Below are 144,179 nucleotides of genomic sequence, written 5' to 3' on the forward strand. Positions count from 1 at the left end.
AAACTAATTGACTTTTTTTTTTTAGTATTTTTTGTTGGAGGAAGTGAGGCTATTTTTATTGATCATGAAAGGATACTCTTTGTTTGAGTTAGTGCTAGTGGATGATTCCAGTTATTTCAAAGCACAATCACTTTCAGAACTGATAATAAATGAGTTTCCCAGGCAATAATTTGCAAGCAAGGATGTTTTGTTCTATAAATATATATCTCAGTAAATTCCTATTGGAAACTTTTACAAATCACAACCGCATATGTTGCCGCACAAAAATATGCATACTCGCATTTATTTTTGGGAGAACAAAGAAATGCAGAACTTATTATTTGGATTTTGATCAGAGAAGGGCTACAGTGTGGAATGCCAGGTTATAAAACATATATTGTAACAATTTGAAGCAGAATGACTGTCAAGAACTCTTGAAATGTTTCAGCAGAGTGTAACACTGCACATCTGGGTTGTGAATGAAAGAGATTTGTATTCATTTCAAAGGGATTGTCTACGTATGGGAGAGGTCTAGTTGTTTTGTAAACTATTCACACCGACCTTACTCAGATAGCTTTTTTGAGTTGAAATATGTGGCACGTTCTCTATAGCCAGTAAATTAGAAGCTCAGCCAAGAAAGCTGTTTTGTTTTATCCAAAGTTGTTTTTTCCCGCTGTGCTTTTTTTCAAACGTGTTGCAGGTAGAAATTGGGCATATGCTTCACAGCAAAGAGGGTAATAGGTGTTGGCAAAGGGGGATAATGATTGGTAGACCGAATCCGTAATATATGAGAAGTAGAATGGTGAGTCTAATCCTTTTGGAGTGAAAGGTGCCCTACTGATGTATGACCCCCCTCCCACAACCAGCTTTACTATGTGGCCTGATAACTGAAAGGTCTTTGGAAGTACCCTCCCCAGAGTCCTCAGGGCCCTCCCCTGAATCTATCTGGGGACCACAGTCCTCTACCGCCTGATCCTGGGTTTGACCAGTCTAAATTTGGTCACTTTCAAGGAGAAAGCTGAGAAGGAGATCCTTAGTAGGGTTCTTGCCAATCCTTAAACTTCTTTCTATGCAGAGACCCCTCAAACTTTTAAAGTTTAGACTATCAGAAGTTGTTTTCACAACTTTGGGAGTGAACTCTACCACAGACATGGTGAAAGAAAGAGGTTAGGGGTAAAAGAAAAAGTTTAGAAAACTGTTTAAAGAAAAGAGAAAACTTTTTCAAACCTTTTAGAAACTTTTCAGAAAGTTTTTAGAAAGAAAGTAAAACTGTTAAGGTTACTTGTGTATATTTCTACGTATTTAGAATATGGTTTTCCTATGAAAAGCACCAATGACAAAGTGATAAATCAGTTACAAGTACTTATCCCACCACTGCCACCAATGTAGGAGGCTGGCCTGGCTTATAGTGGGTACCAATGGTACTTACACCTTGTGCCAGGTCCAGTTATTCCTTATTAGTAGAGTAGTAGTGTTCTAGCAGCTTAGGCTGATAGAGGTAGCTATAGCAGAGCAGCCAAGGCTGAACTAGGAGACATGCAAAGCTCATGCAATACCACTTATATCATATAGGTATTATATCATAAGAAAGACAATACTCATAGTTACTAAACATAAAGGTACTTTATTTTAGTGACTATGTGCCAAAAATATCTCAGAGGATATACTCCCTTAGGAGGTAAGTAAAATACACAAAATATACACAACAAACCAAATCAGGTAAGTAAAACAGCCAGAAAGTAGTGCAAACACTGTAGAATACAATAGGATGCAATAGGCCTAGGGGCAACACAAACCATATACTAAGAAAGTGGAATGCGAACCACGAATGGACCCCTGGGCTAGTATAGTGTGTAGAGGGTTGCTGGGAGTGTATGAAAACACTAAGGGTGTCAAAGATACCCCACCCCAAGATCCTGGAAAGTAGGAGTAAAGTACTACTATTTCCCCAGAAACACACTAAAGTTGTGACAAAGGATTTTGCAAAGCCCACAACAGACTGCAAAGCACTGAAGTCGGATTCCTGGACCTGAGGACCTGCAAAGGAAGGGGACCAAGTCCAAGAGTCACTAAAGTGTCTGGGGGGGGGGCAGGGGCCCACTAAACCCCAGATGAAGGTGAAAAATGGCTGACTCTTGTTGGAAGAAGCTAAAGATTCTGGAACAACAAAAGGAGGTGGAAGCTCTTCTTCATGCAGAAGATGTCCCACAGCGTGCTGGAGGATGCAGAGTTGTTTCCTTGGCAATATACTGCAAACAAGCCTTGCTAGCTGCAAGAGTCACGGTTAAAGAAAAAGGCAGCTGCCCAGGCCCAGGAAGGACCAGGATGTTGCCACTTGGGAGAAGAGACAAAGGGGGCCCTCAGCAATGTAGAGAGCCCATGTACAGGCAGGAAGCACCCATAGAAGTCCTTGAACATGGGTTCAAGAAGACTGAACATGGCGGTCATCTGAACACTGTAAAAGGAAGTCCCACGACACCGGAGACCAGCTCAGGGAGCTGAGCATCGCAAGACAGAGGGCTGGAGACCTAGGCTCAGCTGTGCATGCAGGATTGCTTGGAAATGTGCACAGAAGCCCTTGTAGCTGCAGATCATGCAGTGCACAGGATTACTGTCTGGAGAGGGGAGGCGAGGCCTTACCTCCTCCAAATTTGGACAGTTGGACCACTGAACAGTCTGGGTCACTTGGGTCCACCACCTGTGTTCCAGGGGCCAGGCTCGTCAGGATGAGAGGGGTCCCAGAGTACTGGTGAAGCTGAAGTTTGGTGCCTGCTGAAGCATTTTCAGATGCTGGGAGAGGCTACCCCTCCCCAGCCTTTCACATATTTCCAAAGAGAGAGGGTGTAACACACTGCTCTCAGAGGAAATACTTTGTTCTGCCTTCCTGGGACTAGGCTGCCCAGACCCCAGGAGGGCAGAACCCTGTCTGTGGGGTGGCAGCAGCGGTAGCTGCAGAGAAAACCCCAGAGAGCTTGTTTGGCAGTACCCGGGGTCCATAGTGGAGCTTCTGAGATGCATGGAATTGACTCCCCAATACCAGATTTGGAATGGGGGGAAAATGCCATGATCTTAGACATGTTACATGGCCATATTCGGAGTTACCATTGTTAAGCTACATGTAGGTATTGACCTATATGTAGTGCACGTGTGTAATGGTGTCCCGCACTCACAAAGTCCGGGGAAATGGCCCTGAACTATGTGGGGGCACCTTTGCTAGTGCAAGGGTGCCCTCACACTTAGTAACTTTGCACCTAATCTTCAGCAAGTGAAGGTTGGACATATAGGTGACTTATAAGTTACTTAAGTGCAGTGAAAATGGCTGTGAAATAAAGTGTGCGTTATTTCACTCAAACTGCAGTGGCAGTCCTGTGTAAAGGTTTGTCTGAGCTTCCTATGGGTGGCAAAAGAAATGTTGCAGCCCATAGGGATCTCCTGGAACCCCAATTCCCTGGGTACCTACAGTAGGTACCATATACTAGGGAATTATAAGGATGTTCTAGTATGCCAATTGAAATTGGTAAAAGTGGTCACTAGCCTATAGTGACAATTTTAAAGGCAGAGGGAGCATAAGCACTGAGGTTCTGATTAGCAGATCCTCAGTGACACAGTTAGTCACTACACAGGTATACACATTCAGGCCACAAACTATGAGCACTGGTGTCCTGGCTAGTAGGATCCCAGTGAGACAGGCAAAAACAACTGACATATAAGTAAACATCGGGGGTAACATGCCAGGCAACGTGGTACTTTCCTACAAATTGCCAACACTAGAACTTGACAGCTGCCACATGGTGGTGCTGTTTTTTGTAATTTGAGTAGGACAATAGTTGTTTACTAAATCAATATACATTGTAAACAACTAATACCTGCCACAGAAGCCATTCTTATAGCTTTGGGGGCCTAAAACATTATGAATTGCCACACTTGTAGCAGTATGATGGTTAGGGTTTGTGTAGGTACTGCTATTTGCAACTATGAGAGTGACAATGGGCCATATGTACGAACACATTTTCCCATAGACACAGAATGGGCAAAACTGCTTGATACATTTGGCCCAATATGTGTTGCAAGCTGTGGTGGTCTTCTGACAAGGGCCCCGGCACGTATTATTGTTACAAACTAAGCACTTCACATGCACCTCGTGCGGTTTAAAGGGTCTGTTCCCATAATGATGGCCACTGAAATAAGGGTCAGTTGTCCCATCGATTTAGAGCCAGGATACCCAGGGATTCCATCCCTGTATCCAATACAGAGTGAGGTGGGATTGTTGGGGACTGTGGGACTCCAGGCCTGTGCACGGCATCTGGGTACACGCAGCCAGAAGCCACTTAAATGCACATTACCAAAACTGACTCACTGCAATGTGGATATGACGCTCCCCAGACCCGCTCCTGTTTCCATGGATTAGTCTGTGGGTCTTGTCCGGAGATAACGGAGGGGTGGGTTTTGGGCAGCTCCGATGGCCTTCGTTCCTGCCAAGCACCTGCGGATGCCAGCAGAGCACATCCAGGTGGGTTAATGTACCCATGCGTAAAAGGGTTGCCCTCACTTGAGCTGTGCCTAATGCCAGCTCTCAAAAACAGTTAAAAGTGCTCTAGTTTCATTTAAACCTGAAACCTAACCAGAATCAGTGAGGAGGCCCAGGACTGCTGCGGAGCAGGCAAACAAAGGACTGAATTATTAAAAGCGGTGGGGGGTGATTGGGAGGACGATCGGTCTTGGATCTGAAGCCTGAAATCTGCTGGAGCTGACTATTCTGGGACGGGGCGTAACGTGATAAACTTTACTAAGGGCTGCTTGACCTGCACTCAAGCCGTGAACAAAACTTGTGACTGACTATCTTGCAAGGAATATACTCAAAAACTGTTCCAGCCTCACAGCAAGCAATGATTGATGGGGCTGGAATCCGGCTATCCCACAGTGGTGGCTTTCCTTACAGGGATTGGACCAGACAGAAAAGCAGAGTGTAATTTAATTCAGAGTTAATGTGCGCACATACGCCTCGCAGGCTTCTTGGCACTAAGAATTCAGCACCCTGACCAATGAAGGTAAAGGCCACAAAAATTATTTTGTACAACAGGCACGTTTCCAATTGCCTCCTAAATAACAGCAAGTGAGAGATGGATCACGAAGAGATGGGAGAATGATTCTAAAGTTGAATGTTTAATTTGAGTGGGTGGTTGCCAGTGGGGGACACCGGCACTTATTTTTGAGGATCGGCACTTTTTTCTCCACTTCAGACATTTCCCGGAACCAACAGAAACAGAACGAAAAAAAGAGGAAGAGAAATTCAGAAAATCTGCCACTCAAAGAGAAAGCCGAGGCCTGTAAGAATGAGACCACGGTAAGAGATTGCCTGGCAGTGAACTAAAGAGGCCTGAGGGGATTGGGGACTGCACACCCTTGCTATTCCTGCTCGGACACATTAAAGCACCAGCCGAGTGTGTCTGAGCAGGGCTTTAGGCACCCGCAGTTATTTTACAACTAAAGCACTGAGTCATACATTATTTCCCAGGTAACAGAATATTACATACGGACTGCCCTGAGATAGAAACCCATTCCTTCCATTTTTTAAACTCTCTTGGCCATATAAGGGCGTACAGCACATTTATAATTAAATTAAATGTGGCAGTAGGCAAATAATTTTCACAACATTTTAAGGTGTTCTGATTATAAAGCTAATTTGGATTTGTAGGCGATGATGGGTATGTGGTAAAACTGAACGAGTTTACAAGCTTTTTAGTTTATTAATAAAAAATAAATTAAGCCTTAGTTAAGTAACATGATCATAAATATATGTTTGGGTGTTTCTTTGAGTTTCTGCTGAATTAAATGTGGTACAATGTTTAAATGATCAAGAACCTTGTGTTGAGCACAGTGAAAGAGAACAATGTATGTTTTTCTAGTCGAGCATTACGTTTTCAATGACTGCTAACAAAAACTACATTTACTGACCAGATGAATGTGTCTCTTCATACAGTTTTGTTACAGAATACTTGTTTCTGGAAAAAGACAACTTCAAATCTATGAAACACTGAGTTAAGAAAGCACTTCTTAAATGTATTTAATGTCTACAAAAGCAGTGTTTTTTGTTAAATCTTTTATATTGTCTTTTTTAGCTCAACTATATAGGCCATCCTATCAAATATCAATGTTTCTTTAGTTTGGATCCTACAAACCAATAATATAGTCAGGTCAACATTAACATGTTGCAGAGTCTGTATAAGTCTCTATTTAGCCCGAAATTGTGTTACTGGTCAAATTGAGAATTACAAGAGTAGAAAACCAGGATACCTTTCCTCATCAAACTGGAAAGTGAAAGCTGTCCCGCCCCCGGAAATGACATCACTTCTGTTACCGGGACTTCTGGTGCCCCTGAGAGCTTGCCCCAGAACTGACGTAGGTGTAGGTGGGTCATGAGGGTTGTGACATCATGTTGATCACGTGTTAGTCACGTGCCAGGGTCCTAGTTCAAATGTTGCAAAAGGTCATGACACATGGTTAGTGTTACCTGTAGCAACTCAACATATCAGAGCCATCAAGGAGAGCATGTGATCGCTATGTGTTGTAGAGGAGTATGCCCTTTTTGAAATGTAGAATACATTAACAGAGCCAGCTAGAGCTACATGCCAAACCGTGAGCCACAGCTGAAATAGATTTTCAGTCCATTATGAAGAGATACAACCCTCTCACCAGCAAAGCCATCTCCTCAGGTGCCCTGAACATCATCAATAGTTACTATTGTACCATAACATCTTCTGTGATGGATGAGAATGCACAGATGGCTGCCCCTAAAGATGGGGGTTCCGACGTTATCGGCTTTCAAGAGGAACTCTGCCATCGGCTTGAAAAGCTCAGCCTCAAGGATTTGCCGAAACTGATATCCCCTATTAAGACTGACACCAGTGGCAGAGAAGCCTTGAAAGGCTAATTAAATGTTGGAATCAACTTCATCAACACATAAGATGATGAAGAAGGTATAGCACCACTGAATTTGCCTGTCTATGAAGATGTTGGGTTTCAGGAGGACCCTGATCCTGAGACAGTTGTCGTGCAGCCGGCAAGTGTAAACTCCGACACCGCTTATGCACCAATGGACCTATGCGACTCACAAGAGTTCAGAGCAGCTGCTGAGTGTAGCAAAAATGATGAGGTTAATAAAAAAACACTCTGTAGACACATATCATGTATACACTGATATCATACTTTTAACTAATAGTTTGTCTTTTCTTTCTGTTTGAACCATAGAAAATAACCGCAAAAAGAGAACACTAGAGGGGTCGGCACCAAAAGTTAACAACGTAAATTTTTACTGCTTATACTGTTCCAAACAGTCTGAAAGTATTATAAGCCAGAACAAAGCTCTGCATAAGAAATGTGTTTGCACCTACAAAAGCACAGATTTTGAAAAGGAAACACCGGGCGTACCCTATGATGCCACATGGCCTGTTAAAGCTTTTCCGGCGACCGTTGTGAACACGTGTTAAATGTGACTTTTATAACCTATGTTACGGGCATAAAATTAACAAACCACAGCAGGAGGCTCACAAGTGTCTATATGAGTAGTACACAGCAAGAACAATTCACACACATGTAGCAGGTTAGACCCGCACAAGGTATATAAGTTGCTAAGGGTGGTGTACGGGTTGTCTGCGGTGAAGAAATATGTTCACGCTGATATGTCTAAGGTCTTGACAGCAGTGGTCAATGAGATCCGATTTGCGGGCGAGATGGAAGGGATGTGTACCTATTTTGACAGAAAGTTGATAGAAAGGGTCAAAGAAAGACGAATAAGTGATATTTATTTTAAAAATAGAAGAATGGGGTCATTAGCCCCGCAAAGGTTGTTTAAAAAAAAAATGCAGAGGTCGAGGATAGCGGCCATAACTGTGTTATTCACCATTACATACTTACTCACTTTTAGGATGAGAATCAGAACGTCGCGGTGCAAGATGTCTATGATTTACACCCTCGATACATATGCATTGCCAGAATGGCATATGTGCTACTTAAAGAAAGAATAGCTGAAATACACCCTGTAACTCTACAGTATCTGAACATTTCTGAGCAATCAGCTATGGGGCTGTGCTACAATCCTGAATGTATAACCAGATGGTGTGTCAACGTGTGGATACCTACAACGAATAAATACTGGAGCGTGTACAAAGGGTGTATGCAGGATTTAAGACTTTTACCAATGACCGCTTTACGCACAGCTTTGGAGCTTCTGACTGATGATTATTTCACAAATAAGAGTTTTGTATTGTCAGGCATAGAAGTGCACGAACTTATGAATGCTGTCAGTATCCTGAGTGTACAAAGTTATATGAGTGGTGAGAGGGAAGTCGTGTCTAGAACTATCGAATGTATAAAAATAGGAAAACTGGTGACACTGAAACCGAGCAGCGGTGTGGGTCCTAGTAATGTATGTAGCATGCGTCATACTATGTACGTGCAGTGAAAAGTCAACATATTGTACAGCAATGCCACCCATCAGACCAATAGTTAGAAACTGTAAAGTATGTTGTGCTTATGCTGTGCTAATATTCTTTATTTTTAATAAAATGGCCTCACACAAAACATTTGTATTTCATTTCATGGATTGTAACAGTTGATAACATGTGGTGGTGGGTTAAGGAAGCTTTATTATGATACAAGTGCTGTTGGTAGCTTCGGGGGTGCCAAAGCACTGTTTAGAAGGGCTCTAGGTGAAAATGAGTCAGTAAACAGAGCCCAGGTGAAGATGTGGTTATCTAGGGAAGAGGCGTATTCATTCCACAAGCCCGCCCGGAAGGGGTTTAAGAGAAGACCTACAATTGTTAACGCTCAAGTAGATTATCAATGGCTGGCGGACATAATCAGTCTTCAAGATTTAGCAAAACATAACGGTGCTCGATATATATTAGCTGTCATAGATGTCTTATTTAAGTACGCATACGCAGAACCCTTATTTGATAAAAGTGGCAAAGGTGTGACCGATTCCTTTAAAGCCATCTTCAGGAAAGGACGAGCACCTCAAAAACTAAAAATAAATGCTGGAAAAGAGTTTTTAAATAGAACGTTTCAGAAATTACTAAAACAGCACAATGTTAAACATTTTGTAACACACACGGAGGTAAAAGTGTCCGTTATAAAGCATTTTAACAGAACCTTAAAGTCTAAGATGTTGAGATATTTCACGGCCTACAACACTTACTGATTCGTGGCTGTTCTACAGGCTTTTATAGACGTTTATAATGCCACTTACCACAGAACCATCAAAACAGCACCCATAAATGTAACAACAGCTAATTCGTTAAAGGGGTGGAGAACTGTGTAGGGGAACCGTATAGCGGCAGGTGTAAAGAAGCCTCTTTTTAAAAGAAGGCGACCATGTTAGGCTTTCAAAATTAAAAGGTACCTTTACAAAGGGTTACCAACAGACTTCTACTGACAAGATATTTATAGTGGAAAGTGTGGAGCTTAAGGACGATGTATATATTTACAGGCTAACGGACTATGATGGGGTAAAGGTGTTGGGCGTCTTTTACAAGGAGGAGCTACGGAGGGTACCCAACGTTCGACACAGGGTGTATAGGGTTGAAAAGATTCTGAAAAAGAAAGGTAGCATTGCTAACCAACAGGTTTTTGTCAAATGGCTAGGGAGGCCCAATAAATGTAACAGTTGGGTGCTGGCCAGTTCTGTGCAGGTTGTGTGAGTATGACGGGGTGTTGTTGTAGACGCCGAGATGTAGACAACAGCGTTTTATATTACACTGGCGTCCAATGCCTCAAAGGACATGTTCCTTGACAATCACATTTCTAATTATACAGTGATATTGGCTGAACCAGTATACCTGAAAGGTGTTTGGGAGGTAGCCCTAACAGAAATCCAATACCCTAGAACATGGAATACTTTTTCAATGCTTTAGGCCAAATTTAATATAAAGCTTGAGCAGGACCCTTTGAGCATCCACGCAGGATTTCCTCAAGGATATTACTCAACCATCACTTCGGTGGTCGATGCCATCAACAAATCTGTAGGCAACATTGAAACGTATACGAATGATCATCGATCAACGATAACGTTAGACGGAAGATGTTTTTTAAAGCTCCAAATCGTGATTCCGTGTTGAACTGTTCAGGTAAATTAAGAAATGTTTTAGGGACAGTACAACATATCAGAAGTCAAATAGAACCAGACCACTTGTGCCCCAATATTAACGGTGGTTTCTATACACTCTACGTTTATAGCAACATTGTAGAGTCGCAGAGGATAGGGGATAGTTGTTTGCCATTGCTAAGATGGGTACAGTTGAAGGGTGAAAATAACACAATGGTTAATATACAATAGAACAAACACAACTATGTGTCAAGTTCTAAAAACCATTTGGACACCATTACAATCATGATCTACGATGATCAGGCTGAGCCGGTGTCCTTTAAATACGGGAAAGTTATTGTTAAGCTTCATTTCAGACCGTGACACGACAGCGACTATTAACGAGTCATCATGGTGATTATGAAAACATAAGGCAACCCCTTTATGTATAGGGATTATAACATAAACCAGGCTGGATATGGAGGCCCGTTGCCATACTTTCAAGGGGCCCATGTCATGCACGGGCCGGTTTGAGGTGTTTCTTCCATAGTTTGTTTAGAAGAGCTATGCCATTCTTGAGACGAGGCTATGAAATTGCAAAACCGCACGTCAAAGTGGCTGCTGCGAACATTGCGCAGGAGGTGGTGGGTTCCGTGACATCTGCAGTTGTCGAATGTATGAATAAACAGCCTCAAGAAGGAGCAGGCTGGTGTACAAGTCTTGCACACACGTTAAAAGGAAGCGCAGTGTTTCAAAGTGCAGGCGGCCGCCCGCCCTTATAAAAAAAGATGCCAATCTTCAAAAAGCGCTCACAAATGAAGATCCATAAGTTGGAAGAGAGCTACGAAGGAGAGGAACAGAAGGGGCTCTAACGTAAATATTTTTTTGAAAAAGCTGAACACTCTGCAAACATGGCCTCCGTACATTGCGCATCGGGTGAATGCGCTAAATTGGAATTAGACTTGTTTTCTCTAAAATCCATGCGGACTAGCATCGGAAACAGTTTTTTCAGGGGGGGATCGCCACTAGCCCCTTTAACGCCTTTGACGCTGATAGAGTTTTAGGTGTCAGGGTCCATGGATATGTATCTGGATCTCAATAATACACTGCTGCACCTCATCTGTAAATTTGTAAAAGTGAATGCTTCCAACATAGCGAACAAGGCTAAAGTGGCGACAATAGTTTACCCCTGAGCAACCATGTTTAATCAGGTGGACATCACCCTCTGGGATAGGCTTATCACTCAGAGTGATAACATGTACATGAATAGGGCATATATTGAGGGTATTCTGAATTACAGCCGTGATGCCTTGGACACCCAGCTTCCAGGGGGACTCTTCTACAAAGATACTTATGGCCATTTTGAAGATACAGCGCTTCATGGTCACAATTAGGGTTTTGTAAAAAGTGCAAACTTCCCCATTGGCAGTAGAGAGTTTGACCTCCTAAGACGCATACATTCAGACCTTTTCTACCAAGATAAACTACTCGTCAATGGCATCAATCTTAAAATCAAACTAACCCAGAACAAGGATTCTCATCAGTGGGGATGCTGAACAGTATAAACTTGTTATAATGTCCACCAGTTTATTTGTAAAGAGAGTGAAAGTGTCACCAAGCATCAGGCTGGCTCACACAGAGGCCCTACAGCTATCAAACTCCAAGTACACTATGGAAAGAGTGGCTCTGAAGATATTCAGCATACCAACCGGTACCAGATTAACCCAACAGCAAAATGTATTTCTGGGCCAACTACAAAAACTTATTATCATATGGTTTATGGACAATCCAGGTTTAAACAGTCTGTATACATCAAACCCTTTTAATTTCAAACACAACAACATCAACTACGCTGTGCTGGTACACAAGGGTGCTGTGATTCCTGCAAAGCCGTACATGCCGAGTTTTGGAACATCTCATTTTATCAGGGAATATCTCGGACTGGTGTCGATAACAGGAAAACATCTGAGGGAGTCTGGAGTCATCTTATTTAGAGAAGGATATGGGGCTGGCTACACCCTTTTTGCTTTCGATTTGACACCGGACATAGAAGACGGGGATCACTATAATCTGATAAAAAAACAGAAAACTAAAAGCTGAAATATGTTTTAATCAACCCCTACCTATGTGAACATGGTTGTATTTGCGGTGTTCGACAGCGTCATTCAGGTCAACCACGCCCAACCGATTATGTTACACTATCTTTAAAACCTTGTACAATGGACACTGTATAGATACCAAAGATCTTAAGCCAACATAAATATGCGAAGAAATACTTTTTAGATGTTTTCCCAAGCGATGGGCTACCCACGTAAGTGGGCGTAGAAAGATCACAATCACTAGTTTTTAACATATACCTTCATTACAAGGGTGGAACACACTGGGTGGGGATGTTTTTGGATAATGACAAGGTTACAGTGTTTGACAGTTCAGCAGCTTTCCCAGAGCATAGCATCTATACAAAACCTGTATTCAGGTATCAAAAGAAAGTGGCTGTTAGGGTCGAGTATAACAAGATGCAGGTACAGGATCCTCTAGCCATCACATGTGGGGAGCACTGTATATATTTTATTAGTAAAATGTCTGAGGGTATGATATTTAGAAAGTTTTTTAATCTGTATTCGTACGATCTAGTAAACAATGATAGTAGTGCTCTGAAATATGTAAAAGAAAACGCAAGGTCTATGTCAAGCTCAGTTCAAAGAGAATACGTCATTTTTCAATAGTGTAAGGCCTTGTAATGCATATGTACGCGCATTGTTAAATGTCTACAGTTAAAGAATTTATGGTCAAAATCAGACTATCCATTTTCATTCTGCCACTAAGACACACATTATATATTTTTTTATAAATGCTGAAATATGACATAAGAGGGAGGAAATGGTTAAAAAGTGTTTATTACACATAATTTAAGTACAAGCAATAAGCATCCAAACTTGCTAAAGAAAATAAATGATGAAAGAAAGCAATCACTACATTAACATTGTAAAACAAAATACATAGGATCACAAGTATCACACATTTAACCACATTTTCCTTTTTGACGTCTTTTTAGCCTCCAAAGGTAGAGGTGGTGTGTCCCAAGAGAGGGATAGATGGGGCATAGATGGGGTCATTGACACCCTAAGGGTGGGTTTCAAAACAACCACTGATGTGTACTTGGCAGACTGCAAGTAGGATCTTTCATACTTTTAAGCATCCTTCAGTGTTTGGCATTATCAGCAATCGTAGAAGGAAGTTCTGCAGTGGCCTGTAGAAACTGGTCCCAACCTCTAGGCACTTTCTGGAGTGGTAGGGCTTTGAGGTGTGTGAAACCCTTGATGAGGTCATACATATGAGACCCAACAACTGGTTGCCCTTCATAGAGGAATTCACCCCGTTCATTCCAAGAGGTTAGATCTGTAGAAGCAGTCATTGTACTTGGTAACATTTGTGCTGCACCTCTGTACCTCTGACTTATATTTTTTAAATGTTTTTCAACAAAGATGTCTGAGGGCGGTGATCTTGGGACCGATGGCTGTGGAGGCTGTTGATCCTGAGGCGCTGCATGGGCAAGTGTTGGCAGAGCCTGAGAGTATGCTTTCAACTCGGTTTCAAAATGAAAGTTATTTTCATGGTTTTCACCATACCATTGCAGAAAGCTCTTTTTCTCATCAGGCATCATATACTCGACACCGTAGCTGGAGGGTGGAGGCATGGGACACTCATAATTCTGGTTGGCCCATGTGCTAAAAAAGTGGGGGAAATAACTTTTTCAGCCTGGGAAACCAAAGGTTTTGGGTAATTTACTCAATTTCATAGGTAGAAAATGCAGGGTATCGATGAACCTTATTTTAAAAGGTACTGCCTTTAGCAGCACAAATTTGGAACCCTGGGTTATTAGTTATACACCCATTTTGTCACCAATCATGGTCTGCAACATAAAGGAGAAGTCGTACGCTTTAGAGTTATGAGCTATCATAGTATACCCTTTGAATTTAGGCTGCTCGACAGTGGTGAGGAAGTCGTTCACGCATGTGCGCCCTTCCAACTCCTAGTTATCCTTGGAAGTTAGATGATGAGCATAAATATAATTAGGATGGTGTACACCTGTCTTCTGTGTACACTCTATATCAAACACTATGTAGTCTTCAGTTTTGGTCTGAGCTCACCCTTTAACCATGTAAGACTTGTGATCTGTCCCAGCCTATAAATACACCTTAGACCTCGTACATTTCATGCCTTTATATTTATGCTGATAGAGGATGTAACGCTGGCAAGCCCTACAGTCTTTTTTAGGGAAGCAGCAAACAAGTCTGTTGTGTGTGCTCAAGCAGTTTTGTGAGTGACAAAACAGATTACATGTGCAACACTGGACCTTCTGCTCAGCGTCCTCAATATAACCATTACTCTGACACATTTTACTGTGCATTTCACACTGATGAGTTGTCTGTGTGTTGAAGATAAGGTCACAGTGGGAGCATACCTACTTGGCTCCCAGAAAACCCTTCAGGTTCAAAATACCATAAAAGTGTTTTTCATGATAGAGAACATAAATGGTCTTCTTTTTCACACGCTCCTCGGTCATGAAGTACTTCCAGGGACCATTGTGGTAAAGAACTTTCATCATAACGGCAAAATAGTCCTAAAAAATCCCTAAGTCCCCGAAACTGACCATTCTGTCATGTGGTATTTCAAGAGCCCTGTAGGGCCCTGTTTGACATGGTATGATCATTGGTTGTGGTGCGATCCAACAGTAACCTCACTATGCTTGCAGCCAGACAGGTGTTGGTTGCTCCTGTGTTAAAATTTAGCGACTATCTTTGTTTCTTACCAATGATCTTACTATACAAGATACTCTTTAAAGGTCTGGAAACACCACCCTCGTGGCCCCGGACAATAGGCGCTATTACTTTCAAGGTACTGTATGCTAATATTTATGCCTTACTCTGCAACATGTTACAGAGATTCTCTAGAAATTCCACAGCGTCAAAGACATCCCTGGGTGTTCTACGTGCGAACAACGGACTGTCAATACCCTGCCCCTGAAAATGCAGTTAGAAGTAATCATTAGGACCCATATCATGTAAAAAACATTGTATTAGTGTTTGTATAGCTTGGTGGATGGCTAAAACACTGTGATCAGAGGAATTTATACGGTCTAGGTTACGCTACCTGAATTTCTTGTAGTGTTCTGTAGCGCTAAATCATTCTACAGTACGACTGTACCTTCTTACATTTTCTAAAAACACAGGTTCCTGAATCCTCAGCTTGAGGAACGCTGCTGTCTGGTGGGCTCCCCTGGGTGTCATTCTGGGGTAGCAGACTAAGGCTCTGTGTTGGTGCGTTTTTAAGCCTCCTTGTAACACATAGTTTGGCTTACTTTAATTTCCTTACTAGGCACCTATGCCATCTAGCGCTACTAGCCCACTTTTGTTTATTACAAGACCACCTATTTTTAGGTAAACTGCCACAGCCTATTTGAACAGCTGGTGTTGTATTTACAGGCTTTGTGCATGCAACTTTATCTCCTGCAGCCCCGGCTAAGGACCCTTCAGGGTGTTGAGGGGCAACCAAGCTCTGAACACCTCCCATTGAGGTCCTATAACACCCTATGTTTGTGATGGTCCCACACACTTTGTGGCATATTTATACTCTGTCTGCGCCGATTGTGCGTCAAAATTTTTGACACGCAATCAGCTAAAACGTTTCCCCGTATTTAAACTTTGACGCCCGAGCCCGCAAACGACAAAATTCCGCCGTGTGCGTAATTTTTTGGATGTGGCAACCCGCATTGCATTAATTATATGCAAGGTAGGCGTTCCCGTCCAAACAATGGCTTAAAGGGCCGTGCATCATATTTATGCTTTCGGGCAAAAATGATGCACGGCCGGAAGGCGGAGCCAGAAAATGACGCACAGCCCAATTTGCATCAAAAATTAACGCCTGGGTCAGGGCAGTCGTTAAAATGGGGCAAACACACCCGTATTTAATCAGAACACACAGAACAAACAGCAGAGCAGCAGAGCAGCAACAGGGAGCCATGGAGGTGATTCTAATCCAGCATGCATGCAGACGCAGAGCCCAGCAGCAACAACAGCAGCTACAACAACACCAGCAGGGACCCCAAAGGCAGCGCAGAAGGCAGGAGAGGATATTCCGCCCAAGAACCACCCTTCAGGGCCTCAGGGAGCACAACATCATACAGAGGTACCGGTTGAACTGGCAGGCCATTCAGCAGCTGCTGCGAAACATTGAACAGCAATTGGCCCCCATTTTGGTGACACCCCGCACCATCCCAACAGAAACAAAGCTGCTTGCCGTACTTCACATGCTGGCAAGTGGCTCTTTTCAAACAACTGGTGCCCTGGTTGGCAGAATATCACAACCATCATTCTCTGCCTTTTTGCCCAAAGTACTGGACGCAATCATTCGCCTGACACCCCACCACATCTGCTTCCCTATCACACTGCATAAGCAGCAGGAAACTAAACAGGGGTTTTACGCAATCAGTGGCTTCCCACACGTCCTTGGTGCAATCGACTGCACACATGTATGCCTTGTGCCACCTGCTGCAACTGAACACCTCTACCGCAACAGGAAGCACACACATTCCATTAACGTGCAGGCCATAGTCGATCACCAAGCATTGATCACCAACATCGTGGCTAAATATCCTGGGAGTGTACATGACTCATACATCTTCCGTCACTGCACCATCAATCAACACTTCCAGGATGGACGGTATGGCAATGGACTACTTGTTGGTAAGTACAAAAACCTACTTATTTACACACTGCACAGCAACCCTCTAGGACATACAACACATACACCACAACAGCAACATGTCGACAGGAACACACTGAGGTCGTGACATCGCTAGCCATGTTTCTTAGGTCACCATTGAACATGTCACACATCGGAATTTACTGTACAGCCTGATGTGAAGACGTCAATGAGTGTGGTTGCCTAAATGTCACCTTGCAAATTGTAAGTGTCCCAATGACCTTTACATGAATACATTGCCTAATTCTAAAGGTATGGGATTTCCAGGGTACTTTGATTTGAACGTGTTAACAACTCTTTCAATTTTAAATGTGCATGGAACTATCATCTCACCCCCAGTGAAGACACACGGACACCTTTATCACAAGTCACAATGCTAGGGAGGGCACACTGTACTGAAAATCCCAAAACAGACTGCTGCCAACGGTAAGCAGACAAACACTTGTTCAGCCAATGAAACAACACAATGCAGATGGTATATCCTACAAGCATAGGATGTCACATTAGTGCACAAAAGAGTCACAGACAACACAAGGCAACTACTGCCATTAAAGGTCTTTTCAATAGTGCCATCTACATCAACATGATCCCATTCATTTTCTCTTGCAGCTGATCAGGGGTATGGCATCCAGCCATGGATTATGACACCATTTGGCAACCCGAGTACTGCTGCAGAACGTGCCTACAACGAGGCCCATAGGAGGACACGCAGCATTGTCGAGCGGACCTTCGGCATCCTCAAGTCAAGGTTCCGCTGCCTCGACATCACTGGTGGTAGCCTACTATATTCCCCCGAGATGGTCTGTAGGATCATCCTCACATGTGCAATATTGCACAACATTTGTATCAGAAGAAACATTCCCCTCCTGGAACCAGAGTCACACATGCCTGAAGAGGAGGAAGAGGAGGATGCTGGCCTGCAACAGGAGGGGGAACTACAGAACACAGCTGCTGGTATACGTAGGCGGCAACAGATTGTAAATAATTTCTTCTGAATATGATCACCTTCACCACTTTAGTTAACTAATGTAAATAAACACCCATTATAATCACCATATCATGGTCTGGCTATTCCTTTTTACACATCTTCCTCTTTACTTATCAGAATAAGAGTGTTGCCTCGTGGAGCATTGCTGAGATACTGAGTAGGACACGGAACATCCCAGAGCTTATGTGATGCCTAACATACAATGGTCACATACACACACACTCTTAATGACATATATCATGTACATATCTCCTTTGAAGGCCTATAGCAGAGGACCACAACTATTTCACACATACATGTTGAAAGCAAGGTCCAACGCAGCATATGGCACACAACTATGACACCATCACTCAATAAGGGGAAAACAAGCCTCATACATGAAGCAGTCAATGTGCTTTGGCATCACTAACAGGAATGTCTGACAAGACCCTTGACAGCAGTTAGTCCAACTGCATCCAATATTTGCAAGGAATATCTGTGACCAGAGTTCCATAGAAGCAGAACATAGACAGCACAAGTGCCACACATATGACATGCATTGCACACATGACATTCCATGTACATGTCAGCCCATTTCCTAACTCCTGACACACCCATGCACCTGGTCACAACCCACCTATCGGAAGAGGTCCCTGGAATACTAAGATGTGTACCCTGATAATACCTCCTCTACAAACACAGACCAACATTAGCAAACCAGTGTGCTACACCCTTTCCTAAGGTATGCCATTGTCAAAGAACATCTGACTGCATGGACCTCAGGTCAATTTATACACTGTCTTCTAGTTTCAAAGCCCTGTTAGCACATGTAGATTGCTTCCCCTTGTGAAAATGTCTGTTGGCCCTTAGAATGCAAGTCTCACCTACAGGACTGGTGAGAAACAGATGCAGCCCACACCTGTGATCACCTCCATGCACACCACCCATTACAAAAAGCACTGCCCCTGATGATGCCCGGACCAGCATAGGAGTTGCCATTATGTCAAATACATCGTCAACCATTGATAGTAATTAAGCCATGTAACACAGCCCTTGGGTTCATTTGTCACCTTCAAAAACACAGGACATACACAGATTGACATGTCAACTGTCTAGTTTGTCCTCCAAACAGTCTCAGTCAGACCACTGATTATGTAACTTGTCCAGTAGCTGGCTCCTGAATCATCTTGCATTCTGTCAGCCTGACTGGCAACTGTCTGTGCATCACACTAAAGTATCCCTGTGTCTACATATGTACCACTCGTGCGTTAGCAAACCTGCCATTCATCAGGGGGCATTGGGCATGGGCTTCTACCATGCATACACAAATACATTGTATAGCATCATCTGCCTTTTAACTGTACCATTTGAGTTAAATCCTCTTGGAAATGCAAAAATCATGGCCCATCCCTTTTCTGGGTTGCATTTATGCATGAATGACAAAGTGTGACAGTGTCCCAGGGTCATAGGCAGGGCTTGGGTACGGGGCTTTCAGCACAACCAGCAACCTCTGATAATGTACATGACTAATACACAAATGTCAGAACCATGACAGTTCACACACAGCATCACAGTGCGCACAACATATTGATGGGCTGTGTGTGGTGAATAGCTGCGAGAATAAACAGCACAGAGGCTATGATGTTCCCAGATGCAGTGGGAAGTGCAGAGGCCAACCTGTGTACAAATGTTGTAATGACACCTGCCGGAACATGACAATTGAGACATTATCTCACTCAGCACACCAAGGTTGCCCTGTTGACTGTCTCATTACATGTCTTTAGTGACAGGGTCGGACCATCCACATGTTGGTTCACATGTCCACGTCTACTTTACTCACATTGATCAACAAAGGATACTCAGTAGTTACAGGAATAGCTTCCAATGACTCATGATGAGTCCTGGTCCGAACTGTGACAAATTACACCCCAAAAAATCTACAGGATCATCATTGGACCACACACATGAACAAGACACCTGTGTGCAAATGATCACTGGAAATATGTGGACATGTGCTGTCTTGTATGCTGGTCCACCACAGCCACTTGATAGTTGGGGCTTACTTCTATGGCCTCAACTGTGGTGTCATCATACATATGAGATTGACCCTTGTCTGTCTGTGCAAACAACATGGTACCCACTTCCTCAATGCATGTGTATGACTCACTGTGGGATTCATCAACTAGTGCCTAGGAAGCTGTCACGAATACTCTAGGACATAGGATGTAGAAATTGTGGACCTTTGACATGAACATGCGTCTGCCGTCCATCTGGTGCATGCTATGTCACATGTGGTGTCTACGTGACCCTAAAACTTGGAAATATACTTTGCGGGTGTTGTTACATGTATGACTAACACATGCCCTTACTCATTCCAATTTTTACTTGCATCTTAGGGTTGGACACATGGACGTCACATTCATACAACCAAATGTACAATAATGCTTCATGTGATGTACACACACACTTGGTCAACCAACAAACTAGTTGTCAAAGCACACACTTTGAGCCAAAGGCAATTAGGTGTTGTACATATGTGCGTCACATTGCTTTCCTCTCCTTATGGCAAACATGCACAATTTGTGCCACACATATATGTAGGGCACACTTATGACCATCTATGACGTCAGCCAACTGTAAACATACTGTGAAGGGTGTAGTGGATGATGTTCCGCTGCAGTATGATGTCACACATGTGAACATACACCATCAACACCATACTGTCTTCAATTCGCCAATCTCTGATGTGTTCCAAATGTAAAATAACCAAAAAACAAGTAAAAATGCCCCAAACCAGTTAATGCACTGTAATTTTGACGTCCCTAGCGGTGTGCGTCTTTTTTTGTTTACCAAAACTGTATTTGCGTCATTTTTTTTGACGCACAGGAGTGAAATATAGCCCGCATCCAGATATTTGTACAGTCCATGTATCATTATGTGGATGTGGGTTAATATTCACGTCTGTGCGTCAAAACAAATGACGCAAATACAGTTTTGTGCAACAAAAAATGATGCATAACGCGAAATCATACAGGAAGAGATGTAATAGGATATCCTGTTCACAGATCATGTACAGTGGGTGTACTTTCACTTTCACTTTGCAGTCTATGATCCTTCTAGACTGTGTGGCTGTGTAGAGAGTGTTGTCCAGAGATTTTGTGCTGTATTTGTCCTGTGTGCTATCTGTAAAGTCCTTTTGTGAAATAAATGTTGTTTGTGTATACTGTAGTACTGTGTTTAGTCTACATTTGTCCATTTATCTTGTGTATTTCTTGTTTGTGGGAGTCTGTTGTGGGTAGTGTTAATTTGGGGATAGTTGGGCTCTTTTAGTGTTTAGGTTTACTTTTTTTCTGTCTTTTTACCCCAACTTTCACCCATTTCCCCTTTCTATTTCTTTTACCCCTATTCCTTCTCTTCAATTATAAGTATGTCTGGTAGGCCACGTCTTGGCAGGATGGGGGAAGAGGAGTTGGGGGGCTTCATCTGGCTGGTGACACATTTCTTGCCGCTCACGATCCAGGCAGGGGGCAGGGTGATACAGGGGTACCCGACAGAGGTGCGCAGAATCCAGTGGGGAAAGGTGCTGCATCACTTGCAGCGTGTGTATACCAGCCAGAGGAGTGACCACCAGCTGAAGCACCGGTGGGCTGACCTCATCACCAGGGAGCAGGATCTCTTGGACCACCTGGGAATCATGATTGGTGGCACTGTTGGTGAGTACGACTATTGTTATTGTGCACAAATGAAAGCTCTGTAGTGACATCAGTAGATTAGTGCAATGTCTGCCAGCTAACTTGATGACTGTGTGTAATTTTGGGGACATATAAAGGGATCATTGATAAACTATGGCAAGGCTCACAATTGCTAGCTGTCAGGTAGCACGTGCTCAGCAAACTTACAGGTAACTTTACCATGAAGGAAATTGGTGCGGCCTTTCTGTCAGCACAGCTAACAAAATAGGCGCCAATCATGTCTATATAGGGTATTATTGACCAAGAAGTACAGATGTACCAACATTTAGGCCAACTATGTTGACGCAATTGCTAGACTGACTTTAGAATCACAACATGATGCTGAAAATGAGTGCTGCCTTCACGACAATTTATAATAGCAAAGTGGCTCAAACATTGGTCTCATGTGAGTCTGGTGAGTGTGGAAGGAAAGCGTTCACAGAAGTACTATGAATGTGTGGGATTATTGTGTTTCTTAATCTTTTAGGATAAATGTCAGTTCATGATTTGAATGCATCGTGTAAAGGTGTAAGGTACCCTCAGCTAACATCGTAAGATGTTTGTTGGAATCGGTTGAGCTACAATCCAAATATGGATGGCAGTCCAAGTGTATGCACATGGCTTTACATCTCCATGGTTGGTGCAAATCACCATAGCTGGGCCACATCAATTGACTATACTGTAACAACAGGATGGCTTACAGGAGTCCCTGCCCCTCCCTCTGTACATTGGGCCTATGTGCAATAAATGTGTCATGGCCACAAGGCATGTTTGACTGGTAATGCAGACCTCAAGTAACCAGGCGTTGGATGTTTCTCTTGGATGCACATGATGAGACGATTACACTCCATATTTTTTAGTGCTCACCAATTATGGGGCAAGTTTGCAACCACATGATAATTAGGGCCAATGTATGTGTGCAGATATGTGTGTAACTGTCACAGGAGACCCATGCTATGTACAAGTTGGCCTTGAAATATCAGATGCAATACCATCATGTCTGAATGGCTGCCATTTACTTATTCAGCCTACACATTGTAAATGATACTGAAAATGTTGCACTGTGCACAGATTTTGAGCACATTTCTTCCTTCCATACCTTACAGGTGGACTGGCGGCCTACACTGTGGGAGAGGTGGTGACATTTGAGGACCCCGACCACTACAGTAAGTGTTGATATGTCTGTTTTGTGTTGTGTTTGCTGGTTATGGACTCGTGTGAGTTGGACGCATAGCAAGGTGTGATGCAGTGGGCAAGTTTTTCACTTGTTCCATGAGTGGGAATGCAGTTTTCACATGTTTTGAGTTAGCCAATGCGTATCTAATGGTATCATGTAGGGATTGTAGGACATTCCTGTAGGCCCCACTGTGAGTACAGGGGATAGTCATGTCTCTGACACTTGTATCACCAAGAGTCGCAATGGAAGTCAGCCCCTATTTAGTCAGCCTGTCAGACCCACATTCTCTAAGATTGGTGGAGCTAATAGCTTCCCAATAGACTTCTGCTTAACTATTTACCTATGTAATTTTGAAACAGTAGGTAGAACCTCCTAACATCATGTACTTCCACATGTAGTGCATCAAGTCTGTGGAACCTGAGTGCAATGGCCTAGGTGTGCATGCAATTCATGATCATGGGTGTTCTAGCAACTCTGTGTCTGATGTAAGTCAGGCCTCACTGGAAGTATATGTTGTGTACTAAGTTAATATTTTCCTGACATGTCTGACCCTATGAGTGCTCTAGGGTTTGCTGACTCCAAATTGTAGATAGACCTTACCTGTGGTGTGTCTGTAGAGACAAACATGTGTGGATTAGCCTATACACTCCTCGGTGTACATGTTGTTGGCAAATTATAGTTGTGTATCCACCGCCCCCCTCAAACACGGCCATGGGTTTGTGAATGGGGTACCTAGTATTGATGCTACCAGTATGTTACGCATACCTGTGAAGAAGTGACGGTTTGGTTGCATACTAGTATACACACTCAGGTTTGGCACTTGGTACCATACTGGAAAGTCCAGTTACAACTTGCACACCATGTGGCTTTAGTTTTGCTTTCCGTACACTGACATTTGTAGCCCAGCTCTTGGTGGAGGATATGCAGCATGATTCTTAGATGTTAACTGTCAGAACTCAGATTGCAAGTCAAGGCCAGTTGTTACCCATCTTGTGGGTTATGAATGTGCTTTGTGTGATGTGACCTTTGTTGTCTGGCCTGCCATGTACTTCCTCAGGGACATTCGATGCTCTGTATCGTGATATGAGCTGTTAGAAGTACAGTAGTATTGTCTGATTAACTTGCTGTGCTGTTTCACACAATGCAGTTACTAATGTGGCATATCTGCATTTGTCTTCACAGCAGCTAACATGACTCCAGACTAGGTCAGTGAATTTCAGCGTCGGGCCATGCGATACCAGCACATCCTGCTGGTGGAGTCGGGGTTCCGGAGGATGGCCCGGCGATATCGCCATTGAACGGGCCTCTGGGGGATGGCGAGCCTTCCCACAGGGTGGGCCTACTGTGCCCCCACAGCCACCACAGAAACAACCACCAATCTGAGCCAGGTGGCCCCACCCACAGCTGCCTCTGTTGAATCTACATCTGCTGGACTTCCTGGCCCCAGCATTGCCACCGGTGCAGGACAGCCCACACAGACCTCCTCCACCGGTACCCAGACTGCCACTGCTTCAGCTGTTGACCCTGCAGCCTTCAATAGACTTGAAAACAAGATGGACAAAGTGCTGCGCAAGGTGAGCCACCTGAGCCGGGACGTGCAGCACATTAAACGGCGGGTCAAGGATATCAAGAGGACCCTCCGGATGGCCAACCTCTAGACAGTTGAATAGATGGACATGATACCCTCCCCTCCCTCCTCTTTCCTTGTTCTTATACTTAGTGGGCTTAGGGGGCTTAGTGTTAGGTTAGTATAGGCTGTTAGTTTAGTCTGTGTTAGTGGGTGGGGGGTAGGGGGTCCTGCTTGTTTCTTTTTTTAATTATTACATATGTGGGGCTCTGTTGGGATTCTTGTGTGTAAAAAAATAAATAAAATAAAAAAAAAGCAAAAAACACATTTACCCAAAAAATATATATTTGTATAGGATAGTATAGTATGTGTTTAGGTTAGTTTGTGTTGTCCTCCATGTGTCCCGTCTCATAAGGGGGATGGGGGTAGATGTTTAGAATGTTTCGTTACATGTGATAAGTAAGTGATCACATAGTTAGGGACAGTTAGGGACAGTTGTGGGTAATGAGTAGTCAGGGTAGATTAGGGTAGGTAAGATTTTTCCCTCAGTTTCCTCATCTATGGTTAGCTTTTAATAAATATTTGGTTACTCCTTAATAGTATGTGTTGAATGGTACTTGATCGTGGGTTTGGTTTCAGTGTACATCAATTTTAAACTATGACATCTGTGTCCAATGCTACAAACAAATCCCAACTGAGCTGTACGATTGGCAGCTAACCCAGAGCTACCTTGCAAAGTGTCTACCCTTTGTTGCAACCACCAATCACAGTTAATATGGATGACAATCTGTTTCTGTTGATAAGTGTGTTTTCAAAGTCACTAACAGTGCTTCCAGACTTGATATTGGGGAAACAGTTTTAGGTCTGACTGCAGTGTGATGATCATGCACACCCTTATAAGATGAGTTCTAATTGGCAATCTTGTATTCTTGTCTTCATGACCTTCATACATCATTTGTGACACAATTCGGCATGATTACCTATTTGTATGTTAACTCAGACACCTTCATTTGTGCAGTTTTTTTAGTGTTTACTTAGATTAGTGTGGCATGTTTATTGTGTTATTTTTGCACGTTGACAACATTTAGCGGGCACTATTTGATGACTTAGTTATCCCCTGAGGAAGCATTCTTCTGTCCAACACAGCATGGTGGTGTATGGTTTCTCACTTCATCAGGTTATTCCCTCAGGACGGGCAGAGTATGATGCAATCATGGGCACTGTGCAGATGTCCCTAACTACATAATATCTGGACAGTTGTATTGACACGCTACGTTATTTGACAGTAGGGACATTTCAATTATCTACTGCTCAGTTGATATGTCACATTACCCAGAGACAGATTTGTTGTGTAAGTGCTATTTATTGAAAAGTGCTGTAGTGCTATATGTACATTGTCCATGATTGTGAGTCCATTATAGTGCGCCGTGCCAAAAATGATGCACGGCCGGAAGGCGGAGCCAGAAAATGACGCACAGCCCAATTTGCATCAAAAATTAACGCCTGGGTCAGGGCAGTCGTTAAAATGGGGCAAACACACCCGTATTTAATCAGAACACACAGAACAAACAGCAGAGCAGCAGAGCAGCAACAGGGAGCCATGGAGGTGATTCTAATCCAGCATGCATGCAGACGCAGAGCCCAGCAGCAACAACAGCAGCTACAACAACACCAGCAGGGACCCCAAAGGCAGCGCAGAAGGCAGGAGAGGATATTCCGCCCAAGAACCACCCTTCAGGGCCTCAGGGAGCACAACATCATACAGAGGTACCGGTTGAACTGGCAGGCCATTCAGCAGCTGCTGCGAAACATTGAACAGCAATTGGCCCCCATTTTGGTGACACCCCGCACCATCCCAACAGAAACAAAGCTGCTTGCCGTACTTCACATGCTGGCAAGTGGCTCTTTTCAAACAACTGGTGCCCTGGTTGGCAGAATATCACAACCATCATTCTCTGCCTTTTTGCCCAAAGTACTGGACGCAATCATTCGCCTGACACCCCACCACATCTGCTTCCCTATCACACTGCATAAGCAGCAGGAAACTAAACAGGGGTTTTACGCAATCAGTGGCTTCCCACACGTCCTTGGTGCAATCGACTGCACACATGTATGCCTTGTGCCACCTGCTGCAACTGAACACCTCTACCGCAACAGGAAGCACACACATTCCATTAACGTGCAGGCCATAGTCGATCACCAAGCATTGATCACCAACATCGTGGCTAAATATCCTGGGAGTGTACATGACTCATACATCTTCCGTCACTGCACCATCAATCAACACTTCCAGGATGGACGGTATGGCAATGGACTACTTGTTGGTAAGTACAAAAACCTACTTATTTACACACTGCACAGCAACCCTCTAGGACATACAACACATACACCACAACAGCAACATGTCGACAGGAACACACTGAGGTCGTGACATCGCTAGCCATGTTTCTTAGGTCACCATTGAACATGTCACACATCGGAATTTACTGTACAGCCTGATGTGAAGACGTCAATGAGTGTGGTTGCCTAAATGTCACCTTGCAAATTGTAAGTGTCCCAATGACCTTTACATGAATACATTGCCTAATTCTAAAGGTATGGGATTTCCAGGGTACTTTGATTTGAACGTGTTAACAACTCTTTCAATTTTAAATGTGCATGGAACTATCATCTCACCCCCAGTGAAGACACACGGACACCTTTATCACAAGTCACAATGCTAGGGAGGGCACACTGTACTGAAAATCCCAAAACAGACTGCTGCCAACGGTAAGCAGACAAACACTTGTTCAGCCAATGAAACAACACAATGCAGATGGTATATCCTACAAGCATAGGATGTCACATTAGTGCACAAAAGAGTCACAGACAACACAAGGCAACTACTGCCATTAAAGGTCTTTTCAATAGTGCCATCTACATCAACATGATCCCATTCATTTTCTCTTGCAGCTGATCAGGGGTATGGCATCCAGCCATGGATTATGACACCATTTGGCAACCCGAGTACTGCTGCAGAACGTGCCTACAACGAGGCCCATAGGAGGACACGCAGCATTGTCGAGCGGACCTTCGGCATCCTCAAGTCAAGGTTCCGCTGCCTCGACATCACTGGTGGTAGCCTACTATATTCCCCCGAGATGGTCTGTAGGATCATCCTCACATGTGCAATATTGCACAACATTTGTATCAGAAGAAACATTCCCCTCCTGGAACCAGAGTCACACATGCCTGAAGAGGAGGAAGAGGAGGATGCTGGCCTGCAACAGGAGGGGGAACTACAGAACACAGCTGCTGGTATACGTAGGCGGCAACAGATTGTAAATAATTTCTTCTGAATATGATCACCTTCACCACTTTAGTTAACTAATGTAAATAAACACCCATTATAATCACCATATCATGGTCTGGCTATTCCTTTTTACACATCTTCCTCTTTACTTATCAGAATAAGAGTGTTGCCTCGTGGAGCATTGCTGAGATACTGAGTAGGACACGGAACATCCCAGAGCTTATGTGATGCCTAACATACAATGGTCACATACACACACACTCTTAATGACATATATCATGTACATATCTCCTTTGAAGGCCTATAGCAGAGGACCACAACTATTTCACACATACATGTTGAAAGCAAGGTCCAACGCAGCATATGGCACACAACTATGACACCATCACTCAATAAGGGGAAAACAAGCCTCATACATGAAGCAGTCAATGTGCTTTGGCATCACTAACAGGAATGTCTGACAAGACCCTTGACAGCAGTTAGTCCAACTGCATCCAATATTTGCAAGGAATATCTGTGACCAGAGTTCCATAGAAGCAGAACATAGACAGCACAAGTGCCACACATATGACATGCATTGCACACATGACATTCCATGTACATGTCAGCCCATTTCCTAACTCCTGACACACCCATGCACCTGGTCACAACCCACCTATCGGAAGAGGTCCCTGGAATACTAAGATGTGTACCCTGATAATACCTCCTCTACAAACACAGACCAACATTAGCAAACCAGTGTGCTACACCCTTTCCTAAGGTATGCCATTGTCAAAGAACATCTGACTGCATGGACCTCAGGTCAATTTATACACTGTCTTCTAGTTTCAAAGCCCTGTTAGCACATGTAGATTGCTTCCCCTTGTGAAAATGTCTGTTGGCCCTTAGAATGCAAGTCTCACCTACAGGACTGGTGAGAAACAGATGCAGCCCACACCTGTGATCACCTCCATGCACACCACCCATTACAAAAAGCACTGCCCCTGATGATGCCCGGACCAGCATAGGAGTTGCCATTATGTCAAATACATCGTCAACCATTGATAGTAATTAAGCCATGTAACACAGCCCTTGGGTTCATTTGTCACCTTCAAAAACACAGGACATACACAGATTGACATGTCAACTGTCTAGTTTGTCCTCCAAACAGTCTCAGTCAGACCACTGATTATGTAACTTGTCCAGTAGCTGGCTCCTGAATCATCTTGCATTCTGTCAGCCTGACTGGCAACTGTCTGTGCATCACACTAAAGTATCCCTGTGTCTACATATGTACCACTCGTGCGTTAGCAAACCTGCCATTCATCAGGGGGCATTGGGCATGGGCTTCTACCATGCATACACAAATACATTGTATAGCATCATCTGCCTTTTAACTGTACCATTTGAGTTAAATCCTCTTGGAAATGCAAAAATCATGGCCCATCCCTTTTCTGGGTTGCATTTATGCATGAATGACAAAGTGTGACAGTGTCCCAGGGTCATAGGCAGGGCTTGGGTACGGGGCTTTCAGCACAACCAGCAACCTCTGATAATGTACATGACTAATACACAAATGTCAGAACCATGACAGTTCACACACAGCATCACAGTGCGCACAACATATTGATGGGCTGTGTGTGGTGAATAGCTGCGAGAATAAACAGCACAGAGGCTATGATGTTCCCAGATGCAGTGGGAAGTGCAGAGGCCAACCTGTGTACAAATGTTGTAATGACACCTGCCGGAACATGACAATTGAGACATTATCTCACTCAGCACACCAAGGTTGCCCTGTTGACTGTCTCATTACATGTCTTTAGTGACAGGGTCGGACCATCCACATGTTGGTTCACATGTCCACGTCTACTTTACTCACATTGATCAACAAAGGATACTCAGTAGTTACAGGAATAGCTTCCAATGACTCATGATGAGTCCTGGTCCGAACTGTGACAAATTACACCCCAAAAAATCTACAGGATCATCATTGGACCACACACATGAACAAGACACCTGTGTGCAAATGATCACTGGAAATATGTGGACATGTGCTGTCTTGTATGCTGGTCCACCACAGCCACTTGATAGTTGGGGCTTACTTCTATGGCCTCAACTGTGGTGTCATCATACATATGAGATTGACCCTTGTCTGTCTGTGCAAACAACATGGTACCCACTTCCTCAATGCATGTGTATGACTCACTGTGGGATTCATCAACTAGTGCCTAGGAAGCTGTCACGAATACTCTAGGACATAGGATGTAGAAATTGTGGACCTTTGACATGAACATGCGTCTGCCGTCCATCTGGTGCATGCTATGTCACATGTGGTGTCTACGTGACCCTAAAACTTGGAAATATACTTTGCGGGTGTTGTTACATGTATGACTAACACATGCCCTTACTCATTCCAATTTTTACTTGCATCTTAGGGTTGGACACATGGACGTCACATTCATACAACCAAATGTACAATAATGCTTCATGTGATGTACACACACACTTGGTCAACCAACAAACTAGTTGTCAAAGCACACACTTTGAGCCAAAGGCAATTAGGTGTTGTACATATGTGCGTCACATTGCTTTCCTCTCCTTATGGCAAACATGCACAATTTGTGCCACACATATATGTAGGGCACACTTATGACCATCTATGACGTCAGCCAACTGTAAACATACTGTGAAGGGTGTAGTGGATGATGTTCCGCTGCAGTATGATGTCACACATGTGAACATACACCATCAACACCATACTGTCTTCAATTCGCCAATCTCTGATGTGTTCCAAATGTAAAATAACCAAAAAACAAGTAAAAATGCCCCAAACCAGTTAATGCACTGTAATTTTGACGTCCCTAGCGGTGTGCGTCTTTTTTTGTTTACCAAAACTGTATTTGCGTCATTTTTTTTGACGCACAGGAGTGAAATATAGCCCGCATCCAGATATTTGTACAGTCCATGTATCATTATGTGGATGTGGGTTAATATTCACGTCTGTGCGTCAAAACAAATGACGCAAATACAGTTTTGTGCAACAAAAAATGATGCATAACGCGAAATCATACAGGAAGAGATGTAATAGGATATCCTGTTCACAGATCATGTACAGTGGGTGTACTTTCACTTTCACTTTGCAGTCTATGATCCTTCTAGACTGTGTGGCTGTGTAGAGAGTGTTGTCCAGAGATTTTGTGCTGTATTTGTCCTGTGTGCTATCTGTAAAGTCCTTTTGTGAAATAAATGTTGTTTGTGTATACTGTAGTACTGTGTTTAGTCTACATTTGTCCATTTATCTTGTGTATTTCTTGTTTGTGGGAGTCTGTTGTGGGTAGTGTTAATTTGGGGATAGTTGGGCTCTTTTAGTGTTTAGGTTTACTTTTTTTCTGTCTTTTTACCCCAACTTTCACCCATTTCCCCTTTCTATTTCTTTTACCCCTATTCCTTCTCTTCAATTATAAGTATGTCTGGTAGGCCACGTCTTGGCAGGATGGGGGAAGAGGAGTTGGGGGGCTTCATCTGGCTGGTGACACATTTCTTGCCGCTCACGATCCAGGCAGGGGGCAGGGTGATACAGGGGTACCCGACAGAGGTGCGCAGAATCCAGTGGGGAAAGGTGCTGCATCACTTGCAGCGTGTGTATACCAGCCAGAGGAGTGACCACCAGCTGAAGCACCGGTGGGCTGACCTCATCACCAGGGAGCAGGATCTCTTGGACCACCTGGGAATCATGATTGGTGGCACTGTTGGTGAGTACGACTATTGTTATTGTGCACAAATGAAAGCTCTGTAGTGACATCAGTAGATTAGTGCAATGTCTGCCAGCTAACTTGATGACTGTGTGTAATTTTGGGGACATATAAAGGGATCATTGATAAACTATGGCAAGGCTCACAATTGCTAGCTGTCAGGTAGCACGTGCTCAGCAAACTTACAGGTAACTTTACCATGAAGGAAATTGGTGCGGCCTTTCTGTCAGCACAGCTAACAAAATAGGCGCCAATCATGTCTATATAGGGTATTATTGACCAAGAAGTACAGATGTACCAACATTTAGGCCAACTATGTTGACGCAATTGCTAGACTGACTTTAGAATCACAACATGATGCTGAAAATGAGTGCTGCCTTCACGACAATTTATAATAGCAAAGTGGCTCAAACATTGGTCTCATGTGAGTCTGGTGAGTGTGGAAGGAAAGCGTTCACAGAAGTACTATGAATGTGTGGGATTATTGTGTTTCTTAATCTTTTAGGATAAATGTCAGTTCATGATTTGAATGCATCGTGTAAAGGTGTAAGGTACCCTCAGCTAACATCGTAAGATGTTTGTTGGAATCGGTTGAGCTACAATCCAAATATGGATGGCAGTCCAAGTGTATGCACATGGCTTTACATCTCCATGGTTGGTGCAAATCACCATAGCTGGGCCACATCAATTGACTATACTGTAACAACAGGATGGCTTACAGGAGTCCCTGCCCCTCCCTCTGTACATTGGGCCTATGTGCAATAAATGTGTCATGGCCACAAGGCATGTTTGACTGGTAATGCAGACCTCAAGTAACCAGGCGTTGGATGTTTCTCTTGGATGCACATGATGAGACGATTACACTCCATATTTTTTAGTGCTCACCAATTATGGGGCAAGTTTGCAACCACATGATAATTAGGGCCAATGTATGTGTGCAGATATGTGTGTAACTGTCACAGGAGACCCATGCTATGTACAAGTTGGCCTTGAAATATCAGATGCAATACCATCATGTCTGAATGGCTGCCATTTACTTATTCAGCCTACACATTGTAAATGATACTGAAAATGTTGCACTGTGCACAGATTTTGAGCACATTTCTTCCTTCCATACCTTACAGGTGGACTGGCGGCCTACACTGTGGGAGAGGTGGTGACATTTGAGGACCCCGACCACTACAGTAAGTGTTGATATGTCTGTTTTGTGTTGTGTTTGCTGGTTATGGACTCGTGTGAGTTGGACGCATAGCAAGGTGTGATGCAGTGGGCAAGTTTTTCACTTGTTCCATGAGTGGGAATGCAGTTTTCACATGTTTTGAGTTAGCCAATGCGTATCTAATGGTATCATGTAGGGATTGTAGGACATTCCTGTAGGCCCCACTGTGAGTACAGGGGATAGTCATGTCTCTGACACTTGTATCACCAAGAGTCGCAATGGAAGTCAGCCCCTATTTAGTCAGCCTGTCAGACCCACATTCTCTAAGATTGGTGGAGCTAATAGCTTCCCAATAGACTTCTGCTTAACTATTTACCTATGTAATTTTGAAACAGTAGGTAGAACCTCCTAACATCATGTACTTCCACATGTAGTGCATCAAGTCTGTGGAACCTGAGTGCAATGGCCTAGGTGTGCATGCAATTCATGATCATGGGTGTTCTAGCAACTCTGTGTCTGATGTAAGTCAGGCCTCACTGGAAGTATATGTTGTGTACTAAGTTAATATTTTCCTGACATGTCTGACCCTATGAGTGCTCTAGGGTTTGCTGACTCCAAATTGTAGATAGACCTTACCTGTGGTGTGTCTGTAGAGACAAACATGTGTGGATTAGCCTATACACTCCTCGGTGTACATGTTGTTGGCAAATTATAGTTGTGTATCCACCGCCCCCCTCAAACACGGCCATGGGTTTGTGAATGGGGTACCTAGTATTGATGCTACCAGTATGTTACGCATACCTGTGAAGAAGTGACGGTTTGGTTGCATACTAGTATACACACTCAGGTTTGGCACTTGGTACCATACTGGAAAGTCCAGTTACAACTTGCACACCATGTGGCTTTAGTTTTGCTTTCCGTACACTGACATTTGTAGCCCAGCTCTTGGTGGAGGATATGCAGCATGATTCTTAGATGTTAACTGTCAGAACTCAGATTGCAAGTCAAGGCCAGTTGTTACCCATCTTGTGGGTTATGAATGTGCTTTGTGTGATGTGACCTTTGTTGTCTGGCCTGCCATGTACTTCCTCAGGGACATTCGATGCTCTGTATCGTGATATGAGCTGTTAGAAGTACAGTAGTATTGTCTGATTAACTTGCTGTGCTGTTTCACACAATGCAGTTACTAATGTGGCATATCTGCATTTGTCTTCACAGCAGCTAACATGACTCCAGACTAGGTCAGTGAATTTCAGCGTCGGGCCATGCGATACCAGCACATCCTGCTGGTGGAGTCGGGGTTCCGGAGGATGGCCCGGCGATATCGCCATTGAACGGGCCTCTGGGGGATGGCGAGCCTTCCCACAGGGTGGGCCTACTGTGCCCCCACAGCCACCACAGAAACAACCACCAATCTGAGCCAGGTGGCCCCACCCACAGCTGCCTCTGTTGAATCTACATCTGCTGGACTTCCTGGCCCCAGCATTGCCACCGGTGCAGGACAGCCCACACAGACCTCCTCCACCGGTACCCAGACTGCCACTGCTTCAGCTGTTGACCCTGCAGCCTTCAATAGACTTGAAAACAAGATGGACAAAGTGCTGCGCAAGGTGAGCCACCTGAGCCGGGACGTGCAGCACATTAAACGGCGGGTCAAGGATATCAAGAGGACCCTCCGGATGGCCAACCTCTAGACAGTTGAATAGATGGACATGATACCCTCCCCTCCCTCCTCTTTCCTTGTTCTTATACTTAGTGGGCTTAGGGGGCTTAGTGTTAGGTTAGTATAGGCTGTTAGTTTAGTCTGTGTTAGTGGGTGGGGGGTAGGGGGTCCTGCTTGTTTCTTTTTTTAATTATTACATATGTGGGGCTCTGTTGGGATTCTTGTGTGTAAAAAAATAAATAAAATAAAAAAAAAGCAAAAAACACATTTACCCAAAAAATATATATTTGTATAGGATAGTATAGTATGTGTTTAGGTTAGTTTGTGTTGTCCTCCATGTGTCCCGTCTCATAAGGGGGATGGGGGTAGATGTTTAGAATGTTTCGTTACATGTGATAAGTAAGTGATCACATAGTTAGGGACAGTTAGGGACAGTTGTGGGTAATGAGTAGTCAGGGTAGATTAGGGTAGGTAAGATTTTTCCCTCAGTTTCCTCATCTATGGTTAGCTTTTAATAAATATTTGGTTACTCCTTAATAGTATGTGTTGAATGGTACTTGATCGTGGGTTTGGTTTCAGTGTACATCAATTTTAAACTATGACATCTGTGTCCAATGCTACAAACAAATCCCAACTGAGCTGTACGATTGGCAGCTAACCCAGAGCTACCTTGCAAAGTGTCTACCCTTTGTTGCAACCACCAATCACAGTTAATATGGATGACAATCTGTTTCTGTTGATAAGTGTGTTTTCAAAGTCACTAACAGTGCTTCCAGACTTGATATTGGGGAAACAGTTTTAGGTCTGACTGCAGTGTGATGATCATGCACACCCTTATAAGATGAGTTCTAATTGGCAATCTTGTATTCTTGTCTTCATGACCTTCATACATCATTTGTGACACAATTCGGCATGATTACCTATTTGTATGTTAACTCAGACACCTTCATTTGTGCAGTTTTTTTAGTGTTTACTTAGATTAGTGTGGCATGTTTATTGTGTTATTTTTGCACGTTGACAACATTTAGCGGGCACTATTTGATGACTTAGTTATCCCCTGAGGAAGCATTCTTCTGTCCAACACAGCATGGTGGTGTATGGTTTCTCACTTCATCAGGTTATTCCCTCAGGACGGGCAGAGTATGATGCAATCATGGGCACTGTGCAGATGTCCCTAACTACATAATATCTGGACAGTTGTATTGACACGCTACGTTATTTGACAGTAGGGACATTTCAATTATCTACTGCTCAGTTGATATGTCACATTACCCAGAGACAGATTTGTTGTGTAAGTGCTATTTATTGAAAAGTGCTGTAGTGCTATATGTACATTGTCCATGATTGTGAGTCCATTATAGTGATATCTTCCATTGTGATCCAACGCAAGGGTTTACCAAAATGCTTTTGTCATGCTGGGGTTGCTGTTTCAGACAGTGCAGAGGGACAGAATTTGGCAATGAGTAGGAGAGAGACTATTCACTGGGCTGGGTGACAAGATATACAATGGTTTGCAGAACAGTCATTGAGTACAGTTGTTGCAAGACTGGTAAGTTACAAAGCGCAGGGCCTTGGTAATAGTTGGCCGTGTGGCAGGGACTAGTGCTTCCGGGTCATTTTCCTTGTGAATGTGATCTGTTCCATGTCTTCTTCTTCTGATGTGTGTGTTGCCTGCTTTGTCCTTGTTGTTGTTGGTTGTGAAGGGGCAACACACACCTCAGTGTTAGAAGACGTGGAGTCAGACATCCCGGTCGCTGCTCCCTGTGAAGGTCTTAAGGGCAGTACTGCTGCAAGGAGGGCCTGCTGGTTCTTGAGAATAGCAGCCACAGCACGATGGTAGGCAGCCAGGTCGGCCGTGAGGGGTTCAATGTTGCATTCGTGCACGCATTGACAGGATTGCTGTTGTAGGTGTTGGGTCAACTGTATTACAGCTGTGCTGATTTCCTTCTGGGTTTTCTGCAGTTCCTGCAAGATAGATTTTAGGGCTTGCATATCTGCTGCCTGATCTGCAGATGACATCATGCACAAACGCACCCCCTCAAGGCTGGCTGCCATATTTTGCATCCCCACCCGCACCTCCTTGGCCAGCTCCCGCTGTACTCCAACTACAGTTCTCTCAAAGCTGGTGCCAGTGTTGTCTGAGTCCTCAGCTGTATTGGAGCTGGCAGGTCTTACAATTGTGGTGGTGGGTGGTTCCTCTGCAACGGCTGCTTGTTCTGTGCTCCACCTTGTAACTGAAGGTGGGGTCTGGAGGGTTTCAAGGACCTTTAGGATAGTCTCCTGGGGAATGTTTATCGGCTCGTCATCCCTGTCATCAGGGAAATCTGGGACAGGCATATCGGCAGGAGATCCATCTTCCTCTGCATTGAAACAGGGTACAATTAGTGTGTCTGTGTTGTGACAATTTTGATGTGACGTGCCTGCCTTTTGATGAATTCACTTTGTGATCTTGTTTTGTATTAATATCTGCAGTCCTGCAGATGGGCATTGTTTCAGGCCTATGGCCCACCTGTGTGTCACATGTATGTTATTGAGTTATCAGACTTGTCAGCCTCATCGCCTCAAGTTGTTGGTTTATGCCAAATAGAGAATTGCCACCTTCTTGTCCGACTCGACCCTCCGTGTATATCCATTCTCATGGTGAGACCTTTCACTGGCTGTGGGTGTTCTGATGGCCCTGGCAGCACACTTAACTATCAGGACCTGCCCCAATCCCTGATCGTTCACATCGACTTAAATGTAATTGACATGTTGCATATCCTATGCATGGCAATGTTATGATCTGATATGGATGTTGTCATTGTTAATGGGTCCTGCTGATGTTGGGTAATGTGTGTTACATTGGATTGCCCTGATAGTCGCATCAGTGTCCTATTTTGTCCTCTAACTGTGCAGGTGTATTTCAGTGACCAGTTACATGTGTCCCCTCCTCAATGCTCTTGTCTGAGCAGTATGACATTTGTGATGTTGGCTTGTTACCCAGGCACAGGATGGACCCTGACATATGCAGCATGGGTGTGTCCTTAGTGCTGTGTCGCTCCTATTGTTGTTTACTTTGGCTGATGTTTGTGACAACTATGGGCATTGACATTTGAGTGTACTGGGGCCTTTGTCTTGTTTCAGGAGATTGTTGCAGATGTCATCCTCACCCCCTAATTTAGGTATGTATATTCCATGGGGAGGTTACTGCCATTGGCTACTTGAGCTGCACACAGATCAGAGGTGGTAGTGGCAACTGTTGTCGCAGTTACATTGCAGTTGTCGGTTTGGCTAGAGGATTGATAATAGGGCCCTAGTTAATGTAGGAGGTATGTTGGCTGATGAGTGCCAGGATGTCAGTTTGACGTAGTGGCCTTCCCTCCTGTCGTGGCTTTCCCTTTGCTCCATCGTTGGCATGACAGCATGCCCCCATGGGACTGTTGTTGGTGTTGTGTAATGGTGTGCCCCAGGTCTTCTCAGAATGGGCCATGCCCCCCTGCCGTGCCCTTTTACCCATGCCACTCCATGTATATGATGACTTACATGCAATGTGTAGTAGGTATTTCCACCCCCCCCTGGTTGCAGTTGACATTAGTACATTTCAATTCCCCATGCGACTTACCCTGCATGTGCGTTGTCTCCTGGTAGTCTGCGCTGTCCTGTCCTTGAATCCCTGTGACAATCTCCTCAGGGATGACGGCTGCGACCATCTCCTCCATGTGGTCCAGGGCCTCCTGGTGTGCTGGACTCCCCCCTCCAGTCTGCAGTGCTGCCTTCCTGTTCCTGGGCATCTTTTCCTTGGTCCTGCGTTTGCAGTCATGCCAGCGTTTCTTGCACTCGATGACTGTTCTGCGTACTTCTGCCACACTGTTAATCTTGTCGACAATTTGTTGCCATATAGCCTCTCTCCTACTGATTGGCAGCTTTGATGTGACAAACAGTTGGTGCTGGTATTCCGTCACCTCTTTAACCAGGATTTCCTGCTCCTCTGCACTGAAGCAACACTTTCTTTTCTTCTTAAAAGTGTCCTGGTTCTTGTGTGGGTCCTCCTCGCTGGTTCCTGGTCTGCTGTCATCTTCCTGGGGTCTGTAGTGGCATCTGGGATCCATTTTGGCTCTCCTCTGGTGAACTGGTTGTGTTTGCTGTGTTTTTTTACGCTATTGCGTAAAAAAAAAGGCGCATATCCGGTTTGCGGTGTCGTAAATCGACCCACAGTCATTTCCGCCGCGTTAACGTCGTTTTCCTTTACAACTTGACGCCGCGGTGTGCGTCAAAAATAATGACTCCCACCTGTTGTTTGCGCCGCTGTGCGGCAAAGTATAAATATGACGCCCGCACGGCGCACCAAAATGGCGTTAGCCAGCGGTAATATTTTTGACGCAAAACTGCGCTGGCGCAGTTTTGCATCAAAAAGTATAAATATGGGCCTTTATGTTTTGAGGCTGAGCAGGGGTCGTTTTATATGTCAAGGATTTTGGTGCTTTTAAGGATTAGTTGGGGGTTCCACCAGCCTTTTGCTTTTGAGTGCGCGTAAGAACCATAGAGCCTTAGTGAGTATGACTAGGGTTTTATTTTTATATTTATAGCTCTGGACACCCTTATAACAAAAAGCGGATCTTACACTCCTTAGGGGGACACAGCGACCTAGTCATGCTGGTATATTGTCTATGTCTACCGTGGCTGATTCAAAAGCTTGGACCACCTCCCTTCTACACCTTGCCAGCCTCAGGATTAACGCTTTCTGAGAGAGTCTGGAGGACCCGGTATCGCACCCCAACTTCCCCAGTTTTGAGGTCTTGAGGTTCAGGCGTGATTTTAGCTTCCTAATGGCCTGCTGTATTTCTTTCAGATATGTTTCCAAAACCTTGTTGTGGGCCATGGCACCATATTTTGATCTGTTACGTGAGTCATTAGATGTGTGGTGTAAATTACCCCTGGCCACTCCTATGTCTTGATCGCTGTTAACCTCAATAATCCCTATCTGAATGGGAGGGTGGGACGGGTCAAAAAAACAGGGCTCCAATGTGAACACCCTGATGCTTCAGAGGCCTGATCCTCACTAGACGTGGTTCCGAAACTCTGATTTTGTGAACAGCTACCACCTGTACGGCTGTCAGGGTATGCTGAGGAGGATGGGGAAGACCAATGCGCGCACGCACTTGATGTAGGGCTGGTGGGGTTGTACTCCCCCGGTAATGTAATTGGTGACATCAGATATGTGGAAGTTAAATGACAGTCATAATAACTCAAGGCTTCTGAGACGTATGAAGCGCTGTGGCTGGGAGCTGGTGTTTGAGGTCAAGACGATTGCAGTCCTTCAGGGGTTGCGTTAGAAGGGTCACTGGGTGTTGCTGCGGCTGTTGCTTCAGAACTCTCTACCAAACCTGCTAGTGCTCTGAGAAGTCCAATACACCCAGATTAGGGATCCTCTAATAATTGTCCAATTGTGTCCCCCGAAGACTAGGGCCCTAAGGTTGTACTGCCAATGCAGCCGCTCTCCCGTCGGCTCCATTTTGACATCCCCGCAGCCGGCCCAGCGGGGATGTCGGCCGTAACATGGGAGCCGGCTCCTAATGGAGCCAGCGGTGTTGCGGCTGTGCAACAGGTGCAGCTGCACCTGTTGCGCTTTTCACTGTCTGCTGTGCAGACAGAGAAAAGCAGTGTGGGGCCGTGCCTGGGGGCCCCTGCACTGCCCATGCCAACCACGGGGACAACCATGGCGGTAAACCGCCGGTCCCGGTAATCCGCAAGATTGTATCGCCAGCCTGTTGGCGATACAATCTCCAAAACAGCCCTGACGGTCTTTGACTGCCAGGGTTGTAATGAGGCCCTAGGAGTGCTAGTTAAACAGGGTGTTAGTGCTAGGTCGTCGACAGGCTTCTCTATATTAAGCTCCTCAAACCTTAAACCTTTAGAATGCTGTGGCTTATGTGGAACAGTCTGAGCCCTAACTGTATTTTTAAAAGACAGGTCTTGAGGCAATGATTGTAGTTCCTGGGGCGCCAGCTTCTACTTGCAGTTCTTTAAGGACAACCAATTTATGGCTTGTTGCACTGGTTAGTGTCCCAACCATTGGTTCTACATGGTACATGGTGCTGTGTGTTTGAGGCTGTAAGTGCTCCACTGTCAGAGTGTCCAAACCCTTGCACATAGGGAGTTCTTGTAGAAGTGTTCACATTACTGGGCATAGCCTTTATTACTGCTGGTGTGGTGTAGTTAAGGGCTGTACCTGGTCTATGACATCTGTCTGCAGAACCGCTGCATAGTTTGTCCCGGTGCCCTGAGTTGATTGTGGATGCTGCTGGAGCCTTGGTATTTTGAAGAGTCACTGTGTTGTACTTTAAAGGTGCTGCCGTCCGCTTAGCCTTACGGCTAACTCCTCCAGAGCTCTTTTGTGATGACTTTGTGATGTAAAGATAACAAAATACATATTAGGTATTGCTATAGCCATGATATCCTAGAAGTGAAAGAGGTTTGAGAGACAATAAAGATTGAATTTATATGGCTCTACAGTTTCTAAAATGCACCTGTTGGGTTTCGCTGTGAGGGGCCTTTCTTTATCGGTGGTACGTCTTTACAAGATGGGGACTTTCTTTTGTAGACCATCTTTTTAACACCTCCTACCACATTCTGCATCACGGGCATGTGAGCTGCTTGTACCGCCGGGGGGTCTGGAGAAAAAAACAATATAATGTCAGATTTACAACATAATACATTGTCTATACATGCTCTCTGAGGGTGCCTTCTATGGGGTTTTTATGGAGCTTTTTTAAGGTTTTCCCAGCGTTTACACAAGGACTCATTTTATTTACCTGCAAAAGCTGTATCCTGAGACAGTATGCTAGGGATGCCTTGAGTCTGGAGGATTTGTTGTAGAGCACCCACCGCCATCTGCAGTTCTGATTCATAACCTGGAAAAGCACCCAAACACAGGAAAACATTAATGGCAAAAATAAAAAAGTGAAAATAAAATAAAATAAAGCCATATTTGTTTAGGATGGATGTTTTAATGCTGACATGTTTCTCTGAACTATAAATCTCTAGATACATATACCTTGTGCAAGGCATCCATTTCCTCTGGGGACATTGTTAGCTCTGTGGGACCCCACGTACAGAACAGCCAAAAAGAAAAGGACTTTTAAAACCTAATGCTTTTTACGCTATAATAATTGCATGTTGGTCACGCAGATAAATAATAATTGAAGAGTTACCCCCTCCGCATGACTGTAAGACGTATTAAATAACTCAGTACACATACTTTTAGAGACATATACTAATACACATGTTGCATTCCAAGATACACTTTTACATACACAAGTAAAAATAAAATTCAGGTTAAGTAAACTCAGTCATGATGCTAATGTGTTCAGTATCCTATCAATCCACACAAATCTTCACCACTACAAATGTTCTAAAGGCACAATACACAAAACCTCTTGTTCACAATTCTCAAACACCAAGAGCTGATTATCAAAAAGTCCACAGAGTGGCGCTGATGCACAACTTAAGATCTGGGAATCTATCAATATGGCATTATTTATAGGGCTCCAGAGCCTTCACTACACTATTTACACATATTACGGTTAAATTTACAGTCCCTGTACTGCTCCACATAATTATAAAAGTATAACACAAAGCATACATCAATTTGAAAAAATACATCTAATTGAAAATATCCATATATATATATATATATATATATATATATATATATATATATATAATGGAACGGCTACAAGATCCTACGATCCGGTCCAGGTTTTTACACTCACTCTCAAGCCGTGTGGGCAGTGCTATTGGGACTGCCTTAATAGGAAGGAAGGTGGGGGAGGGGTCAGCTGAGGCACAGCCTCATGCTCCTCCAGACACATGGTCTTAATATCGGCCTCCTCCAACCTCATGGAGAATAATAGGGCCCCCACGTCTGAGGGACTGCATTTACCATCAAATTCACAGCCTCAATCCCAGGTATGTAAAGAGACCCCATTGTGGGGCCCCCAGGTTGTATCATATTTAAGCCCTCACACCGAGGGTACATTTTAAAAAAAACAGTGTGACCGGCGCTGCGCCGGTCGCAATATCTAAACATCAACCCCCCCCTGTATATTTACCCCTGTAGGTAGGATGGGGGTTCTGGGGGTTTCTTAAGGGGCAAGGAACCTGGCTATGAGCAGGCCCCCTGCCTCTCCACTCCATGTAACATGCGCTCTGTTAGCGGCCAGGCAGAGACCGCAGCCCAGCCTTAACAACACTTTTGTAATGGAGGACAGGGCCCGTGGCCGCATCCTCCATTACAACGGTACTGTTGGGTCAGGCTAACAACACTTTTGTAATGGAGGTCACAGACCTGGGGTTGTGAGTGGCCCCCATGGCTGTGTCCCCCATTACAACGGTACTGCTGGGCCAGGCCGCTGTCTCTGCCCGGCCCCCTAACAACACTTCTGTAATGGAGGATGTGGCCTTGGGGTCGTGAGTGGCCCCTGGGACTGTGTCTTCCATTACAATGGTACTGTTAGGGCCAGGACTGCAGTCTCTGCCCGGCCCCCTCACAACACTTCTGTAATGGAAGTTGGGGACCAGGGACCGCATGTGGAGCCGGGTCCTGACCTCCATTACAGCTGTTCTGTTAGAGGTCTGGGCAGAGATCGCGGTCTGGCCCTAACAACACTTTTGTAATGGAAGACGCGGTCCGGGGGCAGCTCCCGGTGCCGCGTCTTCCATTACAACCCTACTGTTAGGACTGGGCAGAGACCGTTGCCCCAGCCCCTAACATCACTTATGTAATGGTGGCTGGGGCTCCGGGACTGAACTCAGCCCTGGGTCCCCAGCAACCTTTACCACTGTACTGTTAGGGGGGCCAGACCGTGGTCTCTACCTGGCCCCCCAACACATCATCTACATTGGAGGCCACATAGAGAACATGGCCCAGCCCCCTAACAACACTTATATAACGGCAGCCGGGGACCCAGGATGATGCACGGCCCCGGTTCCCTGGCTGCCATTGCCACTGTAGTGTTAGGGGGGCCGGACCGTGGTCTCTACCAGGCCCCCCAACACATCATCTACATTGGATGCCAGGTAAGGACCACGGCCCAGCCCCCTAACAACACTTATGTAATGGCAGCCGGGGACCCAGGACAGCATGCAGCCCCCGGTCCCTGGCCGCCATTACCACTGTACTGTGAGGGGGGCCGGACTGTGCTCTCTACCCAGCCCCCGAACACACCTTCTACATTGGAGGCCAGGTAGAGACCCGGGCCCGACCACCTAACAACACTTATGTAATGACGGCCAGTGACGGCACATGGCTCCGGGTCCCTAGCCTCCTTTGCCACTGTACTGTTAGGGGGCTGAGGCCTCGGCCCCCATTACAGATGGCCTGTTTGGACCTCTGCCAGGCATACACTGATGACTTTACTAATCCGCACAATTGTCCACATAAAAATATAGTTTTGCTCTTTGCAGCATGCATATTAACCCTCTGCGCTACATTATGGGGAGTCAAAGGAACCTCTAGGCACCACTCCTGCATGAACGTTAATTACAGACAGTATCTTGGCATAATAAATATATCCTGAAGGCAGGCTTCTCTAGGAACTTTCCAGTAGGTGTTTTAAAATGGATAGTTCCATTTGTTATTGCTACACATAGCATCCCCATGAGGCTTGCGTCACCTAATCCTTATCATAAGCAGGTGTGGTTGCACCACTCACACAATCCTAAAGCACGCCCTGCCAATAACCTTTAAAACATCTAGGGTTAGATAATCCTATTTTAAAAAATGGTTGAGTAATAAAATTGTGCGGGTCTAAACTACATAGCTAGGGCTTACAATATTAAAAACATTTAGGCCCTCATTATGACATTGGCGGTAACTGCCACTTACCACCATGCTGACTGCCGCCAACATACCGCGACCACGGCGGTATACCGCCACTCGTATTATGACCCATACATAGAAATCCACCACTCTACAGACACACATGCAAGTCCACCAGACCAAAGTTAAGTGATAAAATGGCAGTAGAAAAACCCACACCGTTACGCCAACAGAAATACGCCCACAGTATTATAACCCACGAATCACCACGGCGGACATTCAACTGCGGTACACCATTGGTGGTACATACCGCCACGCTCAAAATACACACACACTAAGAAAGCAACACCACATTGGTCATTTTAAATAACACACACCTGACACCCATTCACACACCAAACCTACACACCTACACCACTATAAAACACACTCCCACATTACCCACAACCCTTTACCACTACAAACAATTTACAACAGAGAGAGAGACACGCCAGGAGCACCCACAGAACCAGAGTCACAGAACACCATCACCCATACACCATCCACGCACCTCACAGCACACACCCCAACACATTACCCCACACACACTCACACACACCACACACACTACACCAATGGCACCACAAAGACACCGCAGGTTCTCTGAGGAGGAGCTAAGGGTCATGGTGGAGGAAATCATCAGGGTCGACCCACAGCTATTCGGATCACAGGTGCATCAGACATCTATTGCAAGGAAGCTGGAGCTATGGTGGAGAGGGTCAACGCCATGGGACAGCACCCCAGAACAAGGGATGACACCAGGAAGAGGTGGAACGACCTACGGGGCAATGTGTGTTCTGTGGTTGCAAGACACCAGATAGTAGTACAGAGGACTGGCGGTGGATCCCCACCTCCTCCCCCACAACTAACAACATGGGAGGAGCAAGTCTTGGCGATCATGCATCCTGAGGGCCTGGTAGGAGTAGCAGGAGGACTGGACTCTGGTAAGCCAACTCTCTATTACTATCACCCCCCTACCTGCATGCCATCACATACCCCTACCCTGATCCTCACTCCCATCACTCCACCACCTCACACACACCCCACCATCACAACCCACCCCTCCCACAACCAAGCCCTGCATGCAACACCAATGCATGGACACCCATCACAGACCTGCATGGACACCCATCACCAAAGCATGCACACTTGAGACAATCACCTAGCCCACCAAATCACCACTCACACAAGCCTAAGATGCCAGGGCAATAACAACCATAGAAGGCAACACACACCCATGCACAAGATGGCACACGCAGAAACAATAGCACTGCATTTACATCCCTATAGGACCCCCACACAACATCACCAGAGAGGAGGTGCCAGCAACATCCAGTCCCCCCCAGAAGAGGCCCACAGTGATTACAGCAGCTCTGCATCAGGGACCTCTGGACAGTCGGTTACCCAAGCACAGTCCCATACCACCACAGAGCCTCCCCCCTCAAGAAACACCAGCACAGCACTCACCTAGCGGGCCCATTCCACTGTCCCCAGGACACATCAATCAGCAGTGTGTCCACCACTACAGGGACCCCAGGCAACCCCACAAACACAGGATGATCAGGGACCTGGGGTCAGTGGCAGTGGGCACACGGTTCTTTGGACAGAGGCACAGGACAACAGGAATGCTGGGAGGACTGCTGTGCGACAGGGGGATGACAGGCCCAGGGAACCGATTCTCCACGAGGCACTCACCAACATCCTGGGAGCATACCACCATTCCCAGGAGACCCTGGGCCAGATACTGGCCAAGTTGCAGGAGACCCAGCGGCTACAGGAGGGACAGTACCTAGGGATCAGGGAGGATCTCAGGGACATCCAAACCACCCTGGTCACCATTGCAGGGGTGCTGGCAGACATGGCCAAAACCATGAGAGAAGCAGTGGCACACCAACTGGTACCTGACACTAGCCACACCGATGAACAGCCTTCCACCTCCGCTGACGCTAGTGGACAGGAGGCCCCGCCACAGGAACAACAGGCCACCAGCACCGCCCCACCTGCAGAAGAAGAACCACCCCACAAACGGTCCCTGCGATCCATGCAGAAGCCAGAGAACATTTCCAAGACCCCCTTCCAGGAAATAAGACTCTCCTGAATGTCACCCTTGTGTCCCACTCAGTCACCCTGTCCACCTTGAGCTGCCATTGCTCCACTTCCTATGCCCCCTTGGACAGTGCACCTGTGATCCACATAGAATGGACTCTATCCTGGACATTTCTCCGCCATCACCCAAGCCCATTGCACATCCCCATTTATGTCTCAGCACTGAAATAAACAAGTATGGAATATGTTATATGATTTAAGAATGCAGTTTTTTAACACTCATTAAAAATTGCAAATAGACTGTACAGTGATGTACACATACTTATGACATGTAATGGGCTTCAGTCAATACACCAGGAGCCACAGGAGGGCACAAATAACTGACAATAGACATGTGAAAGGGTACAATAAGTGGCCCTTGTAGTGCGAACAGCAGCCAGCCAGAGAAAATTCACTTCACAAAGCAGCAATGGAAGGGAAGGTTACAGTGTCTTACCTGTGTGTCACTGGAAGTACTGTTGTGTTATTGTTGTTCTGTTGTCCACATCCTCTTCATCTGCCACCTCTTTGTCACTGTCCACAGGCGCCACCGCTGCCACACGATCATTTCCAGCCTCATCCTCCTGCAGAAAAGGCTGTGCAATATGTAATGCAACAATGATCTGGCAGACCTTCTTGGGTGAGTAGCACTGGGATCCACCAGTTAGATGGAGGCACCTGAACCTGGCCTTCAGGAGGCTAAAGGTGCACTCAATGATCCTCCTTGTTCACCCATGTGCCTCATTGTAACGTTCCTCTGCCCTTGTCCTGGGATTCCTCACTGGGGTCAGTAGCCATGAAAGGTTGGGGTAACCAGAGTCACCTGTAAATATCAAGGGATACCCATCAGCCACACACTCACCCTTAGGGCCAACGCCACACCCATATACCAACATACCCTGAGTGGGGACCATGGGCTCACCTATTAGCCACACCCTGTGCCTCTGGAGTTGAGCCATCACATATGGTTGCTGCTATTCTTCAGGATAAAGGCATCATGCACAGACCCAGGATACTTAGCATTCACATGGGAGATGTACTGGTCCGCCAGGCACACAATCTGCACATTCATAGAGTAATAGCTCTTTCGATTTCTGAACACCTGTTCATTTCTCTGGGGGGACAAAGACAATATGTGTACCATCAATAGCACCAATGATGTTGGGGATTTGTCCCAGTGCATAGAAGTCAGCCTTCACTGTGGCCAAATCTTCCACCTGGGGGAAAACGATGTAGCTGCGCATGTGTTTCATCAGGGCAGACAACACTCTGCTCAGCACATTTGAGAACATGGACTGTGTGATTCCTGCTGCCAGGGCCACTGTCGCTTGGAAGGAGCCACTTCCCAAGAAATGGAGCACTGATAAGACTTGCACAAGAGGGGGGATCCCAATGGGGTGACGTATAGCAGAATTCAGGCCTGGCTCCAATTGGGCACACAGCTCTTGGATTGTGGCCCTATCAAGTCTGTAGGTGAGGATAATGTGTCTGTCCTCCGTTGTTGCCAGGTCCACCAGGGGTCTGTGCACGGAGGGGGTGTCTCCATCTCGTATTCATCCGCAGCAGTTGAACTCTAGGGTGAAAAACAGTGAGCAGATGGTCATATCCAAACATATCCTCAAAGTAAAATGCCTTGCATGTTCTGACAGAAACAGTATGTTAACATGTAATTCTGTAAATGTGCCTTTGTCTGCTGTGATGCAGTTAGGTGCAATGGCCTGCCCCGTCTGAAATGCCAGCTGTCTGACCTGTGTGGAGGGACAAGTGGAAATTAGGTTATTCTGCTGACGTTGTGCGCTATTGCGCGAGGTGGTCGGGGACCGCCGTGCAACACCTCATTGGTTATCATTGGGACCTATGGGTTCCAGTGCCCAATAATGATGTACACCGGCGGTGATGGTATGCACCGCCGCGGACGTGACTGCCATTTTCTATCTGTTCACTCACTTGCTACCTGACCTTCAACAGGAGAGGACCTACACTGCAAGTGCTGCTGTGACCTGTGTCTGGAACCGACCATACCTTGAGTGTCTGGGGAAAGGGCCCCTGCCTTCACTTTGGAGGAGTTGGAGAGACTGGTGAATGGGGTCCTACCCCAGTGCCATTTACGTTATGGTCCTCCAGACCAACAGGTGAGTACACTGTGAGCACGATTCATGAGGCATGAATGCATGGAGTGCTGTGTGTGTAAGCCTCGTGTAAGGGGATGGCTGAGGTGTCCTGGACAGAGTTCTGTATGTATGGTGGTCAATGTATGTGCGTAAGGGGATGGGAGGGATATGGTGGGCCATGAGTGTAACAGTCCGGACAGTATGACTAATACCTTTTACTTATGTACCTTTTTCTGAAGGTCAGCGCCCATCAGAAAAAGGGTATTTGGCATGCCATCGCCAAGGAGTGCGGACCCTGGTGTCTTTAACAGGCCCAGCACCCACTGTCGCAAACGGTGGGAGGAACTGCGCTGCTGGACAAGTGAGACGGTGGAGGCCCAGCTGGGAATGGCCTCCCAACGAGGAAGGGGTGGCCGTCATACCCTGACCCTCCTGATGTTCCGCATCCTGGCGGTGGCCTGTCCGGAGTTGGATGGGTGCTTGAAGGCATCACAGCAGCCACAAAGGGGTGAGTACAGTTTCAAAATCAGAAGATGGCGTGTGTTGAGGTGTTATCGGGGTGGGTGATGTGGGTCTGTCGGTGCCCCTAGGCCAGGACGAACATGGCAGGGTAGGTTATATGATGGGCAGGGTGTGATGCACTCCAACCCCAAATATGCTATTGGACATCTACTACTGGGCAGGGTCCTGTGGGTTTCTGGGTGTGCAGCTATTGGCATTAGGCATTGTATTCCATGGCCTAGTGACTAGCATTGTAACTGGTAGGGCATGTCTAGTGCAAAGGGCTGTTCCCTGTGTGTAGTGTCCGCCAACGGTGGTGTTGTTGCTGACATTCACCTAGTGTATCCTCTGTCTCTTCCCCCCTTTTTGTTTTGTCACCCTGTCCTTCTGTGCATTAACATCATCTGGCCGAGAAGCAGAGGCACCGGCCATGGAGGGAGCTGCATCCCACAAGGCCCATGAGGCTGAATCCACCGACGGTGAGGGCACCAGTGGGACGGAGGGTGAGGGGAGCACCATGGCAGAGACAGGAGGGGACAGTTCGGAGAGCGACACCTCCTCCGATGGAAGCTCCCTGGTGGTGGCGGACACCTCTATGCCCACCCAAACTACAGGTACAGCCTCCCCCGTACCAGCACCACCCTCCCAGCAGCCCCTCAGCATGTTTCTCATGCACGCTCACCCAGGAGGGTGGGCATCTCCTTCACCCCATGCACCTCATGCCCTGCCCCAGTCAGCCCTGCTGCCATCAGTGAGTAGGCTATTGACCTCCTGCGATCCATCTCTGTTGAGCAGTCAACCATTGTGAATGCCATCCAGGGTCTGGTTGGGCATTTACAACAAGCAAATGCATTCCTGGAGGGCATTCACTCTGGCGTGGTGGCCCAACAGTGATCATTTTAGGCTCTGGCCAACTCACTGATGGAAGCCATTGTCCCTGTCTCTAGCCTTCCCCCTCCAACTTCCTCTACCCATTCCCCTCAACCCCAGCCTATCCCAAGCACACCTTCAGACCATCATGCACCCAAATCAACAAACACAAGCACCACACTTTATCACACCGGCACTCACACAAGAACCATCCAGATGCAGACACACCGACATCCACTGCCTTCACTGTGTCCCCCTCCTTGTCCACCTTCCTCCCAGTAGCATCTCTTCTCACACTTGCTTGCACTACATCCTCATCTACTACCTCCATCACCATCACCCATATCACTACACGCCCCTCACTGGCAGTCACCACCCCCACATCCATGCACATGTCCCCTGTGTCCTCTCCCACTGTATCTGTGCCCCTTCCTCCCAAAGTACACAAACGCAAGCACTCAGACACCCAACAGCCATCCACCTCACGACAGCATCCAGCCCATGCACCTGCACCCAAGCACAGCAGACAGACACCTCCTACCACTACTCCCTCTTCCTCCACTCCCAAACCTTCACCCTCTTCCAGGCCCAATGTCCCAAAGAATCTTTTCCTCTCCACCCTTGACCTCTTCCCTGCCCCTCCCTCCCCCTGTCCTTCACTTTGGGCCAGGGTGGTCAGGACCCAGGCTAGCACCTCAGCCACCCAGGCCACGACCACTGTTGTTTCTTTTGCCACTGGAGTTGTGAGAGGCTCCGTGAAGATACCTGTCCACACAGTTAGTGTGCCTGCAACAGCTGCCAAGGGAAAAAAGGGAGCACCTGCTGTCAAATCCACAAAGGCACCACCAGCTGGCAGAAGCAAGGAGGGACCACCAGCTGCCAAGGGCAGGAAGGTAACACCAGCCGCCAGGTCATTGACAAAGGCACAGACGTTGCAAGCAGGATGGATGTGGAGCCTGGTGCTGGAGCAGCATCTGAACATACACCAGCCATGGCACTTCAGCCGTCCGAGGCTGCAGGAGAAGGGCTGGAGACTCCCTCCACCACAGGCAGCACTGCCACCTGCCCCGCCACCAGCACTGCCGCCAGCACTGCCACCTGCACCGCCAGCAGCACCACTGCCAGGAACATCAGCCCCAGTGGACAGCCATCCGAGGCTGCGGGAGAAGGGCTGACGCCTCCCCCCACCACAGGCAGCACCGCCGCCAACACCACCTCTGCCACCACTGAGCAGCCGTCACTGCCGGCGGGCAGTGTGTAGTCATGCCCCCATGGGCTGTAGTGCGTCCTGGCCCCTGCAAAGAATGTAGGTGTGACACCCAGGTGATAGATTGTGACCTTGCACTCCCCAAGACCTGCATCACAGGGCCCAAGGCCCCCTCCAGAACCAGTGGAAGAAGGCATCCACTCACCCCCTCCTTACCAGGATGAAGCACACTGGGCCCAAGGCTCCCTCCAGAACCAGTGGGAAAATGACCCACTTGAGAGACTGTGGCCTTGCACTCCTCAGACCCAAGCAGTAGGCAAACCACCCACTTGAGAGACTGTGGCCTTGCACTTCCTAGGACCAAGCAGTGGCCAACCCAACCATTATAGAGACTGTGGCTTTGCACTCCCCAGGACCAAGCAGTGGGCAACCCACCCACTAGAGAGACTGTAGCCTTGCACTCCCCAGGACCAAGCAGTGGGCATCCCACTCACTAGAGAGACTGTGGTTTTGCACTCCCCAGGATCAATTAGTGGTCCCCTCCAGGAGCAGTGACGTTGTTCCATCTTCCGGCTGAGGTGCCCCCCCCTTCCCCTTCCCACTGAGGTGTCTGTGTATTTTTGACTTGATGCCCCAGCATCCATATTGAGGCAGGGGTAAGATGTGACCATGGCCTATGTGATATGGCCCTGTGGGCCATGGACAATTTGGACTGGGCAGTGTCCCTCCATTTGTATGTATTGTAGATACTAGTTTGTGCTTTAAAGATGTATGTCTCGAAATGTATATTATTACACTGACTTTACTCACTTCCTTTTGTCATTGCGTTATTCCTGAGAAGTACAGGGTGGATATGTACTGTTGTTGCATCTCTTTGTGTTTATGTTGTTGGGGGTCAGGGTTGGGGTGGGGCTGTTGCGTGTGTGTTTCACTCTCTTTTTCCCCCCTCCCTTGTGTGCTAGGTGCAGTACTCACAGTGGTCGTCTTTGCCCCCGTTCGTTTTCCTGGTGTATGAGGAGGTAAACCAGCATGGGCAAGATCTGTAGTTCGGGCTCCACGGCGACGTGGTTCTTCCTTGAGTGCTGAGAGGTGAGTCATTTCGGTTCTGTGTACTGTTTCCACTGTGCTTTTGATGGCATTGGTACCGCCCCGGAATTGCTGGTGGATTGGCTTGTTGTAATAGGATGGGCGGTACAGTGTCTTCTGCCTGGCTGTTGCCGGTTAGCGCCGCAGTGCTTGTTGCTACCGCCATGGCGGTCAGAGTGTTAAAGTGGCTGTCTGTGTTGGCGGTTTCCGCTGTGGTCATAATTCCATTTTTTGGACCGCCGGCCTGTTGGCGGGGTTACCGCCGCTTCATCACCGACCGCCAGGGTTGTAATGAGGGCCTTAATTCTCATGTAGATTGTACTATACATTTAGCCTTCTATTTTTACCACAACCCATGCTTTTTACCTTCAAAATACAGTCCACACCACTCTATAAGCTAAACAGAGGCCTAGACAACATATAAACACCCTTTTCAGATAGGCCAGTGCAAAAGTTAAAACACACACATTACGCTCTGGCTCTGAAGACTCTAGTAGGCAACACAACATTGTAAATATAAAAAAACAGTCATTGTTACTTACCTTAAGTAGAAAAGGGTTAGCATCACCAGTCTTCGTTCTGCCCTCCTTGGTGGTTCGGTTGGACCCCGCTGTCTGCAAACTTGAAATACGTAGTTCAGAAAAAAAGAGACCTGTGAATGTGGGGGTGCCTTTATCCCGGCCTCATTGTACTAATTGTGCATAGGTTTTTTGGGGAGCTGGGCCTTGAAATAGACATCTGTGTTAGATCTGCATTACATGGTTCCTGTTTTGTTTCAAACTTTTAATTGCATGGTCAGTTTACACTTTAATATCTGTTGACCCCCATTTGAAGCCTGTCCTGGGAACTCTTGAGGGTTGACCCCTGTTTTAGGGTTGCATTGCATGTCATCTGTTTGTCTCAACTTTTAATTGCACGACCTGCTTATACTTTGACAGCTGCTGACCATCTTTGAAGTCTGTCCTGGGAACTCTTGGGGTTAACACCTGTTTGTTTCAAACCTAGATTGTTTGGGCAGTTTGCACTTTGACATCTGTTGAAAACCTTTGAAGCATGTCCTGGTAACTCTTGGGGGCTGACAGCTGCTTTGCTCCACACCTTACATGTGTGGTCATTGTACACTTTGATAGCTGTGAAACACCTTTGATTCCTGTCCTGGGAACTCTTTGGGGCTGACAGCTGTTTGTTTCACTCTGTGCATGTGTGGTCATTTTACCCTTTGACAGCTGTTGAGCACCTTTGATTTCTGCCCTGGGAACTCTTGGGCTGACAGCTGTTTATTTCACACCTTGCATGAGTGGTCGGTTTACACTTTGACAGCTGTTGAGCACCTTTGATTCCTGTGCTAGGAACTCTTGGGGGCTGCCAGCTATTTGTTTCACACCTTGCATGTGCTAGCGCGCCTGGTCCTTAGTAAGTAAACTTACAAGGGGACGCGTATAGGCCAATGAACCTTTTGGATCGCATGAAGTTTCCTAATCACATAGTGATCGGTGGCATCATTAATCAATGTAATCAATCAGTAACCACTAAGAGAATCATTAGTCAATAAACAATTATAACCATCATTTCATAAATAACCACAACTCGATAACACGTTTAACAATTTTTATTTCCCTATTGATTACAATTCTAATACATCTGGTTAACTCAAACTTTATTTAATCAGCTCAGAATCAGTTTATTGTTGACCACCAATAAAACTATTTAAATAGAACTCGAGAAAACATACATTCAAAAGCCTGAGCATGAGCTAACAACAATGGATATAACAACATTAATAGCAGAGTTCAGCAATCTACCCGTCAATCACTTGTCACTGTCAACGTCATGCAGGAAAACCTGCCTAACCCAGATTAGCATCAGCATGTGGGACTTCATGCAAAACAATTTAGAAAAATATGAATTTGGAAAACATCTAGCTAAGGGAAAAAATTATACACAGTGCAATTGGTACCTAGAAGAAAAGGCACAAAGTTAATCAGTCACATTGTCATAGCTACCTATCCACATAATGGATCAGCAACAAAGTCAGTATTTGTCTTCAGGTCATCAATAGATCAGCAGCGCATCAGGCTCCCAAGAGTATGAGCCCAATGACAGAATCTAAATCCGCGTCTTATGATGTCATCAAAACTCCCTTCGCATCTCGAATGTGCCCATCGCATCTGATGTTTTAGCCCCTTGTCATGACTTTTTATCAGAGTTTTCCAGTCCATCCCCCTAATTCCTAATTGGTCAGTCAATCAGCAGATATGACTCTAACCTATAATGTTAATTTTTCAAATCTAAGAGTTCTAATATTTCTTCTTTCTCATTTCATGGATTGGTTTAGTGTACAATGGCCCTCATTCTGACCCTGGCGGTTTGAAACCGCCAGGGCAGAGGGCCGCGGAAGCACTGCCAACAGGCTGGCGGTGCTTCATGGGCAATTCTGACCGCAGCGGTAAAGCCGCGGTCAGAAAAGGGCAACCGGCGGTTTCCCGCCGGTTTACCCCTGGCCCAGGGAATCCTCCGCCATGGGGATTCCGACCCCCTTCCCGCCAGGCTGGCGGGAACGGGTGTCGTGGGGCCCCTGGCATGGGCAGTGCAGGGGCCCCCTAACAGGGCCCCATAATGATTTTCAGTGTCTGCTTTGCAGACACTGAAAATCACGACGGGTGCAACTGCACCCGTCGCACCCCTGCAAATCCGCCGGCTCCATTCGGAGCCGGCTTCCTCTTTGCAGGGGCTTTCCCGCTGGGCCGGCGGGCGATCTTCTTGAGATCGCCCGCCGGCCCAGCGGGAAAGTTGGAATCACCGCCGCAGTGCAGTGTTTTGGCGGTTTCCGCCCGGCGGGCGGTGCCCGCCGCCCGCCGGGGTCGGAATGACCCCCAATGTCTTCATCATCCAGCTCTTCAGGTATCAAAAATGTTGCATGTTCCTCTTCAGTCAGTGCTCTCATTGTTCAAGTCCTGGGAAAGTACATTTAACCTACTCTACACATAATTGTGTCAAATTGACTTCATCATCTCCTGTCCGTCAGTACATTGCAGAAAATTCTAGCTAAGCAACTTTAACATCGGTGGTTCAGGGTCGGGTCATGCACTGGCTTCTCTGTAGTGCGCTAGAAATTCAGCTTCTTGTGTGATGCCTGGAAAGACTAGGCCACAACCTCAGCTAAGTTAATTCTACAATTTAATGCAAAACTTAGGTTATACATCTCAATATGACATATTACTACATTATTCTTATATATTTTCATTATTTCACACAATTTTAGTTCTTTTAATAAACGTTTGTATAAGTGGCTGACACACCCCATGGGCACATTTTCAAACGTACACAATATTTTCTCTACGATTATTTTCTCTACAAACTTTTCCGTAATCAAAACACATAAACATTTATTAATAATTTCTAATTAGCATATCTGCATCAACCCATGTTTGGTTGGTTTACACTTTGACAGCTGTTGAGCACCTTTGATTCCTGTCCTGGGAACTCTTGGGGGCTGACAGCTGTTTGTTTCACAACTTGCATGTGTGGTCAGTTTAATCTTGGACAGCTGTTGAACACCTTTGATTCCTGCCCTGGGAACTCTTGGGCTGGCAGCTGTTTATTTCACTTTGTGTATGTGTGGTCAATTTACACTTTGACAGCAATTGAGCACCTTTGATTCCTGTCCTGGGAACTCTTGGGGGCTGTCAGTTATTTGATTCACACCTTGCATGTTTGGTCAGTTTACACTTTGACAGCTGTTGAGCACCTTTGATTCCTGTACTGGGAAATCTTGGGGGCTGGCAGCTGTTTGTTTCACAACGTGCATGTGTGGTCAGTTTACACTTTGACAGCTGTTGAACACCTTTGATTCCTGTCCCCTTGGGGGCTGCAAGATGTTTTAGGGTTGCATTTCTTAAATTGATTGGTTGGCTCTAACAAAGATACACTTGACCAGCACCCTTTTTTGGATTAGCCAGCAGTGTGGAGGTTTGACCTTACATTTCCACTGCTCCAACCTGTGAGGAGACACCCAGCAGCCACATGATCCTGACTATCTGACATGTCCAGACTTCTCCTCTTAGGTGCAGAAACAGGGTGTACACCAGTAAGGCCCCTAATTTACCCAGCCCATAGCCCTAGACACAGGGGCTAGGACCCTGGCATGTGACTAACACATGATCACATGATTTCACAACCGTGACCCACCTACATCTATGACAGTTCCAGGGTGGGCTCTCAGGGGCACCAGAAGTACTGGTAACGGAAGTGACGTCATTTCCAAGAGCGGGACAACTGTCACTTTCGAGTTTGATGAGGAACGGTATCCCAGTATTCTACCTTTCAAGGAATGCATGAACACTGCCTTGTCAGTATTCTACTCCACATTTAACTAGCTGGTAGCAGATACAACCTCTGTTTGGGAATGACCAGAAAAATGAGGAATTATTGTGGGAAACAGATGCAGTCTTCTTCATTCCAACAGTGATTTTGCATGGCTAAGTAATTCTGTATCTCATAATGAGGATGACCTCAATGCAACTGAGTATGTTAAATTAGTGATTTAGTAGCTGACAACTAGGAGTCTTGTCCACAAAGCAAATATCTGTTGCTAGAGAAGGAGTGATATGTTACTACTGTAATATTTTGGGCCATAAACTCACTAATATTGAAACAATTTTACATCTGGCAAAGAAGTGACATCACTTGATTTTCCATGATCAATCTGCACAGCAAGTGACATCACTCGATTTTCCATTCTATATTTACACAGGAAGTGACAACACTGAATTTGCCATCATCCATCTGCACAGGATGTGACATCACTGGTTTCCCATCAACACTGTCTTTCAAATAATAACCCTAGCAAGAGAACTCATTTCTACCATCCATCGGCACAGAAAGTGACATCACTGGATTTCTCATCATCTATCTGTGGTGGAAGTGCATCATTGTATATCCCATTATCCATCTGCACAGGTCCAATGGTTTTCCATCATCTATCTGCACAGGAAGTGACATCAGAGGTTTCCCTCCTAAACTGTCTTTAAAAGAAGAAGCCAAGCAAGAGGACACATTTTCATCTTCTATCTGCACAAGGAAATCACTGGATTTCCCATCATCCTTCTGCACAGGAAGTAATGTCACTAATTTCCTGTGAAAACTGTCTTCAAAAGAAGAGGCCAAGCAAGAAAACACATTCCATCTTCTATCTGCATAGGAAGTAACATCACTGGACATCAGGAAGTGATATCACTTATTCCCCCCTCATGCCTGCCTAATAGCAGTCCCAGGGTATACACATGCAGCCAAAGTGTGCCAAAAGCAAGGCCATCTCCATGCCTGGTCTAGCCCCAGCACCAGGAACCCTTGAACTCCCCCCTCTTCCTGTTACCCTGCTGTGATCTCAGCTTCAAGTGTTTAGCTGTGCTTCCTACAAGTTTTCATGTACCTACCCACACCAAACATGTACTCCACCTGCACCAACAGTACCCAACAACCCACTCGCTCACACTGTCCTGCAACCACCCACACATCACTCTCACTCACATGAATGCTCCTTAACACCAGCTCACTCACCAAACATACCACTGAGATCTGGAAACTGCTGCACAACAAACCTCCTGGACCTACTTTTCTTCACTGAAACCTGGCTGAACCCCACCTTGGCACCTGGCATCACAATAGAATCCCCTTGGGAAACAATATCGCCAAGTATAACAGACTTCACAAGCCCAGAGGCATTATGAATAAGAAAGCTATCATCTGTACCATCTTCATGGACAGGTCATCCTCCAACATAGAAAACCTTTCATTCAAACTCCACGTCACAGTCAACTTCACCCTAAGCAGCAATCTCATCTATAGGCTACCAGGACCACACCCCAAAATCACCAAAATCATTACAGATTGTGTTGCACCTCTCTCCCTCAACACTAGTAATTACAGCTCTGAGACCTGAATTTTCACCTGAAATACCACGCTGTCTCTAACTCAAAAGCGCTCATTGAAAAGTGCTCATTGAAAAGCACTCATTGAGAACCTTGTAAGCCTGGGCCTCATCCAGTGAGTAAAGGGACATACTTATGTCACTGGTAACCTCCTGGACCCTATTTTCACCACATTTGACATCATCTGAGTCAACAAGCCCACACCCCTTACCTGGACAGATCACACCCTCATTAAGTTTTGCATACCTGTCCTGGTCTAATGCACACATAGGGGGTCATTCTAACCCTGGCGGTCGGCGACCGCCAGAGCTAAAATGACGGAAGTTCCGCCAACAGGCTGGCGGTGCTTCCTTGGCCATTCTGACCGCGGCGGTAAAGCCGCGGTCAGAAAAGGGCAACCGGCGGTTTCCCGCCGGTTTACCCCTGGCCCAGGGAATCCTCCAAGGCGGTGCTGCTTGCAGCGCCGCCATGGGGATTCCGACCCCCTTACCGCCATCCTGTTCCTGGCGGTTTTCACCGCCAGGAACAGGATGGCGGTAACGGGTGTCGTGGGGCCCCCTAACAGGGCCCCACTAAGATTTTCAGTGTCTGCAAAGCAGACACTGAAAATCGCGACGGGTGCCACTGCACCCGTCGCACCCCTTCGACTCCGCCGGCTCCATTCGGAGCCGGCATCCTCGTAGAAGGGGGTTTCCCGCTGGGCCGGCGGGCGGCCTTCTGGCGGTCGCCCGCCGGGCCAGCGGGAAAGCCAGAATGGCCGCCGCGGTCTTTTGACCGCAGTGCGGTCATTCGGCGGTTCCCGCTTGGCGGGCGGCGACCGCCGCCCGCCAATGTAGGAATGATCCCCATAGTACTGCCAGACCAACCAGCTGATACTGGAACAACATCACTGACAAGGACTGCAAAACAGCTGTCAATGCCTACTAAAACAAACACAATAACAACCTCCCCAAAGCCAACAACAATTTCAACAATTGGCTTCTCATGTGCCTACTCCCTGGTTCTCCTCAAACAAAGCAAAACAATAAGAACTAGATCCCGGGCTAGTTGGTACAGGAAGGAACTCAGACTGATGTAAAGTCACCGCAAACAATTGGAGCACAAATATAAAATGAGGAAGGACAATGCAGACAGGAACACATTCAAATCACCCTGAAATATTACCACCAAATGATTAGACCACCAATCATGCCTCTCTGACAGACTGAATTAATGCCAGGACCACTTGTAGCACAGACATCTTTACCATTGTGAAGGATACCACCATACCAGTGGCCACCTCCACCTCGATGTGCCCATTAGAGGGCCTCTGCAACAATTTGTCTCAAGCGTTCAGCATCAGAATCGCTGCAATTTATAGCAACTTCAACCTGCAATCAGACCCGATAGACCTCATAAAAAACACCTGCTCTTATCAAAAGAATCAATGCTAACCACTTGGCATGTCATCACCTCAGAAGAATCCACCACCACCAAAAAGTCCATACACTCAGGTTCCCCCTCAGACCACTGTTTCTAACACGCCTACAACAGAGGACTCCATTCAATCTGTGCCATGCTCACGCCCATGCGGTATGCCTCCACCTTTTTGGTGACCTTCCCTGATGCTTAGAAACATGTGACTGTCTTCTGATTGCTATGGAAACTAATAGCTGACTTTAGTACATTTGCATAACTCAGTATTTGATGTATTCTTCTCTAACTGCCAAGCCCAAAATAGGGAGGGTAAGCTGTAACATCTTTATAACCATCGTAAGATTTCTGTTTTTTTCTAAGGTCAACTTTATTTTTTGAATAGTGTGCTAAATTGTATGCATTTTCCAGTAATGTTTAGTACGGTTTGTAATAAGTTCAAAATATCTATACACTGTCAAAAGGTACTAACTACAAAGTGAGGAGCCTGGCACCTGTGCCTATGCTTGCTGGTCTTCTTTCACACACAGATTGTGAGAGGTCAAGAAAGCGTGAATGGTACAGTTGGGGTCCTATCATCTGTTGATCACCCTTCACTCAGCTTTATGTGCTTGGAGGTCTGAGCAGGGTCCTAGTCAATCGTGTGACAGTCCACAGTGAAAGCATGAGCATGAATGGTACTTTGACAGCATTACTTTTGAGCATGAATGGTATTCTGGCAGCAATCTGGCATTTTACCAAGGCAGATTGCTGCTTTGTAGGCTGGATGGATGGCCATGGCACAACAATGAATGCCTGCATGACTCTCATTAGGTGTGACATGAAAGTGAGGCTTGTTTGAACAATTTTGTAAGGGCTGATTTTAGTATCCAGTCCAGCCATGGCTGTATGTCACAGTATCAGCTACAATAACATTGAGCTGCACAGATATTGACTCCATAACATATTCTACTGCTATATCATCATAGAGAGTGTTTATAGTTACTTCATTACTTTACTACTCTACCTCCACATCTACTCTTGAAGATATAGTGCAAGTTGATATTGTGAGTCAACACTGTTGCATGTCAATATTAGAATATCAGTATTGTGAGCACCACAACACTTTACTATACTTCTCATGGTACCCCTATCTACATGTGAGGGGGAGAGCATTATGCTCTTCCGAGCCCTGTACAACAGGTCTCAGGATTGTCACACCTGAGGGTGAATGCCATAGCCCTTGAGTGGCCAAAAATTGTACAATTTGCAATTCTCACTGTAGCATCAATTCAGAGAATTCTTCTCAAATTCATAAGGGTACGAGCCTTGGTCTCATAGGTTCTTTTGGTGGCTATTTTTATTTTTGATAAAAAAAAAGTCATGGTTCTACTTCTGCTCCAACTGTCTTCCTGCCAGTTCTCTGTTTTGCCCTGTTTCCATTCAGATTCTCTATATGATTCAGGGAAGAGTTTACCTCTGAAAATTCAGTGTTACATGCTCCACTTTTGTGCCCAACACTAGAGTTCTTTGACTGTAGTTCAACATATTTGCAGCCTAATTTGTCTACCACCCTCGGCAAAAACCAAGTATCTCCTCTTCCGACATCACAAATTGCAAATAATGCACACATTTAGAGTTGGTATTCAACAAATTGAATTATGCATTTTATATATTTTTTCTAGGCCATTCTCCTCATATATTTTGTCAGTTTTGACCTAGCAGCTGAAAACTGTGATCATGCTATAATTGTAGTACAGCATAAAATGTGACACCATTGTAACTCTGATTTGCACACGGATTGGAATTTATCCCTGAACTTGTAATCAATGCCTAAGCATTCAAATGACAGCCACTCAGAGCTGCCAGAAAAACTGAATTGGAAAATTGCAGTGGGGTAGCCATGTATGTCTCAGCTAGATCACAGCTGTTAAAAACCTTCAGGATACCCATTTCAAATTCCAGACATCTAAACTTATTTTGTTGCAGTCATCACATGAACCAGATGTGTCAGGTAGATGAGAGATTTGCATTGTAAGAAACATTCCATAGATTCCTTCTTGAGAGTTTTCAGTTAAGTCTATCCAATCTTTTAATAGTACCTGATGCTCCCTTCCTTTGCAATTCTTTAGTCGTCACTGAACCTGACATCAACCTATGCCTGGGTGTATGTTGTCAATAATTATTTGGATGATGCAAACCACATTTGTTTGCAGAATATTTGGTTATTGGTTGTGGCAATCATGACTTTCACAATCTGAAAAAAATAGGTACTGAGTAGAAGTATACATAGAGTGCATTGCAATTCATGGAAGACTTTGGGAGATGAGTTTGAAATTGAATACATTTAACCATTGATGTTAACATAAAATACGGAGGGGCTAAACATTAAAATCAACTGAGAACAGTACAATATCATGACAGCAAAAATGAAATTGGAGAGACAGGTTCACTGGTGAATAAGCAACTCATGCACACTTTGTTAGGCTCACAGCACACAGTCGCAGAGGTAGCACAAAAGCTTGGGTGTGATCAAGTAGCCCATGGAGGCAGGGTGGGAGATTTGCCCCCACGGTTTGGCAGATTGCTTACAGGCAAGTTGGAAACGTAACTGACAGGCTCAGAGGTGGTCATGTGACCTTGAGAAGAGCAGGTAAACAGATTGAGATGTATATATGCACATGCGGTGGCAGGAAAGTAGATGTGCTTGTACTTAGAGTCCTAGATGATGCTAAACGGGACGCACACTCAAGAAAGTCCATACAGGGCACATGCATAGGGATTGGTGAATTGCTCACAGACCCAGAGACAAAAGAAAAGGCCAATGTGAGAAGATGGTGGAAAGAGTTTGGAAGCACCATCTCAGACTATTTAATGTCTCAATGATATCTAGGAAAAATATCTCTGCAATCAAGACAATATTTTTATAGACACGTATTTAGCATTGTCGGTTGATACTGGAATGTTAAAGATCGTATGACTCTTCATCTTTGCTGTTACATTTTTATTATGAAGTACATTTTGCATGGACTTATGCATGTGGACTTTTTCTGAAGTTTTTACCAGCCATTATCTGTTCTTCTGCAAGAGCACACAGTGGCCCTCCACAAGAAGGAAAGTCATTGGCCGGAGAGGGACTGTGCTAGGAGTGAGGGAAGCTGCTGGGAATCTTCCAGGTTGAGACAATCTTCCCTCAGCACCTGTCACGTCTGCCATCTCAAGTTCCAGATAAGAGCTGTCAATGTAGTGGCAAGCCTTTGATCCATGCTGCGCCTGTCACATGCAGTATCAGGGTTGACATGCAGTGGCTTTACCACAGATATGACCTCTGAGCTATGGGAGTGCGGAGTGACCTAAAATGTATTTACTAATAATCTCAGCAACTCTTGGGCCATATGGCGATGAACCTTGGTGAGAAGTAGAAGCTGCAAATTTAAAAGCATAAATAATTTCAACCTTCAATTGCTTTTAGTTTCTGGAGTCAATAATGAGAGTGTGAGTTATAATTTAAAGGTTTTTATTAATCATTAGTTAATTTATCTCTTTATTATGAGGTAAAGTACTCAATATAGAACATAGCATAAAGCATGCCCCGTAAAGCTGATCTCCAGTCTAATTTCCAAAGAAAATAATTATTTAGTTGAATAACTTATGAAGAGTTATTTCAATAGCAGTCCTAGAAACCTCAGTAACATAGAGTAATCTGAGTCAGAAGATTATCAAGAATGACATATAAAACAGCAATAAGGAACAAATGTCTGAGAATCTGTCTAGCCCCTAAAGCTGTCTCTGGCTCAGAGTGTGAATGCAGATGACAGAGGCAAAAGCAAGAGCACCATCTCATCTTAGTCCTCTACCTTCTCTTTCCCTGGATCACTTTTCATACAATATCCAATATTACAAAAGGTTTAACAGTTACTCAGTTAAAATTCTTCTTCCGACCAACTAGAAAGCAAAGATTCTGTGGACAGTTTCCATTCAGATGGTGAGTTCTAACAAAAGTGTTCTAAATAGAAGATATAAATAACTAAACTTTTCACTTCAATGACATTTCCATCTATATGATTTTTGAAAGCCAGAACATTCATGTGCGTTTTATGCACATACACATCTAATCTTTTTTATTCTCACACATGTTCACACTAGGAGCGTTTTCATAAAGAAAGATGTTTTTAAGATTATCCTAGCAAAGTATATATTCTAATGCAGGTCAAGTGGTTAAGCAGGACAAAAGAGTATTATTTCCTTTATTATCATAGCAAGTTTTTGTCATGCAGGTTATGTGAATTGGCTATTTTATGGTCAAAAGAAGTAACTTCAGCTTAGCTAACAGTAAATCATTTGCTAATGTTAGCATATTCTGCCAAGTGCATGTCTCTCAATCTACTGTATAGAAAAGAAATTCCATGTTTAACATGCAATGTTTGTTTAGGCTTATAATTCTCTCATACAGGTTAGTTTTTAAATGTATTTATTTCTATTAAAATCTCTAGCAACGTCCCCTATCTGATAGTTTGGAACCATTAAAAAAATACCATTTACAAATGTATATCAGTGTTCACTTTCATCTTCTTCTTGTCATACCTTTTACTTTTCAAATTTTATTTATCAATCTCTTATGGTCTTCACTTGCTTGTTCATTTAATTTGAAATATTTATTCATTCTCTTATTAAAGTCTCTATTTCTTTTCTTCATCAATAGCATGTTTATTGCTTTATATGTTGCTAATGTAGAATAAAACAAGCTACCACTATTGCTACAGGAACTAAGATAGTCTTAGGAATTCCTCTTCCTGCTGCCTTAAAACAACTAACTATTGTAGAGATCCCTTTTGCAAAGCTTTGTAAAGGCTCAAGATCAAGCTTCAGGTCAAAAATATTCTTTACATAATCTATTATCTTCTTATAACCACCAGGAATATAGGCACAGCTGTTTTCTATTTTTAGCATATTGCAGACTGCATCATTATTAGCAATAATATGTATAAAGCATAACGATTTTGTGATAACATAGATCTAATAGCTGTAAGCTGTGTGTTTTCTGCTAATAAAGGTTTAGAAGTACTAGTGGCTAATCTACCTACTACTGTTGAAAGCTTTCTAATTTTCTCATCATCAAATACAACTCCTACAGCAGGTACAATATCTCCAAATATATCTCCCACTAATTATGTTCCTTCATTTACACTACAGTTGTATCTGTGTGCAGGTATCATTGTTCATGTATCTAAACTCTGTGTATAGTACATTTGCAGGAAAATCAGCCTAGGCAGCAAATAGGCTCCCAATCAGAAGGCATCTAAACTAAGCATTCTCTCCACAGATAAAATACATTCCAGGTGTTGTTGAATAATCTTCTTGTAATATCTGCCATGATGCTCCAGACAATTTGAAAACATACTACAATTACTGTTTCCCACTGGTGTCTTTCTTCCACTAATTCTTCTTTGAAATACACACCTCTTTCCCATGTGCCTGTTAGCTAATTTTAATCTAGAGACAGACATATCTCTTCTAAACTCATCTTCTTCCTTTCTCTGTACATTATTTTGAACATCCCCCAATTTAGATGCATTCTTTGCTCATAAGCTTTATCTAGTGGATTCATCAAGCATGTTAGGGTTTTGACATGAGCCTTAACAATGTTAAGAGGAAGGGTTATATGTCGGAACCACGAGTGCTTCAAGCACTCGTGGCTCAACAACGAGGTCGGAACAACAACCTCGTTCTTATCACTAATGCCCTTACCACAAATGCGTTTACAATGATTTTCCGTTGTAAACGCATTCCTGGTAAAGGCATTAGTGATCAGCATGCACGGTTCCAGCATGCTTCTTCCCTAGCACCCCACCCCCAAAAATTACTGTGACCCCCATCCCCACAACTACCCCAACCTCCCCCAAAATTACCACAACCCCAACCCTCCTCCCCTAAAACCTACACACCCCAACCCACCCCTTAAACCTAAACCCTGACCCCCCCTAAACCCTAATCACCCCAGCCCCCACCCCACCCCAAAAACTAAAAATACTCTGAGTCCCCACCCCTGTCCCTAAAACCGAAACACCCCAACCCACCCTTAAACCTAAACCCTGACCCCCCTCCCCTAAACCCTAAGCACCCCGAGCCCCCACCCCACCCCCCAAAAAAACAGCCCCAGTCCCAGCCCAACATACCTCCTCCTTCACCACGTTGACTCCGACTCCCTTCTTCTGTACCTTAAACACGCACGTATGTGGTTCAGACATGCGTGGTTAAGGTACCAAAACCATGAAGTTGTGGAAAACGAAAACATAGTTTCGCATTCGTTTTCCACAACTTCCTGGTTTCGGAGTCGTTGTTCCGGGTGTTACCCAAGAGGAAGCAATGGTCTACAATAGTGCAATGCATTCTCCATTTCTCTAGCTTGAAGATGTAAATTCCTATTTTTAATTAATGGAACGTTTGAAAGAACCATGTCGAAGTTGAGAAATAGTATTCAAAATGTCTACATACTAAACCGAGAAATATACTACATGACATAGCATAGGAAAATAGAATTTTGTGATAGAAAACCTGATACTCAAATGAAGATGGCATGTGTGCACAAACATAGCAGCCCTTTACATCATTAGTTTTAGTGTATTATTGTGTAAATCTACAATAAACTGTTGAGTAATCTTCATTCATATAGTTTACAAATAATGTGTTTAATTCATCTTCATTTATATTTGGTTTAGATGTTGCAATAATACATTCTATTACAGATTTCACACTTTCTGGTGTAAAATGTGTTACTAATGCTATTGCTACTCCTAGCAGAACAGTACAACTAATATCCCTCAAAAGATTTTGCATCTGTTTCTATTTATGGCACACATGTTTCCCTTCAATGAGATCAACTACCAATAAATGTTAGTTACAGGAAGTTATTATCTTCTTCTTCTTAAAAGTTGAACTGGGTTACTTTCTTTTTGATTAAATTAGTTTTTCTTCAATATTTATTTGTAATATTCTTCAAATAGTCCTATATTTAATTACAATCAGACTCATCAGTTACCCTCCCTCCTAATCACATTATAATTCCCCTATTACTCCAAAATTTTGGAAGTATAAGTCCATTTCCTTTCAAAATTCACAGAACAGTCCATCAGTGTTCCTCAATAATCTTCAAAAGCCCGTTGTGATATTTTCTGAGTGTTCCTCCAAAACTTTTTTGTAACCAAACATTTGACAAACCATCCAAAATCCTTATAACGACGTCACAGCCAACACGTGTTTCGTCATTTGATTTCTTCAGGGCTGGAATATATTCACTTCTTGCAACAATTTTGTCTAAAATTTCCAAATTCATCAAAAAAAGCACACTGGAGTTATATTATTATCCACAAAACAATCTCCACCGAGACTAAGACATGCAACATTAATTAACTCAAGCTTATCAGTCCACAAGCCCATTAATTTGATTAGTATCCTACAATCCTATTATAGCGCGAAATAGCACCTTATTAATCTGTGAAGACAGCCAAGGTGACAACAGTCCCTATATCCGCAAGTATCCCATAAAGTGCCAGTGGAAAGGAAATTAACTAGTGAGTTTAAACAGTTGAAAAAAGTGAAAATGAAATATCATTACAAAAAATATATAAGAATAGAAACTGTGGCTTCTTTACTGTCACGTTAAAAGCAAACTGCAAAGTCTGTAGCACATCCCCAAAAATATCCATTTAAAACTGTACCTTCAAAGGAATAGTATTCCCAACTTTATGGCCTTAGTCAGACCAAAACCCACCAAACAATGTGATTCAGAGGAAAAGCTCCCCAATCAAAAACTACTGCAGGGGTGGTCCACTGTTCTATAAGCAAACAAGACAAAAATCGTTACGTGACCCACCTTATACAAGTAAATACTGCAGAGTCAATATCCTTATTAGTACATATTGAATATCTATGCAAGACCCAGATAAAATACCTGGTAAATAAGCGTTATTCCATCCAGTAAACATCCACCGCATTAATCAAAGCCTCCAAAATTCCCCGTCTCACGGACGAGTGGACGCTATATGCGTCGCATCCGAATATTCAGCCTTTAAATTGCTAAAATCCTCAACATAAAGGAGGGACCAAATGTCCCGACGTACTTCACTAAAAATAGAGAAAAGACTACACCTTTAATCTTCGCAACTATCGAGTCCTCGAAAATAGAGGACGGACTAGTTACCGATCATCCTTTACTAAAAATAGAGGAAGGACTACAACTCTCACCACTAATGACTATTTAAATCGTCTGCTCAAACCGGCAACGACGGTCTATATATTTATAACGTGACAGTAAAGACTTGTATTTTATTATATCAAAGAAATGAAAAAATTGCCAAAAGAACAGAAAAAATAAAAAAGAGTATACGGAAGAGTAAGTACATTATATTACTATTGAAAATATAAATGTACAATGTGCCAAATATTTTGACCGTTCCAAAATTCCAAGTGTACACATATTCCAAAAAGTAAACCCTTAAGATTAGATGCCAATCACCTAACATACATAGTACATAAAGGTACAAAGCAATACAGTAACAAAATATTATAACCCATAATATTCTCATTAGTAGCCCAATTACCTCCAAAATCATGAAAATTAGAAAAGGATAAAGTAATAATAGAGATCATAATAACAAAACCAAACATCTTCCAATGTTGTTAATTTCATATTCATGTTAACAACATTAATGATTAAAATTGAGGTCTAAGGTCCCAGAAAATATTCCAATTCCCTATATAGGGGAATTATAATGCAGTTAGGAGGGAGTGTAACTGATGAGTCTGATTGTAATTAAATATAGGATATATATAATTTGTTACTTTTGTGCATTACTGTTTTTCTTTGGGCCTATTACAGAGAAACATTTGGTGCATTTGTAATATTTGAACAATAACTCTTGTAATGGGGAAGCCTTTTTCTTTTTTCTTTTAGAATAATTATATACATGCTCAACAGGTGCCTCAGTATTTTCGCAATGGTAAATGATTCTTTGTAATCATTAATTAGGGGATTTAGGGTGTATTCCTCACTGTAGAGCACCGTTGCAGATTTAGATGTTTAATAAATATAATCCAATACCTTTGGTGCACCATTTCTCTTATTAAAATACACCCCTTTTGAAATAGATTCTTCAAAAAGTCTTCTGTAACCCTATTCCATGTTCTTTAAAAAAGAAAATGTATCCCTAATCCTCTACTGCTCCCTCGGAACTGGGTAATCTTCTTGTCTTCTTTCAGTTACCTGTTAGTCTTTTATTTTTTAGTTCAATTCATATCTTGAAATTGTCTTTCTTTTAAGTTTCAATATTTCTTTAGTCTATTTAGCATTGTGAGCAATATTTCTTGTTTCAACTCGAAGACTCATTCCTTCTCTTGGGTATTCAGGATCACCTTGTTCTTCATAGGGTAATCCTACTGTCACTTCTTCAGAAAGGTTTCTCATTTCTTCTATTTCTATACCAAGAGCTCGAATGCCACTTTGTGGGCTGTCAGAAATGTAGACTTCTTCGCCTGTCAGAGATCCTTCACCCCTTGCATCTTTTTGCTGTCTCTGATCCTAACCTATTTCTTCATAAGGATCTCTTGTTCTCTTTGGATGTGAAGTATGCACCTAGTTTGGAATTTCACTACACTTGACAGCTGCATTCATAATCAGAAGAACTTGGAAGGGGCCTTTCAACTGTGTCTCTAGACAGGACTTTCTCACATGTTTCTTGATTTGGACCCAGTCTCCAGGGCTAAGGTTCTCCTGGTGTGGATTTGCAGTAACTGATTCAATCTATCGAGATATAGAATGCGCCAGCCACTCCCTTACAGTAATGGAGTGCCATGTCATCTGTTATGTTTGCAAGTGCATTTGATGGGACTGCAGGTAATCACATTGCTCTGGCCATTAATATTTAATGGTGTGACAAACCAGTTTTCCTGTCAGGCCTACTTTGTAGACTCATTAACACCATGGTAAAGCATCAGGCCACTTCAATGAGGTGGATGCACAAGCATTTGTCATTCATAATTAAATAGTTTCATTTAACTGTTCCACAATGACAGAAGCCTCTGGTTGATAACTGTAATGCTGCACACAAGATTTCGATAATCTCGCTATTGAAGCGAGTACTCCAATCTTACTATAGAGAAACTGGGATACCGTACAGAGGTACTAGCTCCCCCAACATTAATTGTGGTACAGTGAGACTATCATTTCTTCTTGTTGCATAGGCTTTCACCCCTCTTGAGGAGATGCATACATGACCAGGACATTTATCTATGCTCATTTCAAACAGGCATTTTAATGGAGTCCATCTGCATCCAAATAAAAGGACCACCTAATCTTCCTTTGTGACAGTAACGTGTGTTCACTTGCCTACATTCATCTGTTGACATGTCACACATTGATGAGACTGTTCTTCTGCTTGTGCTCTGAATCTGGAATTAACCCATTGTTGTTTAAAGTTTCGTACCATGGATCCCTTCCTAAATGTGTTGTCCGAGGAAATGTGTTGTACTTGGGGATAGCAAATTGTCTGGTAATAGGGGTCTTCCATCTACTAAAACCCATATATTAGTTTAATCTTTTCCACAAACTGCTCTAATCCATCCCCCTTGTTAGGTTTCAAGTACACATTCTTACATTTGTATCAATTCATCCCAAGTAGCTGCAATTTTCTTCAGCATATGAAAAACATGTTCTGCTTGAGATCCATTTGTGAATGTTCAACTAAATGTATTAGCCACAATTGCACAATGCCGTGCCAGGTCATCAGCATATCTGTTGCCAACTGTGACATAACTATTGTTGCTCCTGTGCACTACACACTTAACAACAGAAATTTCAGTTGGGCGTTGCAGAGCTTCCAACAGTTTTCTGACACACTTGCTGTTCCTGATTGGTGAACCAGATGAGGTCATGAAACCTCTCTGTACCCATAACTGTCCAAAGTCGTGCACCACACCAAAGCCATACTGACTATCTGTAAATATACTCACCCTCATTTGGGTTGTCAAGCTCTAGTAAGAACAATCAGTTCTGCAACTTGTGCTGAAGAAATTCCTTAAAGCCATGGAGCTTCTTTTATTTCTTGGATTGTACAAACAGCATAGGCTGCTCTCAGAGAAACTTTATTTGTACTCGAGCATGAGCCATCCACAAATAGAATATAAGCAGGACTTAATAATGGCTCATCGTTTATATATGGACTAGGCTTCATGCATACATTGGTGACATCAAGGCAATCATGCTCAATTTTTTCTGATGCATCAATTTCAGATAATGTAAACAGTGTACTGGGATTTGAGATTTGACATCTTTTCAGTACAATATTATTTTTGGCAAGTATATGCTGTTCATATTTATGAAGACATGAGCTAACATGTGATGAGTCTTTGTGCTGGTAAGCAGAACTTCAAGTGAGTGAGGTATCATTAACGTTAAAGGATATCTTATGACTATGTTGTCACATCTTTTAAGACTTGAGTGCACTGCAGCTATTGCTTTAAGACATCCAGGCAAAGCAACAGCCAAATGATCAAGAGTAACAAAGAAGTATGCAAGCAGCTTTTTAGCATCTCCATGTAATTATGTATGCACTGAAAGAGAGCATCCCTACCTCTCACTGCAAAACAAGATGAAATCCTTTGAATAATCAGACATTCCCAGTGCTGGGTCATGACTGAGACATTCTCTCAGCTCTAGGAATGATTGAATCTGGTACATCTTTGTGTGTCAACCTCAGTAAAGGTTTTGCCACCATGGAAAAGTTGGGTATCCAGTCTACAGAAGCCAACCATTCCCAAAAACATCCTGACTTCTCCCTGTGTTTTAGGAGGAGTCATTCACAAAATGGCTTCTATTCTCCCTCGTGACACCTTTCTCTTTCCCTTTTGAATTTCATGTCCTAATATGGGACCTCTTTTGACAATATTGTAATTTATTTGAGTCACTTTGTCCATTTTCTGCCAAGTGATTCAATAGTGCAATGATGTAATTTTTGCAAGATTCTTTTGTCTCTAGTGCTACAAGTACGTCATTGATGCACTGCACCAGGACTGAATTACATGGCATTATCATTGATTACAGATTCTTTTTCAAGATCTGGTTGAAAATAGGTGGAACCTCAATATAGGCTTGTGGGGCACAACATCATGCTAAAACGTTCTCTTTGGAACACAAAGGAAAAAAGGTACTGGAAAGAAATCTTGGCAAAGATCTATTATTGTGAACCATCCATCAGTACATGGAATCTGGTAAAGTATGATGGCTGGATTCAGTACCATGGGCCAATATGGGATTACAATATCATTCATGTTTCCCAAATCCTGACGATCCTAATTTGCTGTTAGGATTGGTAATCCCATATTCGGTGGATTGCATGGACTCCCAGTTATCTCTTTTAGAATCCCTTTCTGTGTCTTGTCCTCAATTATTGGGTTATTCCTCCTATCACTTCAGGAGTCATTTGATACGGTAGAGTTTTTGGATTGCATTTGGTTTAATGTTTATTTTGACTGTTTCTGCTCCTTTGATTAATCCAATGTCTTTTTCAGTGAAATCCTACACTTCATCATGAGTTTGAAAGTCAACTCCCTGAGGCATGGAATAGATGATGCAGTTTAACATGCACAACAAACATCTTCCTAACAGGTTTACAGGGCTTGAATCACTAACAAAAAACTGATAATTTTCTTCAAATTAACCTATTTTTTGAAGATTTTCTTCTGAAATTGGATTTGTATTTTGTCTGTCTGCAACTCCTATAACCTGGATCCTTTTTCCCAAGAGGGATAGATCTGGTACATCTGCGGTTCTCACAGTGGAACAAGTAGCTCCTGTGTCAATAAGGAATGACGTGTGATGACCATTTATTTTACCTTCTACAAATGGTCCTCTCTGGTCTACCTTTAAGACTGCTCCAATAACGCAATCTACTGCCCCTCTTATGGTCCGTCATTTTGACGTGCCTTAATCTGAATCTTCATCATTAAACATAGGATATTGTTGTATCACATTTTAATTTTACATCTGCACCACATTTCAATGTCTCGGAGTAATTGATTCTGACATAATCTTGTGTGGTTTACATCCTGTTGCAGCACAGGGGCTTGTGGGACCAGAACCATTGAACTTGGTTTTGTGTTTGTACTTGTACCTGATACATAGGTACATTCTGAATATGTATTTGGTATCCTCCCTGCAATTAATTATTGTTTAATCTATCTGGATTGAGCCTTCATTCGTACTTCAAATGGCCCACCCTGTTACAAAGATAACAAGGAGTCATTTTCTTCAACAGTGCAACATTAACATACGTATTTGGATCAATCAGGGCACCTCTAGCCCTCCCCTGAGACATTACCATTCCTTCTTGAATGCCTTGCATTCCATTTGAAAACCAGCTGCTTGTATTCCATTTGAACCATGACATTTCTGTGCTGCTCCACCATTTCCAACAAATGACTGATTCTGGAGCCCTGTTTGCGCCACTTGCAGTAACATGAACTTCTCTTTAGTTTTCCGCTGTTTCATGTCTTGTTCATCACTGCAAAACTTTCCATATTTCAGGATCTTATCTAGAGACTTTGTCCACCAGCAAATCACATTCTGCTGTATATACTGACTAATCTCGGGTCTCAGAACAAGCACAAACTGTGAAATGAAGAATCCCATATCAGTTGGACCAAGATGTGGTTGATCTGTATGCTGCTGAAATGCCTTTACCAATCTCTCATAATATTCGTGCACATACTCCTTAACTTCCTGCTGAATTCGATTCAATCTCAAATAATCCAAAGTCTTAGGTAGTACTCTGCCCTCTAAATACTTAACTGCCTCATCATACTCAGTCATTACAAGAGGTGAAGGCGCATTTGTGTGAGGATCTCTTGCTGGTTCTTCATCTGGTCACTGACCAGTAATCTTACCTTTTGCCCACAATACACTTGGAACAACAATATCAGAGAATGTATTCAAATCAGCCCATAACACCTTTGAAATTTTAGCAAACCTTCTGACTTGAGTGTCCCACTGCATAGGCCTTTCCCTCAGCTTTGGAAAATTGTTACAAAATGGTTCAAGGTCTCCTCTGCTCCAAGACACATGAACATTACCTCCACGTGGACTCTACCTTAAAGTATACGAGGTAGTTTCCTCTTCCCTTTCAGAATCTGCAGTTTGTTTTCTTTTTCCCTCAACCCACTCTGCCTCTTTCTTTTTCTTCTCATGTTTTTGTGACCATTTGTTTTCTAAAATATCAAAATCACTCCATCTGCATACATGTTTTATTAATTCAGTGAAAAGTGAACCCTGAACCGGGCATCAATAGCGTCAAAAATATTGCTCCCTACCATGCGCCATGGTGTGCTGTATTTTAAATACACACATGGTGGTGGTAGGGGGGCACTAAGGGGTGCAAGAAAAGTGGTGCTGCACTGGGTGCAGCACCACTTTCTTAAATCTACCCTTTGGTCTTTCTGCATCTGCTACTTTGCACGCCTTCTTGTGGCTTCCTCCGAGCATTGAGAAAGAACTTTCTTTGCTACCACACCTGTTTCTCCTTGTCATGGCTGTGTTGTAGAAACAAGCCTTGTCCTTTCTCCTAAAGCTTCTACTTTCTTTTGTCGTGTCCACATAACAATCTGTGAATTTTGAGATGTTGGAGTACTTCCCATTACCAGAGTACCTCCAGTAGCTTCTTCAACTGCTGTGGCTCCTGCACAAACATATTGGCACTGCTTGTGTTGAAATTAATTTAGTAATTTGAGCTTGAATCGTTATCAAGGAAACTGTCAAATTCATGAGCATTACAATTTGAGCAATTCCCATTTATGCTGGAACACTTGAGATCACTTGATGAGTTACAGGCTGTGTAATAGCAGGCTGTGCTACAAATGGCTTTGTGGAGGCTGGTTGTGATGCAATCGTCTATGTCAATGCAGGTTGTCCAACTGCAGGCTGTATGGTTTGCATTAAATTAGTAATCTATGAAACATTAGGATCTTCAAGAGCTGTAGTTATTGTCACATGATTAATCAACTGTGCTCTATCATTGGGTATGGAACAAACAAAAGGAGGTGGGCGTGTAGTTAATAATTCCTCTAAAATATCTTCACCAACTTTAAAATCCGTATTGTATTTAATTTAATCTTTTGTTTCTTTATCTTTTCTTTTTTCGTTTTCATTTGTCATTACAGTATATAACCTAGCACCCTTAATAGATTTTCTCCATCTCTGACTTTGATCTTCCAACTTTGAAACACATAAATTCTCATTGCCATTTAAGTTTATTTTGGTAGCTCTCTGCGTAGGTCTAAGATGTGGCTTCATTTCCCAAAGTTTTAACTGTAATTTAACAATAATTCTTAAATGAATTGTGCCCCAGCGAGGATAGCTCAATGCACCTTCCTTCTCAGTGATCCCCCACCATTGGCGAAGCTAAACTCATATATGTAGCTTTTCCTCAAACTTCATATGATAAGTGGGTGTACCCCCTGGAGGTGCTTTCTTACCCTCCCTTATTGGAATTATAACATCACCTATTATTAAACTTATAAAAAGTATTGAAAAAATGTCAGAATTTAAATTTAACTTCAATGAAATTAGTAATGAAATTGCAGCATCTCAATGTTTTGAAAGTATTCTGCATACTTCAAACCTCAGACTCCTGTCTTCAAATTGCAATGTCATTCAGTAATTCAATCAATTAATTATTTTGCTACCCTTGCCATACAACAACCAATTACAGACAGTATTACACCAACCGACCAATACTAGTGCAGCACAATATGACACAACTCGATCTTTGCAGCAGCTCAGTTAGAGCTCACCTTTTTTTAAAATGTATTCACACAACACAAAAACCTTCAATTCTATTAGCTAAGAAGAATTAAATAACATCAAATTTTGTCTGCTTTTTCTAAAGAAAACAATAGTAGAAACCAACAATCAGACTTTTTCCAGTCTTGACACATTCTGATTTTTCAGTCAACTAGAATTTTTCAATCCCAATGATAAGTTCACTGCCTGCGCGAAATCACCTAATCAATGTTGTATCACCTTTGCACATTAGACTTCACAAACACTGATCAATATAAGTAGGACCACAACAATTCATTACATCCCTATATATTTGTGTGTCAACAATGTCTCACAACTTACACTTCCCCTAGTGGACAAGAATGCCAAATCTCTATGGCCCTCATTACAACATTGGTGGAAAATCCCGCTTACCGCCGTGCAGAAGACCGCCAACACACCGCTGCGGCAGCAGAATTCCGCTACAGCTATTACGACCCACACTTCGGAATCCACCAAAATTCAGACACCCACACAAGTCCGCCACACCAAAGGTCAGTGATAAACTGGCGATAACAAAACCTCCACCGTCATGCCAACAGGAATATGCCCACACTATCACGACCCACGAATCCATGCGGCAGTCATTCAACTGCGGTATTCCATTGGCGGTACACACCGCTGCGCTCAAAACACACACACATTTACAAAACACAACCACATTGGACAATTTGAAATACACACACCTGATACACATACACACTCCACTTCCACACACCCAGTACAATATAAAACACACACCCACATCACCCACAAACCCTTATTACCAAAATTGAGAAAGAAGGCCAGAGAGAGACACCACCATCAACAACACTAGCATCCACAGGCACACAACACCATCACTCACACACCATCCACGCACCTCAGACAACACACACAAACACATCCCCTCACACATCACAACCAACACCACCTCACACATCACCCACACCACATCATGGCACCTCAACAACACCCCAGGTTCTCTGAGGAGGAGCTCAGGGTCATGGTGGGGGAAATCGTCCGGGTAGAGCCACAGCTATTCGGATCACAGGTGCAGCATACCTCCATTGCTAGGAAGATGGAGCTATGGTGCAGAATCATCAACAGGGTCAATGCAGTGGGACATCATCCAAGAACACAGGATGACATCAGGAAGAGGTGGAACGACCTATGGGGGAAGGTGCGTTCCGTGGTCTCAAGACACCAGATTGCAGTAAAAAGGACTGGCGGCGGACCCCCACCTCCTCCCCCACAACTAACAACATGGGAGGAGCAAGTCTTGGCTATACTGCATCCTGAGGGCCTCACAGGAGTAGCAGGAGGAATGGACTCTGGTAAGTCAACTCTCAACTATTATATCCCCCACCATACCTGCATGCTATCACATACCCCCACCCTCACCCCATCACTCTAACACCTCACAAATGTCCCACTATCACAACCCACACATCCCAACACCAAGCCCTGTATGCAACACCAAAGCATGGACACCCATCACCAAAGCATGTCCACAACAGATACCCACACAGACCCTAAACCAATTATCACACAAGGTCCTAGACAAGAATGCAAGCACTGGAGTACTGGGTCACTCACCCATTGCACATGATGGCACACACAGATGCAATAATCATGCCTTTACACCCCTGCAGGACCCCTACCCAAAGTCATCGGACAGGAGGTTCCAGACATGTCCACTCCCCCCACAGAAGAGGCCCACAGTGATGACTGCAGCTCTGTCCAACTGGATCAAGATGACCAGCCCGGCCCATCTGGGACCTCGGGACAGTCGGTTCCCCTGACACTGGCACAAGCCACCACAGAGCCTCCCCCCTCAGGAAAAACCAGCACAGCACCCACCCAGCGGTCCCATCCCTCTGTCCCCAGGACACGTCAAGCAGCAGTGTGTCCACCACTAACGGGAACCCAGGCAAACCCACTACTGGGTCAGTAGCCAAGATAATCAGGGACCTGGGGCAGTGGCAGTGGGCACACGGTTCAGGGGACAGGGGCACAGGAAAACAGGGGAACTGGGAGGACTGCTGTGCGACAGGGGGAGGACAGGCCCAGGGAACCCACTCTCCACGAGGCACTCTCCAACATCATGGGAGCGTACCATCATTCCCAGGAGACAATGGCAACAGTACTGGCCAACTTTCAGGAGACCCAGCGGCTGCAGGAGGAACACTATCTGGGGATCAGGGAGGAACTCAAGTCCATCAACACCACCCTGGTCACCATTGTAGCGGTGCTGAAGGACCTTGTCAACACCAGGAGGGACACTGTGGCACAACAAGGGGCCCCTGACACTAGCCTGGATGATGAACAGTCCATCACCTCTGCCGGCGCTAGTGGACAGGACGCACCATCCAAGACCATAACACCAGCACCCCACCCCCTGCAGATGAAGAACCACCCCACAAACGGTCCCTGAGATCCAGTAACAAGACAGATAACAATGCCAAGACCCCCGCCAGGAAATGAGACCCCCCCTGAATGTCATTCTTCTGTCTCACTTTGTCACCCTGTCAATCCATCAACTGCCCTAGCTCCACTTCCTATGCCCCTTTGGACAATGCACCTGTGAAACGAATAGACTGGACTCTGCCATGGACATTCCTCCACTATCACCCCTGACCATTTTACAACCCCGTCCACCTTTTTGCACAGAAATAAACACACTTCAATCACAAAACAATCTGGAGTAACTCTGTGCTTTCACAAAAGTGTATTTACAATAACTATGGAATATAGCAATGTCAATTTTATTGTCAACATACCAATGTAACTCAGCTCTAGTCCATGAGGTAATATAGCAGAGGTCACACAGTGGGATCCACATCTGTTAAATGGAAAGGCAAAGTGACAAGTCAGGGTCCATACACTGGGTAAAAGTGACAGACTTATGATAGGTCAAACAATTGTATTAGATGTGTGAGGCAGTGATATCTTCCTACCTGTGTCTCACTGGAAGTATTGCTGGATAACATTGTTTCTGTTGTCGATATCCTCTTCTTCTGCCTCCTCTTCTTCACTGTCCACAGGCTCCAAAGCTGCCACAATACCTCCAGCTGGACCATCCTCCTGCAGAAAAGGCACCTGTCATCGCAAAGTCAGGTTGTGTAGAATACAGCAGGCCACGATGATCTGGCACACCTTCTTTGGTGAGTAGTAGAGAGAACCACCTGTCATATGGAGGCACCGGAACCTGGCCTTCGGGAGGCCGAAGGTTCTTTCTATAATCCTCCTAGTTCACCCATATGCCTCAATGTAACATTCCTCTGCCCTTGTCCTGTGATTCCTCACTGGGGTCAGTAGCCATGAGAGGTTGGGGAAACAAGAGTCACCTGCAAATATCGAGGGACATCTGTTAGACACACACTAACCCTTAACAATCCCATACCCAGACACCAACGTATACTGGGTGGGGACCTTGGGCTCACTCATTAGCCACACCCTGTGCCTCTGGAGTTGCCTCATCGTATAAAGGATGCTGCTATTCCTCAAGATATAGGCGTCATGCACAGAGCCAGGATATTTGGCATTCACATGGGAGATGTACTGGTCCACCAAACACACCATTTGCACATTCATTGAGTGATAGCTTTTTCTATTCCTGTAAACATGTTCATTTCTTCAGGGGGGACAAATGCCACATGTGTACCATCAATGGCACCAATGATGTTGGGGATATGTCCCAGGGCATAAAAGTCAGCTTTCACTGCGGCCAAATCATCCACCTGGGGGAACACGATGTAGCTGCGCATGTGCTTCAGCAAGGCAGACAACACTCTGGTCAACACGGTGGAGAACATTGGCTGAGACATTCCTGATGCCATGACCACTGTAGTTTGAAAGGAACCACCTGCCAGGAAATGGAGCACTGACTGTACCTGCACTAGAGGGGGTATTCCTGTGGGCTGACGGATAGCTGACATCAGGTCTGGCTCCAATTGGGCACACTGTTCTTGGATTGTGGCACAATCAAGTCTGTATGTGATGATACTGTGTCTGTCCTCCATTGCCAATAGGTCCACCAGGTGTCTGTACACCGGAGGATGCCGCCATCTCATCATCTGCCTCAGCGGTTGTAGCCTATGGAGGAGAACGGTGAGCAGAACGTCATATTTCCACATAGATGGCACAATCGTTGTTTCAATTTATGTCACAGAAGCAGTGTGTGAAGTCTAGAGTCAGTTGATGTGCCAATGTCTGCTGTGACGCAGTTATGTGCCATGCCATGTGCCCCCCTGAAATGGCAGCTGCCTGACCTGTGAGGTCGGACAAGGGTAAATGAGGTAAGTGTGCTGGCATTGTGCTGCGTCGCGGTAGGCAGTCGATGACCACCGCACAACTTTATATTGGTTATCATTGGGCCCTATGGGTCCCAGCAGCCAATGGCGATGTACGCTGGCGGTGACAATACGCACTGCAGCGGACGTCACCGCCATTTTCTAGCTTTTCACTCACTTGCTACCTAACCATGAACAGGAGAGGACCTACACTGCATGTGCTGCTGTGACCTGAGCCTGGAAGCGACAATGGCTAGAGTGTCTGGGGAAAGGGCCCCTGCCTTCACTGCAGAGGAGTTGGAGAAACTGGTGGATGGGGTCCTATCCCAGTACACGTTACTCTACGGTCCTCCATACAAACAAGTGAGTACACTGTGAGCATGATGTGTGGGCAATGCATGTTTGCAGTGGTGTGGATTTAAGCCACATGTTGGGGGCTGCCAAGGTGTCCTGGCCTGAGTGCTGCATGAGAGGTGGTCAGTGTATGTGCGTCAGGGTACGGGTGGGAACTGGTGGGCAATGAGTATGACGGTCCGGACAGGTGAGTAATTTTCATTTCCGCTGACTTTTCCCTCTAGGTCAGCACCCACCAGAAAAAGGGTATTTGGTGTGCCATCGCGAAGGAGGTGCGGACCCTCAGGATCTATTGCAGGCGGAGCACTCACTGACGCAGGAGACGGGAGGACCTGTGCCGCTAGATGAAGAAAACAGCACAGGCCCAGCTGGGGCTGGCCTCCCAACGTGGAAGGGGTGCCTGTTGCACCATGACCCCCCTGATGTTCCGCATCCTGGCGGTGGCCTATCCAGAGTTGGATGAGTGCTTGAGGGCATCACAGCAACCACAAGGTGGGGAGGAGTACAGATTCCGAAAGCTGACTTTGCACGCTTTAGGAGGTAGCAGGGTGGGGGACGGGGCGGTGGGTGCCCCTAGGCCAGGGTGATCATGGCAGGGTAGGTTCCTTGTGTGCAGGCTCTGAAGCACTCCTACCCCAATGGTACAAGTGGCCAACTACTACTGGGCAGGGTCCTGGGGGTGTCAGATGTGCAGATGCTGGCGTAAGGCATTGTACCCCATGGGCTTGTGACTACCTTAGTCACTGATTAGGCATGGCCGTAGTGCATAGGCCTGCTCCCTGTGCGTTGTGTCTGCCAACGGTAGTGGTGTTGCTGGCATTGACCAAGCGTATCCTCTGTCTCTCCCCACCTTTTTGTTTTGTCACCCTATCCTTGTGTGCATTAGCATCATCTGCCGGAGGAGCAGTGGCACCAGCGACGGAGGGAGCTGCATCCCACATGGGCCTGTAGGCTGAATACACCGAGGGTGAAGGCGCCAGTGGGACGGAGGGCAGAGGCGCTACACGAAGGTGACAGGAGGGGAGACCAGTGACAGCAAATCCCCTCCAATGGAAACTCCCTGGCGGTGGCGGACACCTCTGTGCCCACCCCAACAACAGGTACAGCCACCACCCCCCTACCAGCACCACCCTCCCAGCAGCCCCTCAGCGTGCTTCCCATGCCCGCTCACCCAGGAGGGTGGGCATCTCCTTTGCCCCAGGTACCTCAGGCCCTGCCCCAGTCAGCCCTGCTGCCCTCAGTGAGGAGGCTATTGACCTCCTGAGATTCCTCACTGTTGGGCAGTCAACCATTCTGAATGCCATCCAAGGTGTCGAGAGACATTTGCAACAAATAAATGCATAACTGGAGGGCATTCATTCAGGCGTGGCGGCCCAACAGAGAGCATTTCAGGCTCTGGCCTCAACACTGATGGCAGCCATTGTCCCTGTGTCCATCCTTCCCCCTCCAACTTTCACTACCCAGACCCAATCCCCTCAACCTCAGCCTATCCCAAGCACACCTTCAGGCCAGCATGCACACAAATCAACACACAAAAGTGGCTCAGGAAAACATAAGCACCACACATCATCTTACAGGCACTCACATAAGCACCATACCCATGCAAACATACCAACATCCACTCCCTCCACTGTGTCCCCCTCCTCCTCTATATCCACCTCCCTCCCAGAAGCATCTCCACTCACACCTGCATGCATTACATTATCATCCACTACCTTCATCACCAGCACGCCACCACTACACACCCCTCATGGGCTGTTACCACCCCCACTACCATGCACACGTCCCTTGTGTCCTCTCCCAGTGTGTCTGTGAGCCCTCCTCCCAAAGTACACACACACAAGCACACACTCACCCAACAGCCATCCACCTCACAACAGCATCTAGCCCATGCACCTTCACCCAAACTCACCAGACGTACACCTCCTCCACTCCCAAACCCGTTTCCATCTTCCCCTCCCAGTGTGTCAAAAAAGATTTTCCTGGCTAACATTGACCTCTTCCCTACGCCTCCCCCCCCCGTCCTTCCCCTGGGGCCAGGATGTCATGATCCCAGGCCAGCACCTCAGCCACCAACTCAGCGTCTGCTGTGGTACCTGCAAGTCCCAGGGTATCAAAGGGGGCACCCGTCAGGGTTGGCAGTGTGCCACCGACCAATGCAAAGACCAACCGAGTCCGCCACCTGCTAAGATAAAGAAGGGGCCAGCATGCAGCACAGCCAAGAAGCACGAGCCACCCAGCAAGGCCTCCTCCAAAACTGCATCTGCCAGTGCCAGTGCCAAGGTCCCAGCAGCATCAGCCAAGGTGGGGAAGGGCAAGAAAACACAAAGCAAGGCACTTCAGGGCTCGGAGCCTCCAGGTGAGGGATTGACGCCCACCATTAGTCCAGACAGCCAAGCAACCTGTACCGGGAAAAGCACTGCCGCAGGCACCGCCACCTGCACTGCCATCTGCACCGCCACCTGCACCGCCCCTGCACTGCCGCTGCCACAACAACAGTCAGCAGCATCATCCTCAGTGGGCAGCCGTCCAAGGCTGCAGGAGATGGCCTGGTGTCTCCCTCCACTACTATCAGCACTGCCTCCACTGCAAGCACCGGCAGCAGCTCCACAGCAGACACCGCCGCAGGCACCGCCACCTGCACTGCCACATGCCCGGCTGGTGCCACTACATCTGTCAGCAGCATCCCCAGTGGGCAGCCGTCCGAGACTGCAGGAGACGGTGTCGACCCCCACCTGCCACCAGCACTACCAGCAGTTTGCAGCCTACATCGCCGCAGGATGGAGTCTGGCTCTGCCTCCATGGAGTATCATGCTACCTGTTCCCTTCACATCTCGTGCCTCAGACACCCAGGTGAGGAAATGGGAACTGCCACACCCCAAGTGCTGCATCACTGGGCACAAGGCCCCCTCTAGAACCAGTGGAGATATGCATCCACTCACCCTACCCTTGGCAAGATGAAGCAGACTGGGCACAAGGCCCCCTCCAGATCCAGTGGTGATATGCATCCACTCACCCTATCCTTGGCAGGATGAAGCAGACTGGGCACAAGGCCCCCTCCAGAACCAGTGGAGATATGCCTCCACTCACCCTATCCTTTGCTGGATGAAGCAGACTGGGCACAAGGCCCCCTCCAGAACCAGTGGAACATGTCACCCACTTGAGAGACTGTGGCTTTGCACTCCCCGGGACCAAGCAGTGGGCACTGCATCCACTTGAGAGACTTGCGAGACTGTGGCTTTGCACTCCCCAGGACCAAGCAGTGGGCAGTGCACCCACTTGAGAGACTTGAGAGACTGTGGCTTTGCACTCCCCAGGACCAAGCAGTGGGCATACTACCCACTTGAGAGACTGTGGCTTTGCACTCCCCAAAACATCGCTGTGGACATGTTGCCCTCTCCAGGAGCAGTGGCATAGTACCATCTTCCGGCTGAGGTGCCCCCTCTCTCCCCTTGCCCCTGAGGTGGCTGTGTGTTTTCGACCTGATGCCCCTGCAGTGTTCTCTCCGTTTTGAGGGAGGAGTAAAGTGTGGGTTTCGACCATGTTTTTTTGGCCCACTGGGCCACAGACACTTGCCAGTGTATGGCCTTCTTTACATATTGTAAATATTTGTATATACTGTTGTGTACAATCATTAACTTTATCTGCATATTTCTAAATTTCACTGATTGGGTGTAAATGTAATGTTGCTGCATGTTTTTGTGTGTATGGTGTTGTGGGTGAGGGTGGGGGTGTTGCATGTGTCTGTCACTCTCTTTTTCCTCCCCCCTCCCCTGTGTGCTAGGTGCAGTACTCACTGTGGCCGTCACCGCCACGTTCTTTGATATTCCTGGTGTATTAGCAGATACACCAGCATTGGCAGGACCTGTAGTCCATGGCATCCTGATTCTTCGTTGAGTGTCAAAAGGTGAGTGGTTCCCCTTCAGAATACTGTTTCCGCCGTGCTTTTGATGTTGTTGGTACCGCCCCGGAAAAGCTGGCAGATTGGTGCATTGCAATAGAGTGAGCGGTACATTGTCTTCCGCCTGTCTGTTGGCAGTTACCGCCGCGGTGTTTGTTGCTTCCACCATGACGGTCGGAGTGTTAAAGTGGCTGTCTATGTTGGCGGTTTCCGCCGTGGTTGTGATCCCATTTTTCTTACTGAAGGCCTGTTCGCGGTATTACCTCCGCTTTATCACCGACCGCCAGGGTTGTAATGAGGGCCTAAGTGTCCGAAATACAAGATACTTTTAAATTAATTTTTAACTGCACTGAAACATTCAATAACGTTTTCATGCATATGGTTTCTGAAAGACAAAGCATTCATATAAGTTTTATATACAAACACATCTCATCATTTTTATTCTCACACATCTTCACACTAGGAGCCCATTCATAAAGAAGCAAGTTTTTAAGATTATTTAAGCAAAGTAGATATTCTAATGCACGTCAAGAGATCAAGCAGGAAAGAAAAATATTATTTTCTTTGTTAACATAGGAAGTTGGCATCAAGCGAGTTATGTGAATCAGCCATGTTACAGGTCAAAAGAAGCAGGTTCAGCTCGCTAAAAGTAAGAGTAAAGAATTTGCCAATTTTATTATCATCTGCCTACTGCTTTTCAACGAAGGTTTAGAAAAGAAAACATGCATTTAACATGCACTGTGTGTTTAAGCCTATGATTGTCTTGTACATGTTAGTTTTTAAATGAATTTATTTCTACTTAAATCCATAGCAGCTACAGAAGAATATTTTTTTTGGGGCTAATGATATATGTAGCAACACAGAAGGATGATGGACGGAGTGCTGAAACCTTTTAAACACTCCCCCCCAGTCAGAGATCTGGGTAAACCCAGCATTCTTTTGCTCACCATGCCACCCCACTTTAGGCCCATCCATATGCAAATCAGTCTTGACACTGTTTCCAGTGGGAACAGTACAGAATGAACTGCCAGGGCAGGTCCTAAACATCATCCTGGGATCAGTTTTAAGATATCACCCCTCATCAGCCAGGGTAGCTTGAATCCAGTGGCACAGTGAGCAAGGGACCCACGTCTGGGCATACCCTGGCCACTTAGGGCAGACATAGCATCATAACAAGATGAAGGACGGAGTGCTGAAACTTTTCAAACACTCACCCCCAGTCTCAGAACTGGGTTCAATCCATTGTTGTTTTGCACACCTTGCCACACCCGTTTGGACTCAGCCATATGCAAATCAGTCTTGACCATGTTCCCCATGGGAATAGTCCAGCCCAAACTGCCAGGGCAGGTCCTCCCTGAAATGGAAAGAAGCATCCTGGAACCGGTTTCAGGGTATCACCCCTCGCCCGCCATGCTAGTCTGAATCCAGTATGCCTGGGCATACTTTTACCCTTCGAAGCAAGGATGCCCCATTCACCCTATTCATAACATAGATATGTTCATCAGCCAAATTCTAAATAATCCCTAAGACTGATGACTTCTGTGTCTGCTGGTCATGCTGGAGTGGTCATATGTAAAAGGGGCTATTCAGGGCTGTTCGAATAGAAGGGTGGAGCCTTGTTATTCAGCCACATATAGCACCCCCTGCTGTTCCACTGTCTTGTGGTGTCTCTGTCCTCTACAGGTTTTGGAGCAGCATTCCTGCAGACTCATCCTCACGCCATGTCAGAAATGCACTTGTATTATTAACTGCGTGCTATTGTCTGCTACTATGGAGGTTTTTAAGGAGCAATCAATCCATTATCCACTAAGCGGAGGCTGCCACTCAATGGGAGTGGTGGGGTGGGATGGGACAGGGGAGATGAAAAAAAGAAAAAAAATGCTTACCTTTGGGGAGACGTGTGAGTCTCCCCTCTGTCCTCTTCCGACTGCACACAGGCTCCCAGCCAATCACAACTCTGTTGTCACCAGCATGACAGCAGCATTGTAATTGGCCTGAGCAGCCACTCAGACTGGGAGTGGGAGACTGGGCATGTTCTCCACTCAGCTGTGCAATACAGCTGGGTAGAAAACATGCAAAGTGTGCATGTCTGTTTGGCCGGCCCAACATGGCCAGCCAAACAGACATGCGCACTTTGTGATGTACATAGCTCTCCTCTGGCCCCCTCCTTCCAGCCCAGCTCCACCCCGCCACTTCTCTCAGGAAAAATAAATTCATAATAATTTAGTATTATTATCATTTTATTTTTCCTTTCCTCACAATCCAGTGGGCCGAAGCTCTTCAGGCTCAGTGGAGGAGCCATCCCATATCCACTCACATAGAAGGTAGAATATTTTAGAGAAAGAATACAACGGTTTCACTGGAGGCATTGCACAGCATGTCTTAGGTTGTAAAGACTGGGGCAACAAGAACTAGCTGTGTACGAGGATTGCTAATTAGAAACTGGAATGTCTAAGGAATATTTTTAAAGTAATTTCTTTGCCTAGAAGCTTCTACGTTTCAAAGCACTGAAAGCAAAAAGTAGCTGCCATTATTTAATCTTGTTAATGCGAATCTACATTATTCGTTTGAAAGTTTTAACTCAAAATACGTTTTCCTTGGCAGCCTGTTGTGAATAAGTTTATACTTTAGTTAAATGTCACAGAGCCCTTTGATTTACATCCATCGCAACAGGTGCTGAACCGCCCCAGCGCCTCTTTTAAATACAGATTCAAAACAGCAGGGGTGCAGTTGGAAACGTGTTTGTTGCCAGCCAGGAAATATGGTAATTGCAATTAAGCCAGGAGATATAACACCCAGATGTGAAAATAGAAATATTGAAAATGAAGTATTTTCCTTTTCTAATTAAGTCTATCAACCTTTCAGTGACTTTGGCATTTAAAATGCTTCAGAAATCACCAGAGCGTTATTTGATACTTATTGCACTTCACTTGTTTACAGAAAAAATAGGTGGTATGATAAAAAACGCTCTTTTGAGAAAGTATCTTAAAAACAAAAGTCACTCCTTGCTATTGCTTCCTGTTAATGAAGAGCTTACATTTTCAATGTTTGAGCTATACAGCCACAGTGATGGTGAAACAGTATTAACTACACTGTATATGTTTTCTATAGGACACTAGGAAAGAAGCACTAGAGACTCTGGCCCTCATTCTGACCCTGGCGGACAGTGTTAAAGTGGCGGCCAACCCGCCAACAGGCTGGTGGCCGAAAAATATGAATTCTGACCCTGGCGGGAACCGCCAACACAGGCCGCCGCTTTAACACTCCGACCGCCACGGCGGTACAAACAAACAGCGCAGCGGTCACCGCCAACAGGCAGGCGGCAGACAATGTACCGCCCACCCTATCACGACCCACCAATCCGCCACCTTTTCCGGGGCGGGAGCCCCGCCGATAAAAACACGGCGGAAACAGACATCTCCAATGGAAAACGCTTACCTCGACACACTCCACGCGGAATCGGAACAGCATGGAACCCGAACTCCCCATCCTCCCAGCCATTGCCTTCCTGCTGTTCTTCCAGGATCACGAACCACGCCGCAGACGACAACGGTGAGTACTGCACCTACGACACAGGGGAGGGGGGAGGAGGAAAGGTTACGGGCACACACATACGCAACACACCCACCCCCACCCTCACCCCCACCGAAATACCTACACACCTATGCAGATAAAAAAGTCAGAGTGAGACCCCCAAACAAAGACAAAAGCCAATGCATGTAAAAGTAGAACCATATTATTGCAACAATAAAGTATAGCGACCTTAGCAATATATGAAGAATGAATACACATCTAGAACTCCATCCATACAAGCAGCAAAAGTCCGGCCCAGTCAATCAAAGTCCCAAGGTCCGTGGGCCAATGTGCAGTAACACATGGGCAAAGCCCACACACGAGATCCAGTCCATTGGAGAGAACACTGCTGGGGCATCACTAAAATAAAAAGACAGGCACCTCAGGGGGAAGGGAAGGGGGGGCACCTCAGCCACATGAGTCCACGACGCCAGATCCACGAACGGCCTCCATGCCCACTGTACCATCCTGGGGAGTGCAAAGCCACAGTCTCACAAGTCTCTACAGTGGGTGGATTGCCCACTGTGCCATCCTGGGGAGTGCAAAGCCACAGTCTCACAAGTCTCTACAGTGGGTGGGTTGACCACTGTTACATCCTGGGGAGTGCAAAGCCACAGTCCATCAGGTGGATTACAGAGACCACTGGTCATGGAGGAGGCATGGTGGGCAGAGTGCGTCGTGAAGGCCTGCCCGACACAGAACCGGGACTGCCAATGGGCCAGCGGTGCTTGACAGGAAGGGCCCAGCGGAGCGGTGCCTGAGATGAAGGGCCCAGCGGAGCGGTGCTTGACAGGAAGGGCCCAGCAGAGCTGTGCTTGAAAGGAAGGGCCCAGCGGAGCGGTGCTTGAGATGAAGGGCCCAATGGAGCGGTGCTTGAGATGAAGGGCCCAGCGGAGCGGTGCTTGAGATGAAGGGCCCAGCGGAGCGGTGCTTGACAGGAAGGGCCCAGCGGAGCGGTGCTTGACAGGAAGGGCCCAGCGGAGCGGTGCTTGAGATGAAGGGCCCAGCGGAGCGGTGCTTGAGATGAAGGGCCCAGCGGAGCGGTGCTTGAGATGAAGGGCCCAGCGGAGCGGTGCTTGACAGGAAGGGCCCAGCGGAGCGGTGCTTGACAGGAAGGGCCCAGCGGAGCGGTGCTTGACAGGAAGGGCCCAGCGGAGCGGTGCTTGAGATGAAGGGCGCAGCGGAGCGGTGCTTGAGATGAAGGGCCCAGCGGAGCAGTGCTTGAGATGAAGGGCCCAGCGGAGCGGTGCTTGAGATGAAGGGCCCAGCGGAGCGGTGCTTGACAGGAAGGGCCCAGCGGAGCGGTGCTTGACAGGAAGGGCCCAGCGGAGCGGTGCTTGAGATGAAGGGCCCAGCGGAGCGGTGCTTGAGATGAAGGGCCCAGCGGAGCGGTGCTTGACAGGAAGGGCCCAGCGGAGCGGTGCTTGACAGGAAGGGCCCAGCGGAGCGGTGCTTGACAGGAAGGGCCCAGCGGAGCGGTGCTTGAGATGAAGGGCCCAGCGGAGCGGTGCTTGAGATGAAGGGCCCAGCGGAGCGGTGCTTGACAGGAAGGGCCCAGCGGAGCGGTGCTTGACAGGAAGGGCCCAGCGGAGCGGTGCTTGAGATGAAGGGCCCAGCGGAGCGGTGCTTGAGATGAAGGGCCCAGCGGAGCGGTGCTTGACAGGAAGGGCCCAGCGGAGCGGTGCTTGAGATGAAGGGCCCAGCGGAGCGGTGCTTGAGATGAAGGGCCCAGCGGAGCGGTGCTTGACAGGAAGGGCCCAGCGGAGCGGTGCTTGAGATGAAGGGCCCAGCGGAGCGGTGCTTGAGATGAAGGGCCCAGCGGAGCGGTGCTTGACAGGAAGGGCCCAGCGGAGCGGTGCTTGACAGGAAGGGCCCTGTTCAGCGGTGCTCCTCACGGCGGGGCCCTGTTCAGCGGTGCTCCTCACGGCGGGGCCCTGTTCAGCGGTTCTGCTCATGGCGGGGCCCTGTTCAGCGGTGCTTCTCACGGCGGGGCTCTGTTCAGCGGTGCTTCTCACGGCGGGGCCCGGTTCAGCGGTTCTGCTCACGGCGGGGCCCTGTTCAGCGATGCTCCTCACGGCGGGGCCCTGTTCAGCAGTTCTGCTCACGGCGGGGCCCTGTTCAGCGGTTCTGCTCACGGCGGGGCCCTGTTCAGCGGTGCTTCGCACGGCGGGGCCCTGTTCATCGGTTCTGCTCACGGGGGACCCTGTTCAGCGGTGCTCCTCACGGCGGGCCCTGTTCAGTGGTTCTGCTCACGGCGGGGCCCTGTTCAGCGGTGCTTCTCACGGCGGGGCCATGTTCAGCGGTTCTGCTCACGGCGGGGCCCTGTTCAGCGGTGCTCCTCACGGCGGGGCCCTGTTCAGCGGTTCTGCTCACGGCGGGGCCCTGTTCAGCGGTTCTGCTCACGGCGGGGCCCTGTTCAGCGGTTCTGCTCACAGCGGGCCCTGTTCAGCAGTGCTTCTCACGGCGGGGCCCTGTTCAGCGTTGCTTTGCATGGCGGGGCCCTGTTCAGCGGTTCTGCTCACGGCGGGGCCCTGTTCAGCGGTGCTCCTCACGGCGGGGCCCTGTTCAGCGGTTCTGCTCACGGCGGGGCCCTGTTCAGCGGTGCTCCTCACGGCGGGGCCCTGTTCAGCGGTGCCTGTCTTCTGTTTCCAGTGAACCACACCTGGCCAATATTTGCCGCTCACTCTGCATCGGACCTTTCCGTTGCGGGCCCTCCTGTGATGGAGTCCTGGGGCCCTGGCTCTCCTTCGATACCCCCGGAATGGGGCTGGTGGGGCCCTCATGGCCAGGTCGGCTGCTTCCTGCCCTTTGCTCCTTGCTGCCCTTGCCCTCCTTGGCAGACTGTCCGTGGCCCTTGGCTCCCTTACCCGATGTGGCAGGTGACGGTGCAAGGCTACCCTCCTTGGGGGCAGGCGTATCAGGCCTGTCGTGCCTGCCCTTCAGTTTCTTGGTCCTCTTCCCAGGGGGGGGCTGGCTGTGCCTTTGCTGCTGGACGATGTCCCAGCCCAAGGAAAGGGCGGACTCCAAAAACCAGGCACAACGTTCTTTGGAGTTGCTGGGCTGGTGGTGGCTGAGGTGTTTGTGGAACTCTTACGGGATGGAGGGGGTGGGTCAGGTGAGGAAAAGAGGTCCACTTTGGAGAGGAAGATTTTCTTGGGAGCCATGGGAAGGGTGGCTGGAGTGGGTATGGGAGTGGAGGAAGAGGATGTGGTTGTAAGAGAGTCAAGTGTGCTGTCTTTGGGTGCAGGTGCTTGGGCAGGAGGCTGACGTGAGGTGGATGGCTGTTGTTTGGGTGCCTGCCTGCATTTGTGTGGTTGGGAAGCGGGGGTGACAGACACACTGGGAGAGGACACAGGGGACGTGTACATGGCAGTGGGGGTGGTGACTGCATGTGTGCGGACTGGTGTGGAGGGTGTGCTGGTGATGGGTGCAATGGCTAATGGTGGTGTGCTTGCAGGTGTGTGTGGAGACGTCACAGGGAGGGAGGAGGGAGACGAGGAGGTGGGGGACACAGAGGAGGTAGTGGCTGTTGGTATGTCTGCATCTGGATGTTGCTTGGGTGAATGCTTGTGTCTCCTGTGGTGCTTATGTCTGGATGAGCTGCCCTTGGGTGTTGAGGTGTGTGCAGGCTGGTCTGTAGGTGTGGATGGGATAGGCAGAGGAACAGGGGAGTGGGACTGGGTGGAGGGAGTCAGAAGAGGGAGGCTGGAGACAGGGACAATGGCTGCCGTCAGTGCTGAGGCCAGAGCGTTGAACGATTGTTGATGGGCAGCCTGACCTGAATGAAGGCCCTCCAGGTATGCATTGCTTTGATGCACCTCCCTCTCCACACCCTGGATGGCATTCAAAAGGGTAGACTGCCAACAATGATGGTCCTCAGGAGGTCAATGACCTCCTCACTGAGGGCAGCAGGGGTGACTGGGGCAGGGCCTGAGGTGCCTGGGGCGAAGGAGATGGCTGGCTTCCTGGCCTTGTGGGCACGGGCCGAGGGGCTGCTGGGAGGGCGGAGCTGGTGCGCTGGGTGGCGGCTGTACCTGTTTCTGCGGTGGGCACGGATGTTGCCACCACCGCAAGGGAGCTCCCTTCCGAGGACGTGTCGGTGTCGCTGCCGTCTCCACGGGTCCCTGTGGTGGAGCCCCCCTCGCCCTCCATCTCACTGGTCATGTCGGAGTCTGTTGCATGGGCCTCCGGGGCCATGTGAGATGCAGCTCCCTCTTGCGCCGATGCCACTTCTCCTCCGCCTGATGATGCTAATGCACACATTCACAGATAAACAAAGAAAATGGGGGGGGGTGGAAAACATAAAGACAAGTTGAGTGCATGCATTGGGGACACCGTTGGCGGAGAGGACAGACACAGAAGCCCCCTGCACTACGCTGCGCACTTGGGGTACACTACTCATTCACTGGGACATGCCCTACAAGCCTATGGGCGACAACTGCCCACACAGTATACACTGGTCCATGAATCGCATTACTAGGCACCCTACAGAGGTGGGGGGCGGGGGCACAGGACCATACTTCACGGACGGGCCTATCCTACAGAAATCGCCTTGGCCTTGGGATACCCACAGCCCTCCTCCCCCACCCAGGCACCTCCACTGCGCGCAAAATAGCTGAATGTGCTGGTACTCACCCCCTTGTGTCTGCTGTGATGTCCTCAAGCGCCCATCTAAATCGGGGTAGGCCACCGCCAGGATCCGGGACATCAGGGGGGTCAAGGTACGACTGGCACCCCTCCTAGGTTGGGAGGCCATCCCCAGCAGAGCCTCCGCGGTCTTCCTGCTCCCGCGGCGGATGTCCTCCCACCTCTTGCGGCAGTGGGTGCCCCTTCTGGTGTGGACCCCCAGGGCCCGGACGTCCTTGGCGATGGCACGCCAAATGTCAATCTTCTGATGGGCGCTGACCTATGTGACATGTACAGGGGGGAAGAGAAACATCATCACTTTTCTGCATGCACGATGTGAGTGGCCCCCCCTCCCCAACCTTGCCATGTGGCACATGCTCTCATCTGTCGTGCCATGCATTCATCATTCGCTTCCCTCCCCTCCATCGTACATCCTCCCCACTCAGGCCAGGCATTGGGCACTATACATTGCCCCCCGTGTACTCACCTGTTGGTCTGGAGGCCCGTAGAGTAGCGCATACTGGGGGAGGACCCCGTCCACGAGCTTCTCCAACTCCTCAGAACTGAAGGCGGGGGCCCTTTCCCCAGTCGCAGCAGCCATTGTCACTTCCAGACCGAGGTCACAGCAGCACTTGCAGTATAGGTCCTCTCCTGTGGATGCTCAGGTCTCGTGTGGTCAAGCAGAGAGAAAATGTCAGTTACGGCCGTGGCGGTGCGTGCCGCGGCGGTGCGTACCGCGGCGGCCGGCGCTCACCGCCATTGGCTCCTGAAAACCATAGGGTTCAATGTTGTCCAATGCGGCTTTGCGCCGCGGACTGCGACCGCCTACCGCCACGGTGTGCCACGCTTGCGCAATTACCTCACTTCATATTGTCACACTTCACAGGTCAGGCAGCCGCCATTTCAAGGGCCCACATGGCTTCATTCCTACTGCGTCACACATGGCTAGGCCTTGCACCGACAATCATACTAGCCATTCAATCCCGAGAGATACGTCTACTGGGCATGCTGTGGGCACTTACCTGTGGGTTGCTTGACTCTGTGCTCCATGTTGTCCTTCCTAGGCATCGTCCGCTGGGACTTGCGAGGAGACGGAGGATTCTTCCCATGTACAGACCGCTGGTGGACCTGTCGACAATGGAAGAAAGACACGTCATACTCACCTACAGACTCAACCGTGCCACTATACAGGAACTGTGTGCCCAGCTGGAGCCAGACCTGATGTCACCCATCCGCCAACCCACAGGGATTCCGCCTCTAGTGCAGGTGCTGTCAGTACTGCATTTTTTGGCAAGTGGATCATTTCAAACTACCGTGGCCATTTCATCTGGGATGTCTCAGCCTATGTTTTCGAAGGTGTTGTCCAAAGTGTTGTCTGCCCTGATGAAATACATGCGGAGCTACATCATTTTCCCTGAGGTGGGTGACTTGCCTACAGTGAAGGGTGATTTCTATGCCCTTGGACACATTCCCAATATCATTGGTGCCATTGATGGTACCCATGTGGCTTTGGTTCCCCCAAAAGACGATGAGCAGGTGTACAGGAACTGTAAAAACTATCATTCGATGAATGTCCAGGTGGTCTGTTTGGCTGACCAGTACATCTCCCATTTAAATGCCAAATTCCCAATGTCAGTGCATGACGCGTACATCATGCGAAATAGCAGCATCCCATATGTGATGGAACAGCTACAGAGACACCGTGTGTGGCTAATTGGTGACTCTGGTTACCCAAACCTGCCTTGGCTATTGACCCCAGTGAGGAATCCCAGGACCAGGGCAGAGGAACGGTACAATGAGGCCCATGGGCGGACTAGGAGGGTGATTGAGCGGACCTTCGGCCTCCTGAAGGCCAGGTTTAGGTGCCTGCATATGACTGGTGGATCCCTAATGTACTCACCAAGGAAGGTGTGTCATATCATCGTGGCCTGCTGCATGCTTCACAACCTGGCTTTGCGATGCCAGGTGCCTTTCCTGCAGGAGGATGGTCCAGATGGTGGTGTTGTGGCCGCTGTGGAGCCTGCGGAGAGTGAATAGGAGGAAGACCAAGAGGACGACACAGACAACAGGGACAGAGTGATACTGCAGTATTTCCAGTGACACACAGGTAATAATCTACTCCAGCATTGTATTATATCTGTAACTGTAGTGGCTCTCTACTGTCTGACCTTTCACCCCAATGTATGGTAACTTAGTTGTGTATATCACTTCCTATTTCAGTTATCTGATCCCCACGGAGTGCCCTCTGGTTTTTTTCCCCATGGACTACCGCTGTGTGACACTGGTATGTTGTCATCACAATGTAACTAGAACTGTTTTGTTGGTTATATCGAATACATTTGGTTTAAATAAATAGATAGCAGAATCCAGTTGGTTAATGTGCAATAATTGTGTTTATTGAAGTTTTAAAATAGGTGTATGGTTCAAACAGGGCGATGGTGGAGGCATGTCCATGGCAGTGTCCAGACCGTCGTTCCTACAGGTCCATTGTCCATATGCCTGTGGAAGGGGCAGTTCAAGGTTGGACAGGGTAAACAAGTGGGACAGTGGGATGACATCCGGGGGTTTCTGTGCATGGCGGGGGTCTTGACATCCTACTCTGTCTTCTTCCTCGATCTCAGGCCTTTCTTGCGGGGTGGTTCTTGTTCTGCAGGGGGTGGGGTCCGGGAGGGCCGTTGCTGTTGTGTCGGGGCCTCCTGACCACTAGCGCCGGCAGAGGTGGTGGGCTGTTCTTCCTCCATGCTAGTGGCAGGGGCCCTTTGGGGGGCCACATGGTCCCGCAATGTGGTGACAATCTGGTTGAGTGCCACCACGATTGTACCCATTGCGGAACTGATGGTGCGCAGTTCTTCCCGGAACCCCATGTACTGGCCCTCCTGCATGGCCTGGATCTCCTGGAACTTGGCCAGGACCGTCGCCATCGTCTCTTGGGAGTGGTGGTACGCTCCCATGATGGTGGTGAGGGCCTCTTGGACAGTGGGTTCCCTAGGCCTGTCCTCCCTCTGTCGCACAGCAGCCCTCCCAGTTCCTCTTTGTTCCTGGGCCTCTGTCCCCTGGACGGTGTGCCCACTACCAGGGCCCCCAGGTCCCTGTTGTTGTTGGGGTTGTGGGTTACCCTGGGTGCCCTGTACTGGTAGACACACCGCTGCTTGACCTGTCCTGGAGACAGAAGCATGGGCCCGCTGGGTGGGTGCTGTGCTGGTGTTTCCTGAGGGGGGTAGGTCTGCTGTGGCCTGGGGCTGACTGAGGGTAACCGACTGTCCAGAGGTCCCCGATGGTCCGGGCTGGTCATCAGGTTCTAGGTCGACAGAGCTACTGTCATCACTGGGGGCCTGTTCTGGGGGTGGGATGGACAAATCTGGACCCTCCTGGCCGGTGTGTTGGCGTTAGGGCCCTGCAGGGGTAAAAGAATATGGTTATTGATTTTGTGTGTGCCGTGGCGTGCAATTTGTGGGTGCCCTTGTCCCCCAGTGCTGGCAGTCCCATGTGGGAGGAGTTGTGAGGGTGGTTTGTGGGGGGGGATGGGTATGTGCAGTGGTCATGCTTAGGTGATGGGTGTCCATGGTTTGTGTTGGCATTCAGGGGTTTGGGTTGGGTTGGGTGGGCTGTGCTGGTGAGACATTAGCAGGGAGGATATGTGCTGGGGGTTGGGGGTGAGGGTGGGGGTGTGGGTTGGCATGCTGGTGGTTGGGGGGGGTGAAGTAGTTGAGATTTGACTTACCAGAGTCCATTCCTCCGCCTACTCCAGCGAGGCCCTCAGGATGCAGGATGTTCAAGACCTCATGCTCCCATGCTGTGAATTCGGGTGGAGTGGGTGGGGGTCCGCCGCCAGTCTTCTGAACAGCGATGTTGTATCTTGACACCATCGACCGCACCTTCCCCCGTAGGTCGTTCCAGCGCTTTCGGATGTCTTCCCGATTTCTGGGATGCTGTCCCACAGCGTTGACCCTGTCGACGATCCTTTGCCATAGCTCCGCCTTCCTGGCTATTGTGGTGTGCTGCACCTGTGTGCCGAAGAGCTGGGGCTCTACCCTGATTATTTCCTCCACCATGACCCTGAGTTCTTGGTCCGAGAACCTAGGGTGTCTTTGGGGTGCCATGGGGAGGTGTGGATGAGGTGTGGGGTGGTGTTTGTGGTGATGAGTGTAGTGGTGTGTGGTGTTTTGTGCGTAGATGTGGTGTGGGTGATGATGTTGGGTTCCTGTGTGTGTTGTGGTTTGCGTTCCCTGTGCTCTCTCTCTGTGTATTGCGCCGTGTCTCTGAATTTCGCTTTGTGGGGGTTTGTGGGTGATGTGGGTGTGTGTTTTATATGGTGATGGGTGTGTGGGAGTGGTGTTTGTATGTGTATCAGTTGTGTGTATTTGGAATTGTCCAATGTGGCTGTGTTTTGTAAAGGTGTGGGTATTTTGAGCGCAGCGGTGTGTACCGCCAATGGAATACCGCGGTTGAAAGACCGCCGTGTGGATTTGTGGGTCATAATGGCATGGGCGTGTTTGTGTTGGCGTGACGGTGGAGGTTTGGTCATCTCCAGGTTATCACTGACCGCTGATGAGGCGGCCTTCAGTGGATGTCGGGTTTTTGGCGGTTTGGCAGTTGTGGGTCAGAATGACCGTGGCGGTTTACCGCGGCCGCGGCGGGATGATGGCGGTCTTCTGACCGGCGGTACGTGCCTTTTACCGCCAGGGTCAGAATGACCTCCTCTGGCTTTTCATATTGGTAGGTATCTAAAGCAACACAGTGAACCATAGTAGCCAATAGGTGATACAAATATTAGTGATGGTAATGGTCACTCATTACACAGATCACTGATGGTAACATTAATACAGTTGCTAAATGCCCTGCTACTGGGTATGATTACATTACTGCAGCATTCTAGATAAAAAAAAATCAATTATGGATTAATAAAAAAAGTTTTTTTCTTCTGTTCAAAAAATCAGCTTTAGCTGGTCATGTACCGGAAAAATATATAGGGCCTGATTTATAGAATGGTGGTTTTACCTCAGTATGTCAGGATGGCAGAGGACATTATGGCCCATATTTATACTTTTTAGTGCCGCATTTGAGCCGCTTTTTGACGCAAAAGCGGCACAAACTTACAAAACACAAACTTACAAAATACAATTGTATTTTGTAGGTTTGTGCCGATTTTGCATCAACAAATGACTCAAATGCGGTGCTAAAAAAGTATAAATATGGGCCAATGTTGGCTACTGTGAAGGACAGAGGACTGCTATATTCAGAGGACTCCACCAACATGAACGTCAATTCACCAAAATGCTAGGGGTAGCGGTAATGACATCACACAACCTTTGACCTTCAATTGCACACACACATACACACACATTCTAACACATACACACATTTCCACTTACACACATACTCCCTCACATAAACTCACTCAGCTGCAAGCATGCACACCACTTGCATTTAAAATAAATCTTCTTTTACTTCCCTCAGCTGCAATGGAAGGCTATATTCCAGCTAACTGTACTCCATTTTTTATAAACTAAAAATTAATAATAAAATATTACTCACTATTAGTGTAATAAGAATGGTGAGAGAAAACAGAGTGGAGTCTCAACCGACATCCCTAAGGACGAGCTGTCCCTGTGTTCCTGGCACTGATTTCAACACCTCTGGGACAAGTGGTCGCATAAACAGTGCCAGGGGTCACAAAGGGCAAGCCAGGGGTCACAACTGTGACCCCAGGTGTCCCATAAATGATGTCCATTTTCACCAGCACAGTTGTAATCTCAGTGTGAATACAGAAACTATCAGCATGGTGGCTCCTGTGAAGGCACTGAACGTTTGGTGTGTAGATACCTTCTTTAGATGGCTGTACACAAAACATTATTCATTTTTCAAAAACAAACTTCCAGAGTGTGAGTTTTCTCCCAGGGCAAAGGGGTCATAATTGTTTTCTATTCCTGACTGCCAGTTTATGCCTGGTGTTGATGGAAAGAAAATAATGACATCTGACTGATTGTTTTACATATGGTGGGCATAAGAATGTCCTCTTCCTACAGCCCCCTCACCTTTGTGTCATCGGATTAAGGGGCATATTTAGGAACCCCTAATGCCACCTCAGTGCCGCCATAATGCCATTTTTGGACACTAAGGAATATCTAAAGTGACTTTTCTGATGTGACATATTTACAAAGTGACGCAGTGCTAGATTTGCACCACTTTGTAACCCCTTGCTCCACATTATGCTTGTGCCAGGCAAAATTTATGCAAGGGGGGCGTTCAGTGCTAGGAGGCCTGCAAAAATAGTGCAGTGAAATGTAAAAGATTTCACTGCACCATTTTTGCCATCATTTTTAATGCCTACACAAAGCATGCGTTAAAATGATGCTCACATAGTAACCTATGGGCCTCCTTGCACTTTGCTGCACTAGCATCAATATTTTTGATGCTAGTGAAGCAAAGCACCACAAAATAATTAAAAATGTTGATGTTATTGTGCTAAAGACCACCATGATGCTCCATATTATAAATTTGGCACAACTATGGTGTTGTTAGGTGCTGATAGGCGGGACAAAATAAATGTGGTGCTTCATAGCTGATTAGTACATTTTTTCAATATGGTCCTAAGCTTCCTAACAGCGCAGCTGTGGGGAGCACCACCATCAGAAAACTGATGATCTTCCTGACTCAGAATAGAGAAGGTAGATCAAGGGTTTGGTGGACGTTTGTGATGGAGTTCCCTGCCCTTTTAACTCTAAGGGACTGGTGTAAGAGCTGCTAGTGCCTCCTTGCACCACCTTAGGGTCATTTTTTTATGCTAATGTGATCCAACGAGGCCAAAATTGCCACAACAAATTTACAAAGTGGCGCAATGCATGAACTGCACAACTTTTAAATCCTTTTCACTACATTATGCCTGCGCCAGGCATAATGTATGCAAAGGGGGCATTCCCTCGTTAGGGGGGCCAAAAAAATGGAAAATGATGCAATGAAATATAAAAGATTTATTTGCGTCATTTATTTCAGCACTTTCAATGCCTACTCGGAGCAGGCATTAAAAGGGGGGCATGCCATTGTTTTCAATGGGCCTCAATAGGCTTTGCCAGATTAGCATCAGCATTTTTTATGCTAATCCTGAAAAGCTCTGAAGTAGCGTGAAACATTTTTAAACTAATTCCCCTGGCTTTACACCATGGTGCACTGTATCTTAGATATGGTGCACACATAGTGGCATCAGAGGGGCAATAAGGGGGTGGAAGAAAAATGGTGCTGCACTGGGTGCCCCACAGAAGTCAGGCCCAGAACCTTTAGAGCCACATGTATGATATGCTGGTCACAAAAAAGCCCCAACCTGCAAACCGTATGGATATTTAAGAACTTACCTGTGTACTAAAAGGTCAGTTCCTAAAATTCCAATTCAGAGTGATATATTGTTGAGCTAAGTCCAAATTGCAACTCACCCTGATTGGTGGCTATCACAGGGATGGTGAATATCTGGGGTCAGCACACCATCATCCTTGCAATTGCTGTTAAAAAGCTTAAGCTTCATTTATTAATGCAGCCTGCTTCTTCAAAGGAAATGATGTTACAATAAAATGAAAAGTTTTCTGTGAGAGCAGTGACCAATGCCAGAAATTTTGTTTGCATTCACAAAGTGGAAGTTGTACCACGTGGGCCCCTTCTCTTGTGTCAATGGGTTGCTGGCCCAAATAGCAAGTCAGTAACCTTTCAATATTTTGCAACCATATTACAGCCACAAAATGGTGATTCATTGCATACTAATTTGGCATTTAGGAGGGGGACCACAAATACGTCCTTTCCAAAGAGGGCCTGACTGCAAACCCAAAGCAACCTTGGCAGTTTTGTCAGACCAGCCTCCACAAAAACTGCAGTTGAGTGCAAGTGTGAAGCACTGGCTGGCCCTGAGAGGCTTGAAAGGAGAGTGAGTGGATTATCCTGCCTTACTGCTTTTGTTACTGAGGCATGATATTGCAGCACCATATCAACACTGGCCCTCAGTAACAAAACTGGCCCCACACTTTCAGCCTTCTGGGTAAACGTATGATGCCTGGTATGGCCAGTTCAGCCCTGCTTCCAAATAACAGATTGGTATGGGGTTGCAATTCAATTTTAGGAGTCAGTAAAAATTTACAGAATTATAAACATTATTTGAAGAGTGGAAAATGATTTTTGCAGTCACAAACTCTAAATCGGAGTGTTTGAAACTGTAAAAATGCTTTATTCCTCTGACACTGACTTCTGAAAACTGAACTTTTGTTCAGGTATGATTGTATAACATTCTGTTAGTGCTGTAGGACATTGGGTCTAGTAGAGTCACTCCTCCTCGATGCTTCACTATATATAATTTCTTGAGTCCTTTTAGCCTCCAATGTTAACTTTTTTGGTTTTCATGATTTGTCATCGCTTGCATGGGCTGTCCAAGACCCCTAGGATCAGGGTCATACCTAGGCCAGTAAAATTGGATGGTGGAGGGGAGATGAGGTTCAGATTTCCCAACTGTCAAGCTGGCACACAGGGGTCTAAGTAGCCAAATTCTCACGCAGAAGGAGAGAGAGCGCCATATTTATGGAGACATGGCAGTCTCCTTCCTTATCCCTAGCACTGGCCCACAATCAGGTGTGTGTGCACCATGCACACACCTTTGCACCCCAGTGCAAGGGTGTCTGTGTAAATCTAGCATGGGTTTTGTACTGGAAGGGTAGCCTTCCAGTACAAAGTACAATGCTTACCCTAACTTTTAACACTTCCCGTTTTGTATGCCTGCTATATAGAGCAGTGCATATGCAAAGTCAGAAAAGAAAGGAGAAATAAAAGCATTTCTCCTTCATAGTGCCTATTTGAAATGGACATTATTTTTCACGCAAAAGTCTGCCTACTTTTGTTTTAGTAAATAGGGTTTGTGTCAAAAACCATGGGTGGTTGCATGGGAATGCCCATGCACCACACATGGAATGCCCACTTGGCACTAAGTAATGCAAAGTAGCTCTATGTGCTGATTTGCATTACTTTCTAGTGAACTTCCAGCACAAAAGAAGCTTTGAACCAGAAAGTAAATTGGAAAAAAAAGATTTTGCTTCGATTTGCATCAGAAAACCTTAGTAATGTTCAAATATATGATACGACAAACAGGGGACACCAGGGGGCTTAAGGGGCAGAGGAAAGGGAGAGTAGTGCATATTGGTAGGAGTACTAAGTGAAAGAAAATGCATTATTTTGTGAAATAACCAATTTTGTTTTCATTCTCTTTCCAAACAGAGAGAGGGAGAGTGTGCATGTTTGTTTAAAAAATCCTGTGAAATTCGACATATACCTCACCATACCTGACTGAAAGTACCTGCACCCAACTGTTTATCACAAAATATATTTATTAGGGGGTTGTAACACCCTAAACACCCCCGCTGAAGCTATGCTCCTGGCTAGGGTATTTCAAGGTTGGTTACATCTTCTATTTGTGTTTTCATTTGGGTTTGGTAATGGTGAATCAATACATTCTTTTGTTGAGGAAAAGGACAGTGTATATTCTTTTATGTATTTATTCTCCTGACATATTGAGTGTTGCTTTATGGTTACGCTCTCATAAAGACACATGCACAGATTTACAGTGATTTTGCATCAGGGCCTCATACTTTTGTGGCACAGCCCCGAAGCAAACATATTTTTGACATTTACTAATCCAGCCAAACACACTTTACATGGTTTTGCCTGGTTTAATAAATATAAAGGAATGCAACACAGCTCATAGAGCTACCTTGTGTTACTTTGCGTTAGGTAAGTGTTCCATGGGTGGAGCATTGTTATTTCAGTGCATCCACCCATGTATTTTGACGCAAACCCAGATGTACAAAATGACTTGTAAATGTGAGTTTGAGCCAAAATAGTGCGCCTACCCAACAAAGGGATTAACAAGGGAAAATATCTGTATTTCTACCCATTACCTCCTCTTTCCATGTGCACTGCATTCTGCATCTCACATTGAAAAAGGAATATGCCTTTACTGGCTACCTAGGGCCTACCTTAGGCATGCCCTATATGAAATAAAATGGGAGTTTAAGACTTGCAATGGGGTTTAAATGACAGTTGACATGGTAGTGTGACATTGCATTCAGACTGCAATGGCTGGCATAGGACCAGTTTTAGAGTGTTACTTAGGTGGTTGCCACAATAAGTACTGCAGGCCCACTTGTAGCATTTATTTTACAGGGCCTGGGTATTTAGTATATCACTCTAAAAGGGACCTGTAAGTAAATTAAATATGTTAATTAGGTGTAAGCTAATTTTACCATGTTTAGGGGACTGAGCAAAAGCACTTTAGCACTGGTTAGCGGTGGCAAAGTAAACAGTCCAAAGGCCAACAAAAACAAATTTCAGCCAAGAAAATGGAGGGAAAAAGTCAAAAGGTTTTGAGGAAGACCAGCTTAAGGCTGGCAGGCCTAACAAATATCATGTGCCTATTAAACACACATTTTTACTGCCAATTGTTAAATAACACAGCTTTTATTAGCACTAACCTGCACTTTTTATCATGTTGCCTAGTCCATCAGTGATTTTGCCTTTGGGTGCATCTTAAAAAATAGTGCACGTTAGTGTAATTAAATGAATTTTTAATATTTGTTCCATGCATTGAAAAAATATATATATATATGCAATGTATTTATTTTTTGTGCTTTTATGATTGTCTTGTAATATTCAAATAGAGCGTATTTATTGATTGATTTAAAACCTGTGCTGCCTTGACTATATGCTTCAGTACCAGCCAAGCAATGATATATTATGAAGTTGTTTGTTATATGTAGTCTGCTTGAATGCTCCCTGAGAGACATAAGCTAAAAGAAGTTAAGATGTGCCAGTATTCCATTAGGGTCCTGTAGTTTTATCATCAGCACTGTGTTTGCATGTATGTTTTGAAATTAAAATTTCTCCTTTCAAAAATCTTAGTGCAGGGGGCTCCAACCAGTAGCTCAGGAGCTACTGGTGGCTTGCCAGCTCCCTGGAAGTAGCTCATAGAAGTCCATCCCAATAGGTCAAAGGGAAGGTCTGGGCACATAGAAAGAGATAATGATTCACATTTGATATGGTAATCTTTAGAGGTATGCAAAATCTGCCTTATTTGCTTTCGTACACAAATACTTACTGAAATGCAAATCCAGCTTTTAGCGTGATATTTTAGCACAATTCGGTTTGCTTGTCAATTTTTGATGCTTGGATACAGTTTTCACAAAAAGTCCAATAAGCACAGCTGCCACACACATTGGGTGCTTGCATCTGTACGGCTACCTTTGTCCAGCACTCCAGCACACTTTAATTATTTGATTTCATGACGTGCCGCAAAGCTGTAATTGCTAGTGTTATAACAAGCTATATAATGCTTGTGTAATTTTAATTTTACCCAGGCTTAGTCATATTGTAACAGTGATAATATGCATGAGTAGCTTAGGGTGATATTCATTGACCAAAAGTACCTGCTATCATAGAAAAGGTTAGAGAACCTGTCTCAGTGCATATCACCACTGGGCTAAATACTAGTGGGTGGGAGTTAGGCATGAGATTGGTAGCAATGGAACCATCAAGTGGATTCTGTGAGAAAGTAGTCTCTTTCTAGCATGGTTACCCCCATTTTTGGCCTGTTTGTCAGTGTGTTTTTACTGTCTCACTGGGATCCTGCTAGCCAGGACCCCAGTGCCCATAGTTTATAACCCTATTTGTCAGTGTGTTCTGCCTGTCTCACTGGCATATTGCTAGCCAGGACCTCAGTGCTCAGTTTGTGGCCTATGTGTGTTATCAGTATGCTTGACTGTGTCACTGAAGTTCTGCTAACCAGAACTCCAGTGCTTATGCTCTCTCTACTTACCAAACATACCAAATTTGTCACTATCCATAGTGAACCCATATTCCAATTCTGTTTGGCACACTGGACCTCTCTTATAAGTCCTTTGTATATGGTACCTAGGTACCAAGGGCATTGGGGTTTCAGGAGATCCTTATGGGCTGCAGCATTTCTTTTGCGACCCACAATGAGCTCATATAAACCTTTCATCAGGACTGCCACCACAGCCTGAGTGAAATAGTGCACAGACTATTTCACAACCATTTTACACTGCACTAAGGGCCATATGTACTAAAGCATTTTCCCATAGAAACAGAATGGGTAAAACCCTTTGATACATCCGGCCCTAAGTAACTTATAAGTCTCCTATATGTCTAACCTTCATTTACTGAAGGCTAGGTGCAACGTTATTGTGTGTGAGGGCACCCTTGCACTAGCAAAGGTGCCCCACGTTGTCCAGGGCCAATTCCCGGGACTTCATGAGTGAGACAACACCGTTATAAGCATTATGTCAATACATATATGTATCTTCACAAGGGTAACTCCGAATATGGCCATGTGAGTTGTCTAAGATCATGGAATTGACCCCCCAATCCAAATCTAGTATTGGGGGCCCAATCCCATGCACCCTGGGGGCTCCACCATGGATCCCCAGTACTGCCAAACCAGCTCTCTGAGGTTTCCACTGCTCCTCCAGAGTGCCCCTGGCATTAGCGATCTTGGATTCCAAAATGTGGGGACCCTCTGGAGACCTCTGAGTGGCCAATGCCATCACGTGATGTCAGAGACCCCTCCTGATAGCTGCATACCTGTGTAGGTAGCCACTCCCCCTCTCATGGCTATTTAGGGTCTCTCCTCTGGGTGTTTCCACAGATTTGGTTTGCAAGATTCCTCCAGGACTACTCTGCATCCTCTGCTTAAGCTTCGGACCGTTGGATCAACCGCAGACTGCTCCAGGAACCGCTGTAACTGCAACAAAGTATCCAGGATGACTCCTGTGACTTGCAACTTCAGCTCCAGCCAGCATTTCAATAGTTTCCAAGGTGTGCACGCTCTCAAAACAAACTACCTGTCTTCACCCTGCGCTAGAAGAACCAAAGAAATCTCCCATTGAGTGACGGAGTCACTTGCCTGCTTCTGCATGCACCCTTCTGTGACGACAACCGGTACTCTGGGACTCCTCTCCTGACGATGAGCGTGCTCCCTGGAACACAGGTGGTGGACAGTCCAAAGGTCCAGCTGTCCAAATTTGGTGGAGGTAAGAGCTTGCCTCCCAGTGCTGTGACAGTACCCCTGTGCATTGCGTCTTCTGCAGCTTTTTGGGCTTCTGTGCATTTCTTCCAAGAATCCTTCATACACAGCATAGCCCAGATCCCCAACACTCCATCCTGCAAGGCACAGCTCCCTAAGCTCTTCTCCGGCGGCGTGGGACTTTCCAGTGTAGTGTTGCGATGACCTCGCTAATAAGGGATAACTGGACCTGATATAAGGTGCAATTACCTTAGGTACACACCACAAACCCGGCCAGCCTCCTACAGAATCTGCTAAGAAATCTGCAACAGTTATTACTTCTATGAAATGCTTTTTTCAAATAAAAAAATACTGAATTATTTCGACATTAAACATTTTAGATTATTTGCTTTAACAAACACATATTCAGAGGGTGCTGTTCATCCACCAAATAAAACTACAGCTGTATTTGAGTATTAGGAGCATATTTAGAGTTTAGTGGATGGGATACTTTGTCAGCAATGTGGCAGATGTCCCATCTGCTGCACTATAAGTGCATAAAAGTCTATGGCACTTACAGTACAGCAGACAGAATATCTGTCTTGTTTGACAGAGTGCCATGTCTGCCAGACTTTAAATAAATCTCATAGTCTTGCCACTGCTGCATGTGGGTATTAGCATAAAACATTGACGAGAGATTATCAGTATGATGCAAAGAATTTAGACTGCACTTCATGCTGTGGCTGCATCACAAGTGTCTGTTTATTTTTAGTGCTGGCTCCATACTGATTTAGCTCTCTCTTAAGCTCATGTCATCAATACAAAATGCATAGATAGAGGTGGTCAGCCCCTTATTGTGTGAGTCAGCTGCCTGCAGCCATTGCTTGAAGAAAATGCCATTCAGAATTTGGATAAGACCAGATGAGTATTTCTGTCTCAATTTTCACTACAGGCTATTGTGCGTTTCTGTGTGCATATCTAAAGATTGCTTACCTTTGCATTGCATGAACAGTGAAGTGAAGCAAGCATGCACTGAAATACCGGCCCATTAGTGCGCGTAAATGTGTTTTCCAGACTGTTGATGGAGCACTAACGTTGCTTTTGCAGTCCACCTTGGAGTGGCTTTGCACCCAATTTTGTTTTTGTATTTACATATGATTGATATTATTTGATTGATACTAAAAGTGTTTACACACTCCTGCTAATGTCACGCCAACAGTCATTTACCACCCCTTTTAAAACATCGTTTATTTGTATTTCACCAGTACAGTAACAATAGCAACAGCAACAGTTACGAAATAACTATCTTCAACCGTGTGACATGTAACGCAGGTATATACATCAGAGGAAAATCAATAACATCACAGTACTATGCTTTAATTGCCCCTTCATAGGTATACAGAAGACAACATTAGGGTGCCTCCGGAAATGTCCAGGAGGAAACAACAGTTCTTATAAATACAGGTTCAGTCCTCATCAGTGTCAACAGATCCCTCCTTATCCACTGAGTGGTGTACGCACATATCCTCAGGTTCCATGAAGCCAAATAGAAGCTCGGTCCACTCACGTAATTTCTCCTCATACTTGACATCTCGCCTACATTGTTTCAAATGTATTTCTTTGGCTAGCACCCATTCCACCATATCTGCAACCCATCGCTCCACTCCAGGACTCAAATGGCTCATTCTTGCTACTGAGAGAGGGCAACATGTAATAATAAACTAGGGACAGAGAAGTAGCATATGGCAACTACTAAATCTGCAGTTTTAAACCCTAACAGAGAAAACGTAGAAATGAAAATGTACATGTTTAATTTGTGATAGAGATTTGTCCTACCATGATGTGAGTCTGGAGCCAGGCTTGAGCCAGGCAGGATCTTGTGAACAACAGAGACTTTCCTTTGCAGTTTGCCTACTTCAAAGGAAGAAAGGGGTATCAGTAGTGGACTCAAAACCCCACATTGTTAGATTACTTATTGAACTGAGAGGAACCTCTGCTAAGAAGAACTGGAGAGCTAGAGGAAGAATACTGCCCCTTTGCCTGTGACTGTGCTCTGCTAGGTTGGCCTGCAGTTGCTGCTTCGACCTGAAAGAGCAAAAAGACTGGTCTTTGTGGTATATTCCTGCTTGTGAAGAATCTCCAAGGGCTTAGGCTGAGCTTGCCTCCTATTTTGAAGTCTCAGGACTATCAAACACTTCCTCTGCCAGCACCTGGACTATCTGCTTGGACTCCTGCCTTGCCAATTGGTGTCCTATCCAGTTCCTGGGCCCTTGAGAGGTGAAGGTGGCAGAACAAGGACTGAAATCCATGCACAGAACACCGTGCAGGCAACATTTTCGACACACCACCTGCAATGCAGATGAAAAAGAATGCACCACCCATTTCGTGGCTAAAATCGATGCTCCACCTGCATAGCGGCTGGAAGATTGATGCATCGCGGCTGAAGAAACGACGCAACACCTGCTTGCAGCTGCTGATAATGATGCAAATCCCACGCTGCGTGGTTTTCTAACACGTGCAACCAGATTTCTCAGGCATCATTGCTGGGCATCAAAAATCAACTGAAGCCTGTGTGGAACAGAGGTCCCCCAGCTGGAAATCAACGCACCGCTCTCTTGCGGGAGAGAAAAATGATGCATCGCCTTACCGACCAAAGAAGAAATGACACACGACGTCACTTACGAGTAAGGAATCGACGCATCATTAACTTTGCGATGCACGCTTGCCCGTGCAGCTTTATTTTTTAGGCAAACCAAGGGGCATATTTATACTCCGTTTGCGCCAATTGTGCGTCAAAATATTTGACGCACAATCAGCGCAAACGTTGCCCCATATTTAAACTCTGACGCCCGAGCCCGCGGACGACAAAATTCCGCCGTGTGCGTCATTTCTTGGATGCGGCAACCCGCCCTGCGTTAATGATATGCAGGGTAGGCGTTCCCGTCCAAAAAACAACGCAAACGGCCGTGCGTCGTATTTATGCTTCCGATCAAAAATGACTCTCGGCAGGGAGGCGGAGCAAAAAAATTAAGCACAGCCCGATTTGCGTCAAAATTTAACACCTGGGTCAGGGCAGGTGTTAAAATGGGGCAAACACACCTGTATTTAATCAGAACACACAGAACAAACAGCAGAGCAGCAGAGCAGCAGAGCAGCAGAGCAGCAGAGCAGCAGAGCAGCAACAGGGAGACATGGAGGTGATTTTTATCCAGCGTGCACGCAGACGCAGAGCCCAGCAGCAACAACACCAGCAGGGACCCCAAAGGCAGCGCAGAAGGCAGGAGAGGATATTCCACCCAAGAACAACCCTGCATGGCCTCAGGGAACACAACATCATACAGAGGTACCGGTTGAACTGGCAGGCCATTCAGCAGCTGCTGCGCAAAATTAAACCGCAGTTGGCCCCCACTTTAGTGACACCCCGCACCATCCCCAACAGAAACAAAGCTGCTTGCCGTACTTCACCTGCTGGCAAGTGGCTCATTTCAAACAACTGGTGCCCTGGTTAGCGGAATATCACAACCATCATTCTCGGCATTTCTGCCAACAGTACTGGATGCCATCATTCGCCTGACACCCCGCCACATCTGCTTCCCTAAAACACTGCAGAAGCAGCAGGAAACAAAACAGGGGTTCTACCTCATCAGTGGCTTCCCACACGTCCTTGGTGTAATCGACTGCACACACGTACGCCTTGTGCCACCTGCTGCAACAGAACACCTCTACCGCAACAGGAAGCACACACATTCAATCAACGTGCAGGCCATAGTCGATGACCAGGGATTGATCACCAACATCGTGGCTAAATATCCTGGGAGTGTACATGACTCATTCATCTTCTGTCACTGCACCATCAACCAACACTTCCAGGATGGACGGTATGGCAATGGACTAATTGTTGGTAAGTACAGAAACCTACTTATATACACACTGCACAGCAACCCTCTAGGACACACAACACATACACCACAACAGCAACATCTAGACAGGAACACACTGAGGTCCTTACATCACTAGCCGTGTTTCTTAAGTCACCATTGAACCTGTCACACATTGGAATTTACTGTACAGCCTAATGTGAAGACATTAATGAGTGTGGTTGCCTAAATGTCACCTTGCAAATTGTAAGTGTCACAATGACCTTTACATTAATACATTGCATAAGTTTAAAGGTATGGGATGTACAGCGTACTTTGATATGAACGTGTTAACAACACTTCCAAATTTAAATGTGCATGGAACTATCATCTCACCCTCAGTGAAGACACACGGACACCTGTATCACAAATCACAATGCTAGGGAGGGCACACTGTACTGCAAATCCCAAAACATACTGCTGACAAACGGTTAGCAGACAAACACTTGCTCAGCCAAGGAAACAACACAATGCAGATGGTATAGCCTACAAGTATAGGATGTCACATTAGTACACAAAAGAGTCACAGACAACACAAGACAACTACTGCCATTAAAGGTCTTTTCAATAGTGCCAGCTAGTGTTTTTCTTTCAGCTGATCAGGGGTATGGCATCCAGCCATGGCTAATGACACCATTTGGGAACCCGAGTACTGCTGCAGAGTGGGCATACAACGACGCCCATAAGAGGACACGCAGCACTGTTGAGCGGACCTTTGGGATCCTCAAGTCAAGGTTCCGCTGCCTTGACATCACTGGCGGTAGCCTACTATATTCCCCAGAGATGGTCTGTAGGATCATACTCACATGTGCAATATTGCACAACATTTGTGTAAAATGGAACATTCCCCTCCTCGAACCAGACCCATACATGCCTGAAGATGACGAAGAGGAGGATGGTGGCCTGCAACAGGAGGGGGAACAACCAAACACGGCTGCTGAAGTGCGTAGGCGCCAACACATTGTAAATAATTTCTTTTCATAATTATCACCATCACCACTTAATGCACTATTGTAAATAAACACTGATAACAAACACCACATCATGGTTTGGCCTATTCATTTCTGCCCACCTTTAGCTTGAAATATCTGAAGAAGAATGTCGTCTCATTGAGCAATAATGATATAACAATCATGACACAAAAAAATACACCACAAATGTAATGGCCACCATACAATGGTCAAATACACGCACAATGTAAATGACAGACATCCTGTACAGTTCACCTTTGAAGGGCAATAGCTGAGGACCACACATATGACTCACATACATGTAGTAAACATGGATCATCGCAGCAGATGGCACACAACTAAAACATCATCACTCAACTAGGGGAAAACAGGCCTCATACATCAGGCAGTTCACATGCTAATGCTTCAGGAACAGGAATGTAGTACTAGACTCTTGCCAACAGTAATTCCAACTACATACTATTATTGCAATGACTATCTGTCACTAGAGTTACACATAAGCAGAACATACACAGCACAAGTGCTACACCTATGACAAGCATCCAGCACATCACATCCCATCTACATGTCAGCCCTTTTCCAAAAACATTACATACACTTGCAGCTGCTCACACCCCACCTGTCTGAAGAGGTCCCTGGAATGCTGATTTGTGTACACTGAGATTCCCTCATCTACACACACACACTCACAAGAGTCATCCAGTGTGCCACACCCTTTCCTATGCCTACCATTGTCATAGTACCATCTCACTGCATGGAACTCAGCTCATATAATACACTGGCCTTGAGTTTATAAGCCCTGGTATCACCTGTAGATTGATTCTTCTGTGAAAGGTACTGTAGGCTATTTATCAGCAAATCCCATCTGACAGGACTAGTGAGACACAGATGGAGGCCACACCAGTGATCCCCTCCATGCACACCACCCAAATGTACATGCCCCGTCCCTGCTGATGCCTCCTACTGCATACATGTTTGAATTTGAGCTATTACATCATTAATCTCTGACACTAATGTTGCCGTAGAAAACTTTATCAGGGTTCTTGTGTCACCTTCAAAACAACACAGGACATACACAGTGTGACATCTCAACTGTCTACTGTTCCCTCTGACCAGTTCTAGTCAGACCACTTGATCATGTAATTACTGAAAGAACTTGCTCCTGATTGACCCAGCATCCTGTCAGCCTGACTGGCACCTGTCCGTGGGTCACTCTACAGATACCTGGGGTCCACCTATGGACCACACGTGCTGTCCAAAACCTCTTGTACCTCAGACACTAATTTGTAATTAGCCTCATCAATGTATACTCAAATACATAGTATTGCATCATCAAACTGTTATTTGCATCTGATTTGTGACAGTGCCCTTGAATAGCCAAATCTTGGCCCTTCCGTTGTCTGGCCCTCATTAATGCCTAAAGTACAAAGTGTGAGAGTGGACCTGGACCATAGTGTATGATTGTGTAAATGGCCTCCATCAAAACCAGCAGCCTCAGATAATGTCCATGAAAAGTCAACACATATGAGGCCCCTACTGTTCAAACGCTGAGTAACATTGTTCAAATGATAAAGATGAGTCGTGTGTGTTGAATACCAGCCATTTACTTCTGCACAGAGGCTATGATGTTTTCTGATACATTACCATCCACACAGGCCAACTGGAGTACAAATGTTGCAATGACACATGGCAAACAGTGAATCATACCCTATTTGCTTCCATGAGCCTGCTGCTGAAGGTTTCGCATTACTGAATTTGGGAAACCCTTGGATAAATTTGCAAGTCTGGAAGAGCAAAACCTAGGGTGCTGGGGGCCTAAGTCCACCTCTACTGCTCCCCAAATAGACATTATTTATGCACATGTGAATCACACACATGCATAAGGCGCAAGTGTGCCCTACATTTCAAAAGTAAAACACATTTAAGATACATTAACTCTAATTAGGACATGGTTACCCCCTTAAAAAGTGTAGGCGACAATTGCACTACCTATTTGGCCTTTACATAATTTTGATTACCGTGATAAATGTGGACACATTTTTGCTAAGGAATACATCCTGGTATCCCATTCATATTTTGAAAATAGCCATCAGCAATTACCCACATATGTGTACAATTATGAGTAATATCCATTCTGGCCAATCATTACTATTGCACTGTGAATACCTTCTATACATCATATGAGGAACATTTGCCATAGCTAACCCCAAATGTGTATCACTTAGCACCGTTTGGTCATGACAAAATTAATTTTACAATTTGACAAATGAAAGACATATTTGTCATAATGCGTCATATTTCCACGCATACAGCTTGTCCGTCATAATTTTTGACGCACAGGAGTGCAGATAATGCAGAGTCAAAAAATTATTTAAAAAATAGATATCATAATATCCTGCATAACATGGACTCCATTTTTTTCTATAATGCGTCATATTTCCATGCATACAGCTTGTGCGTCATAATCTTTGACGCACAGGAGTGCAGATAATGCTGAGTCAAAAATATTTTTCATAGTTAGATATCATATTTTCCAGCGGATTAATTTTCAACTCTAGAACTGTAAAATAAGCCTCAAACAAATATAATAGACCAATGAAGAATTTTGTTTTTACTCTGCATTATGTGCACTCCTATGCGTCAAAAAATATGACGCACAAGCTGTATGCGTGAAAAAATGACGCATAGGGGGAAAAAAACTGCGGCCATTTTCTGCAGGATGTGATGTAATAGGAAATCCTGTTTACAGAATCTGTACAGTGGGTGTACTTTCACTTTCACTTTGCAGTCTCAGATTATTCTAGACTGTGTGGCTGTGTGCAAAGTGTTGTCCTGTGTATTAGTGCTTTTGTGTCCAGTGTACCTTCTCAATTGTGCTTTTGTCATCATTGTCTTGCTGTTGAATACTGTCTGAGTCTGTGTTGTATTATTTTGTCAAGTCCAGTGTTTTATTTATTGTCTGTGGGAGTCTGTTGTGGGTACTGTAATATAGGGGTTAGTTGGGCTCTTCTTCTTAAGTTTTCTCTGTATTTCACTACTCTACCTTTCCCCATTTCCCCCTTTTCTTTTTTCTACAACTGTTTCCCCTTTGTCAGTGCTGACATGTCTGGTACGCCACGGCTTTCCAGGATGGCTGAGGAGGAATTGGGGGGATTTATATAGCTTGTTTGCCATTTCCTCCCACTCATGCTGGAGGCTGGGGGTAGGGTGATACAGGGATATCACACGGAGGCCCGTAAAGTCCGGTGGGGGAAGGTGCGCCATCACTTGGTCCGTGTATATGGTAGCCTAAGGAATGAACATCAACTGAAGCACCGCTGGGCTGATCTGATATCCAGGGAGCAAGATCTGCTGGACCAACTGGGAATCAGGATTGGTGGCCATGTTGGTGAGTACAGATCAATTACATGTGCACAATTTAAAGCTGTTTGGCGACATGTGATGATTGTTACCCAATCTGCCAGATAAGTAGCTGACTGTGTGTAATGCTAGGGATACCTAATGGGTAATTGATGCACAATGTGAAGGTAGACAAATGCTAGCAGTCAGGTAGCTCATGTTTTCTACACATACCAGTTGCCTGTAGCAGTATTTAATGTAGTGCTGCCTTTGTGTCAGACAAGCAACACATTAATGACGCAATTAGGACTGTACAGGTCACAATAGCCAGTGAAAAATGGATGTTGAAACATCATACCTACATATGTAGACGCCATAGCTAGACTGACATTTGTAAACCCTACATGATGCTATAAATGAGTGCTGCCTTCACTTCAATTGAAGTTAGCAATGTTGTCCACACATATGTCACCTGTGTGTCTGGTTGGTGTGTATGGAAAATGACCACATAGGCTGTTTGAGTTTGAGAGGTCATGCGGTCCTCAAGTAACCAGCTTTTGGATGTCTCTCTTGGATGCACATGATGAGATGAATGCACCCCTATATTGTTGGGGCATACTAATGGAGGTGCATCTTTGCCACCACATGACTGTCCAGGCCACTGCATGTGTGTAGTAGGGTGTGTAACTGTAGCAGGAGACTCATCCAATGTAAATGTTGCTCATGAATAATTCCATGCAGTATGAGCATGTGTGAAAGTGTTTCATTACTCATGTCATGTTCTCACATTGTATTTGTAATTGCAATTGTTTGTCAGTGCACGGATTCTGAGTATATTCTTCCTTCCATGCTTTACAGGTGGACCTGCACCGTACACAGTGGGAGAGGTGGCTCATTTTGAGGACCCCGACACCTACAGTGAGTGTTGCATGTGTGCTATTTTTAATGTTTGCTGGTGATGCATGATGGACTAATGTGTGTTCAACAGAATTCAAGGTTTGATGCGCTGCCCATTCATTAGTATTGTTCCATTAGTGGGATTTCAGTTATCACTTCATTTTGAGTTGACCTATGCTTATCCAGTTCTCAGATTTTGGGTCTATAGGCCATTCCAGTAGGGCCCGCTATGGGGAATGGGGTGAGTCATGTGGAATACACTGGTTAATGTAAGAGTTGCTCTGGGACTTGTCTCGGACTGAGTCTGCATTTCAGACTGACATTCTCCCAGATAGCTTCTGCAAAAGGCTTGTCTGAAATCTGCTGCTTCCCTAGTTAACAATGTACTGAGTACACTGTAGGTTGGATCTTCCGGGGGCATGTACTTCCACAAGTTGTACTAGAAGTATGTGGGACTAGAGTGCAATGGCCTAGGTGTACATTCTACTCATGATCATGGGTGTTCTTGCGCCTCTGTGTCTGTAGAAAAATATGCCTCACTGGTAGTATGTGATGTTGGCCTAAGTCAGTACATTTTGACATGTGTGGACCTTGGATAGGACAAGGTTTAGCTGACTCCAATTTGTTGATAGCCCATCACTGGTGGTGTGTGTGTGGAGGCAAAAACTTGTTGAGCTTTCTATACACTCCTGGGTGTGCATTGATTATGGGATTGTTGGATGTTCTTCCCACCCCCCCTCAAAGACTGCCATGTGTTTGGGAATAGGGTACCTAGGACTGTAGCAACCAGTATGTTACACATACTTGTGACCATTTGAAACTTTGTTTTGAACCTAGTGTACACACTCGGTTATGGCACATGAGTTCTATACTAGCAAATCCAATTACAAATCGCATATATTGAGGGTTGTGATTGTTATCACATACACTGACATATGTAGTTAAGGCAATGGGCGGAGGAGGTGCAGCCATAATGTCAGCTGCGTTACTAATTATTTTGATGAGAAGTTTAGGCTGATGTCACCCATCATGTATAGACATGTATATGCTAGGTGTGAGATGCCCTTTGTATGCAGGCTTCCCATGTACTTCCTCTGAGACTTTCAATGATCTATGTGGTGATATGAGCTGTTACAACTACAGTAAAAGTAATTTCCAATTGACCCATTGTGCTATTCCACCCAATGCATTTCCTATGGTAAATAGTTGCCCTTTCTCTTCACAGCTGCAAACATGAGTGCCGCACAGAGGCATGATTTTGAAAGGCGGGCCATGAGATACCGGCACATCCTGCAGGTGCAGTCGGGGTTCCGACGGATGGCCCAAAAATACCAGGCGGATCGGGCCTCCCGAGCATGGTGGGCCTCACCACAGGGTGGCCCAACGTTGCCCACTACAGCCACCACCACCACAACCACCAGTTCTCCCCAAGTGGCCCCAGCAACGGCGGGGACAGTTGTCGCTGCCTCTGCAGCACGACCTGGACCCAGCAATATCAGAGCTGCTGGACAGTCCAGTGGGCTACAAACAACTCCCAGACAGAGCACCTCTGCCAGCACACAGACAGCAGCAGCACCTCCAATTGACCCTGCGGCATTCCAGGCTTTAGACCGCAAAATGGACAAGTTCATTCAGAAGGTGGACAAGCTGAGCCAGGATGTGGCATACATAAAGAAGCGGGTCAGGTCCATCAGGCGGACCCTACGGAGGGCCAATCTCTAGGACTTATATGGTCTATTTTAATTTATCCCTCCCCTCTCTCCTCTTTCCTTTTTATCATGATAGGTGGGTTTTGGGGATTAGTGTTAGGTTAGTATAGGTTGTTAGCTTAGTTAGTGTTAGGGAGGAGGGTGGGGGGTCCTTATTCTTTCTATTTTTCATTTTTGAGTGTGTGGGCGGGTGGGTGGTGTTCAATGTTGGGATTCCTGTCTGTTTAGAAAAAAATATATATATAAAAAAAATATATTAAAAAAAACCAACAACAAATTATGATTTTTTAGGATAGTATAGTATGTGTGTAGGTTAGTATGTGTTGTCCTGCATGTGTCCTGTCTCATAATGGTGGGTGGGGGGTTGATGTTTAGATCGATTTGTTATATGTGTAGAGTAAATTTAGCTTAGGTTAGTTAGGGGCAGTTGTGGGTTAGGAGTAGTCAGATTAGATTAGTGTAGGTATGACTTTTCCCTTAGTTGCCTCTGGTGTGAATACTTATGAATAAATATATAGTTAACCCTTTGCATTATGTGTTAACTGCTACTTGATCATGGCCTTGACATCAGTGTAGGTGATTGTTGTTCTATGACATTTGTGTCCTATGCTACACACCGAAGAAAAAAGAGGTTTAAAATGGCAGCTACCCCTGTGCTAACTTGGTAAGTATCCACCATTTGATATAACCACCATTTGTAGTTTACATGGATCACAAAGGATTTGTGTTGATGAGTATGTTTTCTACATCACAAAGTGTGCTTCCAGACTTGGTATTGTGGGTAATTTATTAGGTCGGACTGCAGTGTGATGTTCAGGGACATCTTTGTAGATGAGGTGTTGTTAACACTCTTGTCTTCTTGTCCTTATTACTGACATAGATCATGTGTGCAAAAATTCAGCATGACTTCCCTTCATGGAAGTATACTCAGAAAGGGTGATTGATGCTGTGTTTAGTTGTGTTTGCTTAGATTAGACTGCATAATTGAATGTTTTAGTATTGCATGGTTCCCACATTTATCAGCCACCATTAGTTGACTTTGATTGCTATTGATGGAGCATTATTCTGTCCAACACAGCATGATTGTGTGTGGTTTGTCCCTTCATCAGTTATTCTCCTCAGGATGGTCAGGCTATGATGCAATCCTGGCCACTGCACAGATGTCTCAGACTACATGTTGTGAGGACAGTTGTATTGACAAGCTACATGGTTGTCACACAGGCACTTTTGAGTTATCTACTGCACAGTTGATGTGTCAAATTACACAGAGACATATTAGGTGTGCAAGTGCTATTTATTGATAGGTGCTGTAGTGCAAAATGTACATTGTCCATGTTTGCTGAGTCCGTTCTAGAGCATTCTTACATGGTGATCCTACAGAAGAGATGTGGATGATGCTCCTGACATGCTGGGGTGATGTTACAGACAGTGCAGAGGGACAGGATTTGCCGATTAGTAGGAGAGAGACATTCACTGGCAATGCTGACAAGTCATACAGTGGTTAGCAAAAGTCATTGAGTATAGTTGTAGTGAGACTGGCATTTGACAAAACGTAGGACCTTGGTCAAAGTAGGCCATGGTGCAGGGACTAGTGCTTCCGGGTACTCTTCCGTGTGAATGTGATCTGTTCCATGTCTTCTTCTTCTGATGTGTGTGTTACCTGCTTTGTCCTTGTTGTTGTTGGTTGTGAATGGGCAACACACACCTCAGTGTTAGAAGACGTGGAGTCAGACATCCCGGTGGCTGCTCCCTGTGAAGGTCTTAAGGGCAGTACTGCAGCAAGGAGGGCCTGCTGGTTTTTGAGAATAGCAGCTACATCACGATGGTAGGCAGCCAGGTCGGCCCTGAGGGAGTCATGATTGCATTCGTGCATGGAGTGGAAAGTTTGGGGTGCGAGGTGTTGTGGCAACTCCCTAACTGCAGTGGTGAAGTCCTTTATAGTTTCTTGTAGTCCTTGCAGTATGGATGTTAGGGCTTGCATAGCTGCTGCCTGATCTGCAGATGACATCATGCATGAGCGCACCCCCTCAAGGCTGGCTGCCATATTTTGCATCCCCACCCGCACCTCCTTGGCCAGCTCCCGCTGTAATCCAACTACAGTTCTTTCAAAGCTGGTGCCAGTGTCGTCAGAGTCCTCAGCTGTGTAGGAGCTGGCAGGTCTTGCAATTGGGGTGGTGGGTGGTTCTTCTGTGATGGCTGCTTGTTCTGTGCTCCTCCTTGTGACTGAAGGTGGGGTCTGGAAGGTTTCAAGGACCTTTTGGATGGTCTCCTGGGGAATGTTTATGGGCTCGTCAACCATGTCATCAGGGAAATCTGGGACAGGCATATCGTCAGGAGATCCACGTTCCTCTGCAATGAAACAGGGTACAATTAGTGTGTCTGTGTTGTGACAATTTTGACGTAACATGCCAGCCTTTTGATGAATTTACTTTGTGATCTTGTTTGGTATTGGTATCTGCTGTCCTTCATATGGGCATTGTTATAGGCCTATGGCCCACCTGTGTGTCACATGTATGATATTGAGTTATCAGACTTGTCTGCCTAATCGCCTCTAGGTGTTGCTTTGTACCAAATAGGGAATAGCCATCTTTTTGTCCTACTCGACCCTCCGTGTATATCTATTCTTATGTTGAGACCTTTCACTGTCTGTGGGTGTTCTGATTGCCCTGGCAGCACACTTGCCTCTCAGGACCTTCCCCAATCCCTGATTGTTCACATTGACTTAATTGTAATTGACATGTGGCATATCCTATGCATGGCAATGTTATGATGTGATATGGATGTAGACATTGTTAATGTGTCCTGCTGATGTTGGGTAATGTGTGTTTAATTCGATTGCCCTTTTTATTGTATCAATGTCCTATTTGGTCCTCTGACTGTGCAGGTGTATTTAAGTGACCAGTTGCATGTGTCCCCTCCTCAATGCTGTTGTCTGAGCAGTATGACATTTGTGATGTTGCTTTGTTAGCCAGGCACGGGAAGGACCCTGACATATGCAGCATGGGTGTGTCCTTAGTGCTGTGTCGCTCCTATTGCTGTTTACTTTGGCTGATGTATGTGACAACTATGGGCTTTGACATATGAGTGTACTGGGGCCTTTGTCTTGTTTCAGGAGATTGTTGCAGATGTCATCCTCACCCCCTAATTTAGGTATGTATGTTCCATGGGGAGGTTACTGCCATTGGCTACTATAGCTGCACAGAGATCAGAGGTGTTAGTGTCAACTGTTGTTGCAGTTACATTGCAGTTGTTGTTTTGGCTAGTGGATTGCTGATAGGGCCCTAGTTAATGTAGGAGATATTTAGGCTGACTAGTGCCAGGATGTAAGTTTGAAGTAGTGGCCTTCCCTCCTGTCGAGGCTTTCCCTTAGCTCCATTGTTGTCATGACAGGATGCCCCCATGGGACTGTTGTTGGTGTTGTGTTATGTTGTGCCCCAGCTTCTGTATGTGCAGGGCATGCCCCCCTGCCGTGCCCCTTTACCCATGCCACTCCATTTATATGCTGACTTACATGCAATGTGTAGTAGGTATTTCCCCCCCTGCTTACAGTCAACATTATTGCATTATAATTCCCCATGCGTCTTACCCTACATGTGCGTTGTCTCGTGGTAGTCTGCACTGTCCTGTCCTTGAATCCATGTGACGATCTCCTCAGGGATGACGGCTGCGACCATCTCCTCCATGTGGTCCAGGGCCTCCTGGTGTGCTGGACTCCACCCTCCAGTCTGCAGTGCTGCCTTCCTGTTCCTAGCCATTTTTTCCTTTGTCCTACGTTTGCAGTCATGCCAGCGTTTCTTACACTCGGTGACTGTCCTGCGTACTTCAGCCACACTGTTGATCTTGTCAACAATTTGTTGCCATATGGCCTCTCTCCTACTGATTGGCAACTTAGAGGTGATGAACAGTTGGTGCTGGTGTTCCGTCACCTCTTTAACCAGGATGTCCTGCTCCTCTGCATTGAAGCGACACTTTCTTTTTTTTCTATATATGTCCTGGTTCCTGTATGGATCATCCTGGCTGGTTCCTGGTCTGCTGTCATGTTCCTGGGGTCTGTAGTGGCATCTGGGATCCATTTTGGCTCTCCTCTGCTGAAAGGGCAGTGTTCGCAGGTATTTTTGACGCTATTGCATCAAAAAAAACGGCGCTTTCCGGGTTGTGCTGTCGTAAATCGACCCACAGTCATTTATGTTGCGTTAACGTCGTTTTCCTTTACGACTTGACGCCGCAATGTGCGTAAAAAAAAATGACTCCCACCTGTTGATTGCGCCGCCTTGCGTCAAAGTATACATTTGACGCCCGCACGGCGCATCGAAATGGCGTTAGCCGGCAGTAAAATTTTTGACGCAAAACTGCGCCGCCGCAGCTTTGCGTCAAAAAGTATAAATATGGCCCCAGGTATTTTGTGTAAAATCAACATTTCCATTGTTCCCTATGGAGTAAGACTCCTATTCTTTTGAAAATTCATATTTTGACTTGTGTATGTTGGATTTTTGTCATTTTGGTCTTGTGTGATTTTGAGAAATAGTCCCTGTTTTTCTAAAGTTGTGTGGTGTCCATTTTGTAGTATTTTCACTGCATTACTGTGTGTGTTGGTACAAATACTTTACACATTGCCTTTGAGATAAGCCTGACGGCTTTTGCCAAGCTACCAAGAGGGTGAGTAGGGGTTATCTTAAGTGTGTGTCTCCATTGCCCTGACTAGAGTGAGGATCCCTTCTTGGATAGAGTGCAACCTGGCTGCTAAGCAGAGACCCCATTTCTAACAAGAGGCAAATCTATAACATCACAGTACTATGCCTTAATTGCACCATCATAGGCATAGAGAAGAAAACATTAGTGGGGATCCAGAAATGTCTAGGAGGAAACAGCAATTCTTATAGATACAGGTTCAGCCCTCATCAATGTCAACAGATTCCTCCTCATCCGCGGAGGAGTATATGAGAGTAACCTCAGGGTCCATGAAGCCAAGTAGGAGCCCCGCCTACACCCCTAACTCCTCCCCATATTTGCCACCTCACCTACATTGTTTCAAATGTATTTCCTCAGCTGCCACCCGTTACACGACATCTGCAACCCATCGCTCCACTCTAGATCCCAAATGGCTCGTCCTTGCTCCTGAGAGAGAGCAACATTTATGAATACGCTAGCCCGTAGAAGTAGCATATGACAACAACTAAATCTGCAGTTTTAAAATGAAAATGTACATGTTTAAATTGTGGTAGACATTTGTCCCTACCATTCACATTTTGACACAACGTTTAACATGAAAACATTGTGCATTTATAAATGTGTGAATTATTAGTGAATATTAATATGAAAGTATTATTTTTAGGTAGAAACAGTAGAACTAAAGTACATTATGTGGATTAAAGAACTACAAATTAAACACACTTACAGTGAATAATTTCATAATTCTGTGTGTAGAAATAAAAAAAAAATGTTTAAAATTGCTTTGACATAACATGAACAATGTTTTAATAAAATAATTTGCTTTGCATATTTGATATGAATGTTAAGGTGCACAATAGGTTGATTAATGTATTATTTGTATTAATGTGTATTTAGGCTTCTTAACTTGACTAGGCATGAGGGCTCATTTTGCAAGCAGCAATCGAAAAACACTTCTTTATTCCATCCTCTCTTACCTGAATTATATCCCTAGGTATGTAATGTAATGTTGAATGTTCTATTGTATTGCAGGAGAAAAGCATGTTTCAAAAGTAGTTAATGTATCAGTATTTGTTCTAGCAGTTGAACCAGACAGGAACCTCACAGTGTTTATGTGAAAGAATATTAGAATAGTTTAGTGTACGTCAAGAGATAGGAGCTGCAGGTAGCAGATAACTAGAGAATCTAATATTTTGTTAGTCACATGTTAGGTCCCCAAATGACAATGCACTTTTGCTGAGAAGATTCTTAAACTTATCAGAAATTGGTGGTACCACTGCTAACTAATGAATGTTGAAACTGACACCCAGAATGTGTCCACCTGAACAACCAATTAATGAATTTTGTGTATTTTAATTAGTAAAGAACTTGGAAACTTGGAGTCAGTCTATGAGTGTCTCTAATCTGTTTATTACTCTGTTCATTTCTATCCTAAGTCTACTGTCCCATTCTCTTCTCTAAATTCTCTGATGAGTTTTCTCATCATAGTCCTAATTGCCCAATGCATTTTCCGTACTAACACGGGAAAATAATTCTGAACTGCTAAATTTTCCTATGTGCAGCTGGTGTTCTGCACCATATTGACTCTGCTATCAACTGACGTTGGAAGCAATCATCCTGTATGCTGTTTCATGAGGAGAGGTAAAACTAAATGTGGTTAAAGGTTTTCCTTTTATCTTAGTCAATTAAACCAGCATATTTTAGAGTCCCAATTTTGGTTAGTGATAAGTATAGCCCAGCTCTGAAATTGATTGTTAAAACTGTATTTTGATGATTTACTGTTGACACCATCATCTGCTTTGAAATCTGATAATAATGTTCATATTGTTTTGTTACGAATCTGTATCATTCTTTTGGAGTACTTCACAGTATTAATGTTTAGCAGGTTGAATCGTTTCAGAATTTTGGCCAGCCTATGGTTTCATGTATAAATAGAACGGGGTGTGAATAGAGGAAATATGGCGCTCAGGATGCCAGTCTCCCCTAAGTGTACAACGGGGAACCTCACAAGGGACACACCCTACCCTTAAAGGTGAAAAACACCTCACAACTGAGAAAATGCACAATGAGGGACCCCTCTTATATCAAAAGATAAATTTTGAATACACAAGTTACATATAAAACCAATTATAAATATCAGTCCATATGCAACAGACAGATCCTAGAGTCGATCAAATCGATGAATCCAAAGTTTATTCAGATTGGGATTTCACATTTAGACAGTCTGAGATCCAAAGAGATTTGTGGTTCCAGCCAACACGTGTTTCGTCTTGGGAAATGTTATTATCCCTTACGACTTCTTCAGGGCTAGAAATCATAAACAAAATGAACGAGTTAAGACCAGTATGCTCAACCGTCAAGTACGTGATCAATGAGTAACCAAACCCAAGGGAGGTGAAATTTTAGACCCTATAACCAACTAAGCTAAGTGAGAGGAAATTAAGTACAAGGTTAGCACCTGATAGAAAACCTTAAATAACACCCGTAACCAATAACAATCATACCGCAAGCTCCAAAAAAGTGATACACCAACCTTCATTAAAGTCCAAAAACTAACCACATGCCACCCATAGTGCACCAAAGTATCCACAAAGCAAACAAATTTTTACACCAAAATACCTTATTTGTCCACTAGAACTAAGGCAACCAAGCGGTAATACCAGATGTACTTAAACATGTATAGTATCCCAACTGAAGTTCCGATCTGCTGTTAAGAGATGAAGAACAAATATAGTTCAGAGATCTCAAATTTAGCAAATTGTAACACAAAAATACTCATAACATGCCCAATAGGCATGAACAAAAACCCATACACGATTTATGTATAGTGAAGTAACAGTACAATAGTGCATGTTACTAAAATAAATAAACATTGCATCTTATCTTAACAATAGTAACGACTTAGGCCCGTATTTATACTCCGTTTGCGCCGAATTTGGGTCGTTTTTTTCGATGCAAATTCGGCGCAAAACTAACGCCATATTTATACTTTGGCGTTAGACGCGTCTAGCGCCAAAGTATTGGCAAATAGCGTCATTTTTTTGCGTGAACGCCTTCCTTGCGTTAATGAGATGCAAGGAAGGCGTTCCCGTCTAAAAACAGACGCACATAGCGGTGCGTGGTATTTATGCTCCAGGGCAAAAATCACTCCCGCGCGGCAGGCGGCGCAAAAAAATGGCGCAAAGCATGAATAGCGTGACATTTTAACTCCTGGGTCAGGGCAGGCGTTAAAATGGGGCAAACACACCTGTACTTAATCAGAACACACAGAACAAACAACAGAGCAGCAGAGCAGCAACAGGGAGACATGGAGGTGCTTTTTCTTCAACGTGCACGTAGACGCAGAGCCCTGCAGCAACAACAGCAGCCACAACAACAACAGCAGGGACCCCAAAGACAGCGCAGAAGGCAGGAGAGGATATTCCGCCCAAGAACAACCCTGCATGGCCTCAGGGAACGAGACATCATCCAGAGGTACCGGTTGAACTGGCAGGCCATTCAGCAGCTGCTGACAAATATTGAACAGCAATTGGCCCCCACTTTAGTGACTCCACGCACTATCCCAACAGAAACAAAGCTGCTTGCCGTACTTCACATTCTGGCAAGTGGCTCCTTTCAGACAACTGGTGCCCTGGTTGGTGGAATCTCACAACCATCTTTCTCCGCATTCCTGCCTAAAGTACTGGATGCCATCATTGGACTGACACCCCGCCACATCTGCTTCCCTAACACACTGCAGAAGCAGCAGGAAACAAAACAGGGGTTCTACACCATCAGTGGCTTTCCGCACGTCCTTGGTGCAATCGACTGCACACACGTACGCCTTGTGCCACCTGCTGCGAGTGAACACCTCTACCGCAACAGGAAGCACACACATTCCATCAACGTGCAGGCCATAGTCGATCACCAAGGACTGATCAGCAACATCGTGGCTAAATATCCTGGGAGTGTACATGATGCATTCATCTTCCGTCACTGCACCATCAACCAACACTTCCAGGATGGACGGTATGGCAATGGACTACTTGTTGTTAAGGACAAAAATCTACTTATATACTCACTGCACAGAAACCCTCTAGGATAAACAACACATACACCACACTAGCAACACCTAGACAGGAACACACTGAGGTACTCACATCACTAGCCATGTGTCACAAGTCACCATTGAACCTCTCACACATTTGAATTTACTCCACAGCTTAGTGTGAAGACATTCATGACTGTGGTTGCCTAAATGTCACCTTGCAAATTGGAAGTCTCACAATAACCTGTACACTAATACAATGCATAACTTTTAAGGGAGGGGATGGCCTGGCTATGTTCATATGGACGTTTCTAATACCCTTTCATGTTTCAACTCTGCATGGAACTATCATCACACCCCCAGTGAGGACACACGGACACCTGTGTCACAAGTCACAATGCAAGGGAGGGCACACTGTACTTGAGAAACCAATACATCCTGCTGACAAACAGTTAGACAACAAACACTTGCTCAGCCAAGGAAAATAAACAATGCCAAAGTTTCCACCAACAACCATAGGTTGTCACATTAGTACACAAAATAGTCACAGACAACACAACACAACTACTGCCATCAAAGATACGTACAACAGTGCCTCCTACATCTAATTGATACCATTCTGTGTTTCTCTTTCAGCTGATCAGGGGTATGGCATCCAGCCTTGGATAATGACACCATATGGGAACCCAAATACTGCTGCTGAGCGGGCATACAATGACGCCCACAAGAGGACACGCAGCATTGTGGAGAGGACCTTTGGGATCCTAAAGTCAAGGTTCCGCTGCCTTGACATCACTGGCGGAAGCCTACTATACTCCCCAGAGATGGTATGCAAAATTATACTCACTTGTGCCATATTACACAATATTTGTGTACAAAGGAACATTCCCCTCCTTGAACCGGACCCAGACATGCCTGAGGATGATGATGAGGAGGATGCTGGCCTGCAACAGGAGGGGGAACAACCTAACACCGCAGCAGGAGTGCGTAGGCGCCAACAGCTTGTGAACAATTTTTTTACTTAAGTCATTATCATCACTTGTATTCCACACTTGTAAATAAACACAGATCACAAATACCACATTATGCTTTGGCCTATTCATTTCTGACCACCTTTAGTTTGAAATAGCTGAAGATGAATGTCGTCTCATTGATCAAGAATGCCATTAAAAATCATCACACCAAAAATAAACATCACAACTGTATGCACAGAGGGTAGGATGTGACATGTTACATTACCATACACAGAGCCCAACAAGAGTACAAATGTGACAATTAGACATGCCGGATCCAAACAACTGAAACAGTCTCTCATCCAGCCCAAAATTGGAGATCATTTGAAAGTCACATCACACGTGTTCAGAGACAGGGTGGGACCATCCATGTGTACGTGAACATGTCATCAATGGCTTCTCTCAAGTGTATGATGTGAGCAATACACAATTGCAACAACATCAGCTGCCACTAACTCAGGAGGAGACCTTGAAGTTACAGTGACAACATACACACAGACAGGTCATACTGGATCCACATTCCCACACACATGTACACATATGTCATACAACCAACCTAATATTTGAAAGTAGACCATCACAGTTGTGTCCCAGTTTGAACCTAGCAGGAAGATTGTAACATGACACTAAACCAGTTTATGCAGAAAGGGACACAGACAAGCAAAACAATCTTCGCATTATCACATCGTGAACGCTGAGAGTCTTGCAAACTAAGGGGGTCATTCGGACCCTGGTGGTAATTACCGCCCTGGCGGAGGTCGGCGGTAGCACCGCCAACAGGCTGGGGGTGCACCGATGGGCATTCTGACCGCGGCGGTTCAGGCGCGGCCAGAAACGGACTTCCCGCTGCCCTTGAGAATCCACCATGGCGGCGGAGCGCGCTCCGCCGCCATGGGGATTCTGACACCCCCTACCGCCATCCTGTTCCTGGCGGGTCTTCCGCCAGGAACAGGATGGCGGTAGGGGGTGCCGCGGGGCCCCTGGGGGCCCCTGCAGTGCCCATGCCAATGGCATGGGCACTGCAGGGGCCCCCGTAAGAGGGACCCACAAAGAATTTCAGTGTCTGCTTTGCAGACACAGAAATTCGCCACGGGTGCAACTGCACCCGTGGCACCTTCCCACTCGGCTGGCTCCATTCTGAGCCGGCGTCCTCGTGGGAAGGGTGTTTCCCGCTGAGCTGGCGGGCGGACTTTTGGCGGTTGCCCGCCAGCCCAGTGGGAAAGCCAGAATGACCGCCGCGGTCTTTCGGCGGGAACCGCTTGGCGGGCGGCGACCGCCGCCCGCCGCGGTCAGAATGACCCCCTTTGTCATATGAAAATGGTATGCAACTTATCTCCAAATCATCAATACTGCAAACGTCAAATGGGCTAATGAGATGAATGAATGGTCAACAGTCATTCATACCATATGGCCTTACATTCGCCCGCTGCTGCAGGTTTGCCAGGATATGATAAAAATACTCCATGGATACAGTAGCTATTCTGGATGGTCAAATCCTAGGGTGCTGGGGGACTAACTCCACCTCTACCACCCCCAAAACATACAGGAATCATGTACTTGTGAACTAAACACATGCATAAGGCACATATGTGGCCTCAATGTCACAAGTCCTACACAAATATGAAACACAAAATCATAATGGGACATGGTCAGCCCCCTAAAAACTGAAAGTGACTCTCCCACTCCCTGTTAGGACTACAGATAAAAGCATCCCCATCATAAAGGTGGGGACATTTTGGAGACGGAATACATAATGGTATCAAAAATCTCATTTCAAAATAGCCATCAGCAATTACACCAAATATGTTGTCAAATATGGTCAATACATTAGTTAACGTATCCCAAACATCACAGTGTGAAGGCCGTCTATACATAAAAGTACGGACATTTGTCAGATACAAACACAAATGTGTCTCACATCGCACCGTTTTACCATGACAAATCACCTTTCCAAAGCTAAACACATGAAGACATTTGGATCAATTTGCTCCATTTTCTACGCATACAGCATGGCCGTCATAATTTGTTCATGTACATGAGTGCACACAATGCAGAGTCAGATACAAATGTATCCAAAAGTGTCTTGATATTTCACCTTCAAATTATGATTTACATCCACAATATTTTTGACTCTGCATCATCTGCACTACTGTACGTGTAATAAAAACCACGCACATGATGTATGCGTGGTCAAAATGACGCTATATGCACAATATGTTGGTCATCTCATGTACATTATCAATATTAATATTCATATCATATTTTTTGACTACGCATCATGTGCACCACTGTACGTGTAATAAAAACCACGCACATGATGTATGCGTGGTCAAAATGACGCTATATGCACAATATGTTGGTCATCTCATGTACATTATCAATATTAATATTCATATCATATTTTTTGACTCCGCATCATGTGCACCACTGTACGTGTAATTAAAACCACGCACATGATGTATGCGTGGTCAAAATGACGCTATATGCACAATATGTTGGTCATCTCATGTACATTTTCAATATTAATATTCATATCATATTTTTTGACTCCGCATCATGTGCACCACTGTACGTGTAATAAAAACCACGCACATGATGTATGCGTGGTCAAAATGACGCTATATGCACAATATGTTGGTCATCTCATGTACATTATAAATATTAATATTCATATCATATTTTTTGACTCCGCATCATGTGCACCACTGTACGTGTAATAAAAACCACGCACATGATGTATGCGTGGTCAAAATGACGCTATATGCACAATATGTTGGTCATCTCATGTACATTATCAATATTAATATTCATATCATATTTTTTGACTCCGCATCATGTGCACCACTGTACGTGTAATAAAAACCACGCACATGATGTATGCGTGGTCAAAATGACGCTATATGGTCAATATGTTGGTCATCTCATGTACATTATCAATTATTAACATTCATATCATATTTTTTGACTCCGCATCATGTGCACCACTGTACGTGAAAAAAAAACGACGCCCATGATGTATGCGTGGTGTAATTGACGCTACATGCACAATATGTTGGTCATCTCATGTACAATTGGAAATATTAATATTCATAGCATATTTTTACACTCCGCATCATGTACACTGTAATGCGTCAAAAAAATATGACGCACATCTGTGTATGCGTGAAAATATGACGCATTACGCGAAAATAAAAACGGCGGCCATTTTATGCAGGAAGTGATGTAATAGGATATCCTGTTTACCAAATCTGTACTGGGAGTTGACTTTCACTTTCACTTTGCAGTCTCAGAGTTATCTAGACTGTGTGGTTGTGTGAAAGGTGTTGTCCTGTGTTTTACTGCTTTAGTGTCCTGTGTGCCTTGTATTTTGTCTTTGTGTCAATCTTTTATTGTTGTCAAACATTGTCTCAGTCTGTTTAGTGTTGTTTGGTCTATACCTGTGATAGTTTGTATTGTCTGTGGGAGTCTGTTGTGGGTAGCATAGTTTGGGGTGTTAGTTGGGCTATTTTTCTCCTTCTTCTTTTTCTTTCACACCTCTACCTTTCCCCATTTCCCACTTTTTCTTTCATTTTTCTTTGTTACTTTTTTCAACCTCGCATCATGTCAGGTAGGCCTCGCCTGTCCAGGATGGGTGAGGACGAATTGGGGGGCTTCATATGGCTCGTAAGCCATTTCCTCCCACTGATGCTGGAGGCTGGGGGCCGTGTGATACAGGGGTATCACACGGAGGCGAGGAAAATACGTTGGGAGAAGGTGCGCCATCACCTGGTCCGGGTCTACGGGAGTATGAGGAATGTCCATCAACTCAAGCACCGCTGGGCAGATCTGATCACCAGGGAACAGGACCTGCTGGACCACCTGGGACTCCGGATTGGTGGCTATGTTGGTGAGTAATAATCAATTACATGGGAATAATAGGAATGTGTGCGTGAACATGTGATGATTGGTAGCCAATCTGCAAAATAAGTAGCTGACTGCGTGTTATACTAGGGAAACCTAGGCCCATGGGCATACACATAAATCCCCATTTTTGCTACACATGTACACCCAATAACAGCAGTAAAATGCAACATCTATTAGTATTTTGCTAAGTAGCCCCCTCTCTGCGTCACAAAATGATGCAAATGCTGCGCTACAAAGGTATACATATGTGGCCAAATGTGTATTTGTTGCCGGGTGTGTATGAAGACCTATGCTACCAGGCCGATGCCTTATCTTTGCAACACATACCAGATGGCTGTAGCTGCATGGAATGTAGTGTTGCATTTGTGTCTGAAAAGCAACACGTGAACTGCTCAATTTGTACTCTACTGGTCATAATGGCCAGTGAGTACGTCATGTAGAAACAACATACCTACATATGTAGACGCCATAGCTAGACCGAAAATTGCAAACACATGATGATGCAACACCTGTGTGTTGCCTTCACGTCACATGAAGTTAGTCATGTTGTCCACACATATGTCACATGTGTGTCTGGTTGCTGTGTGTTGAACCTGTCCCCATAGCCTGTTTGATGGTGAGTGGTCATGCAGTCCTCATGGAACCAGTTGTGAAATGTTTCTCTCTGGGATGCACATGCTGAGATGTATGGATCACATGATTGTTCGGGCCTACTAATGGAGGAGTAACTTGGACGACACATGACTGTCCTGGCCACTGCATGAGTGTAGTAGGGTGTGTCACTGGAGCAGGAGACTCATCCAATGATAATCTAGAATACAAAGTCAGCCAGGCAGGATGAGCATGTGTGAAAGTGTATCATTACCATGTAATATTCACACACTGTCATTGTAACAGAAATTATTTGTCTGTTCACCCAGTCTGAGTATAATCTTCCTTTCATGCTTTACAGGTGGACCAGCCCCGTACACCGTTGGTGAGGTAGCCCATTTTGACGACCCCGATACCTACAGTGAGTGTTGCCTAAGTGCTATTTACATTGTTTGGAAATGAAGCATGATGGATTACTGTGTGTTCAGGACAATTCATGATATGATGTGCTGGCCGTTCATTGGCTTTGTTGTTTTGGTGTGATATCAAATTGGAATAATGTTTCGGTAAAGCAATCCCTAGTCATCTCTCAGATTGAGGGGCAGTAGGTCATTCAATTAGTGCGACTATTGGGAATAGCATGACTCATTTTGAACACACTGGTCAATGTTAGACTTGGTCAGGAACTTGCCATTAACTGAGTCAGCATATCAGACTGACAGTCTCCCAGATAGCTTAGGCACATGGCTTCGATGACAAGTGCTTCTTCCTAGTTGAGGATGGACTGTGTACACTGTAGGTCGGATCTTCCGGGGGCATGTACTTCCACAAGGTGACCTCGAAGTGTGTGTGACTTGAGTGCAATGGCCTAGGTGTTCTGTTGAATCATGTGAATGGGTGTTCTACCTCCTCTGTGTGTGTTGTAAAACATGCCTCACTAATAGTATGTTATGTTTGGCTAAGTCATATCATTTTGACATGTGTGGACCTGGGATGTGACAAGGTTGGGCTGACTCCAACGTGTTGCTAGCCCTTCATAGGTGTTGTGTTTGAAGGCACATGCTTGTTGCACTTTCTGTACACTCCTGGTTGTGCATTGATCATGGGATTGTTGTTTGTTCTTCCCACACCACCCACAAAGACTGGGATGTTACTGTGAAACAGGGTACCTAGGACTGTAGCAACCAGTATGTTACACGTACTTAACACCTTTTGTCACTTGAGTTTGTACCTAGGTCCAGATGTAGCAAAATGTCTCCACATTGCAAATAGCATAATTTGATGTTAGTGAGTTGCAAACGTCTGTTTCCTAATCCGAAATGTTATTGGTGGTCATGTACATATTCGCAAAATGGTTTTCTAAAGTAAAAAAATAAAGGAGTTTACCAGCCCTACTTGCAAATCACAGTGTTAGGCAATCCCATTTGCTAACGAGTACGTGGTTGCAAAGTGAGTAGCTGTTATCATCCACTTGAAGTGGCTGCTAACCAACTTGCTGACTGGAAGGGGTCCTCATTGTGAACCTTCACCTTTGTGAGTGGACCAAAATACTCCTGCACAAAACAGCCAGTGGTCTAGGGGAGCAATAATTATTGTGTAAATTACGAACAATCAATTGTTGTGAATTTAAACAAATCGCAGCTCATTTTCCTTTCAGATAAAGGGCCTACACTTGGTGAAAAATAACTTGCTTCATTTAAAAGCAGTCACGTCTATGGAGTTCTGCTGTTCCCAGCAGGCCTCCATCCCCGTGAGTGCCCATAGTTGCTAAGGTGGTGCAAGTTGGAACCCACATCATTGTTGTTCATGAGGTGGGATTTAGGGACCCCATAGTGACTCGCAGACGGTGTCAGAGACACCGTTCAGCTTTGCAATTTGCTAGTTGATTTCCCATCAATTCCTACATCTGGCCCATAGTGTCGACATATGATTCATGGCCAGGGGTTCAATCTTAGCACACAACTATTTCGAAATGCCATTGAGTGAGGAGTGTGATTCTTATCACATAGAATGACATATGTAGTGAAGTCAGTATGCGGACGAGCTGGTGCCATAATGTATAATGGCTTAGGTATGAATTGTAGGAGTAGTTTAGGGTGATGTCATCCATCATGTAGAGACATGGATCTGCTATATGTGATATGCCCTTCAGTATGCATGATTCACATGTACTTCCTCTGAGCCTTCCCGTGACATATGTTGTAACAATTGCTGCAACCAATACATTGCTAGTAATGGTCAAATTACCCATTGTGGTATTCAACCCACTGTAAATTCTATGCTCAATATTTGCCTTTTCCCTTCACAGCTGCAAACCTGAGTGCCGCAGCTCGAAACCAGTTTGAGCGCCGTGCAATGAGGTACAGGCACATCCTGCAGGTGCAGTGTGGGTATCGGAGGATGGCCCGCAGATACAATTCGGAACGGGCCTCCGGGGCGTGGTATGCCACACCACAGGCTCCACCAACGGTGCCACCTACAACCACCAGGTCTGCCCAAGGGGACCCAGCGACGGACCAGCCATCTTCCTCCAGACCTGGACCCAGCCGTGTGTTGGGAGCAGGGCTGTCCCGTGGCCACTCCACTCCAGCAACAATCTCCACCTCCACCGGCACGCAGACCAGCAGTGACCCTCCAATTGACCCTGCAGCCTTCAACGCATTGTCTAGGAAACTGGACAGGTTAATTCAAAAGGTTGACAACCTGACGGAGGACATGGCGGAGGTCAAAAAGAAGGTGCGCTCCATCCGGCGCACACTTCAGAGGGCAAATCCTTAGTTATTTTGCCCTCCTGAACTTTTACCCCTCCCCTCTCCCCTCTTTCCTCTTTTCATACTGTTAGTTGGGTTTGGGGGGTTAGTTGTAGGATAAGTATAGGTAATTAGCTTAGTTAGTGTTAGGTAAGAGGGTGGGGGGTCCTTATACTTTCTATCTAATATTTTTGTGTGGGTGGGTGGGTGGGGGGCAATGTTGGGATTCCTGTTTGATAAAAAAAAAAAATATATATATATATATATGTTTGTTTAGGATAGTATAGTATGTTTGTAGGTTAGTAAGTGTTGTCCTGCATGTGTCTTGTCTCATAATGGTGGGTGGGGGGTTGATGTTTAGATCGTTTCGTTACATGTGTAGAGTAAGTTTAGCTTAGGTTAGTTAGGGACAGTTGTGGGTTAGTAGTAGTCAGGTTAGATTAGTGTAGGTTTATCTTTCCCTTAGTTGCCTCTTTTCTTACTTATTGGAAATAAAAAATTTGTTAACCCTTTACCAGATGCGTTAGGTGCTACCTTTTCATGGCCTTGACATCAGTGTAGCAGAAAGTTTTAGTATGACATTTGTGTCCTATGCTCGCTATCCCCAGGCTATTGAGGTTTAACATGCCAGCTACCCGTGTGCTAACTTGGTAAGTATCCACCGTGTGGGAGAGCCACCATTGGTAGTCTGCATAGATCATCAAGATTTGGGGTTGGTATGTATCCTACTTCACAAAGAGTGCTTCCAGAGTTGATTTTGTAGGTAAATAGATAGGTCGGACAGCATTGTGAAGTTCAGGGAGAGCTTTGTAGATGAGTATTTGTTCACACTCTTGTCTTGTTGCTGTCATTGCTGACCTACATCATGTGTGTACTGCTTGAGCATGACTTTCCTTCATGGTAGTATACGCTGTAAGGGTGATTGATGCAGTGTAATTTGGTTAACATTCCTTTCATTTTACAGCATAATGTATTGTGTTAGTATCGCAAGGTGCCTACATTTCTCATCCACCATTAGTTGTCTAGAATAGCTATGGATGGGGCCTCATTCTGTCCAACACAGCATGATTGTGTGTGCTTAGTCCCTACATCAGTTATTTTCCTCAGTCTAGTAAAGCTATGATGCAATCCTGGCCACTGCACAGATGTTTCAGTAGACATGAAATCAGGACAGTAGTCTAGAGAATCAACATGGTTGCCACACAGCCACTTTGGAGTTATGTACTGCACAGTTGAAGTGTGAAATGACACAGAGACACAATTGGTGTGCAAGTGATATTTATTTTTAGGTGGAGTAGTGCAAAAAGTCCATTAACAATGTTAGGTGAGTCCGTTCTGGTGCATTCTTAAATGGTGATCCTATTTACAGGGTGTGGATGATGCTCCTGACATGCTGGGGTGATGTCACAGACGGTGCAGAGGAACAGGAATTGCCAAATGGTAGGAGAGAAACATTTACAGCCAATGTGGACAAGTTAAACAGTAGATTGCCGAACAGTCATTGAGGGTAGTTGGAGTGAGGCTGGCATGTGTCAAAACGTAGGACCTTGGTCAGAGTGGGGCATGGTGCAGGGACTAGGGCTTCCGGGTACTCTTGCGTGTGAATGTTATCTGTTCCATTTCTTCTTCTTCTGATGTGTGTGTTGCCTGGTGTGTCCTTGTTGTTGTTGGTTTTGAAGGGGCAACACACACCTCAGTGTCAGAAGACATGGAGGCAGACATCCCGGGGCTGATCCCTGTCCAGTTATGAAGGGCAGTACTGCAGCAAGGAGAGCGTGCTGGTTTTTCAGAATGGCAGCCACATCCCGATGGTAGGCAGCCAGGTCTGCCCTGAGGGGTTCGATGTTGCATTCGTGCACACGCTGACTGGCTTGCTGTTGGAGTTGTTTGGTCAACTGGATGACAGCTGTGCAGATTGCTTTCTGTGTTACTAAAAGTTCCTCCAACAGCGATGTTCTGGCTTGCATTGCAGCTGCCTGATCAGCAGTTGACAGCATGCACGAACGCACCCCCTCAAGGCTGGCTGCCATAGTTTGCATCCCCACCCGCACCTCCTTGGCCAGCTCCCGCTGGACCCCAACGACTGTTCTTTCGAAGCTGGTGCCAGTGTCGTCAGAGTCCTCAGCTGTGTTGGAGCTGGCAGGTCTTACAATTGGGGTGGCGGGTGGTTCTACTGTGGTGGCTGCTTCATCTTGGCTCCTCCTTGTTACTGAAGAGGGGGTTTGGAGGCTTTCGAGGACCATGTCAATGGTCTCTTGTGTGAGGTTGATGTTCTCGTCATCCATGTCATCAGGGAACTCATGGACAGGCATATCGGCAGGAGATCCGTGTTCCTCTGCAAAGAAACAGGGTACAATTAGTGTGTCTGTGTTGAGATCATTTAGCACTAAGATACAAGCCTTTGGATGCCTTTACTTTGTACTCTGATTTTGTCTTGGTATCTGCTGTCTGTCATAGGGCATTGTTGTAGGCCTATGGCCCACCTGTGTGTCACATATATGATATGGAGCTATCAGACATGCCTGCCAGGACATCTCTAGGTGTTGATTTGTAATTATTTTGGAATATGCATTTTTTTGTCCTACTCCTCTCTCGGTGTTTCACTATTGTTATGGAGGGACATTTGTTTGGGTGGGCTCTCATTATCCTACATGTGATTCTTGGCTTTCTAGGCAGCAGGATAGCTAATGGTGTGGGGGACTAAGTTTGACCCACTTGTAAATAACTCTGTCACCCAGATATTGTATTTAGCTCAGACAGACTAGCAGTGCCTCTGGTCTCCCACAACAGAGGAATGTTTAGAAGTCCAAGCCCATGACATCTTTGGGACTTCTCAGGGAAGTGGTGGTCACTCAGGTCCTACACATTTCTATCTTTTCCGGTATGTTCCCATACACAAATGACACAGACAGTATTTGTTGGATATGAAGTTTCAGTGTACAACTGACTTGTAGGAATTTCGGTGTGAGCCCCAATAACCAAAACAATACACACAGTTAGAACTGAAATAGTCCGCAGGAAAGTAATACATTGGTACACAGCTATCATGGTGCCTAACAGTTTCTACTCTCCCTCTGCTTGTTCTATATATAGCACTGCATGTTAAGTTTGGAGCTTGTCTGTCTGAATCACAGGGGAGACATCATCCCTCATATCAGAGGAATGGGCTGGGATCTGGTTGTGCATCAGCAGCAAGGCAGGCAGCATCTAGATGTGATTTTCGGTTTGTAAACTCCCCCATGCGTGTCTTGGGACGAGGAAGTGAATTTAAAAGACATATGTCATGGTGATGACAAAGTTTCCCTACGCAGGAATGGCAAACCTTAACCCCTACCACATCTATCATCAACGAACCAGACGGTATCCTTGACTGGGGCACAGAGTGAATATGTTCTGGCAAACTCCAGTGCAGAAGTAGGCAAAACAGGGTGATTTGACTAATTGCCAACACCTCAGGACTGACTATTTACTACATTAACTGATAGGAAGGGCAATGAGATTCATTTAGTGCAAAGTGCTCTGAGGCACTTAGATGTGAGCAAATGAGTATAAGTACATTCAGGGTAAGATGCACAAAGGCCTCCAGCCTGAGGCTATTGCGCAAAGTATACGTTTCACTTGCCACGCTACACTTTGACTGACTATGGGTGTTGTGACTGCCCTGCCAGCACACTTGCCTCACAGGCCCTGCACCATACACTTTTTATTCACATTGCATGATCTGTACATGTTAGGTGGCATGACCTATGTATGTCAATGTTAGGATGTGGTATGGATGTAAACATTGTTGATGTTTGTATCTGATGGGGTCTCGTGTGTCTTACTGGATTGGCTTGTTTATCGTATGGATGTCCTATTTTTTGGTTAGACTGTGCAGATGTGTTTCATTGACCAGTTGCCTGTGTCCCCTCGTCAATGTTGTTGTCTGAGCAGTATGACATTTGTGATGTAGCATTGTTAGGCAGGCACGTGAGGGACCCTGATGTATGCAGCATGTGTGTGTCGTTAGTGCTGTGTGGCTCCTATTGCTGTTTACTTAGGCTTATGTATGTGTCAGTTATGGACATTCGGCATTTAAGTGTACTGGTAGCTTTGTCTTATTTCTAGGAGTAGTTGCAGATGTCATCCTCACCCCCTAATTTAGGAATGTATGTTCCAGGGTGGGGTTCCTGCCATTTGGTACTATAGCTGCCCAGAGATGAGAGGTGTTATTGTCAACTGTGGTGGCAGTTAAGTTGCAGTTGTTGTGTTTGCTACTGCATTACAGGTAGGGACCTAGTTGATGGGGAATAGTTTGTGCAAAACAAGTGCCTGGATGTGTATTCAGGGTAGTGTCCTTCCCACCTGTCACTGGTTTCCCTTGGCTCTCTTGTTGTAATTACAGGATGTCCCCATGGGACTGTAGTGGTGGCAGTATTTTGTCGTGGCCCGGCTATGGTCAGTACTGGGCATTCCCCCCTGCCGTGCCCCTTTCCCCATGCCACTTCATATATGTGCTAAGTTACATGCATTGTGTAGTAGGTATCGCCCCCCTGCTTACAGTCCCCATTATTGCATTGTAATTCCCCATGCGACTTACCCTGCATGTGCGTAGTGTCGTGGTAGTCTGCGCTGTCCAGTCCTTGTATCCCTGTGACAATCTCCTCTGGGATGACGGCTGCGACCATCTCCTCCATGTGGTCCAGAGCCTCCTGTTGTGCTGGACTCCCCCCTCCAGTCTGCATTGCTGCCTTCCTGTTCCTGGCCATTTTCTCTTTGGTCCTACGTTTACAGTCATGCCAGCGTTTCTTACACTCGGTGACTGTCCGGCGTTCTTCAGCCACACTGTTTATCTTGTCCACAATTTCTTTCCAGATGGCCTCTCTCCTACTGAGTGGCAATTTTGAGGATATGAAAAGTTGGTGCTGGTGTTCCGTCACCTCTTTCACCAGGATTTCCTGCTCCTCTGCACTGAAGCAACACTTTCTTTTTTTCTTTAACATGTCCTGGTTCCTGTGTGCTTCCTCCTGGCTGGGTCCTGGTCTGCTCTCATCCTCCTGGGGTCTGTTGGGGCATCTGGGATCCATTTTGGGTCTCCTCTCCTGTCAGTGCAGTTTTCGCGCAAAAATGTCACGCAATAGCGTGAAAAAAAACGGCGTATTCACGATAGCGCTGTCGTAAATCGACCCACAGTGATTTGCGTCACTTTTACGTGGGTTTGCCTTACGACAGACCGACGCTGTTTGCGTCACAAAATAATGACTCCCACCTGTTGGTTGCGCCGCCGTACGTCAAAGTATAAATTTGACGCCCGAATGGCGCATCCAAATGGCGTTAGACGGCGCAAATTTTTTTGACGCAAAACTGCGATGGCGCAGTTTTGCGTCAAAAAGTATAAATAGGGGCCTTAGTGTATTCTCACAACCGCTAAATATTTAAGTCCCAACCAAAAACACCAACTTGAACTCACCCCGATATTCAAGAACTATCATCTGTGTTCCGAAGACGGCGTCTCCGTGTACGGACGCTGATCCTACGTACATGCATCCGGAAGTAAATATACTTCCGGGTTCACGATCCAGTTAAAGGGCAATAAAAATAAAAAACGGACAATGAAAAAAACGCCCAGATCTATACCAAACAATAAAACCTCATTAGAACGATACCGCACAAGTGAATATAAATTTGTGGATAAAGCAATCACAAGCAAATTGAAATCAAGAAAATCGTTATAGACTAATGCAAGTCAGACTTAATGAGACGCTGCATTTATGTTATGAGTATTTTTGTGTTACAATTTGCTAAATTTGAGATCTCTGAACTATATTTGTTCTTCATCTCTTAACAGCAGATCGGAACTTCAGTTGGGATACTATACATGTTTAAGTACATCTGCTTTTATGGTTTCATGTATGTTTATAACTTATTTTTGCACACTGTTTATGTAACATTGATTTTGGGATTGTAATAAAGCTTTCAAACTTTATTTATTTTGAAGTTTCGATTTAGTGTTGAATTGTTCATGATGTTTAAAATTGCTTATGGTATAATGTCATTGTTTTGTGAATGTTAAATTCTGACTACTGCCTCTGTTACCAAATCCAAAGATCTAGTTGACCTCTGAGGGTGAGATTTTTTATGGTGTCTTACCTGCACGCCTGTGGTTTCTGAACCCAAGATAGGAAGAGGACCTCAACGAGCACCCCAACACTTTCCACCTCTTGGCCACTGGCAATGCCAACTGTAAAAATATATATGCTATTCTCTGGTCCCTTCATCGACAGATGTCACCTAGCACACATACCACAGGAGTCGTGTCCACAGTTTCTCACTTGAACCAGAACTTTCAGCCAACATGCGAACACTGCAGGGCAGTCCCAAGCAAAATGCAAAAATGTGGCCAAGGGCGGCCAGCATCTGGGACAGTCAACAGACCTACTAGGGTCCATCTTATGAAGCAGTACTTGTCTAACGTAGGTGTAGTCTAAAAAGTTAAAATGAATATGCGTAAATCTAGCATTGCATGAAACTGGCTTCACTAATGCACACATTCTTGCCCCCTGGGCATCCCCGAATTGCAACCCAAGATCAGCATTTCAACCTTCTTGAGCAGGAAACTGAACACGCAACCAATCTGCCATCATGGTATTGTGCAGAGTGCAAACCAGATGTTGCCCCCTCAACTCCAGGGGCCCCTGAATGTGAGGGACATGATAGGAGTCTCCAAGAAGGTAGTCCACATGTCCCTTATTATAACTGCAATTTTTGCATGTTGCAGGAACTGTCCTGGCCCTGCATGGAAGGCATCCTGAGCTGTACCGAATGAGATAAATTCCTCACTGGAGATAAAGTCCCCAAAATTTCACAACCACCCTTACTCCAGGTCAAGACATCCACAGACTCCTGCAGTACTCGAAAAGCCAGCAAATCCCAGAAGGTGAACTCCCTAATGAATGGGCCCCTCCCCAGGACCACTCAAACAGCTAGTTACCACAGATAGGCAGTGTGCTGAATAAAGTACGGGACTGGCACTACATCCCAACCTCCAGACATCAAGAGCTGGGGAAGAAACAAGAGCCCATTAACACATCAATAAACACAGATTTATCCGAGTTGCACTTCTCTATCAGCTAGTGCCCAGCATGTTGGATCTGGGAGGCCAGATACTATTGTTGGAAACTGGGGACCGTCAGCCTTCCATCCTCCATTGGCCAAAACAGGAAGTCCTTTACCACTTCACTGTGGCCCCCAGTCCTTATCAGTGATGTTGGGAGGGAATGCAATTTCTGAAGCACAGCACAAGGCAAAATATGGAATGAATGGTGCCTTGAATGCAGGCATCTTAGTAAGAATACCATCTTGGAGATGGCCACCTGACCCATAACCGAAAGGGTGAGTGAGATATAAAACTTCACAGAGGACTGTAGACCCTCCTTTACCCTCCTGATATTATGCTGCAGACCTTCTGTTGAGTATGAGCCACCATTAACCCCACGGGTGCCTGGGGCGAGCTGGTCGAGACCAGCTCATCCTGCACCCGGCCCACAGGTGAAGCGCTAGCTCTCCCCCCGTGGGCCTCCCTCCCATACCCCCCAGTCAGGGATGGAAGGGTAATCGCTTCCCCTTCCACCCCCCCCCTCGGCAATCTGATGACATCAGCGCCCTCACAGCGCACCAACATCATCAGAAGCTGCCGAGGACACTCCAGAAGCCATTTGCTTCCAGCGCGTCAGCAAGAGAGGACTTCTTTGGGTAAGTCTCTCTCTTTTTGGGGGGTTTGGGGGAAAAGACACAGGGGGAAAGGAAAGAGTTTTTCCTTTCCCCCTGTGCCTGTTTTCAGTGGATTCCTGCTCCACGATCGCGGGACCCGCAGGAATCCCCACTAGGCATCAGGGAATTACTTTTAGTTTTATTTAGGGTAGCGACCTCTTTGGGGCAATCATAAATCCTGTTTCGGCCCCCCCTGGGGGCAGATCGGCCATTTTTTGGGCCGATCTGCTCCCAGTGGGGTTCGGAACCCACTAGACTACCAGGGATTTTTATTATTGAAGTATTTGGGCAGCGACCCCTTGGGCAAGGGTCACTGCCCCGGGGGGCAATATTTTTTTTATATGTTTCAGCCCCCCCTGGGGCTAGATCGGCCATGTTTTTGGCCAATCTTGGCCCCCTGAGGGTCGAAACCCACTAGGCCCCAGGGATTGTGTGGTGTGTGTGTGTGCTTTGTGTGTTTGGGGGCACCCCTTGGGCAAGGGTCGCCCCCCAAAGGGGGAAAGGGGGGTATTAGTATTGGCCATTTGCCTATTTCTTTTAGGTCCATCTGCCCCCAAGTGGGGCAAAATCCACCAATACGCCAGGAATTTTTTTTTGGTCCCCTTTTTTTGTTTTGTGCTGGGGTGCCCCCCCCTTTGGCAAGGGTCACCCCTAAAGGGGGCACAGAGCTGTTGGCCATATCTGCCCCCCTTGGGGACAGATCAGCCTATTTTTTTACGACCATCTGCCCCCAAGAGGGGCAGAATCCACTTAGGCACCAGGGATCCTGTGTGTGTGTTTTGTGTGGGGGGTGTCAGCTTTAGCAAGGGTCGCCCCCCCAAAGGGTACACGTTAATGATGGGCATTTCTGCCCTCCTTGGGGGCAGATCGTCCTTTTTTTTAGGCCGATCTGCCTCCAAGGGGGGCAGAAGCCACCAAGACGTGAGGGAATTTATTTATTTTTGTTCCCCTTAGTTTTTTGTGCTGGGGGTGTCCCCTTTCGCCCCCTTTAGCAAGGGTCGTCCCCCCAAACAGGGTACAGAGCTGTTGGCCATTTCTGCCCACGTTGGGGGTAGATCGGCTTATGTTTTTGAGGCCCATCTGCCCCCAAGGGGGCAGAAGCCACTTAGGCACCAGGGATAATTTCTAAGTTCTTGGTGGCGGGGTGTTTGTCAACTGGCAAAGTATTTGTATTTGTGATTATAGCAGTTTATGTCTTCTTTTTGTTCTAGTTCAAAGCTTTTGCTTCCTTTGCTGTGGATCCTTGCGGCATTGGCAGTAGTTGTCCTGCGGTTTGTATAGTTGTATGTTTTAGGTAAGTAAAAGCAATTTACTCCAAAAGAGTATTGTTGACATGCATGAATGACATGTTTGCAAGTGCTGTACTAAATGCAGGACTGTGTGTGAAATTGTCCTTAAATTTGAGCACAGTGATATTTGTGTTGTCATATGTCTAATTAGCTTTTTTCTTTTAAGTGGGATATCATTGGTGATTGCTGTGTCTGTGCCGAGGAGTTGCTGGTGAGTAGCTTTATCAGGCAAGTGAGTGGTATAGATTTTTAGTACATAACTCTTTGTGATAAAGCTACACTTTGTTTATTACTTATTTTAGTGCTGGTTGTTGTTGGCAATCCATTTGTTATTAGAAAGAATCCTGGCTAGCCGTACAGTGATCGCTCAGCAGGTTGTTGGTATGCTTTTTGAGTCGTCTTCTGAGTATGATTATGAGACTGACTCTACATCTGAGGCAGAGGAGGAAGTGAGAGCTTCTGGGAGTGAGTTTTCTGTCCGAGAGGATTCTTCTGATGAGAAAGCCACTCTCAGTGCAGATGAAGGTCCTGTTTTAGAGGAGGACATTGATGTGCTAAGAGTGCAGCAGCCTGGGGCTGAAGGGTTTCCTATTAGAAGACCTGACACCTGGATTGCCCCAAACATGGAGCAGCTACAGTTACCTGCATTTACTGGTCAATCAATCAAACACGCGTAATTCGGTCAAATAACCATCAAAGCATCACAGTACAATTTAAATTCAGAATTTAAAAACCTGTACAAGATATAAAAACATAAAATTAATAAATACAATCTTAAACTTCTTAGATCTAAAATACTTATATACCTAATATTCCATCAGGAAGAGTTATTTAAAAAGCGACTGCGTATATGCCATGCTGCCACAAGAAATTTATTAACTGCGAGGATTAGATAATTAGAGATATCTCTTTTTAAAACCCTTATAGCTATACAACAGCTCTCGACAATTTCGGTGAATCCATTTTGACCGAGGATTGGAATAGGCAGGGGAAAAAAACATAAAGTGTGCAACAGTTTCTGGACTACCACGGCATGCTGGACATAAATCAGAGCAAGGAGTTAATCCCCAACTACATGTTAAAGACATCAGCGGTAAGCTCCCAAAACGGAAAGAAGCGTACAGGCCTTTACCCAATAAATCTGGTATTATGTTCAAATCAGGTTCTTACTGGGGGCATCACTTAAAATCAATCAATAAATTGGTCAGCCGACCGTATGATTTATAACAGATGGAATCATTCCTTATGTGGGACCAAGAAGCTGTTTTCAGGGTCATTTTATGGGATTTTTCCAACTTTTGTGGATTCTCCCAAAAACTTCCAAGACCCAAAATGTGAAACCAATTGAACACATGTCTAAACCATGGGATGGTAACCACATTCAGTCTCTTTAATAGATCAAGAAGGAGTCCCTGTATATGGCAAGTTCGGGAACAGTCCAAATCCTTATCCAAAAGAGTAAAGGTCTTAAAGCTATCAAATAAGCTATACGATTGAACCCTAAGTACAGAAGTATTGGGGTTAGAGGTGTGCTAGGAGGGCATGCAGTTAGGGCCCTGGCAAAATTGTTTTCACCCACAGTTAATCTTTTGCTGTTAGCGAACCCCCATATCTCAGCACCATAGGCAGCCACTCCCTGCGCCTTTGCCAAATAGATTTTAATAGCTGGAGATACAGCTTTTGATACCAAACCTTTGTAAAAGCACAGGATCACAGCTGCTCTATGCTTAAGGAGCCCCGTGCTTTTGCTGATCTGGTCCTCCCAGTGTAACTTACTTGATATCCTTACACCCAGGTAGTCTATTGAACTAACCTTGCTTAAGGAGATCCCATCCAAGTTAATGGTGCATCTCCTACAGGGTCCAGGACTAAACACCATTAATTTAGTTTTACTGACATTCAACTCCAACCCATAGTCTGTACAAAATGATTAAAATCTATCAACTAGGATTTGAAGACCCATAGGGGTCTTGGAGATGAGAAGAGAATTGTCAGCAAAAAAGTAGGACAGGGATTTTCTGCACATTGTGTGGGAGCATCATTCTGACAGGAGATCAAAACTTGTACCACCTCATTGATAAATAAGGGGAATAAGATCAGGGCCAGGATACAACACTGACAAACTCCCTTCTGAATAGAAATATTTTCAGTCAACTCGCCTTGATTACCCCATCACACTTGCGCGTATGTATTTTCATTCGGCCGCTATAAAAGATAGATTATGTTAATTGGAGTGCCCAATCTATGTAATACTCCCCACCATTTTTTTCTTGGGACCAGGTCGAAAGCAGATCGTAGATCCACAAAAACAACATATAAATATTGCTTGGCAAGGACAACATATTTCCAATATAAGAGCACCAACCTAAAAACCAGGTCCATCGTACTGGTTTTTGGGCGGAAGCCCACCTGTAGCAAGGAAAAGACCTGATGATCTTAAAGCCAGCTTATTAGCCCCCAAACAATTTGTTTAGTGAAGATTTTCTGTAGATTATCAATAAGGCTAATAGGTCCATAATTAGCTGGAAGATTTGCATTACTCTTTTAATAAATAGGGATGATTTCAGCCCCTTTCCACTGCCTGCA

This window comes from Pleurodeles waltl, chromosome 2_2 (assembly GCF_031143425.1).
Source record: "Pleurodeles waltl isolate 20211129_DDA chromosome 2_2, aPleWal1.hap1.20221129, whole genome shotgun sequence".
NCBI lineage: Eukaryota > Metazoa > Chordata > Amphibia > Caudata > Salamandridae > Pleurodeles > Pleurodeles waltl.